The sequence below is a fragment of the Nyctereutes procyonoides genome, unplaced genomic scaffold (genome assembly GCF_905146905.1).
Source record: "Nyctereutes procyonoides isolate TBG_1078 unplaced genomic scaffold, NYPRO_anot_genome, whole genome shotgun sequence".
Lineage (NCBI taxonomy): Eukaryota > Metazoa > Chordata > Mammalia > Carnivora > Canidae > Nyctereutes > Nyctereutes procyonoides.
This window is the reverse complement of record NW_026575159.1, coordinates 34918587-35062765: the sequence shown is the minus strand read 5'-3', so window position 1 is coordinate 35062765 and position 144179 is coordinate 34918587. Positions and strand designations below refer to the sequence as shown.

At 34.7% G+C, this 144179-nt stretch overlaps 1 protein-coding gene across 1 annotated transcript; it reads left to right on the top strand.

Moving 5' to 3' along the window:
• The first annotated feature begins 102140 nt into the window (after window positions 1–102140).
• Window positions 102141–102866, top strand: LOC129502542 (60S ribosomal protein L17-like). The gene has a single exon (XM_055314218.1). It carries the CDS (start codon window positions 102279–102281, stop codon window positions 102831–102833), a length of 555 nt encoding a protein of 184 aa, XP_055170193.1. The 5' UTR covers window positions 102141–102278; the 3' UTR covers window positions 102834–102866.
• Window positions 102867–144179: the final 41313 nt, after the last annotated feature.

Sequence of the window (144179 nt, the reverse complement as noted above, 5' to 3'; positions counted from 1 at the left end):
TTTTCATGCCTATTGGCCATTTGTATGTCTTCTTTGGAGAAATGTATGCTCATTTCTTGATTGCATTATGTGTTCTTTGGGTGTTGAGTTTGATAAATTCTTTATAGATTTGTATAACAGCCCTTTATCTGATAAGACATTTGCAAATATCTTCTCCCATTCTATTAGTTGTCTTTTGGTTTTGTCAACTGTTTCCTTTGCTGTACGAAAGCTTTTTATCTCAATGAAGTCCCACTAGTTCATCTTTGCTTTTCTTTCCCTTGCCTTTCCCTTCCTAGCAAGAAGTTGCTGGAGCCGAGGTCACAGAAGTTGCTGCCTATGTTCTTCTCTAGAATTTTGATGGATTCTTGTCTCACATTTAGGTTTTTCATCCATTTTGAGGCTATTTTTGTGCACAGTGTAAGAAAGTAGTTCAGTTTCATTCTTCTGCAGTTTCATTCTTCCAACTAATATTACACTGTATATTAATGAACTGGAATGTAAATAAAAACTTTTTAAAAATTGTATGCTGTAAAGAAGGGATACAATTTTATTTTTTAAATTTATTTTTGCATATCTGTCCAATTTTCCCAGCACCATTTGTTGAAAAGGACTGACTTTTTTCCCATTGGATAGTCTTTCCTTCTTTATCAAAAATTAGTTGAGCATAGAGGTGAAGGTCCATTTCTGGGTTCTCTATTCTGTTCCATTGATCTATGCATCTGCTTTTGGAAGCACATGAGTTTTTAATTTTGATGAGGTCCAATTTATTTCGTCTTTTATCATTTAAGTTTTTGGTGCTATACCCAAGAAGCTTTTTCAAAAGTTTTGAAGTTTTGTCTTATTTTGCTTTGTTTTTACCAAAGTCAAAAAGATTTACTGTTATGTTTTCTTCTAAAATCTTTATAGTTTTGGATGTTATTTTTGTATTATGTAACAGGAGCAGCCACTCTGGAAAACAGTATTGAAGTTCCTCAAAAAGTTAAAAATAGGGCAACCTGGTCAGCTCAACAGTTTAGCTTAGCACCATCTTCAGCCTAGGGCATGATCCTGGAGACCTGGGATCAAGTCCCACATCAGGCTCCCTGCATGGAGCCTGCTTCTCCCTCTGCCTGTGCCTCTGCACCTCTCTCTCTCTTTCTCTCTGTCTCTCATGAATAAAAAAATCTTTTAAAAAAGTTAAAAATAGAACTACCACCCAGTAGTTGTCTATTAGGTATTTATCCAGAAAATACAAAAATACTAACCCAAAGGAATATGTGCACCCCAATGTTTATAGCAACATTATCTACCATAGCTAAATTAGGGAAATAGCTTAAGTGTCTATTGACTGATGAATGGATAAAGAAAATGTGGTATGTGTATATACAGTGGAATATTCCACTGTATATACAGTGGAATATTAGTCTTCCATAAAAAAAGAATGAAATATTGCCAATTGCAACAACATAAATGGAACTAGAATTATGCTAAGTGAAATAAGTCAGCCAGAGAAAAACAAATACTATACAATTTCACTATATGTAGAATTTAAGAAACAAAACAAATGGGCAAAAGAAAAAAAAAGTGAGAGGCAAAGCAAAAAGACATACACTTAACTATAGAGAACAAAGTGATGGGTACCAAAAGGAGGTGGGTGGGGGATGGGTTAAACAGGTGATGGGATTAAGGAGTGCACTTATAATGAACATAGGGGGTTCTATGTAAGTGTTGAATTACTATATTGTACATCTGAAACTAATATTATAGTGTATATTAATGAACTGGAATGTAAATAAAAACTTTTTAAAAATTGTACGCTGTAAAGAAGGGAAACAATTTTATTTTTTAAATTTATTTTTGCATGTGGATATCTAGTTGCCCATGCACTATTTGATGAAAAGACTATTATTTTTTGGCCATCATTTTTTTTCCTTTTTTTTTTCTTTCATTTTTTTTCCTGCTTATTTTTTCTCTGGAACTCTTTTTTTTTTAATTTTTTAAAAGATTTTATTTATTTATTCATGACACACACACACAGAGGCAGAGACACAGGCAGAGGGAGCATCATGCTCCATGCAGGGAGCCCCATGTGGTACTCCATTCCGGGACTCTGGGATCACTCCCTGAGCCAAAGGCAGATGCTCAACTGCTGAGCCACTCAGGCATACTTGTCTGGTACTCTTATTATGTATATGTTGCTAGTCTTGATGATATCTGACAGATCTTTCAGACTGTTCATTTTTCTTCATATTTTTTTTCTGTCTATTCTGCATAATATACATCAATCTAAAATTAAGTTAGCTTTATTTTCTTCTGCTAGCTCAAATTTACTATTGAATTTTTTTTAAGATTTATTAATTTATATATATATATATATATAAAGGAATCCAGTGGGAGAGGGACCCCTGTGAGGAGCGGGGCTAAGGCCAGGCAGTGAGAGCCTTCAGGACAGGAAAGGCCAGCCCTGGAGAAACAGGAACTTTAAAAAACTTCCCGGATGGAAAGGCACTTGCAGGGAACTCAGGCAGGATCCCAGAGGAGCAGTGAAGCCCCCGGGCTCCCGGGGTCACTAACAGAGGAAGTGCGCCCTGGAAGAGAACGCCCCACACACTGCCGGCGGAGCTCGGTAAAGGGCTAGAGCGCAAGCCCAGGGGGGCCTCGGGAGCAACTCAGGTGGCGGCTCTGGGTGGAGGGGGCTGCACGCTGCCGGAGCATGATTCCAACAGTGCAGGCCCCGGAGCCAAGGGCACCATGAGACACAGCCCACAAATCTGCGCTTCCCCCCAGACAGGCAAAGGACAACTAGGATGCTTCTGCCGCCTGGCATCGCTAAGCTGTGAAGATCAGTGCCCCCTGGCCCTGAGCATCCAGGCCAGTGCAGTCTGGGAGCTGCTGTGGTTAATGCAGGAGGTGACTCTAGGGCTGGAGTGCTGGCCACTGCCACTGTTGTTGTTCCGCCTTGTGTCACCCTGTGCCTGGGAGGGTCGGGCCCCAAGGAACAGAGGCCTCACAGGATAAACAACTCCCACTGAGCCTTGAAACTGGCAGGGGGCTGGGTAGCTCCCCCAGGTACACACGTCTGAGAATCAGCACAGCAGACTCCTTCCCAGAAGACCAGCTGGAAGGACAGGGCAAGAGCCAGTTTTTGACCAATCAGCACTGGAAAGATCCAGGGGAAGTCAAGGGGTTTATAGTATATAGAACCAGAGGATACCCTGCCTTGTTTTTTGTTTTTGTTTGTTTGTTTTTTCCCTTTTTCTCTCTTTTTTTCTTCCTTTTTCTAGTACAACCTGTTTTTAGCCACTCTGCACTGAGCAAAATGACTAGAAAGAAGAACTCACCACAAAAGAATCAGAAACAGTCCTCTCTCCCACAGAGTTACAAAATTTGGATTACAATTCAACATCAGAAAGCCAATACAGAAGCACAATTATAAAGCTACTGGTGGCTCTAGAAAAAAGCAGAAAGGATTCAAGAGACTTCATGACTGCAGAATTTAGATCTAATCAGGCTGAAATTAAAAATCAATTAAATGAGATGCAATCCAAACTGGAGGCCCTAACGACAAGGGTTAACGAGGTAGAAGAACGAGTGAGTGACATAGAAGACCAGTTGATGGCAAGGAAGGAAACTGAGGGAAAAAGAGAAAAACAATTCAAAGATCATGAGGATAGGTTAAGGGAAATAAGTGACAGCCTCAGAAGGAAAAGTCTATGCTTAATTGGGGCTCCAGAGGATGCTGAAAGAGACAGAGGACCAGAAAGTGTATTTGAAAAAATCATAGCTGAGAACTTTCCTAACTTGGGAATGGAAAGAGGCATTCAGATCCAGGATTTAGAGAGATTTCCCCCCTAAAATCAATAAAAACTGTTCAACACCCTGACATTTAGTAGTAAAACTTACAAATTCCAAAGATAAGGAAAAGATCCTTAAAGCAGCAGGAGGCAAGAGATCCCTAAACTTTATGGGTAGAAGTATTAGGTTAACCGCAGACCTCTCCACAGAGTCCTGGCAGGCCAGAAAGTGCTGGCAGGATATATTCAGGGTCCTAAATGAGAAGAACCTGCATCCAAGAATACTTTATCCAGCAAGGCTCTCATTCAATAGAAGGAGAGATAAAGAGCTTCCAAGATAGGCAGAAACTGAAAGAATATGTGACCACCAAACCAGCTCTGCAAGAAATATGAAGGGGGACTCTATAAAAGAAAGAGGAAGTCCAAGGAAATAATCCACAAAGTCAGGGATTGAATAGGTATCATGATGACCCTAAATTCATATATTTCAATAGTAACTTTGAACATGAATGGGTTTAATGATCCCATCAAAAGATGTAGGGTTTCAGACTGGATAAAAAAGCAATTAGCCCATCTATTTGCTGTCTACAAGAGACTCAGTTTAGACCTAAGGACACCTCCAGCCTGAAAATAAAAGGTTGGAGAACCATTTACCATTCCAATGATCCTCAAAAGAAAGCAGAGGTAGCCATCCTCATATCAGATAAATTAAAGTTTATCCCAAAGACTGTAGTAAGAAATGAAGAGGGAAACTATATCATACTTAAAGGATCTATTGAAAAATAGGACCTAGCAATCATGAATATTTATGCCCTGAATGTAGGAGCTGCCAAATATATCAATCAATTAATAAGCAAAGTTAAGACATACTTAGATAATAATACACTTATACTTGGAGACTTGAATACGGCACTTTCTACAATTGATAGATCTTCGAAACACAGTATCTCCAAAGAAACAAGAGCGTTAAATGATACACTGGACCAGATGGATTTCACAAATATTACAGAAGCTTACATCCAAACACAACTGAATACACATTCTTCTCAAGAGCACATGAACTTTCTCCAGAATAGACCACATACTGGGTCACAAATCAGGTCTGAACTGATACCAAAAGATTGGGATCATCCCCTGCATGTTTTCAGACCATAATGATTTGAAACTAGAACTAAACTACAAGAAGAAGTTTGGAAGGATTTCAAACACATGGAGGTTAAGGACCATCCTGCTAAAAGATGAAAGGATCAACCAGGAAATTAGAGAAGAATTAAAAAGATTCATGGAAACTAATGAGAATGAAGATACAACGATTCAAAATCTTTGGGATACAGCAAAAGCAGTCCTGAGGGGCAAATACATTGCAATACACGCATCCATCCAAAAACTGGAAAGAACTCAAACACAAAAGCTAACCTTTCACCTAAAGGAGTTGGAGAAAAAAACAGCAGATCCATAGATCCTACACCTAGCAGAAGAGAATTAATAAAGATTTCAGCAGAAATCAATGAAATAGAGACCAGAAGAACTGTGGAACAGATCAACAAAACCAGGAGTTGGTTCTTTGAAAGAATTAATAAGATAGATAAACCATTAGCCAGCCTTATTAAAAAGAAGAGAGAAAAGACTCAAATTAATAAAATCATGAATGAAAAGGAGAGATCACTACCAACACCAAGGAAATGCAAACTATTTTAAAAACTTATGAGCAGCTATATGCCAATAAATTAGGCAATCTAGAAGAAATGGACGCATTTCTGGAAAACTACAAATTACCAAACCTGGAACAGGAAGAAATAGAAAACCTGAACAGGCCAATAACCAGGGAGGAAATTGAAGCAGTTATCAAAAACCTCCCAAGACACAAAAGTCCAGGGCCAGATGGCTTCCCAGGGGAATTCTATCAAACGTTTAAAGAAGAAACCACACACAAAAATAAATAAATAAATAAATAAATAAATAAATAAATAAATAAATAAATAAACAAACAAACAAATAAATAAATAAAGAAAGAAAGAAGAAACCACACCTATTCTACTAAAGCTGTTCGGAAAGATAGAAAGAGATGGAGTACTTCCAAACTCGTTCTATGAGGCCAGCATCACCTTAATTCCAAAACCAGACAAAGACCACACCAAAAAGGAGAATTATAGACCAATATCCCTGATGAACACAGATGCAAAACTTCTCAACAAGATACTGGTCAATAGGATCCAACAATACATTAAGATTATTCACTATGACCAAGTGGGACTTATCCCCGGGATGCAAGGCTGGTTCAACACTCATAAAGCAATCAATGTGATTGATCACATCAACAAGAGAAAAAACAAGAACCATATGATCCTCTCAATAGATGCAGAGAAAGCATTTGACAAAATACAGCATCCATTCCTGATCAAAACTCCTCAGAGTGTAGGGATACAGGGAACATTCCTCAGCATCTTAAAAGCCATCTATGAAAAGCCCACAGCAAATATCATTCTCAATGGGGAAACACTGGGAGCCTTTCCCCTAAGATCAGGAACAAGACAGGGATGTCCACTCTCACCACTGCTATTCAACATAGTACCGGAAGTCCTAGCCTCAGCAATCAGACAACAAAAAGAAATCAAAGGCATTCAAATTGGCAAAGAAGAAGTCAAACTCTCCCTCTTTGCAGATGACATGATACTCTACATAGAAAACCCAAAAGACTCGACCCCAAGATTGCTAGAACTCATACAGCAATTTGGCAGTGTGGCAGGATACAAAACCAATGCCCAGAAATCAGTGGCATTTCTATACACTAACAATGAAACTGAAGAAAGAGAAATTAAGGAGTCAATCCCATTTACAATTGCACCCAAAAGCATAAGATACCTAGGAATAAACCTAACCAAAGAGGGAAAAGATCTATATCCTAAAAACTACAGAACACTCTGAAAGAAATTGAGGAAGACACAAAGAGATAGAAAAATATTCCATGCTCATGGATTGACAGAATCAATACTGTGAAAATATCAATTCTACCCAGGGCAATTTACACGTTTAATGCAATCCCTATCAAAATACCATGGACTTTCTTCAGAGAACTGGAACAAATAATCTTCAGATTTGTGTGGAATCAGAAAAGACCCCGAATAGCCAGGGGAATATTAAAAAAGAAAACCAGAGCCGCGGGCATTACAATGCCAGCTATCAGGTTGTAATACAAAGCTGTGATCATCAAGACAGTGTGGTACTGGCACAAAACCAGACACATAGATCCATGGAACAGAATATAGAACCTAGAAATAGGCCCTCAACTCTATGGTCAACTAATCATCAACAAATCAGGAAAGACCAGACTATCCACTGGAAAAAGGACAGTCTCTTCAATACATGGTACTGGAAAAATTATACAGCCATATGCAGAAGAATGAAACTGGACCATTCTCTTACACCATACACAAAGACAAACTCAAAATGGAATGAATATCTAAATGTGAGACAGGAATCCATCATAATCCTAGAGGAGAACACAGGCAACACCCTTTTTGAACTTGGCCACAGAAACTTCTTGCAAGATACATCTATGAAGGCAAGGGAAACAAAAGAAAAAAATGAGTGATTGGGACTTCATCAAGATAAGAAGCTTCTGCACAGCAAAAGAAACAGTCAACAAAACGAAAAGACAACCTACAGAATGGGAGAAGATATTTGCAAATGACCTATCAGATAAAGGGCTAGTATCCAAGATCTATAAAGAACTTAGTAAACTCAACAGCAAAGAAATAAACCATCCAATCATGAAATGGGCAAAAGACATGAACAGAAATCTCACAGAGGAAGACATACACATGGCCAACAAGCACATGAGAAACTGCCCTGCATCACTGGCCATCAGCGAAATACAAATCCAAACCACAATGAGATCCCACCTCACACCAGTGAGAATGGTAAGAATTAACAAGACAGGAAACAGCAAATGTTGGAGAGGATGTGGAGAAAGGGGAACCCTCTTGCACTGTTGGTGGGAATGTGAACTGGTGCAGCCCCTCTGGAAAACTGTGTGGAGGTTCCTCAAAGAGTTAAAACTAGAACTGCCCTACTACCCAGCAATTGCACTGCTGGGGATTTACCCCAAAGATACAGATGCAGTGAAACGCCAGGACACCTGCACCCTGATGTTTATAGCAGAAATGTCCACAATAGCCAAACTGTGGAAGAAGCCTCAGTGTCTATCGACAGGTGAATGGATAAAGAAGATGTGGTTTATGTATACAATGGAATCTTAGCCATTAGAAATGACAAATACCCACCATTTGCTTCAACATGGATGGAACTGGAGGTTATTTTGCTCAGTGAAGTAAGTAAATTGGAGAAGGACAAACATTATATGGTCTCATTCATTTGGGGAATATAAAAAATAGTGAAAGGGAATAAAGGGGAAGGGAGAGAAAATGAGTGGGAAATATCAGAAAGGGAGACAGAACATGAGAGACTCCTAACTCTGGGAAACGTACAAGGGGTGGTGGAAAGGGAGGTGGGGGGATGGGTGAATGGATGATAGGCACTGAGGTGGGCACTTGACGGGATGAACACTGGGTGATATGCTGTATGTTGGCAAGTTGAACTCCAATAAAAAATAATTAAAATTAAAAAAAGATTTATATATATGAGAGATAGAGTGTGCATGCGTCTGGGGAGAGGCAGAGGGAGAGAATCTTCAGCAGACTGAGCACATGGGGCTCAGTCTCACCATCCATGAGATCAGGATCTGGGCAGAAACCAAGAGTCAGTTGTTTATCAGACTGAGCCACCCCTTCTATTGAAATTCTTTAGTGATTTTTTCACATTGATTATTATATTTTTCAACTCCAGACTTTCTACTTGACTTTTTAAATATATTTTATCTCTTTATTGATATTCTCTATTTGATGAGACCTTGTGACCTCTTTATCTTTTTAAGTAAGTTTTACTTTAGTTTTCTGAATATATTTATAATAGTTACTTTGAAGCTTTTGTCTATAAACTTGACATTCAGGATCTCTCAGAAAGAAATTTCTGATGCCTCTTTTATTCCCTAGTATATGAGTAACACCTTTCTATTTTTTGCATGTCTCATTTGTTGTTGAAAGCTAGATATTTAAATTAATCTATAGTAGTGATTCTGGATACGCATCTACCTTCCTTTCTGGGACTTGTTATTATTGTTTGTTTATCTATTTGTTTAGTGAGCTGGCTGGACCATCTGAGTAAAATTTATTTTCCTCACAGTGTGTAGCCTCTGATGTCACTCAATACAAGTGACATGGCATAGCCTTAGCTATGCTCACAATGGTGCAACAATGGAATGACAGGACTTTTTTTCATTGTGTCCTTCCTGATAGCTCTTAAATCACCTCTATTTACATCATACTTAGCTGTTAGCCTCTATGAGTTGCCAGCTAATTTATCACTTTTCATAATACTCTGGGGCATAAATTTTTCCACAGTTTGATCCATTAAAATAGTCCTAGCCCCTTTGTAGGGGTAGTTTTTGAGACTAGACTTTGAGACTTGTCCTCACCCCAGAAAGATTCTTAGATTCTCTTTCTCTGGTTCTCTCTGGTTTATTCTAGCTACTCTATGGTTTATCTTGCCACTCTTATGAAAATATAGTGATTTTCACATGCAGTAAGGTAAGGAATAATTTCTTAGAAGAATGGAATTATTTCCTGTCTAAAATGCTCAGGTATAGGACTATCAGTGTAAGAACGTAAATATTAGGGCAAACAAGATTATAGGATCTTATTTTGTCACAAAAATTAAAGTAGCTAGTAATGTTAATCAATAGCAGTCAAAATTAGTCCTATCTATGTAAAACATAGAGTGACCTTAGAACTGTATTAAAAATATTCCTTTCTATATACTAAACTTATTTTTACTGAATCCTATATAGAGGATGCAACAGTGACTATGACTATTTATAATTTTAACAATTTGTTATAGATTTATTGTTGTAACTTCATATATATATATATATATATATATATATATATATACACACACACACACACACACACACACACACACATTCACAGCCACACAGTGGTCCTTTTAAGTAGATCATTCTAAATCTTAAGGAATTGTAAAGAAATAACTACATCATATAATATTCACATATCTTTTAAGAAGGTTTGACCCCTCTAGGTAGTAATAGAATTAATGATGCATTAATTTATAGAAAGTTTCATAGTGCCATTTAGATAAAACAAGAATGTATGACAGGTGAGTAAAGCAAATGCACTGCTTAGATATGATTTTTATTATAACTTGATGATGGAAGAGTTGCATTTTGGGATAAAATAAAATGACACACAAGCATAAAGTGTTACAGATGCGGACTAGAGAAACTATACAATTATTTTATAATTTTCTCTAGAAACATTTATTTAGTAATATTAACATCAAATATACTATGCAATGCCAGCATGCAATTAAATGCATTCTGGCTTTTAAAATTTTAAATGCATAATGATGTAGATAGAGTCTATAATAATTCAACTGTAGTAAACAAAAAAATATGGTTAAGCATTACAAACTAAAACATCTGAAATTTTACCTTATTACCACATTAATGCTTTGCTGCAGATAGAATGTAGTTATAGTTGCTTGTTAGGAATAGTGCCGGTTGTTCAGAATAACATTCTGCCTCAGGTTAATCACTTCTTCTTCAAGGATTTGGTTCCCCACCGTGTGATTTGGAAAGCTTAGTTCACAACAAACCCTCAGATAATCAGTCCTTTCAGACACACTTACAGAAACCAAATTCATGAGAAAAAGTTCTGTAGCTAAAGTCAATTAATTTCTACTAAGCATTATACCTGCCTCAGGTAAAATGTAACTCTAAGTGGATTGGGCATCCACATTCCCAAAAGAAACAATCTGGTGCAATTATTTTGGATTAGTCTGGTGGCTTTGGCCTCAAAATCTCCATTTCATACATTAGAAATAAAATAGAAAAAATGTAGTGAAGTTGCTATGTGTATGAATAATTCAATCAGAAAATAGAATGTGACCATGGATGAATTCATTACACCCAAACTTCCAGTACTATGAAAAAAAAAATACTACTTGTAATAATTAATGGAATTTTTTAAATAATGATAAGTGGATTCCAATTTCTAGAATTGTAGATCTGGATTATTATAAGTATACACATGCCTGTGTATATGCTAGTATACATACACTAGCAAGATATGTACAATTGGCCTAGGGAAATTATCAATTGCAGAGAGTTCAGCATCTTCCCTGTAATGCTCTACTATTAAGTTGGCTGTTCTTCCAACTGATTATTTTCTAAGGCACCACTTTTCTTTTTTTTTTTTTTAATCTGGGAGATGAATTTATTTTTATTTATTTTTATTTATTTATTTTTTATGTTTTATTTATTTATTTATTTTTAATAATATGAAGACTCCTAACTCTGGAAAACGAACTAGGGATGGTGGAAGGGGAGGAGGGCGGGGGGTGGGGGTGAGTGGGTGATGGGCACTGAGGGGGGCACTTGACGAGATGAGCACTGGGTGCTATTCTGTATGTTGGCAAATTGAATACTATTAAAAAATAAATTTATTATTTAAAAAATTAAAAATAAATAAATACACCAATAAAAATAAATTTATTATTTAAAAAATCAAAAATAAATAAATACACCAATAAAGATACATTTATTATTAAAAAATTAAAAATAAATACACCAATAAAAATAAATTTACTATTTAAAAAATCAAAAATAAATGAATAAATACACCAATAAAAATACATTTATTATTAAAAAATTAAAAATAAATAAATACACCAATAAAAATAAATTTACAATTTAAAAAATCAAAAATAAATAAATAAATACACCAATAAAATACATTTATTATTAAAAAATTAAAAATAAATAAATACACCAATAAAAATAAATTTACTATTTAAAAAATCAAAAATAAATAAGTAAATACACCAATAAAATACATTTATTATTAAAAAATTAAAAATAAATAAATACACCAATAAAAATAAATTTACAATTTAAAAAATCAAAAATAAATAAATAAATACACCAATAAAATACATTTATTATTAAAAAATTAAAAATAAATAAATACACCAATAAAAATAAATTTACTATTTAAAAAATCAAAAATAAATAAATAAATACACCAATAAAAATACATTTATTATTAAAAAATTAAAAATAAATAAATAAATACACCAATAAAAATAAATTTATTATTTAAAAAATTAAAAATAAATAAATAAATAAATAAATAAATAAATAAATTTACTTTTTATTGGGGTTCAATTTGCCAACATGCAGAATAACACCCAGTGCTCATCCTGTCAAGTGCCCCCCTCAGTGCCCGTCACCCATTCACCCCCACCCCCCCGGCCCTCCTCCCCTTCCACCACTCCTAGTTCGTTTCCCAGAGTTAGGAGTCTCCATGTTCTGTCTCCCTTTCTGATATTTCCTACCCATTCCTCCCTTCCCTTCTATTCCCTTTCACTATTATTTATAATTCCCAAATGAATGAGACCATATAATGTTTGTCCTTCTCCGATTGACTTATTTCACTCAGCATAAGGCACCACTTTTCAATTTATTGTCCAAATACCCACATCTCTCTCTGTTTTGTGATTCTCAGGCTTAAACTCTATAAAGCACATTTATTCTTTGCCAGTTATTTCATAAGAGACTGTGTCAATGAAAAACATTGGAAAGAGGAAGCAATGTTGGAAAAAAAATAGAGACTTGCTCTTTCCTTTTTGTTTGTTGTTTTCTTTCTATCTTCTTGCTGTTCCTATAAGTGTCATCCTCTCTATTCTTGTTCACCAGGCCTGCAGTTTTCATCTTTAGTAGCAACTGAATCCAGTATGCAGATTTCTAACAATCCCATAACCAGTTTAACAACTCCTCCATCAAAGACAGCACTGAAGTAGCTGGCATTACTGCCTTAGAGATATGTGTCTCCAAGCCAGAGGCTTCTTCAAGCTTCTAACTTTGATAATTACAACCTCTTCCTTTTGTTCTTATAGTCCCAGAGGTAATAGTTATTTCCTACAATTGTAACCTCTATGAAAAGCATTATTACTTTTTGGTTAACTAATTAAAAATGTTATACCTAGTTAAAAATTCCTTATATTCAGTTTTCTTATTCAAATAACTGATGTGGTTTCTGTCTCAAAACTGATAAGAAATTTTTTGTAGCAAAGAAATCATCAGATATGATTTGGGACTTGTATGAGTCATATTATTGGTCTTTAATGAAGTGCTGTTTTTGGCAATGGGAAATGGAATGCTAGTAACCTCTAGTATGCATTATCATCATAGTTAAACCAATTATCAGACATCTTATCGTGAAATGCTTACTGAAGCAAGAGCCTCAGCAGACCAAATAACTGTTGCACTTTTCAATTATGGAAGTACTGCTGACCAAAAGGTCCATGATGCAGATTTTCTGAGTGCATAGAAGTGCTTACAGAAACAAAATGATATGCTCACATCTTTATTTCTCAGGTCAAGTGATCATTGGGAAACATATAGACCTATGACTCCCATAAAACAGACCGAGCCAATATGGCTAAAACTAAAGACAAATTTCATTGTTTGGGTTGCAGAATTGCAATGTGAGTTAAATTCACTGTTTTTGCAGTTCTCTCACATGAGTATTATGACAAAGACTGTAAAGGGCTGAGTATCTAAAGCCTGGAATGGGGAAGGCTAGTTGGACCCAGATGAAACTAGAGAACTTGAACTTCTCAGTTACTCTTAGCTTATCTTGCTAATGGAAGCAGCTTCCTTCCACTTGTATCAGGAGTCTTTCTCTGTTTAAATATCCCATACTAACATTATTTACATCAGTTTTATTGCAAATAGAAGCTAATTTTACTTAAGAATAAGCCCCTAAACACATTGTTGTCACTAGGTCTATAAAGAGGGATAAATTACAGATTACATCATGTTCCATACGGGTGAGTACAAAAAAATGCTCAGGGAGGAAATAGTTTATGTGTCAAAATAATTTCAAGATTTCACTAATTCTTATCAGAAGAAATATGTGAAATATGCATGAGAATATATTCTAAGGATGATAGATGAAGTAAGAAGAAATAACACTAAATGGAGTTGCATTTATTGATATGAATGTGCTTACCAAGGATCCTGGATTAATGTGTAACTGCACCTGGAAGTGGCTATAGGAGTTTACTTGGTTTGTTGACTAATGCTTGGACAAAACCATGCTCTGAATTTAATGAGGTTGATATGCCACAACTTTTCTGGAGTAATTAAGAGAAAGAAATTCAAGTAATTGAAGCATAAGGAATATTGCTGTGGACTTTTCATGTATGATACACATACCTCCTCTCCCAATATCTGCCCTCATAGGATTCAGAGAACCCTTTCATTGATTAAGATATTAAGAAATATATTAGTGAGTAAAGCATCAGCATTCTTGAAATCCTGTGTGTTAGCTGTCTTCTGTAGAACAAGCATGATGGTAGAGACAATGCAATAGAAATTAGCATTCTATTTTTTTTTTTTTTAGAAATGAGCTTTCTAATTTATTAGGGATAACTCAATGCCAGATATTCGCTAGATATTGGGTGGGTAGAGCTTAACATTTTCTTTTTTTTTTTCTTATTTTTTCCACTGAAAATAACACCAAAGATAACTTGGTAATTAGAAAGTTTTGATCCAGGAGGATCTATTGGTGGTTAATTGTTCATGGTGTCTCTATTAATGAACATACAGTCTAGTTCCTAAAACTCAATACAAAGATGTGGGGTTTGTTGTAATATTCCCTTCACATTGAAAGACAAATTGTTCACTTTGTACTGCTACCAGCATAAACAAACAAACAAACAAACAAACAAACACAACTACAATGCTTGGTGGGTCTTTTTGGCTTTGGGAGCATCATATACCTTACTTAGATATGATAATTTGAACCATTTACCAAGTAGCCTGTAAGACTGGCAGTTTTTAGTGGGAACCAAAGCAAGAGATGACTTAGCAGCAATTGTGGACTGATGTCCAGCTACTTTCCTACTTTTCCTTATAAACAAATAATCCAATATTGCTTAAAGTGTCTGTGGCAAATGGGGATTCTGTATGGAGCTTCTAATAAGGACTAATAGAAGAATCACAGGGATGTCTGGGTGGCTCAGCGGTTGAGTGTCTGTCTTCAACTCAGGGCATGATCTCAGGGTCCAGGGATAGAGTCTTGCATCAGGCTCCCTGCAGGGATACTGCTTCTCCCTCTGTCTGTGTCTCTGTCTCTGCCTCTTTCTCTCTTTCTCCGTGTCTCATGCCTGAATAAATAACATCTTAAAAAAAAAAAAGAAGAGTCCTGTGTGGTTTTTAAGAAACCCTTGTCCACTTTCACAAATAGCTGTTATCCCCTTTAAGACATAGCTCCTTGCTTGCTGTTGAGCCCTGGAAGACATTGAACACTTAACTATAGTATAAGTAATTGTATGATTTGTGCTTCTTATTAGGAAATGATGTCATCTGACTGACCAAGTCTTAAGTTTGGGTATTTGCAGCAGCAATCAATCAGCAAAAATAAATATAAAGACTTATGCTTGAGGAAGTCTAGAAGGCACATGTAAATTGAATGAGTATAGGCTCAAACATTTTTAGCAATAATTTCTGTCATATTGGTTCTTTTTCTCCTATGGCTTTTTGGGGAGTTCACTCTGACCCACTGACTAAGAGGTAAATTATCCAGGCCTGGTTAACCAATCAGGCTTTAAAGCTTAATTCAGAGCTGGCCTTAGGAAACTTCAAGGAAAGTTTGAAGGAAAATATTCTAGTGTCCAGAACTTTAAGTGTTACATTGACTGTTCACTTTGTCTAAACCAAATTATGGCCAAAAAAACCCCAAATCTATATTAATTTATGGGTAGCTACTAATGGTTTTCCTGGACAGTTAGAAACCTGTAAAGAATAGGATTGGAAAATTGATGATTGAGGTCTGGGTTAGAGATGTGTGGATGGGTCTGTCAGAGTGAGTACAGAGTCTGAAAACAATTGTGTCATATCTGAATGCTCCTTAAAGGTCATCCACTTCAGAAGACATTCTTAGGTTGACAAAATGACACATTCATGGACTTTAGTCAATCTCTTTATCTAGCCACCAAATTCTTGCTATGTCCATTGCAACCATAGTGGCAGGAATAAAGCTTACCATAGTCTCATTTACATGGATGTTCTTCATCATAATAATGCTAAACTTATTAGCTACTGCTGAGGGCCGTATCTACCAAGAGTGAAGACCAATACTAAAATCTAGTAGGGAAACATTCCATGGAATTACCAAACACCTGATAACAGGCTCATTACACTGGACACTTTTATCAAGGAGGGAGCTGAGTTTTGTCCTTATGGAAATAGACATGTATTCTGGATATGGATTTGCCTTGTTTACACTTAATTCTTCTGCCACTACCACCATCCATAGATTTATGGTATGGCTTATTCATCATCATGATATTTTGTATAACATTGATTTTGGTCAAAAAAGTGTATTTAATAGCAAAAGAAGACCAGCAAAGGGCTCTTACTCGTGGAGTTCATTGGTCTTATCAGCGACTTTCCTAATCCATTGATGGGAAGGCTAATGAAGACTCTATTAGAGTGCCAGTTTGGGGGAAAATCACAAACATTTGAAAAGATGGAGTTTTATCTTTTTGGTGCAGCATATGTTTTAATCACTGGCCAATACATTTTCTGTCTCCTATTTTCAGAATACATTGGCCTAGGAATCAAAGAGTGGGAGTGGGTCCTCTCACTAGCAAAATCATAGAGTTTTTGCTTCCTGTTCCCTCAACTTTGATCTCTTATGTTTTGGAGGTTCTCCTTTGAAGGGAGAAAGATTTCCACCAAAGATACAGCCATGGTTTCATTAAATTAAAACTTGATACTGTCATCTGGTCCTTTTCTGCTCCATGCCACTGAACAAACAGATGGTTACTCTAATCACTGGAGTGATGAATACAGATTAACAAAAGGGAAGTTGGTTGCTGCCAGAAAATGGGGACAGCAAAGATTATGTATGGAATGAAGAAAATTTGGGAAGATGTCTTATAGTACTTCTATGTCTGATAATCAAGTTAGTGGAAAATTTTAAAGAAAAAAATAAGGATTACTAAGATTTTAACCCCTTCAAGAATGAAAGTTCAAGAGTACCATACTAAGAAAAAAAGTGACCTAATCAGTTGAAGGCAAAAATACCTGGAAAGAGTTCTAGAAAAAGGAAGTTATAAAACATTGACTATGGCCTAAAGCCCATGGCTTAAGGGTGAAAAAAAAGTGGAGTAACTAATGTAAGACTGAAATTATAAATATCAGCTATTCTTTCAAGATCAGTTACAGAAATGATTAATTCCTTGCTTTATATTTATATTGGTATTGATATTTACATATTTTCTTACATACATATTTTATGTATGTATTCATGTGTATGTGTATGTGTGTATACAATTTTCTTTTTCTATTTTTTTCTTCTCCTCATTACTTTATTCAAACTTTGTAGAAGGTTACATGTATAATGTAGTAACACAGTTTACCACTCAGGTAACAGGAGTATAATTCAAGAAACAAAATATGTAGATGTGACTATGACTGAAATTGAGGGAAAATTAACATAAATCAGAGATGGATAATGTGACAGTCTTCCAGACAGATACAATAATTGTTGGAATATTACACCTTTTTATTTCAGTAGAGTATAAGAACATCTTCAGTTGAATGAATGATAGTTGTATCTTATCAAGTAGAAGCATAAGTTGTTTTGTTGTTGTAGGAAAGTTAAATATATATAGAAGAGCATATATGAAAGCTGAGTAGCCAAAGAAGCAGACTATAATAGTTACTAAGACTTTTTTTTTTTAAATTTCTCAGATTCAAACCTATCCTTGTATAATCTGCTCTGTGATGCTGGAGCTCAGATTCTACAAGCCAAGTATCTGCTTTGCTGGCTCCTTGTTGGCTTGTCAGTAGAGAGTGCTAGAAGAGCAGAAGGCTAGAGGAAGAAGAGAGTTGCTCCTTCTCAATTGCTTTCTTTCTGTTTGCTTCTGTGATCATTACTCTAATAATGATTAATCCAAGAAGCAGCAGTTCCTTCTTCTAGGAGATAGCAAATCCAGTTCACAGTTTTTTCCTCATGTACAGACCCAGCCTGATCTTGCCCTATACCAACACCAGAAGCCTGTGCTCCCTTTTTAAAGGTCTGGCCTGGGTACCAGACAATTCAGTTTTCTCCTCCAAGGTCAGAAACCTCGACACCATTGCCCAGCATCTTCTACTCAGAAACTAGAGATTCAGATCTGCAGGGCCCCTTAACTAGGTTTCTAAATCTTAATAATTCAAAATTGTTCCTTTTTCCCCTAGTCTTAGGGATAGTAGGTGTTTCAGTTTAGGGATGATAAACTTATTGCTTCTTCTCATCTTTGAAGTGACATATGCAAAAATTCTCTGTATTTTCTCTATCCAAATCTCTGAGTGGTTTTTGTTTTCTGATTGAACCAAACATACACAGCCAGCCACAAAAAGATTGTTTCCATTTGTCCTGAAAGAAAGAATTTGTTTGGCCCAGAATATCTTTTTTTGTTGGCAGCCCACGTTTTGACTGGATGAGGGGTTTACTCCTAAACAAATCACATATAAATAAGGGTAATGCAGTGAAAACACCTGGTACCACTCACAACCACTTAATACGGTACTTTTGAGGAGGCCTATAGATGGAGCATCTCCTCCGAAGTTGAACACATGTCTGGAGCTGTGATTACAAGTCTAGAATAGGCCATAACTGCCTAACATGTAGTGGAACTTGGGGTATTTGATGACAAAATGTATGCAAAAGTAACTTATGCGGTACCTGGCCTGTGTCTGGTGTATTATTCTCTAATTGTTCCATCTTTCAGTTTGGTATTCATCTCTAGGAACATGTACATAATCACATATTTATTCCTTAAACTTAAAATAGATGAGTGTGGCCAGAATAAAAGAAATGTTAAAGAATCACCAACCATCTGTGTGTACTGTTGTCTGTTAACTATTGATGATCATATATCCTGTGTTAAGCTGATCATAATGTTAATTGGAGATTGGATACTAGTGCCTTCTAGCTAAATTGCAAATAAACTAATTCTTTATCTGTCATATTTATTACAACTTGTTTGATGCCGATACCTCCAAGTTCCACACATGAAACAGGCATGACTTTTTATGATACGGTGACTATGTCATGGAATTTTCAATTTTTAATACTGGGATCCATTAGCATCTATTTGTGGGTCCATCAAAATTAACAGCATTCACTTTACAACCTTGGAACAACAACAGCAGCAACAACAACAACAGTTTGCTACAACTCTGTCCCACTGTTTGAAAGGAATGAGCAGTCTTGACAAGTTTTAAAAGCTGTTCCCTTTTTTGCCAGAGCCATTCTTCTGAATGGACCATATGCGGTTCATTTCAGATATATTGATTTCACTGATTCCACTGCAGTGAAAAGATAAGGAAATGGTATATCAAGGTTTAATTTCTCTGTCAGTGAAGTATTTAATAATTTCTAGAGGTTCTCCTTTATTGGATTTCAATCTTGGCTTCACTCGTTGAATTTATATAGCGCTTTCCCTCCTAAGAACACAGAGCTCTGTGCAAAGGCTTTGGAAATAGTAACATTTAATATAATAAAAGTGAAAAGACACACATTAAAAAAAATGAGGCAGCCCTGTGTAAGCAGAAGGTAGGGATAAAACAATAGGAAAACTAGGTAACACAAATTTGCAAATTCTCAGTCAAGGATGTTTGTGTAAAGTCCCTGAAAGATAGTAGAGGTAATAACCTGTGATTCCCCATGTAAAGAAGAAAAGGGATGAAGACTGTTAAATTGATCATAGTTTATCCAGTATCTGGTTTTTCATTTTGTGCCATTATGGATAAAACTTGATATGGAACAGCTTAACTAGCAAGTATGTCTACAATTCTAGACTCTCTAAAGTTTCAAGCTGTTAAATGGGAGAAAGAATTCAGTAGTTTTGACCTCTATTTATGCTCTTATCACTTTTTCTCTTTTTCTTTTTTTATTATGTTCTTTCATCCTCAGAAAATCCATTTAAATGTCAAGGACAGATGGGAAAGCAATAGGGCAGTGAAACCAGTTGATGCAATTCCTTCTTAGTAATTATGTTTAAGAAATATAAATTGGGAGCTTGTACCAAAGATTTCAAAATAATTAAATCCATGCAAGTGCTGTACAGAAGAAATATGACTTTCATTTAGTAGATTGTATTCCAAAACTCCTCACTTTCTTACAAACTCTATGCAAGTTATTGATAGATGATGATTAACTAATGTGTGAATTTAATATATATCATATTATCAGTGAGGAAACTTAATTCCTTATTTTACGTAATCACTCTTTTAATTAATTTTCAGAATAGTTATACAGATATGAGAGGAGGATACTAGTAATTATTAAATGTTTCTAAGTAATGGTCACTGTTCTAGTCTCTTGATGAAATTTCTTATTTATTCTTTACTAAAACCCTATAGATTTGGTACTTTTGCTTCTGGAAAGATAGAGTAGAAGTAGGGTGGGTTTTTTGTCTTTTTCTTATTCTTCCCACCAAATGCAACTAAAAAACCCTAGACATTTATGTATAAAACAAACTTAAGGAGACTCTGAAATGAGGAGAGATTTAAGAAATGACACTGTGGTAAGATCACTGAGTTTTCTTTTTTGCCACATTTCCCCAAAACTTAGTGCTGGAGAAGCTACCAACCCTGGAATGACAACTGTCACAGAAAATAAACAAACTAGGGACGCCTGGGTGGCTCAGCAGTTGAGCCGTTGGCCTTTGGCTCAAGGCGTGATCCTGAGTCCTGGGATTGAATCATGCATCAGGTTCCCAGCATGAAGCCTGCTTCTCCCTCTGCCTATGTCTCTGCCTCTCTCTGTCTCTCATGAGTAAATAAATAAAATCCTAAAAAAAATAAAAAAAATAAAATAAAATAAAATAAAATAAAATAATAAAATAAAATAAAATAAAATAAACAAAATAGAAAACAAAGCTTGTTCTTTTTAAGTAAAGGACCAGGAAAAAGGGCATCCGAATAAGACAGACATAATTTAGATAAGAAATCTCCCATTTCAACCAAATACCACAGAAAAATCTGTGGTTCCATCCTCACCCCAGCAGCAAAGGCTAAGTGGGGAGCCATGCCTTCCATCTCCACAAGACTGTAATGAGGCACCCATCTTCCCTGCAGGGGTTATGTCAGAGAAGCCCAAGTAGGGAGCCAGAATTTTTCTTTTTTAAGTTTTGTTTTACTATTTTATTTTTATTTTATTTTATTTTATTTTATTTTATTTTAGAGAGAGCAAGTGAGAGAGCAAGAAAGCACCAGCAGCAAAGAGAGGAAGAAACAGACTCCTCACTGAATAGGCAGACTCATGCCACCTGGGGCTCCATCCCAGGACCCTGGGATCATGACCTCAGCCAAAGGCAGATACTTAATGGACTGAGCCATCCAGATCCCCTGAGAGTCAGAATTTTTCATCCCCCCTTTTAAGTGTAAATGAAGATTAGATGGAGAGTCTGTACTCCATCTCCACTCTGAAAACAAGGCACACTCCTTTCTGGGGTGGCATCAGGAGAAGCCTTATGGAGAGACAAGTTTTTACCACCAGCCAACATTAATGAGCCCTCCCTCTTCCATCAGTGACAGTGGAGATTATGTGGGGAGGAGTAACAAGATCTTCTTGCCCCTTTCAGCCAGGCTGGTTTCTATTGAGGCATACTGACAGCTGAAAATTCCACTCCACCCCTGTTCACCAATAATGAGGAACCTTCTCATCTCTAGGTGAGAAGGCCAAGAAGTGCAGGCCAAGAAAAGAATCTAGAATTCCATAGTTACCTGGAAGTAAGGAGGCAATACCCACCCTCCTTCCCCTCCTGAAGCAGTGTTGGAAAACTAGTTAATATAAACAAACAAAAAAGTTAAATGAGATCCAGAGTCTCATAATATAATACCCAAAATGTCCAGTTTCCAACTGAAAATCTGCTGTCATATAAAGAACCAGAAAAATGTCAGCTTGAATGAGTAAAGTCAATCAATAGATATCAACACTAACATGCATGGCAGATATGGTGGAATTATCTGACAAGGATGATAAAACAGGTATCATAAAATTATTTCAACAGGCAATTATGAACAAGCTTAAAACTAATAAAAATGAGATGTCTCTCAAAGAATTAGAAAATATCAGCAAAGAAATAGAAGACACAAATAATAACCAAATATAGATTTTACCCCAAAATACTATTATCAACAAAATAAACAAACAAAACCACCCACAGTGGTGGAATTCAAAGCAGAATGGATGTGGCTGGGAAAAGAATCAGTGAACTTAAAATATTAGAACAATAGAAATCACCTAGTCTTAATCACAAATAAGAAATGAAGTGCAATTAAAATGAACAGAGCCTCAGGAATCTGTGGGACAATTTTAAAAATATATATCAATCATGTAATCATATTCTATTAGGAGAAGAGAAAGAAGATGAGGTTGAAAAATTATTTAAAGAAATAATGGCTAACAATTTTCTAAATTTGGCAAAAGACACAAATCAACAGATTCAAAAAGCTCAACAAACCCAACATATTATAAACACAAGAAATCCATCCCAAAATGTATCATAGTAAAGCTTCTGAAAACTAAAGACAAAGAAGAAAAATTGAAAGCAGCAAGTATAGGAAACTAAGGGCACTCCAATCAGAAATGAAGGAATAAATTTGTTCTTATTCATACATGATATAATGGTTTGTGTAGAAAATCCCAAGGAATCCATGAAAATAATTCCTAGAACTAATTAGTGACTACAGTATGTTTGCAAGATATGAGAAAAACACACACAAATTGTATTTCTATATACTAGCAATGAATATATAGACACCAGAAATACAACATAATTTACGATCACTCAGAAAAAAGATACTTCGATGTAGATCTAACAAAGCATGCGTATAACCTATACATTGAAAACAGAAAATTTTGATAAAAGAAACCAAAGGAGAAATAAATAAATGGATAGATGGATTGTGTCTATCCATTGGAAGACTAAACATATTAAAGATGTCAATTCTCCTCAGATTGTTACACAGTTTTAACAAAATTCTTATTAAAATCTTCACTGAGATATTTTGTAAATTTGGCAAGATTATTCTAAAAGCTAGCTTTGGGGATGCCTGGTGGCTCAGCGGTTCATTGTCTGCCTTCCGTTCATGTCATTATCCTGAGGTCCTGGGATTGAGTCCCACATCAGGCTCCCCATGAGGATCCTGCTTCTCTCTCTGCCTGTGTCTCTGCCTCTCTTTGTGTCTCTCATGAATCAATAAATAAAATCTTAAAATATAAATACATATAAATAATCATAAACAAAACAAAAAGCTAGCTTTGTCCAAGGTCAAAGACCAAGAAAAGCTAAAACTTTAATTATGAAAAAGGAGAAAAGAAAAGAAGAAATCACTTTGCATAACTTTGTATAACTACAGTAATCAAGACTGCATAGTACTGGTGGAAGAAAGAAACATAGATCAACAGAGCCAAAGAGAAAGTTTAGAAGTAGCACTATATAGTTATAACCAACTGGTTTTTGAGAAAGACGTGAAGTCATTAAATGGAAGAAAGTTGGTACTTTTAACAAATGGAGATCAAGCAATCAGATATCCATTTACCAAAAACCTTGACTTAAGCCTCACACATTATACAAATTTAACTTAAAACAGAAGACAGAATTCAATATAAAATGTAAGACTATAAAATTTTTATAGGAAAACATGAAGATATCCTTGGCACATAGGATTTGGTGAGGTGTTCTTAGACGTAATATCAAAGGTATTATTCATAAGCAAATATATCAACAAGTTAGATTTCATCACTTTTGCCATGTTAAGAGGATGAAAAAAAAAAACTTGCATATAAACAAATAAATCTTTTAAAAAAACAAAATTCCAGACTTCCAGAAGGAAAGCAGGAACTCAACATAAACCAGACTGTTTTACAGAGAATTTAGGTACAAATGAGCCATTCTTTGTAAGAAATAGTGGGAATTGATTATAAGTCCAAGTTCAAAGATATCAGCCAAGGACAAACCTGAGATAGCAATTTCATATCTACTATGTAAATTCTCCTGCACAACTACATATCCACTTAGAATAGTTAAAATAAAGGTAGTGACAATGCCAAATGCTTGCAAAAATATGGAGAAACTGGATCATGTATACACTACGAGCAGGAATGTAAAATGGTATAGCCACTCTAGCATACATTTCCCATATGACTCAACAATTGTATTTCTAGATGGTTATTCCAGAAATATGAAAACTTATGTACACACAAATATACACAATTGTTCATTACACATTTTTGTGACAGTCAAGAACCAGAAACAATAGATGTCCTTTAACAGGTGAATTGTTAAATGAACTGTAGTACATACACACAGTAAATTATGATCCAGGGATAGAAAAGGATTAATACCTGCAATGACTTGCACAGATCTCAAAAGCACTACGCTGAGTAAAAAACCAGTCCCAAAGGCTGCAAACTGTAGGATTCCACATATAAGGCATGTATGAATAACAATGTATGAACCTGTAGAGCATATTAGAGGTTGCCAAGAGTCATAACAAATGGATAGGGAAAGGGTGGGTGTGGCTATATAGTAACTATATAGCAAAAAGGAAATCTCCTAGGTAATGTATGAGTTCTGTACCTTGAGCTGTGGTAGTTTTGCCAGTCTACGTATGTGAGAAAAGGTCAATTTTCTAAATGATAAAGTCAATTTTCCAGTTTGGGTTTTGTGCTGTAGCATGTAAGATGTAATGCAATGAAGGGAAACTGGGTGAACGCTACATGGGACCTCTCTAACTATCTTTGATCTCTGTATTATCTTTGTGAGCTATAATTATTTCAAAATAAGAAGGTAAAAAATATGGACTAATAATTCCTCTCATTATTTTAGAGATGTGCAGATAGTACTATTTTCTGGTTTGCCTCTCTCTTTTTTCCCTTGATGAATTTTGAAAGTGCATGCTTAAGCAAGAGTGAAAATTGCTTACCAGTTAACTAAAATCTGGAAAAAAGGGCGCACAATCTATATACATAAAGCTACTAAGAGTATGCCCAATTTTTTATGTCTTAATCTTATATTACATACTAAACAGAGTAGGGCCTTTTTATACTTTTAAAAGACTTAATCCTCAAAATAAAGAAAAGTCCCTGAAAAGTAGTCATTGTCATTCTTTTTTTTTTTTTTTCATTGTCATTCTTATATTCAAAGGAGACCACAAAGTTTCAGAATTTAAATAACTCATTCAGGATTACAGAAAAAGATCTTTGTGACTTTGTACCATTTTCTTTACTCAAGTGAATATATACTTTCATATGTTAGTTGTAAAACTAATATAATTGTTTGATGTAATAATTATAATACAAACTATATGAGTTTACATTGCATATTACATCAACTAATGTAGTTAAATATATCAAGTGCTATATATATATATAATTCATGAATTTTCTTCAGTTTGCATATAAAAGAAATCTCTTGAGACCAAATTCAAATATTTGAAATTTACACTCTTCAGAGGTATTTTATTTTTCCTTCCAACTTTACTTTAGGAATTTAAAAAAAATCCTAAGGAAAAAATTCTACTTGAAATACTTGAAAATTAAAATGCAATGACAGTTGCAGAATATACTTAAAGTAAATTATAATATATCAAATATTTTATCATGTATTACAACATGGAAAATATAATGCTAAATTAAGTAACCAAAATTTGCTGTATGATTATGATAATGTATGGTCATATATGGATAAGAAGTGAAAAGAAGCATGTATAACAGAAATGGTTGTTTCATTAAAATTTTTGAATTATAGCTGTGTCTTAAAAGTTTGAGTTAATGCTATTTTTTTCAGTAATACTTTAAAATTTTTTATTTAAATCCAGTTAATTAACATATAATGTATTGTTACTTTCAGGTCAGTAATGCTTTCTAAAGACATATTTTAAATTTTTTAAAATTTATTTTTAAATATGTTGAAAGATTATTAGTTTAATCAAGTTACCTATTTGATGACATTTAACTTAAGAGAGAAAATTGGTATAACATAAAATCCATTTATTCTTATAGGTATACTTTTGTGTTTTGTGCATTATGCTACTATTCAAAAGAAAAATGCACTGTCATTTGGAAAGATTTGGGAAAAATGTAAACTGAATTAGACAATGGTTAAAAATATGTCTAATTCAATGTTTGTTGAATAAACTATAATAAATATCACAAACACTTTTGAAACCAATAAAAAAAACTAGATATTTGAGATAGGATATTTGAGTCATAGTGGAATGGTATTCAGGCAGGCTCTGGATAGTTTTAGATCTCTTTATTCTACTAAGGTTACATAACCACTTTTGGTGAGACTTCACCAATTTTCATACAATTTATCTCATCATACCACTGTTTTGTCCTTCCTAACTTTTCTTTCCTAGCTCCATAATTGAGAGGATTTGGTTTAGAAGTAAGAGTTTGGAAGAGAGAGAATATATTTACCTCTCTCTTCACTCTATTAACCACCACCTTGCATCTTCACAGTATAAACTCTCAGCCTTATGTGAATTTTAAGAGTTGAAAAGTAAAGGAATTTTAGTTTTTTTGTTTGTTTGTTTGTTTGTTTTGTGGGGGGGGGGGGCTGGGTAGAAGGCACCGATTATGTTTCTAGAACTTTTCTGAGGAAAGCTGGTACTAATTAGAATGAGTTTCAGAAATAATTTAATAAATTGCCCAGTTTTCAACCAATCATGAATAAGTATCTCTCACTTTCCCAAAGATAGAGAAATCTAAGCCTTCAATTGTAGGATATAAAATAAATAGCAAAATCTATTAAACGTTTCTTTTTTATTTTTTAAGATTTTATTTATTTATTCATGAGAGACACACAAAGAGAGAGAGGCAGAGACATAGGCAGAGGGAGAAGCAGGCTCCATGCAGGGAGCCCAACGGAGCACTCCATCCAGGGTATCCAGGATCATGCCCTGGGGTGAAGGCAGCGCTAAACCGCTGAGCCACCGGGCTATCCTAAAAGTTTCTAATTATAAAAGTTACTAATGCATGAAGGACTTTCTAGGAAAAGTACATTAAAAATTCTATATTTCACCAATTTCTGAATTTAGTTTGATCTTTTGTGGAGATTTTTCCATAATAACACCATAGATTTTTTTCAATTACTGTCTCCAAGGGTAAAAATATAGAACATATATGTAAACCTTGCACTTATAATGGCATAGTAAGAAGGCATAAATCACAATTGGGGGGAGAAGAGGGAGTATTTTACTGCAACAGGCAAAATGCCACCCATAGTTAAGAAAATATATGACTGTAAATGAGTTTTATTCACAAAATTTGCTTCATTTCTCTTTGCTACTGTAGGTAACACTAGAATATAGAAATAAACTTGATTAACAAAAGAATAACAAAAACGAAAACTCAAATTTACATATAAAAATTGAATTTTGATACAGCATCATTTTCAACAGATGTGTTCAATTACTTAACAAGCATATGTTATTACTTCCATTATACTAGGCCCTATGTTCGGTGTTAAGGAAAAAAAGAAAAAAAAAAGATAGATGGAAATGAAGTTTGAACTTATTTTACCTGTTAGAGTAAGATAGAAGACCCAGATGCCAAGAGATTATAATAAAATATAAAAAATAAAATAGCTTTATTTGCATATGTTTAAGGTTCTAAGGAGTGACAGAAGATAAAACAGTGTTTTGGGGGCATTACAAAAAAATATCATAGTGAAGAGATGATGCTTAAGCTGGGCCATCGAGGATAGGACTTCAATACAAATAATAATAATAATAAATAATCTGGGAAGGAGACAATTCCAGGAATGGGGCAAACTGTACTAAGCTGTATGACTATAAAAGAGCCTAATGTGCCTAGACCATGGTAAAAAGTTTCATGGACTGCAATGTAAGAGATCAAGTGGGAAGATGGTACAGAGTTATAGAAAATGAAGTTGAAAAATATAGATCAAAGTTATGCTGCAAACTGTATGGCTATCTTTTAGGCCTTGCCAATTGTTTGCATTTTATTCTATATGCCTCTGGAATGTATGTCCCGATACAGTTCTAATACTGGTAAGTAGATGACATATTTGCATTTTAAGCATGATAACTGAAGTGGCAGCATGATGAGTCAAAGGGAACTAGATAAACTGGTTGTATAGAGATCTGTTAAAAGGCTGTTTTACAATATTTCAAGTGACAGATATGAGGGCCTGAACTGAGCAGCAGCAATGAGAGGAAAGAGGAGAGAACAGATTTTTAGAGACATATCTGAGATACATTTGACAGGCTTGAAGTGGAAAGACTTGATGAACAGTATTACCATTAAGTGAGTAAGGAATAAAAGCAGTTCCTTTCTCTGTTTTCACATTTCTTGAAATCAAACAAATCACTTTTAATTTCATTCTTGGGATTTGAAACACAATAGAGTTGCTCCTTTTTTCCAATTCACATGAGAGTCTTTCCCTGATGGTAGTAGGTATTCATGATAGATTATCAAATAAATGAATGAATCAGTGTAAACATATTGTGTACATTTATATTGGTTTTTTGTTTGTTTAAAATTTAGGTTGTCAGGTTTTGGTTAAAATATTTGGCAACGTATCTCGGTTTCCAGTCCGATTAGAGGCTCCTTCATCATTAGCTATGTTGTCTATATTGAACTGCATTTCCAAAATGTTCTTTCAGCACATAACTTTGCACTATCTTTGTGAGGTTTACTGTCCTTTGTGTATCATCATGTTCCTAAATTGCAAGTGCCGGGTCATTAATGGATTTAGTAAATTTATGGTTCCTGTATTTCACAATATTTATGAAAATTTTTTAAATGTCCATTTAATGTTGGTCACCAGAAAATCCTATTATTTTTTCATTCATATTGTTGAATATTTGCCAATTTTTTATAGCTCATATTAAATACTACATTTTGCAGCCTTTCCTCTCTTACCTAAATGTATATACTCTGTTACTCCTCTGAGTTCCCATAATCTCTGAGCCTCTCTTATTGAATTTACAAAATTCTCTATAATGTTTTTTTTAACTGTATTATCTTGATAGTTAACTCCTTGAGAGTTAAGACAGCATCACATCCAACTGTTTATTTTCTGCAGATATTAGAAAAATCTTTTCTTTGAGACAATAAAGTGTGGACTTTGGCATTGAAAATAATTAGAACTCCCAAGCAAACCAAGGAATATTCAAAATAACAATATAGTTCAAAATATTTAATGCAACTTAAAAAAAATAAAGACTGAAGTCATTTTATTTCTTGTGTACAGTATTAACAGGTAATATATAAGGTTATTATTTTAGGATTTGTACCTTAAATTATTTTAGGATTTGTACTGTTAAACCATTAAATTTGAAAACATGTAGTCAATGACAGTACTCTTGTAAGTATTGGATAATCCCCCTTGACTAAATAAAATATTACTCTAAACTTGTAATACCTTGGAAAAATGGAGTGTTATGATCCACTGAAAATACATGTCTTTAACTGGCCATGGATTGATAATTGAAAATTAATCACAGGTAGGCGACAGTTCACAGTATCATTCCTTGTACTTTTATCTATCTCTTCTAGGTTTTCATGGGATATTTAAAAATTTTTAATTTCTTTTAGAAAATTAGAAAAAATTTTCTAAAGGTCTTTATATGATATCTCTGAATATCATTTTCTTCATTTAAATATATGATTAGGATAGTGTCACTCATATTCCTTCAAATACTCTGGAATCTATAGCCCAGTTTATAAAATAGAATTTTGGTAATAGCTATAATTTAGTAAGTTAAAGAAAGCATTATAGAGATACTCATTCCTACGTGGTGCTGAGAAGGCTTTAAAAATTTTATGTCAGCAACCCAGTAGTTAAATTATCCGCATATTATCCACATATGTATATACCCCTTGAAAATCATTTTAGAAACAGAATATTACATATAGATTTCACAAAAATGTTTTGGGTAACATACATTGGTTATTATTAAAGAAACAAAGAGAATTATGAGAATTAATAATTTAAAAGAATTAACTCAATAATGGCTTGAACACATGGAGGTTATACTAAGACAGAAACTTCTATTTTTATCCTCAAAATAGTTTCCTCTTCTAAATAGAAGTACTGCTAGGTTATACTGCCTCTGGCATCCTTGATAATAGTTATGTGATGAATTCAAAGTTCTGCAGGTTAGAAGTCCACCATGCATGGCTGGGTTCTCAGCTCAGGGTATTATAAGATTGGAATAAAAGCAATGGTCAGTTCAGTCTGAATTCTCATCTGGAGACTCTGGGGAAAACTTTTGCTTCCAAGATTATTTTCCTTGCCAGAATTCAGTTCCTTGATGTTGAAGAGACAAGATTCTTGTCTACTTGCTGGCTAACATACAACAGCCATTCTCAGCTCCTAGAGGCCACACGTATTCCTTGCCACATAGCTATCTCTATCCTCAAGTCAACAATGGGGTGCTTCAAATCTCCAACTTCCTTTTCTGCAATTAGCTAGAAAAAAACTGCTTTTAAAGACCTCACCTGACCATGTCAGGCCCCTTGGATTATCTCCCTACATTAATGACAACTGATTTGGAATCTTAATTACAACTACAAAACTTTTCCTAACAAAACCTAAAAGTGTTTAATTTAATAATGGAGAAAACATGGCCCTGGACTTTTGGGGGAAGGCATCTTAGGAATCTTCCTATTATTTGGTCATGAAAAACTTATTAAATATTGTTTGTATCTTATACTTTCTCCCAGAGGATAATAATCTACACTCATGTATTTAATACATGCTTTAGGTTCTATAGTAAACAGATTACTTAAACTTTCTTTGTGACCAACCAGCCAAGTTTGTCTGTTTGTTTGTTTATTTATTTATTTATTTAAATTCAATTTGCCAACAAATAGTATAACACCCAGTGCTCATCCCACCAAGTGCTCTTCTTAGCACCTGTCACCCCTTCCCTCCATCCTTCTCTCCTTCTGCAATCCTTTATTTCCCAGAGTTAGGAGGCTCATGGATTGTCTTCTTTAATTTTTCACCACTCATTTTCCCTCCTTTCCCTTCTACCCCCTTTCACTATTTCTTTTATTCCACAAATAAGTGAAACCATATGATGACTGTCCTTTTCCTATTGACTTCAAAGCAAATGGTAGGTATTCGTCCTTTCTGATGGCTAATATTCGGTTGTATATATATATATACCACATCTTCTTTATCCATTCATATGTCGTAGGACATTGTGGTTCCTCTCACAGTTTATCAGCCAACCTTTTTATCTTATTTACCTATTAGCATCTTGCTATCACTCCCTCAGTAGTAGCTACATTCTCTTTTCCAGGTCAAGTTTTTATAACAACTTTTTGTAACTGAAGCAAGTTACAAAAGGGTGGTTGAGAAAAATGGAAAGAAATTATCATTATTGGATGGTGATGATGATGATGATGATGATTAGCAAGATAGTTATTTCTTAGAGTTCAAGATGAAAGATTTTTCTTATCTTGCCAGGAAATTTCCTGTGAGCACTATCTAGTCCCTCATCAGCCACAACTCACAGTAGTTCAGTGCCATTATCATTTTAATAGCTACTATTTTTTTTCATACTTTTACATTCTATGGTTGTTTTCTAATTTTACTAAATTTGTCATCTCCTCATTAAATAAAATAAAAAGAACAGATTCTGAAATCACGAGTGTTTTAAAAGGAGTGTTTTAAAATTGTCTCAGGGACAATTAAAATTTTATTCTTGTCACAAATACTTTTAATGTGATTTAAATTTAACTTTAAATCTTTAAGTGTCATTAAATCTTTAAACCTCTAATGCCTTAAGTCTATGTAAGACTGAAACAAAAAATATTCATTTATCATCAAAATGATAGACTATATAGTTGTATTTAAGAACATGGTACTTTTTAAATTGAAGTAAAATAATAAAACAGAAATTAAATGTGTCTTTACAGGCAGCAAATAAATATTTTGAAATGGAGAAAACCTAAGGCAGAGATGATTCTTAGATGGAAAACTGGATTTATCTTGAAACTGTTTTCTACTCTAAACAAGTGCCTTGCTCTATGTAGAAATATTTTGTTGTTGCCCAACATTCTTACTGTTCCTTTTGGCCAATGAAGGGAAATGGTATCATGAGGTATATTATAAATCCTTTAGGGCTTGAATATTGGAATAATAACTGATTACTGATGTATGGATGGCTTGATGCTCAAATAAGCCACTAATATTTTAGTTAAAAGCCAATTAGGATATAGTTCTCTTCATGTATATCAAAAAGAACAGCCTGCTACAATGAAAACTTAAAATCTAGCTTTCCAAATTTCTCAAAATGATTCATTGGATATCAACAAACACTCAAAGTTTATTATACTGGTGTTATGAATTGTAACTATGCTTTATTATACCATTTTAAATGTATCTAAAGTTAGTCTTTTAAATACAGATTAATTTTTCTTAAATTGCCTCTTGGCACCATGACAAGCATGCTTAGAAAGTCAAACAAGAGGTTAAGAGTAAATTAAAATCTGAAGTATTTTGCATACCACTTCTATCCCTTCCCTTTTAGAATGTTACCCGTATTCAGCTGACAGAGGGGAAAATGAGGTCTAAGAGGGAGACTTGCCAGGCTTTATTAAGGTGAAGTATGTGGGATACATTGCTACCATTCAAGCACTCACATTTCTTCAGCTCACTCATCTGGCATGATTCCATTTTTATGTCCTAAACTCTATAGACTGAATGAATGCATGACTGCTGTATCAGGCAGCCTGTGCAAAATACTTGACTTCAGCAAATCTTTGACAAGCACCGTTCATTAATCTTTGTTTCATAATTCTCACCAGTATGCACACCCTGCCTTTCTGTCCCTATCTGCAAGTAAATTGGTTTTTAAGAAAATGAAGAGGTCAGCAGAAGATGTTGGAGCACACATTTTTCTGTTAAAACCAATCAGTAGACCTGGAGAGCAATGTCAATGGTTAAAGTTAGTAGAACTTGTCCATATTTCAACTAAATCATCAATTTATATTAGCAATATTATTTTTTTTTGGATGAATGCATTGATTAAAATAAACAAACTTGTGGTAAAAAGATGGAACACTTTTAACCTACAGACATTTATGGCCTTAAAATATAGTCATGCAAGACATACTTCAACTGCAGAGAAATGTTAGGAATAGTAGCTAATTTTCAGGTTCAAATAAAAGTTTCCAGAGTTTTCTTTTTTATAACAGTCAATTAGGTAACTTGGACAAACCCACATGATGAGACCAAATAGAAAATGTGGAAAATTTGTGTTGGAAGTTAAACAGCTACTGGGATAAAGGAGTTACAGAATCAGGATCTGAGAGAGAGAGAATGAGAGACAAAACTTTTTCTAAACATGAAAGCCTTGTTTGTCTTATTTGGCTTAGCATTTGAGAGAAAGTTTGGAGAGACTCACAAGAGTAAGAGGGTAACAAATGGAGTTCAGGACCTACCAGGCAGTAGAATCACTGATGAAAATAGGCACTATCAAGGACAAGCAAAGTGCTACACCCTACATGTACAAGTCAACTGGAAACAAACCAACCCTTACTAAAACAGTAGCACACCTTCAAACTATCTCAAAATTAAATTGGATTAAGTTGTTTAGGTTGTGGTTGGCTTTAGCTATTTGGCAGAAGAAAATAAAAATGCCCTGGAAAGAACTCAAATTCTTTCAGAGTTCAATTTTTCTCTACTATTTTCACTTACAATGTCTAGCACTCAACAAAAAATAATCATGCATTTAAAGTAAGATAATTTGATATTAGGGACATACTCAGGAAATCTAGATGAGGAAGGCATCAGATGTAGATTTTTAAAAATAAGACTATGCTTAATATGTAAAGAAAATACAAGAGGAATTTAAAAACTCAATAGAGACCTTGATCTTGTAAAAAAAAAAAGGAAATTTGTAGACTTGACAATTATAAATAACAGCAATTAAGAAACTGACAATGAGATTAATAGAATAGTCAGAGCTAGAAAAAAATTAGAAAATGGAATTATAAGATGGAAGAACTTTCCAGAATGAATCATGGAGAGATTATATATATAATGTACAAGAGACATGGAAGATACAGTTTTTTAATCATGTTTTCAGTTTTGTCTTAATAGTTGTGAAACCATATAGTATTTTAGTTTTTTTTTTAATTTATTTATTTATGATAGTCACAGAGAGAGAGAGAGAGGCAGAGACATAGGCAGAGGGAGAAGCAGGCTCCATGCACCGGGAGCCCGATATGGGATTTGATCCCGGGTCTCCAGGATCGCGCCCTGAGCCAAAGGCAGGCACCAAACCACTGCGCAACCCAGGGATCCCTAGTATTTTAGTTTTAATGTGTTTTTACTTCTAGATGATCTATTTGATTTAAATTTAAGTTCCCTATCCCTTGCAAATATAGCCATTTATGTTAAAATAGTTCTTTACATGAACTTTATATGTTTATACCTGTTACATATATATTAAATTTTTAATATACTATGTATTTAATTTTTTAATATGCTATGTGATAGTTTAATATCCTAAATATTTTTGTGTGTTTATTTTTTATTATTTTTTAATTTATCTTTTATTTATTTTTATATTTATTTTTATTTTTTATTTTTATTTTTGGGTGTGTGTCTGTTTCTATAGTTAAACTTCTACTAAATTTTTTCTTTCTTGAGTGCCTTGATTGCTTTGATTATATTCATGGCAATTTGAAGGTATAATTTGAACCCTAAATAAAATGATGTCTTTGCCATTTGACTATGGTCATTGCTTGTAGAAGATTGCCTTAAATTAATTTAGGGCTTGAGATTTCTCAGAAGATCCAGTTGAGCTGTGTTTTGGCTGTCAGTTCCTCATGAAGGTTGGTCAACTCCCAGCTGACTCTGATCTTCAGAAAGGGATGGTTCTCTTTAAAGAATCACCATTTGTGTGAGCATGGGCTTTTATTTTACTCCCCCAATATCATATTCAAATTTTCTAATCTCAACAATTATTCTCAGAGACAGAATTTTTTTTAGTTGTTCATCTCTCTGGGTTTTGAACTTGACTTCAACTTGACCCAGTAATTCTTTGTGATCTTTTCAACTCTTCAGTGATTTTATTTTTTTAAATATTCTATTTATTTTAGAGAGAGAATGAGCGGGGGTGGGGAGAACAACTGGGAGGAGGAGCAGAGAGGGAGAGAGAAGCAGACACCCCGCTGAGCAGGAAGCCCAATGCAGGACTTGATCCAGGGACTAAGGGATCATGACCTGAACTGAAGGCAGACACTCATCAGACTGAGATACCCAGGAAGCCCTTCCATGATTTTAAATAAATATCTTGTTCGCTAGGAGTCATAGTTTGAGGTTCGTTCTGAAAATTTACTCTATCAATATCAGAAACAGCAATTCTTGCACAGAATTATTAAATTTTTCATTCATATATACATGAATATGAATATATTAATGTGAATATTACATATTACATATTATTACATATATGTTATACTTCATGCACATAAAATTCATTTTAGATTTTTATGCATTTGCTTCTTTTTCAAATCTATCTAAACCATTTTGATAGTCTCTCATACTTTCAATTTTTAGATTTTTCTAAGCATATAAAATATATTATTTTTATATTATACATCTGGCAATTCCAATAGTTACAGTGCTTTTGCTCTGATTATAAAATTTTTGTTTCAGTGAACTCACTCAGGATATCTATTTTACTGTTTACCTATGATTTTTATTAATCATCTATTCTTAAAAATGAATGTTGGAAATTATTTGAAGGCTTCACTTAAAGTTATTTTTTTCCTGAGACTATTTGTGTTGCTTCTCTCAGGTAGGTGGGGGCAACTTGCCTAGGAGTGATTTCAGGTAAATCTTTAGCTTATAGCTTGAGCAGTACATAACAGAGTAAATTCTGATTTCAAATATGCTTGACCAAAAGCTATGTTTAGGAAATCCTGAGAATTTTTTTTCAAAAAGCAAAATAAATGTTCCAAACATCTCTTTCTGCATTTTAGGATTTTTTATCTCTATCTAAATGGCAGTACAACTGTTTCAGAATTCCAATTTTATGAAGAGTTTTCTGATTCAAAATCCTATTCAGGCATTGTCCCACTTCTGTATGGTACATAGCCAGTTAAAACAATAGCTCCAGGCCATGTAAGGGTAAACAGATGCTTCTAAAACAAAGCAATCTTGTGCTTTATGTCTCTTGAATTGCATTTTCTTATAATTTGAGAGCCTTATAATTTATTTTTCTAACAGCATGCATTTTTAGGCTTGAATTTTTGGATTTTATCTAGCATATATTGTGTCCCATATTTAGAAATTTTATTATGTGTAGTCTACTTAAAGTGGAAACATGATTGCCTCATGAACAAAGATTTCTTGAGATGGGACAAGTGAATTAGAATATCAACCTTGCTGAAATTTTCAATAATAGAGATGTTAGATATTTATTAGACTGCATTTTTTCCTATAAAACATCTTTTTATTTCCCCCTTTAGACCACAGCTATATGTAAAACCAAACTATTTTCCCTCTCTTGACATAGTAAAGAGCTACTTATCATTTCATTGTCATTCATGCATTTAAAAAAATAAAAATTATGTTTATAATTTAATTTTAGAATATTTTCCTGAACAAAACAGCCTTCAAATTTGTATTAAATAGTAATGGAAAAAAATAGACCCAATGTATTGAATTTTACCATTTTGAGGGGATTACATTTACTCATATAAGAATTAATTTTCTTATATAACAAGTACAAATGGAGATAATATGCATGATAAATTTGCAATGTTTTTCATGGTTCATTTGTTGCACAGGAATAACAGAGTGAAGATAATTCAAGTTCTTGCATTGTGTTTGGCCTTCCCAGTGAGTAATACTATCTCCTCCATTTTGTCTTTAGACTCTAGTGTATCTTTTATGTTAATTTATTATGTTTAATAGGTGAGAGGTTTGTGTTTTGCCTTAGAAAAGAACTGATAAAATTTGCATTGTACAATACCCAAGAGGTGATGATGAATTTTTTTCTTTGTTCATTTTTATATTACAGTGTTTTGAAAAGTATTATCGATGGAACTTTAGACTGAAATATTGCTTAAGAGATCATACTGTTCTTTGTTGTATAGTAATCTATTACATTATGAAAGCTTATAATTTTTGAAATGTTATTATTTTTGAATGCCATTAATTATTAAAAATATACCTATGTAGAACAGATTCTAGCATATTAGCATTACACTTACATTTAAAACACAGAGGATATTAAGAATATAAATTAGAAAAAAAAAGAATATAAGTTAGTATCTATCACATCCCCAAAGTCTCTGAAATTCGCTACATTATGATAAATTGAAATGCTATTTGAAAGCTAACAAAAATATTTATACTAATCCTCATTGGCAAGATATTTATTTAAATAGATTGAAACAACAACATCAACAAAAAACAACCCAAAATACAAAAAACAAAACAAAACAAAAAACAAACCAAAAAACAAACAAACAAATAAATAAACAAACAAACAAATAAATAAATAGATGAAAAAGTCTCTGTCTTTCTCTCTGCCTGGTAATAGGTATAGCATTTTATTATTAGAGATAGTTTCTATGTCTTTAAGTGGAATTTTTTTTCTTTTTAAACGCCTTTTTAGATAAATAATCAAATAATTTTTAATTTTTTTTCATTTATGTTCTTTTATGTGGACACTTGGTTATAATATTCCATGACTAGTATGATAATAATAGCTTACATTTATACAGACCTATATGATCTACAAAGCACTTAAGTTTTGGCATTATATTTCTCAGTTAGTATATTCACATAATACCTTAAGTAATGGAAAAACTTTCATACACTGGCAGGCTGGTGGTGGTGGTGCATATAGGTAAAAGCAGGCATGTTTTGTTATTTCCTAGCTTCCTATTCCACATACAGAGGGGGTCAGGCATTCAGATATTGCCTTTATATAATACAAATCACTCAGATTGATGGAATGTTTTTGATTTAAAAAATTAGGTATCATATAAGCATAAATGAAGAACAAATATTTTGCCTATTAATTTTTGCAGACAAAATTCCAATTAATACTCTAAAATTTCTACAATAGACTCTGTAACAGGAGACAAAAGAGGACATTATGTAATCATAAAGGGTTTGATCCAACAAGAGGATATAGAAAATTGTATATATTTATGCACCTGCTGTGGGAGGACTTAAGTATTTAAAGCAACTATTAACAGACAAAAGGAAGAAACAGATGGTAATACAATAATAGTAGAGGATTTATAAGACCCCACTTACATCATTGGATAGATCATCAGACTGAAAATCAACAAGGAAACAGTGACTTTGGATGATACACTGTACCAAATAGACTTAACAGACATATTAAGACATTTCATCCAAAATCAGTGGAATATACATTCTTTTTGAATTCACATGGAACATTCTCCAGAATTACATGTTAGTCCATAAAATGTCTCAACAATTCAAAAAGATTGGATTATATCATGCATCTTTTCTGACCACAATGGTATGAAACTAGAAATTAATCACAAGAAAAAACTCTAGAAAGGACAAAAATACATGGAAAATAAGTAATATGCTATTAAACAATGCATGGGTCAACCAAGAAATCAAACATGAGGTAAAAAAAATACATGGACAAAATGAAAATGAAAACACAATGCTTAAAAATCTTTGAGATGAAGCAAAAGCTGTTTTGGGATGGAAGATTATAGCAACACAGGCCGACATCAAGAAACAAGAATAGTCTCAAAAAAGCAATTTAACTTTTCATCTTAAGGAGCTAGAAAAAGAACAAGCAAAACTCAAAGTCAGAAGAAGGAAGGGAATAATAAAAATTAGAGCAGAAATAAATGAAATAGAGAAAAGCAACAATAACAATAGAAGAGATCAATGAAACTGTTCTTTGAAAAGATTAACAAAATTGATAAACCTTTTGTTAGACTCATCAAAAAGAAAGAAAGGAGAAGATTTGAATAAAATCAGAAGTGAAGAAGGAGAAATAATAATCAACACCACAGAAATACAATGAATTATAAGAAAGTGTTATAAAAATTATATGCCAACAAACTGAACAACAGAAAAAATGATAAATTCCTAGAAACATATAAACTTTCAAAACCATAAGAGTAAGAAAGAAAATTTGAACACACTGATTAGTAGTAATAAAATTGAATCAGCAGTCAAAAAATTCCCAACAAACAAAAGTCTAACACCAGATGGTTTCACAGGTGAATTCTACATTTAAAGAAAAGTAAATGCCTATTCTTCTCAAACTATTCAAAGAAGAATAAGAATAAGAATAAGAAGAAAGAAGAAGAAGAAGAAGAAGAAGAAGAAGAAGAAGAAGAAGAAGAAGAAGAAAAGAAGAAGAAGGAGGAGGAGGAGGAAGAAGAAGAAAAAGGAAAATTTTTAAATTCATTCTACAAGTTCAACCTTACACTGATACCAAAACCAGATAAAGACACTACGAAGAAGGGAAAACTACAGGCCAGTATTTCTGATGAACACAAATGCAGAAGTCCTCTATAAAATTTTAGCAAACTGAATCTAACAATATTTTTTAAAAAATCATTCACCATGATTAAATGGGATTCATTCCATGGATGCAAAGTGGTTCAACATTTGCAAATAAATCAACATGATACATGTTATTAACAGGAAAGTATAAACTCTTATGTTTGTTTCAACAGATGCAGAAAAAACATTTGGCAAAGTATAACATCCATTCATGATAAAAACTTTTAACAAAGTGGGTTTGTAGGATACACACTTATACATAATAAATTCCATATATGAAAAACAGCGAACATCATACTCAATGGTGAAAAAGAGATAGCTTCTTTTCTAAAGTCAGGAGTAAGACAAGGAAGTCTACTCTTACCACTTTTATTCAACATAGTACTGGAAGTCCTAATCACAGAAATCAGACAAGAAAAATAAATAACAGACACCCAAATTGGAAAAGAAGAAGAAAAATTGTCACTATTTACAGATGATATCATACTACATGGAAAACCCTAAAGTCTCCACAAAAAAAAATACTTGAATTTATAAATGAATTCAGTAAAGTCATAGGATACAAAATTAATTTAAAAAATCTGTTTCATTTCTATATACTAATAATGAAGAAAGAGAAATTAAGAAAACAACTCTCCCTTTACAATTGCACCAAAAATAGTAAAATATCCAGGAATAAAGTTAAGCAAACAAGTGAAATATTTAAACTCCAAGAACTATAAAATATTGATGAAAGAAATTGAAGACGAAACAAGTGGAAAGATAATCTGTGCTCATGGATTGGAAGAATTAATATTAATATTAATATTGTTACAATGTCCATACTACTCAAGGAAAACCTACAGATTTGATTCAATCTCTATAAAAATACAAACAGCAGTTTTCACAGAACTAGAATAAATAATTGTATGAAACCAGAAAAGACCCCAAATAACCAAAGCAATCTTGAAAAAGAATAACTAAGCCAGAATATCACAATTCCAGATTTCAAGATATACTACAAAGCTGTAGTAATCAAAACAATATGGTATTGGCACAAAAATAGACACATGGATAAATGGAACAGGATAGGAAGCCCAGGAATAGACCCATGTTTATAAAATCAATTAATCTAGGACAAAAAATGGCCCGAAATTTACCAACCCTCTTTAATATAGTTTAGTCGAACTTTCGTTCATTGCTTAATTTTTTATCACTGCTGTATCCTGTGGGGGTGTGGCTTAGCAAGGTGTTATGAGCTACTTTAGCGTGTGCTTGATACCCGCTCCTTTAAATCGTTAGTGATTTTGAGGGCATTCTCACTGGGGCGTGGAGAATTGCATGTGTAAGCTTACTAAGGACTAATAGGAAGGCTAGGACCAAACCTTTGTGTTTATGGAGTCTTATGACTCATCTTGGCATTCTCAGTGCCTTGTTTTATTTATTAAGCTACATTAACAGGTGTTTTTATGGTGTTATACATTGTGTTGTGAGAATATGGGTTTGAATTTTTTGTGAATTGAATGGAGGCGGTGGAGTCAAGGAAGTCCTATCTATAGATAGATTGCAGATTTAGGCGTATGAAATTATATTGTTAAATTAACTAGGGTTATAATATAATCGTATGAAATTTAGACATGGCTTATGACTGTTACATTTACTTAGTCCTGTTTTGGAGGTTTGGCTGGACACAAATAGGTATATTGTAAATAATATAAGTTTATGGGGGGTAAGCGGGGTTTGGTATAGTTAATTTAATGTCTTGCGTATAGGCAGTAGGTGTATACGTGTGTATGTGTGTACGTGTGTACGTAAATCTGTATGTCCTGTAACCATTGACTGAATAGCACCTTGTATTATGCGCAAAGTTGATAAATGATAGTGAATAAGGCCAGCTACAAGTTATTTGACTGCGTCAGGACCCTGACGGTCATATTCTCTGACTACAAGTTACTTGACTGAGTTGATGGCCGTTACGGTCATAGCTGAGTGATACCAAGTTCTCCCCCCAAAAAATAAAGATACCAAATGGATGACACCACAGTTATGTGTGATCATGGGCTGATTAGTCATTAGTCCATCGAGATGTCCCATTTGAGAGGATTAGTAGGATTGGAATTAAGAGGAGACATGGCCCTGAAGTAAGAACCAGATGCCAGGTATAGTTTCTGGCTAGAAACCCCCACATGAAAATAGGCCTGGAGCGAGAAGAGGGACACTTCATGCAAGAATTGATGGTTTTTCAAGGCATGGTGATTAAGCCCTTATTGGACTAAGTGACATGCAGTAAAGTAATTCCCTTAGGAAATAGGAGTTAGGTAGGAATTAAAATTCATGTCTATATGCAATAGTAATAATAATATGTACATGCTTATATGCATGAGGCAAACCAATAATGCACAACTTACATGGGGGGGATTTTTTTTGGACTTACTGACATTGCACAGTAGGGTTATTGAAATATATGAATAGAGGAGGTTATTATCAGGGAATAGTTTAAGAAGAATTTCAGCTTTGGGTGCTAATGGTGGAGCTGGTGCTTCTTCCTTGAGTCTTAAGGAGGGTGATTAGTCTCCATTTTTGGTTTACAAGACCAAGCTAATTAATATACTACAAAGACTCTTCATTTTAGGAGATTGTTTTTGATAATGCTGATAGTTGGCAGCAGGACCAAGAGGGTAGTAAAGTATAGGATGGATGCTACTTGGCCGCTAATAATAAAGGGGCGTTCTACTGGTTGCCCTCCAATTCATGTTAGTGTGAGTAGATCAGCTGTTAGTAATCAAAATAGGCATTGACTAAGAGGACGAAATATTATTCCATGTTGTTTGGATGTGTGGAGTAAGGGAATAATTGCTAGGATTAGGATAGAGAATATTAGGACAAATACACCTCCTAGTTCGTTGGGGATTGATCGTAGAATGGCATAGGCAAATAGGAAATATCATTCAGGCTTGATATGTGGGGGAGTGTTGAAGGAGTTTGCAGGGATGTAGTTGTCCGGGTCTCCTAATAGATCTGGTGTAAATAAAACTAGTGATATTAGTACTAGAACTAAGAGTAGGGCTCCTAGGATATCTTTGATTGTATAGTAAGGGTGGAATGGGATTTTGTCTGAGTCGAATGAAATTCCTGAAGGGTTATTGGATCCAGTTTCGTGTAGAAATAGGAGATGGACTATTGCTAGGCCTGCGATAATGAATGGGAGAATGAAGTGGAATGTGAAGAATCGTGTTAGGGTTGCTTTGTCAACAGAGAAGCCACCTCAGATTCATTCTACCAGGTTAGTCCCGATGTAGGGGATTGCTGAGTGTAGGTTTGTGATGACAGTTGCTCCTCAAAAGGATATTTGTCTTCATGGTAGGACATAACCTATGAATGCTGTGGCTATAGTGGCAAATAAGAGAATTATTCCAATGTTTCATGTTTCTATGAATACATAAGAGCCGTAGTATAGTCCTCGTCCTATGTGTATAAAAAGGCAGATAAAGAATATGGAGGCTCCGTTTGCATGTATATAACAGATGATTCAACCGTGGTTGACATCTCGACAGATGTGAGTAACTGATGAGAAGGCTGTTGATGTGATGTATCTGATGTATAATGTATGGCTAAAAATAAACCTGTTAGAATCTGTAGAATCAGACACAATCCAAGCAAGGACCCGAAGTTTCATCAAGCTGAGATATTTGATGGTGCAGGAGATCAATGAATGAGTTGTTAACAATTTTAGCTAATGGGTGGGTTTTTCAGATGTTAGCCATTAATATTCTTATAGTTGATGGGGATCCCTGGGTGGCGCAGTGGTTTGGCGCCTGCCTTTGGCCCAGGGCGCGATCCTGGAGACCCGGGGTTGAATCCCGCGTCGGGCTCCTGGTGCATGGAGCCTGCTTCTCCCTCTGCCTGTGTCTCTCTCTCTCTCTCTCTCTCTGTGACTATCATAAATAAATAAAAAAATAAAAATAAAAAAATATTTAAAATATTCTTATAGTTGAAATACAACGATGATTTTTCATGTCATAACAATGGGAAAAGATAATCTCCAACACATTGTGGTGGGAAAACTGAACAGGTACATGTAAAAGAATAAAAATGGAACTCTTCTACTATACACAAGAATAAACTCAAAATGGATTAAAGACCTAAAGGTGAGACCTGGAACCACAAAATTCCTAGAAGGAAACATAGGCAGTAATATTTTTGACATTGACCATAGAAATATTTTTCTAGATATGTCTACAAAGGCAGAGGAAACAAAAACAAAATAAAACTATTGGAATCACAGCAAAGTACACTACACTTTGGTACAGTGAAGGAAACCATCAACAAAACAAAAAGGCAACCTATTGAATGGAAAAAGATATTTGTAAATGATATATCTAATAATAGGTTAATATCCAAAATACATTATGAATTTATACAACTCAACGCCCAAAAAATAGTAATAATAATCCAATTAAAAATGGGCAGAGGACCTAAATAGACATTTTTCCAAAGGCTTATATACAACCAACAGACACATGAAAAAATGCTCAACATCGCTAATCATCAGAGAAATTAAAATCACAAAGACATATCATTTTACACCTGTCAGAATAGCTGAAGTCAAAAACACTGGAGATAACAAGTGCTGGTGAGGACCCAGAGAAAAAGGAACTCTCATGCACTGTAGATGGGAATGTAAATTAGTGTAGCCACTATGGAAAAAAGTATGGAGGTTTTTTAAAAAATTATAAATAGAATTACTGAAAGGCCTGGGTGACTCAATAGTTGAACGTCTGCCTTCAGCTCTGGGTGTGATCCCAGGGCCTCGGAAAGAGTCTTGCATGGGGTTCCCTGTGAGGAGCCTACTTCTCCCTCTGCCTGTGTCTCTGCCTCTCTGTGTGTCTCTCATGAATAAATAAATAAATAAAATCTTTTTTTTTTAAAGTGGAGTTACTTAGTTAAGATGGAGTAGTAGAAGGACCCTGAGCTTGCCTTGTCCCTCAAACACAGCTAGATCAGCATCAAATCATTTTGAACAACTAAGAAATTGTCCAAGGATTAAGAAAACAATCTGCACAATTGGAGAAAGAACATGGCAGATGTGATTTTGCAGCCATGAAATGAGGGAGAGAAAAGCTGCAGTGCTGGAAGGGGAGGGACTCCTTTTCGTGGAGGGAAGTCAGGGAGATAAGGAGGGAGCAGGAGAGCAGCGCATTCTTTTAATGCACTGTTGAATTTGACTAGCTAGTATCTTGTTGAGAATTTTTACATCCATATTCATCAGGGATATTGATCTGTAATTCTCCCTTTTAGTGGGGTCTTTGGTTTGGGAGTCCATGTAGCACTAGCCTCATAGAATGAGTTTGGAAGTTTTCCTTCCATTACTATTTTTTGGAACAGTTTCAGAAGAGTAAGTATTAATTCTTCTTAAATGTTTGGTAGAATTCCCCTGGGAAGCCATCAGCTCTGGACTCTTGTTTTGGAAGATTTTTGATAATTCATTCAATTTCTTTGGTTATGGGTCTGTTCAAGTTTTCTATTTCTTCCTGTTTCAGTTTTGGTAGTTTATATGTTTCTAGGAATTTATACATTTCTTCCAAATTGTTCAATTTCTTGGCATATAATTGTTCATGATATTATCTTATAATTTTTTGTGTTTCTGTGGTGTTGGTTGTGATCTTTCTTCTTTCATTTGTGACTTTACTTATTTTGATTCACTTCAATAAAGTGGGATTAATTCCTGGGTTGCAGAGGTGGTTTAATATCTACAGATTAGTCAATGTGATACACTACATAACTAAAAGAAAGGATAAAAACTATATGATCTTCTCAATAGATTGAGAAAAAGCATTGACAAAATACAGCGTCCTTTTTATAAAAACCTTCAAGAAAGTAGGGATAGAAGGAACATACTTCACATCATAAAGACCAAATACAAAAGACCCACAACTAGTATCATCCTTAATGGGGAAAACCTGAGAGACTTTCCCCTAAGGTAGGAAACACAACAACAATGTCCACTCTCATCACTGTTAGTCAACATAGTACTAGAACTCCTACCTTCATCAATCAGACAACAAAAAGAAATAAAAGGCATCCAGATCAGCAAGGAAGAAGTCCAACTTTCACTTTCACAGACAATGAAGAAAACCCAAAAGACTCCACTAAAAAAAATTACTAGAACTATATGAGAATTCAACCAAGTCACAAGATTCAAAATCAACACACGAACCAAAATTTGTTGTATACCTATCCACCAATAATGAAGCAGTAGAAAGTGAAATCAAGGAATTGATCCCATTTACAATTGCACCCAAAACCATAAGATACCTACGAATAAACATAACCAAAGAGGTAAAGGATCTGTATGCTGAAAACTATAGAACACTTATGAAAGAAATTGAAGACACAAAGAAATAGAAAAACATTCCATGCTCATGGATTGGAAGAACAAATATTGTTAAAGTGTCTATACTGCCCAAAGCAATCTACACATTCAATGCAATCCCAATCAAAATAACACCAGCATTTTTCACAGAGCTACAACAATCTAGACTGTGTATGGAACCACAAAACCAAATAGCCAAAGCAATCTTGAAAAGGAACAGCAAAGCTAGAGACATCACAATTCTGGACTCCAAGCTATATTACAAAGCTGTAACCATCAAGACAGTGTGGTACTGGCACAAAAAACAGACAGATAGATCCACGGAACAAAATAGAGAACCCAGAAATGGGCCCTCAACTGTATGGTCAACTAATCTTTGACAAAACAGGAAAGAATATCCAATGGAAAAAAAATCTCTTCAACAAATGGTGCTGGGAAAACTGGACAGCTACATGAAAAATAATGAAATTGGACCATTCTTTTATAGCATGCACAAAAATAAATTCAAAATGGATGAGAGACCTAAATGTAAGACAGGAAATCATTAAAATCCTAAAGGAGAAAACAGACAGCAACCTCTTTGATCTTGGCCACAGCAACTTCTTACTAGACATGTCTCTGGAGGCTAGGAAAACAAAAGCAAAAATAAATTATTGGGACTTTATCAAGATAAAAGCTTCTGCATCGCAAAGGAAACAATCAACAAAACTAAAAGGCAACCAACTGAATGGGAGAAGATATTTGCAAATGACATATTGGGTCAAGGGTAATATTCAAGATCTATAAAGAACTTATCAGACTGGACATCCAAAAAACAATCCAGTTAAAAAAAAATGGGCAGAAGACATGATTAGACATTTTTCCAAAGAAGACATCCAAATGGTTAACAGATATATAAAAATATGCTCAACATCACTCATCATCAAGGAAATACAAATCAAAACCACAATCAGATATCACATCACACCTGTCAGAATGGCTAATTAACAACACACGGAACAGCAGATGTTGGTAAGGATATGGAGAAGGGAGAACCCTCTTGCCCTATTGACGGGAATGTAAACTGATGCAGCCACTGTGGAAAACAGTGTGGAGGCTCCTCAAGAAGTTAAAAATAGAGCTACCCTATGACCCAGCAATTGCACTACTGGGTATTTACCCAAAGGTTACAAACATACTGATTCAAAGGGACACACACACCCAATGTTTACAGCAGCATTATCAACAATAGCCAAACAATGGAGAAAGCCCAAATATCCATGACTGGTGAATGGTTAAAGAAGAGGTGGTTTATCTGGCATATTATTCAGTTATCACAAGAATGAAATCTTGCCATTTGCATGATGTGGATGGAACTAGAGGGTTTTATGCTAAGTGAATAAGTCAGTCAAAGACAAATACCCTATGAGTTCACTCTTAACTATAGGGAACAAACTGAGGGCTGCTGGAGGGGAGGTGGGTGGGTGAGTGGGATAACTGGGTGATGGCATTAAGGAGGGCATGTGATGTAATGAACACTGGGTGTTGTATTCAACTGATGAATCACTAAACTGTACCTCTGAAACTAATAATACACTATATGTTAATTAAAGTTAAATTTAAAAAAGAAGAAAAAAAATAATTTAAAAATTGAACTCGTTTTATCAAGATATTAAATATATGGATTTATATTATGAACATATTAAATACATTGATCTGTTTGGTATTTTTTTTTAAGATTCCTAAATATAGAAACAAACTGAGGATTACCGGAGGGGAGGGGAGGGGAGCAGGAGGAATGGGTCAAATGGGTGATGGGCATTAAGGAGGGCACTTGTTGTAATGAGCACTGGGTGTTGTATGTAAGTGATGAATCACTAAATTCAACTCCTGAAACCAATACTATAGTATATATTTTAAGTAACTTGAATTTAAATATTAATTAATTTCATGTAAATTGTTTACATTATCAAAAATATGATTGTAAATAAAACTCATATTGTAAGATGGTGATTACACAATATTCTTTATAAAAATCCTACACTATCTTGGATTTTTTTGTTGGAATTCAGCCCAAGGGCAGAGGCTAGATGAAATAACCCTTTCTTTATTCTGCTGGGACAGTACATAAAAATCCAAGCTGTGCAGATGCAAAATATTCAGATATCTCTTCTTCTCTCCTTTAGTCTCATGGCATATTTGCTGTGAGAGAAGCAGACTAAAGTAAATAACAGGATTTGGATGGGAGCTTTTTTTTTCTTTCCCCTCCTCTTTTGACCCATATAGTATCAGACACAAATCCAAAAGTTTTCAGAAAGTGTCAGAAGAGCTCTCTCCAGGGAGCAAAGTCTGTAGGGCTCAGAGACAGTACAAGGGCTACAGAGAAAGAGGGGAAAGAGAAGTAGACTTCTTTTTCCCCTGGTTTGGGAGTTGAGCTGAAGCACCTAGACATTACAGATCATGTAGTTTTGTAGTGACTTTGCTTTTCAAGCTATTAAGAAGCTGCTAAAAGGCAAAGGTTAATTTTTATTTATTTATTTATTTACGATAGTCATACAGAGAGAGAGAGAGAGAGGCAGAGACACAGGCAGAGGGAGAAGCAGGCTCCATGCACCGGGAGCCTGACGTGGGATTCGATCCCGGGTCTCCAGGATCGCGCCCTGGGCCAAAGGCAGGCGCCAAACTGCTGCGCCACCCAGGGATCCCAAGGCAAAGGTTAATAAACCCTCTTGCTCACTTCATATGGCTGACAATTACTTCTCTTACTTGTAAAATCTGCTAATATTTTTCTTAAGTATTTCTTAAGTCTGTCTCATTCTGCCTGTTTTATTACCACTGCCCTAATGCAGACCATTATCAACTTCTGCAGGGATTAAAACACCCACCTGCCTGCAGTCCTAAATCTTTCAATTTATTCCTTCACAGAAATACCAGAGTAATGTACCCTAAAACACAAAGCATCATAAAATCTATTGTTCTTGCTTCTAGTACGAAGTCCCAGCTCCTCACTATGAATGAAGCATCCTGCATGGTACAATGTGGGACCCAGAAAATTTAACAAAAATCCCCTACCCCTGGACAAGCAGAGCAGGACAAACTCCATTTTGTGCTACACCTGCCACCTCATGTAAACCCCCCCCCCCACGACCTGCCTGTTGTTTAAGGCACTCCTTCACCCTAGTTTAGTTATTAAACATACCCTTATCAGAAACCAGCACACATAGGAATGTGGGACCTCTGACTTTTAACCGCCAAAAAAACAAAAACAAAAACAAAACAAAACAAACAAACAAAAAAACAACCGTCTTTTGCCCGCCAAACCTGCACACGCCAATTCTAACCAGAATAATAGGCTAGTTCAAATGGTTGCTATAGGGTAAATTGTGATTCAACTGCCCACCTGCGTATGGACGGACATGACTGTGCAACTTTCTGTGTGTGTTACAATCTCATTGGCCACTGGCCCCTATAACACTGCTGTGCTTCTTAGCCTCGGGGCCCAAGTCCCTGCTCCGCTGTATGGAGTACACTTGGACCCGAGCTCCAGCTTGTAAATAAACCCTCAGGTACTTGCATCTGCATCGGCGTCGGCTCCTTGGTGGTTTCTCGGATTCGCAATCTTGGGCACAACAACAGGGTATTTGCTTAGGGAATAAATGGAAGAGCAATGAATGAAGAATTTAAGAAAACAAGGCACTATCTGGATTCCTGTCCACTTTTTCTTCTTTTTCTCTTATATGTTTCTTGTGTCCTTTTGCCTTTCACATTGACCAGTTTCATAGAATCATTCTTTCTTTGTTTTGCTAACATCTAGTCATTTTTTAAGATCCAGCTTCTTCCCACAGCATTTTAACTATTGGGAACCTCCTCCTATAAGGTTCCACGTCAACCCATGTACATATCTATCTTTGTGTGTCTAGCGCCATTGTACTGTATTCATTTACTGTACTCATCTGCCTCTATCTAGTCTACATTTCCTTGAGAACTGTATCATATATAAACATATATTTTCATATATAAATTTCAAGTAATCCTTTGAGTATTCATGGCTACCTTCATAAAGTTTGTTTATATTATTAAAATATGATTGTAAATAAAACTCATAATTAAGATGGTGATTGTAGTTATGATATATATATCATATATGACTATATCTTTGCTTCCTATATGAAATCTACTTTTTCCTCATAATAATCATTACTTAATATATACACTTATGAAATGAATGTGTGATTGAATAAGAATTAATATTAAAGAGGCACTATATTTTCCTAATCTGTATGTGTATGTGTTGGGGGGATTATTAATGAAGAAAATATCTTTCTTTTAAAATCTGCCACAATTAAATTTTTAATATATTTTGCTAAAATATATAAATATATTCAGATGAAAAATTTAATTTATGGTATATTTTATAGACATTGCCACTTGTTGGTTTCTTTTCTTTTTTTAATTAATTAATTTATTTATTTATGATAGTCACACACACACAGAGAGAGAGAGAGAGAGAGAGAGAGGCAGAGACATAGGCAGAGGGAGAAGCAGGCTCCATGCACTGGTAGCCCGACATGGGATTCGATCCAGGGTCTCCAGGATCTCGCCCTGGGCCAAAGGCAGGCGCCAAACCGCTGCGCCACCCAGGGATCCCCTATTGGTTTCTTTTCAGAAAATACCAAAGAGGTTGAACAATTTACAAATATACTTTAAGGAAAATCCCTATATGATCTTCTTAGGCTTTATTCAAAAGTCTGTGGCTTTTTTGTTTATTTGATTGGAATTATGATTTTGTATTGAATTCATACGTATATTTGGTCAAAGTATCTTCTTGAGTCATTTATTGTGCTGTCGTATACATTAAGGATATAGGAACACATATGATAAATAATGTTCACATCCTGTTGGTTTTATTTGTAAATCGAGGCAGAAATAATACATACAATCAAACAAAAATGAATAGTCTCTAGGACAGCAATGAATTCCCAGAAGGAAACAGAATATAGAGGATTACTGATATGATATCGAGACCTACTTTAGCTAGAATCATCAGAGAAGCTTGCTCTGGATATCAGGACTGTGTGTTGAGGCATGAATGTTAAAATGGCATAACCACCAGAAAGTATTGAAGAAAAGCCTACCAGGCACAGATACAGCCAGCACAGAAACCCTAGTTAAAAATGGACTTTGTGATGTGTGAAACAGAAAGATGAGTGTGACCAGAATGTGTGTCAATAGGGAAGTAGTAGGAGAAGATTTGGAGAAGCAGACATGTTAAAATGAGTAGTTTAGATTGATTATCACAGGGCAAGCAATTGTATGGTTTTCATCAGTAAAATAATAAGAAAGATGTCTAAAACAACTTGCTTTTGGTTTAGATGTGATACATGGAAACTATAATGGAATGAAAGATGACTTCCAGCTTCTTGGTTTAAGAAACTGGGTTAAATGAGTGGTATCTTAAACAATAGAAATTTATTTTCTCAGTTCCAGAGGCTGGAAGTTCAAGATCACGGTGTCAGCAAGAGGTGGGGTGTTTTGCTGAGTGCCTTTTTCCTGGCTTGTGATGGCTTCCTTCTGTATCCACAACCATCTTGATAGTTGTGTCCTCATATGGTGAAGGAGGATGCTCTGGTATCTCTTCTTTTTATAAGGGCACTAATTCTATTATGGAGGCTCCATCCTCTGACCCCATCTAAACCCAATTACCTCCCAAGGCCCTACTCCTAATATCATCACACCAAAGATAAGGTCTTCAACAAAATTTGGGGGACACAAACATTCAGTCCATAACAAGGAGAGACTGCAAAGAGTGGAGATCAAGAATTGAGTGAGAATAATCTTGAATTTGAGAAGTCTATTATTCAAAATGCAAGTGAATATATCTTCTAAGTGCTGTGTCAACAGACCAATTATGAGAACCTTAGGATAGCATAATACTTGTTAAATTATTAATATGTTCTGTGATTTAATGTGTTACCTTTCTCAAGTAATATATTTGCATTTTAATGAGTTTTTACTAAATTTGCTTTGACCCAGATAAATTGCTCTAATACTCCCCATATATGCCAGCCACAGGACAAGCTGAAAGCTGAAGGCTATGACAAGCAATAATCATGCTGACATGTATGGATACTCCACCATTCTACCCAAACATAGGTTTCATTGTTATAGAATACAGTGGTCTACCTCATTTCCTTTCTCAAGTTTACTGCATCTACATTCAAATTTACCAGCAAAATCAGGGGGGTAGCCTTGGGGAGTTAGAAGTCCCCACACATGCCCATTAGGAACATATTTTGATATAATATAAATATAAAAGATTTGGGAACCTATTCACTAATTTGGAGCCATCTGCTTTTACTCAATGAAACAAAAAGTAGGCTTCTACCTAATAATTAGGTAGATAAGGCATTATTAGAATGTTTTAAAATATCAACTGATAAAATGTTGAGGATGTGTAGCTATGCTTTTTTATCATTGTTCTCAACAAAGGAAAATTTATTCTCCAAATAGTCTACTTGTTATATTTATAATGTCAGTCTACCTCTTAACTTCAGAAAAATCAATAAAATCACAGCAGTGACCTGGGACATATTCATCTCCTATAGTGAAATCAATAATTTGGGACTCAGTGCTTATTGAAAAACTCTTCTGACCTGAGAAAAAACCACTAAGGGGAGGCCAGGAAAGAGGACATGAAAGATAACTTTAATGCTTTTTCCATCCTTACCTAAAGGCCTAGTTGACATTAGTAGGGAGATGGAAACATCCAAGGTTAAATTTTGTTCATTTCTGGATAACATAGTATTATTTGTATGTCATGATAGTCTTCATTAAGCAAACACCTTCCATTTTACTTTTCTTATATTCATGATCATAGCCACTATAACTAACAATGGCTGTATTATTTCACCCCATATACATTCTGTTAGGGTCTAACACTAAGATATTTAATACAGCTTATTAAAGATTGAATATGAAAATAGATATCCTAAAATTTTATAGGATATCTTGCAACCATACTGAATTAAAACTAGAAAGATAATTAAATACAAAATTTTAGGAATTTAGAAACATGTCTTTTATTTTATACAACTGTTATCAGCTACTGCTTATAACAACCTACTCTAAAACTTTAATGTCTTAAAACAACAAAAACACCACCAACAAAAAAACATTATTTCTCATGAGTCTACAAGTTCTCTGGGCAGTTTTGCTGATCTGGGACAACCTCTGTTGATTTCAGCTGTGCCTGTTAAGTGTCTTGGTCAGCTACCTGACAGTATGGCAAGGGCCTGGCTATCTAGACTGATCTTATCTAGGGTTTACTTATAACTAATTAGGGATGAATCTGAAATAGTTTCTTCAAAGTTGCAAGTAGTTTTTCAACAGAATTATATTATGCTCCTTAATTTTGAAAGAGCAGTGAGTGTGTATGAATCTGGGGAAGTGTGCTTCATTTACAACAGCCAAATAACAACAACAATTAAAAAGTCAATCATTTCCATTTTGCACGTGTAGTACAGGAAAATTATGTGATAGAAGATAACTTTAGGCTTGGAAGCCTGGACCCAAGAAGCTCTTGCCCTCAAATTTGTTTCAATTATACTTAAATGAAGTTAAATATCCAGATCATCCTTTGACTAGTTGGTGGATATACAACAATATTTACTTGATCGAATTAAGAAAAACTAGATTTCCAAAATTTTAATTGTCCTCCATGTTTTATAGGTAAGCCAACAGTTTTATAAAGCTGATATAATCTCGTTAAGTTTCAATAAATTTCCAGCAAATTAACTTATGAATTAAAAGAAAGTATTTCCAAATTACTTTAGTATAATTTTTATGAGCTTGCACTACTAGATACCTTCCCAAAGATAATTCATTTTTCAAAGAGTGCAAATTGTGTAGTTAAAGAAAAAATTCACATGGTATCCAAAGAAGATAAAGAACAAGTGATATCCCAAAAAAGTTATATTATTAAAAAACCTTTTCTAATTATGAAAGTAATATATAAATTGTCAAGATTAGAAAACTTAGAAGTACATAAAGAACATGAAAAGCATTCATAATTTTGTAATTCAGAAATTAACCAAATTAACCATGGGATAATCTAATGTCCATAGAAAAAGAGCTAAATTGCTTTTTATTTCATTAATACTACTGAATGAGCATAACTCCCTTGTATATTTTTGAAGCATGGTTTTATTTATTTTTATTTTTTTATTTAATTTTTTTTTTTTATGATAGTTACACACACACACACAGAGAGAGAGGCAGAGACATAGGCAGAGGGAGAAGCAGGCTCCATGCACCGGGAGCCCGATGTGGGATTCGATCCCGGGTCTCCAGGATCGTGCCCTGGGCCAAAGGCAGGCGCCAAACTGCTGCGCCACCCAGGGATCCCTGAAGCATGATTTTAATGCACAATCTCCAAAATATGGTAGGCAGAGAAAAATGTGTTAAATAAAAAATTTTCTTCATGTATGCAAAATAATTTGTCCTTTACTGGATCTTTATTTTTTGATGTTTATTTTACTCTTAAAAACAAGGCTATGATAAAGCTAAATATATATGTATATCACTGAATACTTTCTTCCTGATACTGAATACTTCCTGATGAATTTCCGAAAGTGGACTAGTAGTCTATATCCTGTACCGCTCCAACCCAGAGTGTTGTCTTTCTGTCTCTATCTACCTGTCTGGGTCTCTCACTCTTATTCTCGATCTTTAACTGTATTTAATCCCTTTACATTTGAGAATCCACATAACTGTCTTGAATTATTTTTTTCATTGTATTAATTATTAGTGAGGTGATTTTTAAATGCCATTTGTATTCTTTCTGTGGAAAATTATGTGTTTATATATGGTACCTTTTTTGATTTTCAAGCTTATGTAAAAAAGAATTATTCTTTGTCTAAAATTGACTTTCCTTATATATCATTTTTTTCTTTTTACATATATGCCTAAAATAACCTCCTTGCCTAGAGTTCAGAGAAGTCATATTCTTTATTCTCTTTATGATAGAGACACTTATAAAATTGTGATGTTGCATGCATTTTTATTAGTATGTGTGGTAAAAATAAAAGCAAAGCAGAACCATAGAGTCAAACTAGTAAATAAATAATGAAATGAAAATAAGGATAGTTTCAAAACATAAAAAGTCATGCTAGCAGGTCATTGCACATAGGAATTCATCCTGATGGGAACTGCCTACCCTGGTGCCTTTATTCTTCTCATTGAAAAACTGTCACATGTGGCAGTGTCTTAGCACATTATCATAAAACTTTTAGAATGAGACTCAAGACCAAAGTATATCATAGCTATTTCTTCTCCCTGAAGACCATTTGAAGTCAATAGCTTCTCTAACTCTCCTCATCTCTTTAAATATTACACACATTGCACAAGTCATAGACTACCTTAAATTGGTAAACCATCTCATTTTATTTCATATTCCCACAGAGATGACCCAAGCAGAGTTTCTTTATGAAGACTTATGCTTGAATAAGTACTGCCAGAGTGCAGAGTCAGGAAGGAAATAGATTTGGGGGCTCACATTTATATCAAGGTCAAACTCATTAGAAATGAAAAAAATAAATTGATATTTATACAGTAGAATAGTCCCTTTTATAAAATCTTTTATGTAGAAATTGTTTTGTGACACAGCCTAGTTTATATTTCACATTTTTGTAGCAACTTAGTGAGAAGGAAAGCATTCGTTTGAGGAAATTCTGATTTCTTCATGTAATAGTAAAACAAATTCTCACTTTAATAATTGACAAGTGAATGATGGTTTGCTCATATTTTATAGCATACTAAAGAACAAAATAAAAGTGCGAATATGTGAAAAGCAGTTTATGCTTCAATTGTTTTTTTCCCCCCCCACATACTAGGAAAGCATGCATTAAATTAGTTAGTTAAATACTAACTGGAAGGAAGGGGTCATAAACACTTGAAAAAATAAGACTAATGGTAACCTTAAGGTCAAATAATAAATTATTTTTGAAGTTTTTTTTTATTTTCTCCTGTAACACTGGTAAAAGAAACTTGAAGTCTCTTCTATGAGTAGTAGAATAGAGATCCTTCATTTTATTATGTTCACGTTTCTAAAAAAAAATTGACGTTGATGCATTCTATTCAAAGTAGAATAGATTAGGAATTGCTGAACTTATTTACATTTTTATAGTAAAATTCACACATGGAAATTACAGAATACATAGGACTTTTCAATAAATAATGAATGCTCATTCATAAATAATAATTTTAGTTCTTATTTTTTGGAAGATTATGGGAGAATCACCAAGATCTAAAGTTATTTTAGGCAAGAATGAATAGACTATAATTCAATAAGAGGTTGAATACTGATAAAAGAATAAAGCTCACTGAGTTTATTTAGCTTGGAAGTCAATCATGCAGACACAATGACAATTTATAGTTTAGGGTGTGCACACACCTAACATCCAAGACAAGGTACTGTTTTTCAACTCATCATGAAATTTTGGATTAAAATGATTATTTTTAATGGTAGACAAGTGTAAAAGGGAAAGAGAATATATAACCCAAAGCTAATACATTTTAAAAAGCAAAAGCCTGTAAAATATAAGGCCTGAGTTCTCCAGTCTGAAATGAGGGTGACAAAAAACTAAAATAAATAAAAAGACAGCCAAACCTGAGTTCTTAAGGCAGGTGATAGAATTTCTTTTGGTGACATTGTAAGGGGTCAGATTAGGTTATTGTTAAGAACAATAAAAAAAAAAAGCTCTCAATAGTGTCTCTTGTTTCTGAAAAGAATTTATACTTATACTTTATTAATACCAATGCTATAAGATCTAGGATAACAGACACAAATTTCCTGTGATGTGGTAGGTGAGGCAGCAGACTGCAACCATGACTCACCAGTTGGGATTTTAAAGTCTGAGTTTCGCTTATCTTATTATAAATATCAGACTTACATAATTTTCATTGGCATTTCAGCATTCTTTAGAAGGTATGTACAAATGTTGGAAAACAATTTTTAAAATAATGATGTATCATGCTAACATCAATTAATACATTACATTTTTACATTCTCTTTTGGAGGGAAAATTGTAAAAGTGAGTTTTGTTTGGAAGAGCCTAACTATTATTTAAAGCTGTAGAGACAAAAAAACTCTGATTTGAGTGACAAAATAATTTATTGTTCAGGCCAGGACATTTTTGAGAATAAAAAGGAGCCACTAATATCGTTAGATTTTATACATTTAAAAACACTTGTCTAGTGATTGCTAATTTTTAAGTTGAATAAACTACAAAACAGCTCCAATAAAATCTATGTTTAAAATGGTTTACATTTTTAATCATCTCTATCTCTGGTACCAGTTCACAGGTATTTTTTCTCAAGAATGAATTTTTAAAACAGCTTCACCATGACACAATTTAAATATTGTGAAACTCATTTGTTTGTAGTGTGCAGTTCAATGAATTGTAGTATATTTATGGAGTTGTACAACCACCATTGGAATCTAATTTTAGAACATTTCCATCACCTTAGGTTCTTCATTTGTTTTTATTATTGTATAGAGTTCTTTTGTATAATGTATCAACTTTTATACATACATTCTGCTGCTGGTGACCATTTAAATTATTTGGAGAGTTGGCATCTATTAATATAGCTGCCATGAATATACTTGCATATATCTTCTGGTGAATTGGGGCACACGTCTTTTTTATATATTCATAGGAGTAGAATTTCTTGTTCATAGCACAAGCATTCACTTTCGTTAAGTAGGTAATTCCAAGTTGCTTAGCAAAATGGCTCTCTGATTTACATTCCTCTCTACAGCATATAACAAACTCTGATACATCATATATATGTTAAAATTTTAAACTTTTAGACACCCTTGATATGTGTGTAGTGATACTTCGTTGAGGTGTTACATTGCATTTCCCTTGTAATTGATAATATTAAGCAAGTATTCATGTTTATTTGCCCTTTGGATATCTTCTTTTTTTAAAGATTTTATTTATTTATTCATGAGAGGCACAGAGAGAGAGAGAGAGAGAGAGAGAGAGAGAGAGAGAGAGAGAGGTAGAGACACAGGCCAAGGAAGAAGCAGGCTCCATGCAGGGAGCCCACTGTGGGACTGGATCCCGGGACTCCAGGATCATGCTCTGGGCCAAAGGCAGGTGCTAAACAGCTAAGCCACCCAGAGATCCCCAGGATATCTTCTTTAGTCAAGTTTCCTCTCCATTTTTCTATTGGGTTGTCTATCTCTTCTTTATTGATACATTAGAATTTTCTCTATATATCTGGATAAAATATCTTGGTTGGTTGTATATGTTGCCAGACCTAATCTGTGGATCTTCATTATATTAATAGTCTTTTGGGAAACAAAAGTTCACAATTGTTATATAGTCCAATTTACATCTTTTTGTTTGTTTTTTTTTTACAGCTTAAGTTCTTTGTATTCTGCTTAAGTTATACTTTCTTAATCCAAGGTCATTGAGTATTTTAATATTATCTAGATATAGTAATTATTATAAATTTTGCTTTTCCTTACACAATTAGATCTATAGTCCACCAGGAATTTATTTATGCACATTGGGAATTAGGGCTAGTTACACTGTTTCTTTCTTTTTTTTCCCTCAATTTAAATAGTTAAGTAAATTCTATTTACTGAAAATATTTTCTTTTTCTCACTGCTCTACACTGACACCTTTGTAATAATTCGGCAGTACACACACACACACACACACACAGTTTTGTTTTCATTCTCCATATTCCACTCGTCTCTTTTTTTCTAGAGTCAAACTTCATTATTGTGTTTTATAAATCTTAATGTCTGGTGGAGTAAGTCCTTACATTTTATTCTTAAAGACTTTCTTACATACTTTTAATCCTTTTCATGTCTAGGCAATCTTTTTAAGTTGATTTGTCATTTTCAAAACAAAAGTGGACACTTAGGTTAGTATCATATTAAACTGGTATCTTTGTAGTATCGTATCTTCTAATGCATAAACATCCATATTCCTGCATTTATGTGCTTAATGTATCTAAATAATGTTTTATAATTTTCTTTTTTTAAAGATTTATTTATTTATTTATTTATTTATTTATTGTGAGATAGAGCAAGAGCACAGTGCAGGGGCAGGGGAGGCTGCAGGGGAGGGAGAAATGGACTCCCTGCTGAGCAGGGAGCTAGATGTGAGGCTCAATCCCAAGACCCCAGCTGAAGGCAGACACTTAACCAATTGAGCCACGTAGGCACCTCCTGTTTAATAATTTTCTATTACAGATTCCCCAGGCATATTGGTTAGTCTTTTATTTTTAAATATTTTCTTACTGTTTTAAATGGTACCTTTTATAATATTTTATTGTCTAACATTTATTGGTAATAAATAAGAATACAATTGGTTCTGTAGTTAGGATCTTATGTAAAGCCACTTATTAAATCTAATGATTTTTCTCATTTAAAAATTTGTTTACATATATAAAAAAATTAGAGTTCTTTTCAATACCTGTGAAAGTCTTTATTTTTTTCATTTTACTCTCAAGAATTACCTTTGCAATGCTGAATAGTAGTTGTAGCTATGTATTTATCTTGTTGCCAGATCACCAAGAAAAGTCAAAAAAAAATTTTAAGTTTATATTTATAACTGCTATTTTATTCCTATCCTTTAAATGGCTCTATTAAAAAGCCTTTTAGTAGTAGTTTGCTAAGAGTTTTGATAATAAATAGATATTGAGAGAGCGGGGCAAGATGGCAGAAGAGTAGGGTCCCCAAGTCACCTGTCCCGACCAACTTACATAGATAAATTTCAAATCATCCTGAAAATCTACGAATTCGGTCTGAGATTTAGAGAGAGAACAGCTGGAATGCTACAGTGAGTAGAGTTTGCGCTTCTATCAAAGTAGGAAGATGGAAGAAAAAAAAAAAGCATCCAAGGGGGAGGGGCCCCACGAGGAGCCTGACTAAGGGGGGCCCCGAGTGCCCCCAGGACAGGAAAGCCCGGTCCCAGAGAAGCAGGCGCTGCACCAATCTTCCCCGATGGAAAGGCGCTTGCAGAGATCTCAGGCAGGATCCCAGGAGGGGCGGGGACGCCCTCAGGCTCCCAGGGGCACTAACAGAGGAACTGGACCCGGGGGAGAGCGCCCCACACACCGGGGACGGAGCTCCTTAAAGGGCTGCAGCACGCACCTCCTGGGCCCCGGAAGCAGCTCGGTGGCAGCTCCAGCGGTGGCTCCAGCTGTGGCTCCACCAGGAGGGGGCTGCGCCCTGGGCGCCCGATTCCAGAGGTGCAGGGTCTTGAGCCCAGGGTGCTGGGGACACAGCCCAGGATCTGGTGGACCCCTGGGACAGGTAGAGGCCAGGAGGACACAGGACAGGAAGGATGCTCCTGCCGCCAGGCGGCCCAGAACTGTGCAGATCAGCGCCCCACCCCGGAGCATCCAGGCCCCTGGGGACTGGGAGCTGCGGTAGTTACTGTCGGAGCTGACCCCAGAGCTGGAGAGCTGGCCGCTGTCACTGTTATTGTTCTTCCTGGTGTCATCTTGTACCTGGGACTGAGCAGGGGCCTCACAGGATAAGCACCTCCCACCACTGAGCCGTGCACCTGGCAGGAGGCTATGCAGCTCCCCCAGGTGCACACACCTGAGAATCAGCACAGCAGGCCCCTCCCCCAGAAGACAAGCTAGAAGGACAGGGGAAAAGCAAGTTATTGACCAAGCAGCACTGGAAACTTCCAGGGGAAGTCAAGGGATTTACAGTATATACAAACAGAGGATACTTCCCCTTGCTTTTTGTTTTCTGTTTCCCCCCGCTTTCCACCCCCCCCTTTTTTCTCTTTTTTTCTCCTTTTTTCCAGTACAACTTGTTTTTGGCCATTCTGCACTGAGCAAAAGGAAAGGAAAACCTCACCACAAAAGAAAGAATCAGAAAAAGTCCTCTCGCCCACAGAGTTACAAAATTTGGATTACAATTCAATGTCAGAAAGCCAATTCAGAAGCACAATTATAAAGCTATGGGTGGCTCTAGAAAAAAGCATAAAGGATTCAAGAGACTTCATGACTGCAGAATTTAGATCAAATCAGGCCGAAATTAAATATTAATTAAATGAGATGCAATCCAAATTAGAGGTCCTAACGACCAGGGTTAACAAGGTAGAAGAAAGAGTGAGTAACATAGAAGACAAATTGATGGCAAGGAAGGAAGCTGAGGAAAAAAGAGAAAAACAATAAAAATATCATGAGGATAGGTTAAGGGAAATAAATGACAGCCTCAGAAGGAAAAATCTATGTTTAATTGGGGTTCCAGAGGGCACCGAAAGAGACAGAGGACCAGAAAGTGTATTTGAACAATTCATAGCTGAGAATTTCCTTAACTTGGGAAGGGAAACAGGCATTCATCTCCAGGAGATAGAGAGATCTCCTGCTAAAATCAATAAAAACCATTGAACACCTCAACATTTAATAGTGAAACTTGCAAATTCCAAAGATAAAGAGAAGATCCATAACCTTTATGGGGAGAAGTATTAGGATAACATCAGACCTCTCCACAGAGACTTGGCAGGCTAGAAAGGGTCGGCAAGATATATTCAGGGTCCTAAATGAGAAGAACATGCAGCCAAGAATACTCTATCCAGCAAGGATCTCATTCAGAATAGAAGAGATAAAGAGCTTCCAAGATAGGCAGAAACTGAAAGAATATGTGACCACCAAACCAGCTCTGCAAGAAATATGAAGAGGGACTCTGTAAAAGAAAGAGGAAATCCAAGAAAACAATCCACAAAAACAGGGACTGAATAGGTATCACGATGACCCTAAATTCATATCTTTCAATAGTAACTCTGAACTTGATGGGCTTAATGACCCCATCAAAAGGTGCAGGGTTACAGACGGGATAAAAAGCAAGACCCATCTATTTGCTGTTTACAAGAGACTCATTTTATACATAAGGACACCTCCCGCCTGAAAATGAAAGGTTGGATAAACATTTACCATTCAAATGGTCCTCAAAAGAAAGCAGGGGTAGCCATCCTTATATCAGATAAATTAAGGTTTAACCCAAAGATTGTAGTAAGAGATGAAGAAGGACAAAGGATCTATCCAACAAAGAGTACCTAATAATCATGATTATTTATGCCCCGAATGTGGGAGCTGCCAAATATATCAATCAATTAATAAGCAAAGTTAAGACATACTTAGATAATAATACACCTATACTTGGTGACTTGAATTTAGCGTTTTCTACAATCGACAGATCTTCTAAGCACAGTTTCTCCAAAGAAACAAGAGCTTTAAATGATACACTGGACCAGATGGATTCCACAGCTATTACAGAACTTTACATCCAAATGCAACTGAATACACATTCTTCTCAAGAGCACATGGAACTTTCTCCAGAATAGACCACATACTGGGTCACAAATCAGGTCTTAATTGATGCCAAAATATTGGGATCATCCCCTGCATATTTTCAGACCATAATGCTTTGAAATTAGAACTAAATCACAGGAAAAAAATTTGGAAGAAACTTAAATATGTGGAGGTTAAAGACCATCCTGCTAAAAGATGAAAGGGTCAACCAGGAAATTAGGGAAGAAGTAAAAAGATTCATGGAAACCAATGAGAATGAAGATACAACCATTCAAAATCTTTGAGATACAGCAAAAGCAGTCCTGAGGGGGAAAAGAATCACATACAAGCATCCATCCAAAAATTGGAAAGAACTCAAATACAAAAGCTAACCTTGCACCTAAAGGAGCTGGAGGAAAAACAACAAATAGATCCTACACCTAGGAGAAGAGAATTAAAAGTTTGAGCAGACTCAATGAAATAGAGACCAGAAGAACTGTGGAACAGATCAACAAAACCAGGCGTTGGTTCTTTGAAAGAATTAATAAGATAGATAAACCATTAGCCAGCCTTATTAAAAAGAAGAGAGAAAAGACTCAAATTAATAAAATCAGAAATGAGAAAGGAGAGATCACCAAAAGTACCAAAGAAATACAAATGATTTTAAAAACTTAGGAGCAGCTATATGCCAATAAATTAGGCAATCTAGAAGAAATGGACACCTTTCTGGAAAACTACAAACTACCAAAACTGGAACAGGAGGAAATAGAAAACCTGAAAGGCCAATAACCAGGGAGGAAATTGAAGTAGTCATCAAAAATTTCCTAAGACACAAAAGTCCAGGGCCAGATGGCTTCCCAGGGGAATTCTATCAAACGTTTAAAGAAGAAACCATACCTATTCTACAAAAGTTGTTCGGAAAGATAGAAAGAGATGGAGTACTTCCAAATTCGTTCTATGAGGCCAGCATCACCTTAATTCCAAAACCAGACAAAGACCGCACCAAAAAGGAGGATTATAGAGCAATATCCCTGATGAACACAGACGCAAAACTTCTCAACAAGATACTAGCCAATAGGATCCAACAATACATTAAGAAGATTATTCACCATGACCAAGTGGGACTTATCCCTGGGATGCAAGGCTGGTTCAACACTCATAAAGCAATCAATGTGATTGATCATATCAACAAGAGAAAAAACAAGAACCATATGATCCTCTCAATAGATGCAGAGAAAGCATTTGACAAAATACAGCATCCATTCCTGATCAAAACTCCTCAGAGTGTAGGGATACAGGGAACATTCCTCAACATCTTAAAAGCCATCTACGAAAAGCCCACAGCAAATATCATTCTCAATGGGAAAGCACTGGGAGCCTTTCCCCTAAGATCAGGAACATGACAGGGATGTCCACTCTCACCACTGCTATTCAACATAGTATTAGAAGTCCTAGCCTCAGCAATCAGACAACACAAAGAAATCAAAGGCATTCAAATTGGCAAAGAAGAAGTCAAACTCTCCCTCTTTGCAGATGACATGACACTGTACATAGAATACCCAAAAGACTCCACCCCAAGATTGCTAGAACTCATACAGCAATTTGGCAGTGTGGCAGGATACAAAATCAATGCCCAGAAATCAGTGGCATTTCTATACACTAACAATGAGACTGAAGAAAGAGAAATTAAGGAGTCATCCCATTTACAATTGCACCAAAAAGCTTAAGATACCTAGGAATAAACCTAACCAAAGAGGGAAAAGATCTATACCCTAAAAACTACAGAACCCTTCTGAAAGAATTTGAGGAAGGAACAAAAAGATGGAAAAACATTCCATGCTCAAGGATTAGAAGAATTAATATTGTGAAAATGTGAATGTTACCCAGGGCAATTTACACGTTTAATGCAATCCCTATCAAAATACCATGGACTTTCTTCAGAGAGTTGGAACAAATCATCTTCAGATTTATGTGGAATCAGAAAAGACCCCAAATAGCCAGGGGAATATTAATAAAGAAAACCATAACTGGGACATCACAATGCCAGATTTCAGGTTGTACTACAAAGCTGTGGTCATCAAGACAGTGTGGTACTGGCATAAAACCAGACACATAGATCCATGGAACAGAATAGAGAATCCAGAAATGGGCCTGCAACTCTATGGTCAACTAATCATCGACAAAGCAGGAAAGACTATCCACTGGAAAAAAAAAAAAGACAGTCTCTTCAATCAATGGTGCTGGGAAAAATGGACATCCACATTCAGAAGAATGAAACTAGACCACTCTCTTGCACCATACACAAAGATACACTCAAAATGGATGAAAGATCTAAATGTGAGATAAGATTCCATCAAAATCCTAGAGGAGAACACAGGCAACACCCTTTTCTGAACTCGGCCACAGTAATTTCTTGCAAGATACATCCATGAAGGCAAGGGAAACAAAAGCAAAAATGAATTATTGGGACTTCATCAAGATAAAAAGCTTCTCACAGCAAAAGAAACAGTCAACAAAACTAAAAGACAATCTACAGAATGGGAGAAGATATTTATTTGCAAATGACCTATCAGATAAAGGGCTAGAATCCAAGATCTATAAAGAACTTATTAAACTCAACAGCCAAGAAACAGCGATCCAATCATGAAATGGGCAAAAGACATGAATAGAAATTTCACAGAGGATGACATAGACATGGCCAACACGCACATGAGAAAATCCTCTGCATCACTGGCCATCAGGGAAATACAAATCCAAACCACAATGAGATACCACCTTACACCAGTGAGAATGGGGAAAATTAACAAGGCAGGAAACAACAAATGTTGGAGAGGATGTGGAGAAAGAGGAACCCACTTTCACTGTTGGTGGGAATGTGAACTGGTACAGCCACTCTGGAAAACTGTGTGGAGGTTCCTCAAAGAGTTAAAAATAGACCTGCCCTACGACCCAGCAATTGCCCTGCTGGGGATTTACCCCAAAGATACAGATGCAGTGAAACACTGGGACACCTGCACCCCGATGTTTATAGCAGCAATGTCCACAATAGCCAAACTGTGGAAGGAGCCTCGGTGTCCATTGACCGGTGAATGGGTAAAGAAGGTTTGGTATATATGTATACAATGGAATATTTCTCAGCCATTAGAAATGACAAATACCCACTTTTGCTTCGACGTGGAGGAACCTAGAGGGTATTATGCGGAGTGACATAAGTCAATCGGAAAAGGACAAACATTATATGGTCTCATTCACTTGGGGAATATAAAAATTAGTGAAAGGGAATAAAGGGAAAGGAGAGCAAATGATTGAAAATCAGTGAGGGTGACAAAACATGAGAGACACCTAACTGGGAAATGAACAAGGGGTAGTGGAAGGGGAGGTGGGCAGGGAGTTGGGGTGACTGGGTGATGGGCACTGAGGGTGGCACTTGGCGGGATGAGACTGGGTGTTATGCTATATATTGGCAATTGAACTGCTATAAAAAATAAAAAATAAATAAAAATAAAAAATAAATATATATTGAATTATTTAATAAATAATATGTGCATTTTTGAAATGATTGTGATTTTCAAACATTAAAAAACTATACTTCTGAGTGTATTAATTCTGATGTACTTCTAATATTTACTGATAATCTGCATTTTTACATTTATGCTCATGAGTGAGATTTGCCTATAAATTTTTCTTTTTTTTAGTTTTAGTTTCAAGCTAATTCTGGCTTATTAAAATGGGATAGGGGTTAGACTTCAGGAAAAGTGTTAAATTTGGCATTATTTCTTCATTTTAAAGTATATAACTCCACAACCGTGTTAGTTCCCCAGTAATATCAAAGTAAAGGTCCTTTGTTCAGATTTTATAGTTGGTCACAGTGTGGAAAATTCCTCCATTCTCAGGATCCAGAGGTTATATATAAGAGCAACCAATATGCACCAAAATTCTTAAACGTATGCAAAATAACTTGATTCAGCAAATCCACTTATAGAAATTTTTTCTAAAGAAATAATACAAAGCTGTTAAATGTTGTAAATAGAATGATGTTCACAAGGACATAAATTTGTACATAAAATAATTTTTGGGTGCCTGGGTGGCTCAGTAATTGTATGACCCTTTGGCTCAGATTGTGATCCTAGGATCCTGGGATGGAGTCCCGTATCAGACTTCCCATGGCGAGCCTGCTTCTCCCTCTGCCTATGTCTCTACTCTCTCTGTGTGTCTCTCATGAATAAATAAATAATATCTTTTAAAAAAAGATAATTATTTTCATTCCAGTATTATTAGAATAGCAAAATATAGTAAAAAGTGAGTATATCTGTTAACAATGAATTAAGTAATTTTATCTTTCAATGATAGATAAGTGCATCCTATAAAACTTTGATTATATATATATATATGTATATTTCTAATGTTAAGATATCATTGCATAACTGGATAAAGCAGAAATAAAGTGACATGTAGATTAAAAACATTATTTAACATGTGGCAATGTATATGCATTAAAATGCTGACACATTATACAAAAATATTAAGAATTTTTGTCTGGATTGTGAGATTATGGATGATTGTGACTTTATTATAGATACTTCATATTGTTATTGATTGTGACTTTAGGGATTCCTGGGTGGCGCAGCGGTTTGGCGCCTGCAGTTGGCCCAGGGCATGATCCTGGAGACCTGGGATCGAGTCCCACATCAGGCTCCCTGCATGGAGCCTGCTTCTCCCTCTGCCTCTCTCTCTCTCTCTGTGACTATGATGAAAAAATAAATAAAATCTTAAAAAAAAGATTGTGACTTTATTACAGATACTTCATATTATTTATTTTATTTATACAATGTATTATGATCTCATTAGAAGATCAATAAAGCTCTTTATTTTTAGAAACTATGGTTGAAAATGTATCATTTTCAAGACAAATTTTTCCTTTTCATCCCTGAAATGATAATTAGTATTACTTTGTAGATACAGGAGAACAAAATTTGGTTCAACATAAGAAACTGCTTTTTAATAACTATAACCTACCAAAAGTAGAATGGCCTGCCTTGTGATATTGTACTCTTTCTAGTCCATGAAATGCTTAGTCTTTGAGAATTTTAGTTAGGGTTTCTACAGAATATAAAAAGAATCATATCTTTATTTGCTAGAAAGATTAAACTCTTAATCTTCTTATTTTAATATGTACATATAAAGTTATCAGATGTAGTAAATACATATATGTATATATACACATATATACATACTTACATATGTATATCCTCTACTATATTGCTTAAGTAAATTTTCATAAAATGTGCACAAGAACTGAAATCAAAATAGATTTGGTAAGTTCTACCAAAATATCCAATGAGATATCACCATTTCTATACCTTTTCCTCCCCTAAAAAATGTAAACAGAACAAAACAAACAAACAAACAAAAAAAAACTTTTACCCAATGAAATATTAGCAGAACTCATTCGACAATATGTTAAAATGATCATTCACCAGGATCAAATGGGATTTATGTGGGGATACAGGCTGGTACAAGATTCACAAATCAATTAATGTAATACATCACATTATAAAAACAGGATAAAAGATAATAACCATCTAAATAGATGCAGAAAAACCACTTGGAAAATTTCAACATCTATTCATGATAAAAACCTCTCAACAAAGTGGATTTAGAGAAACATACTTTAACATAAAGACATATATAAAAAAAAACCCACAGTTCATATCATCCTCAATCACAATAGACTAAGAGCTTTTCCTCTAAGATCTGGAACAAAAGAAAGATATCCACTCTTGCCACCTTTATTTAGCATAGTACTGGAAGTCTTAGCTATAACAATCAGATAAGAGAAAGAAATAATAAAAGGCATCTATATTGGAATGGAAGGAGTTAAAATGTCACTATTTACAGATGACATGAATTACACATAAAACAAACAAACAAACTTAAAGACTATCAAAAAAACTTAGAAGTAATCAATGAATTCAGTATAGTTGCAATATATAAAATTACTATACAGAAATTGATTGTGTTTCTATACACTAACAACAAAGTAGCAGAAAGAGAAATTAAGAAAACAACTCCATTTACAATTATGCCAAAAAGAATAAAATACCTATAAATAAATTTAACCGAGGGGGTGAAAGCAATTCCACTTTGAAAATTATAAAACACTGATGAAATAAATTGAAGATGACACAAAGGGAAAGTTATTCCATTCTCATGGATTTGTAGAATTAATATTGTTAAAATGTTAATACTATTCAAAGTAGTTTATAGATTCAGTGCAATTCCTATCAAAATACAAACAGAATTTCTCACAGAACTAAAATAGAATAATCCTAAAATTTGTATGGAAACACAAAAGACAGCAAATAGCCAAAACAATCTTGAGAAAGAAAAATAAAGGTGGAGTTAACACAGTTCCAGATTTCAAGATATACTACAAGCTGTAGCAATTAAAGCAGTATGGTACTGTCAAAATAAACCAGACACACAGCTCAATAGAATAGTCTAGAGACTCCAGATATAAACCCATGCTGTTAATCTATGACAAAGAGGCAAGAATATGCACTGAGGGAAAAGACAGTCTCTTTTATAAATGATGCTGGGAAAACTGGACAGCTAGCTACATGAAAAAGAACGAAACTGGACCATTTTCTTATGCTATACACAAAAATAAACTCAAAATGAATCAAAGACCTAAATGTGAGACCTGAAAACATAAACTTTCTAGAAGAGAATATAGGCAGTAATCTCATGACATGAGCCATAAGCAACATTTTTCTAAATAGGTCTTATAAGGCAAGGGAAGCAAAAGCCAAAAAAAAAAAAAAAAAGAAAAAAGAAAAAAACTGTTGGGATTACACCAAAATAAAAAGCTTTGCACAATGAAAGAAACAACCAAAATAAAAAGCTTTGCACAATGAAAGAAACAACCAACAAAATGAAAAGGCAACCAACTGAATGGTAGAAGATATTTGCAAATGGATCTCTAATAAAGGGCTAATATCCTAACTATATAAGCAATTTATATAACTTCATACTAAAAAGTAATAATAAAATAGTAATCTAATTAAAAATGGGCAGAGGATCTGAATAGACATTTTTTCCATTGAAGACATACAGATGATCAACAGATATATAAAAAGATGCTCAACATCACTAATCATAATGAAAATGCAAATCAAAACCACAATGAGATATCACCTTACACCTGTTAGAACGGTTAGAATAAAACATGTAAGAAGTAACAAGTTGGCAAGAATGTGGAGAAAATGGAACCCTTTTGCACCATTGGTGGGAATGTAAATCAGTATAGCCACTGTGGAAAACAGTATGGAGATCTCTCAAAACACTAAAAATAAAAATACCATTTGATCCAATAATTTCAATTCTAGATATTTAGCCACCCCTGCCCCTTGCTCCCCAAACAAGAAAACATTAATGTGAAAAGACATGCACCTCTATGTTCATTGTAGCATTATTCACAACAGCCACAATAGGGAAGCAACCCAAGTGTCCATCAATAGATGAATGAAAAAGGAGTGATGTATGAATGTATGTGTGTGTGCGTGTGAGTCTGAGGAAATATTATGTAGCCATAAAAAGGGTAATATATATATTTTAATTTGCAACAACATGGATGAACCCAAGAGGGTATTATGCTAAGAGAAATAAATCAGTCAGAGAAAGAAAAATACATATAATTCCACTTTTATGTGGAATTTAAAAAACAGAGCAAATGAATGAACAAACATCAAAAGCAGAATCAGACCTAAAAATACAGAGAACAAACTGATGGCTGCCAGAGTAGGGGGTAGAAGAACAATGGGCAAAATAGATGAAGGAGAGTGAGAGATACAGGTTTCCAATTATTGAATGAATAAGTTATGTGAACAAAAGTTGCAGCATAAGGAATATAGTCATACAGAATAAGGAATATAATGATATTATAATAATACTGTATGGTGACAGATGATAGCTACACTTGTGAACATAATTTTAAGATATACAGTTGTTGAATCACTATGTTTTACACCTGAAACTAATATAACATTGTGTGTCAACTATAGTCAAATTAAAAAACAATAATAATTTTTAAAATAGCTTACAAACTATTATAAGTATATAAAAACCATGAAGGCCTAGAAATGTATTTGCTTGCTTTTTTATTTTCTTATCATTTAGAATGTTACTTTGTATTTATTGAAAGAGGTTTGGAGTTAAACAGATTTTTAAATTATTTATTTATTTATTTTTAAAAATATTTTATTTATTTATTCATGAGAGACACACAGAGACAGAGACACATACAGAGGGAGAAGTAGGCTCCATGCATGGAGCCTGATGTGGGACTGGATCCCAGGACTCCAGGATCACGCCCTGAGCTGAAGGCAGATGCTCAACCATTGAGCCACCCAGGCATCCTTAAACATATTTTTTTAAAATAACACTCTTATACAAATATAAAACCATATGAAATAAACTTGCAATTATATAAAAAATAAAACCCTAATTGAATTAGTGAAAAAATCATATCTATACCATGGTCATGACTATGCTATTTCATATATATTTATACACATATATATATTTATGGCATAGAAAGTATGAAAAGGAGGCCTTCAAAGTTGATAACAGTTGTCAGCCTCAGAAATAGAAATTTCCCCCCACTTTTCTGTAATGTAAAATATTCTATAATAGATATATATCATTTTTAATTTAAAAATAGTTTTTAAAATTACAAACAAAAGAAAATTATTTTAAGAAGCCATTGGTATCAATGAACAAATAAAACAATCTTTGGTTTGTTTGTTTTTTTCTGTTACAAACAAGTGACATCACGATTAGCATTAAAGGTGTCTTCACTGTGAAAGTGTAAAGATCATAAACTATACAAACAACTATATGACACTTACTTCACAGCAGACATACTAAGATTGGGAACACAAAGAAAATCTACAGGATACGATCCAAATTCATTATATCCTCTTTTTCTTCTATCTTCTGTCTGCATTGTTTTACACAAGAAAGTGGTAAATTTTAATCAGAGAAAAGTCTCAATAAATATTTTAAGAAACAATATATTCAGGGAAAAAAATGAACAAAGGTTATTGGAGGATGAGCCAACCCATTTTCATCTGTATTTGTCTGGTATAAACATCCACACACTTGACATATATTTGCTAATCTTCTCTAATATTGAATACTGTAAAATAAATTTACAAAAACTTCTCACAAACTGTTTAGAAATTAAAATGTAGGATCAGGCAATGCATTTAGAGTATAATTCATGATAAGTCTTTAGAAAAATAGATAAATTTTCAGTTGAGTTGAGAATATAAATAAACGGAAGAGATAATATTTTGATAACCTCAAAAAGAAATTTAGAAAGGAAAAGGAGTAAAGCATTAACACTGATTTAGAAAAAATATTGTAAAGTTGATTTGGCTTTCAGTTTTCTGCTTTTAGATTACATTGATTAGATTTCATACTCAAACAAACAAGACTTCATAATAGTAATCTTAAATGAAATATATATAAGTAGAACAGGAAAAAATAAAGATATAAACTTCTTGCCACAAAGGTAAAATGAGATCATTGTTTCAATAATATACTGCATATATTTTATTTACATCCTAATTAAGACAAATTATTCTTATATAAAAGTACTATCAAAAAGCATAGACTTAAGTTCATAGTTTGCAAAATCTCCAATCTTCATCCAAATAACAAGTGATAACACGAGACAGCCTGAAACATTCATTTTGTCAATACTGTTTTTTTAAAAAATATTTTATTTATTCATGAGAGACACAGAGAGAGGCAGAGACAGAGGCAGAGGGAGAAGCAGACTCCCTATAGGGAGCCTGATTCAGGACTCCATCCCAGGACCCAGGGATCCCATCCCAGGATAACGACCTGAGCCCAAGGCAGATGCTCAACCACTGAGCCGCTCAGGGACCCCCTAATTTGTCAATGCGTTTATATCTATTTTAGGAAGAAATTTAATTAGCACTCATCATCAATAAACATTAGATTTTCCATATGCCCGCAGTGACTTGAGAATTTTCCTAAGTCCCTTTGTTATTTTGAGGGTGAGATTGTTTGCCAAGGAGCATGTGCCTGTCTGTTTGCATGTGCCTATGTTACCATGTGCACCTATGCATTTTGAGACATGGAGCAGCCTCTTTTGTATTCAGGGTAGGAAAGACTGATTCTGTTCCCTGCCTCATTCCCCTCCTAGCTTAGATCCTCCCTTCTTCCTTCTTCCTATAGTTCACGGTGGTCTTTCTAGATGCAAGTATTCCTGAGCACACTTCCTATGCTTCTGGCCTGGACAGGGGAAGTTCCTTTCCACCCTCCCTCATCCTTGTGTATCTGTAGACCCAAGCATTCTAAAGGGTCCTAAAGACTCTGAGCATCAGAGTCAGCTCTCACTGAAAACCAAAACTAAATTCAACTGCTCAGATTGTTTCCCCTTTCAAGACTCAAGGTGCTCCTTTTTTTTTTTTTTTATCATTGGCCTCACTAAAAGGAAATACAGGAGTATGGTGTCATTTGTGTCTATGATTGGGAGTGACTTTTAGTGCTCTCTTCAGAAAACAAGAATGGAAGTGATGTCTTTACATGTACATACTCTTGCCTAAAGAGTTGTCAAAATGCAGCTCTCAAATGGCCAGGAATCCATTGAGATCCATACAGAATCGACTTGGGGAATCCAAATTTTGAACAATAGAATAGAAAGTCTAATATCAGGGGCATCTGTGTGGCTCAGTGGTTGAGCGCCTGCGTTTGGCTCAGGTCTTGATCCTGGGATCCTGGGATCAAGTCTTGCATCAGGCTCCCCACAGGGAGCCGCTTCTCCCTCTGCCTCTCCCTCTGCCTCTCTCTGTGTGTCTCTCATGAATAAATAATAAATAAAATCTTTAATAGAAGAAAAAGGAAAAGCTAACAAGAGCGACTTTTTTAGAAATTATTATTTTGAAAAAAAATCACAGTAGCTACTGCACACAGAAATGTTCACTTAGACAATTGTAGCAATGTCATTGTGATGTAAAGTACTTCTTTTTTTCACTCTAGTCACAGAAAGAACTGAAAGCCCTGCTTTTAAGGCATTTTCTTAGTGTGAGCTGTTCAATACCGTAGCTTCTAGCTACACCAGGCTATTTTAGTTAAAGTAAAATTCACTAAAATTACGTGAACTTTAAAAGTCAGCTTCTCACACTAGTCACATTTCAAGTGCTCAATTGTCACATGTGGCTACTGTATTGAACAACTCAAATATGGAATCTCCCTACTGCAGAAAGTACTACTCAGTACTACTGAAACGTACTGATCTAGAAATAATCTAATGCTGTATTTGTAGTGTTTTCTATATCTGTAACCTGTACATCATAATGCCCAACAATTAATGAAATTCTCAGTGGGTTTGTTTTTTGCTACTCTAAATTTTAAGCAATAATGCTTACTTAATTGGTTTTGTAAGGTAGTTAGTGTTAACCTATTCAAAGAATTCTATTGTTTTATCTAAGTAGAGCAAGACCCAAAACTCTTTACTAAGGCGATAAAACAATAAGGGTGAGGAGCCATGGACTCTGAGGTCAGGCTGCTTAGATTGAATTCACTTTCTGCCTGGGTAAATATGGACAATTTAATATTTATGTGCCCCTCAATTTCTTACCTGTGAAATGATGTGAATAAATAATATTATCTCTTAGTACTTAAATTTTTAAAGTGAATTTTATATTACAAATTTATATTTATAAAATGCCTAGATGTTAGAAGATACATTTAGTGGTAATTAGTATTTTAATTTTTTGTGTGTACCTTGTGTCATACATGAATACATATATATATACCTGTTTTTACAGACCTCCAAAAATAGGTACTATTTCAAACATTTTGTGAAAATGCATAGAAGGCATGATGCAAAGTTGTCATCATTAAGATTTTATTTTGATTATTGACTTTTAATTCTACATCTGTGTGAGATTCTGAGCACACACGTATATATTACAAGTAAACTGTTGAGTATCTGTATTTGAACACTGGTTACTTTTAGCATTTATTTCCTTTGTAATATCATCTAAAATTATTGCTTACATCTTACTTATGACAGTAGGATGGTATGGAAAGATTGGAAATTTTTTAAAAAGTGAATGTAGATCTACAATGAAAATTGATAATCATTTACACTTTGAGAGACAGATGCACTTCAAGTGGATGAAAAGTATAAACTTTATATTAGTTAAGCCTGGTTTCAAATTCCAGCTGCTCCACTTACGCACTACACAATAATGGGGTAAGTTACTTAAACTTTTGAAGTCTAATTTTATCATGCAGAAAATGAATATTTTAAGTGTATCTCCAGTAGGGTTGTTATGATATGAATGTCTGTAAAATGATAAAAGCTACATTTAGCATACAGTAGGTGTTCAACAAATGTAAGCCATTATCATGTTATTTGATAATAGTAACTTCCTTTGTTGTATAAGTACCTAAACATCTGAAGATTTTGATTTTTCTTATTAAAACTGAAATGAATTTTATCTTTGTCTCTAGTTGGCTGTGTAATCTTGAAGAAGATCATGTCCAGTCTGGTGGAAAACAAAGCAAGTAGATACACTACTCCCTAAAATTATTTCTGAGCCTATGGTTTGTAATCTGAACATAAACAAAACTGAGACCTTTACAAGAAATGATGTGATATGATAGTCATGGAGAAAGCTGAATATATTTAGCCATATTTGAAATTGAGTGCATCAAAACACAAACTATCAGTCATAAAAAGCCTGGTGATCACTTCATATGACTTGCAAAGCATACTAGGTTTTAGCATTTTTCAGGACTTTTCTCTTAACTAGGTCTGCTATTTGCTTTTACGCTAACATTACCTATGACTCTGGTAGAGATAGATTTGATATTATGTCTAAGGACATACTATAGAAGAAGCATCAAGCACTTATAATTTAATAAGAAACTAGAGAAAAGTTTATACAGTTTTACTGGTATCTCTGAGGCAACTTCCTATAAGCAGCACCCCTCTAAGAAATTTAAGAAAAAAAGCAAAAATTAAAGGTGGAAGCAAAAATATAATCTTTATTTCCAGTAGAGATTATACTGAAAATCAGAACTTCTTCTTAGAAATAATTCGGCTTGTTAAATAATCCTATTTTTTTAACCCATCAAGTTATAAAAAAGTAACAAGGAGTGCCAAGATAAAATTGAAGAGATGAAAGAATAAAGCAGAACTGTGAACTCGAACTTGTGACATCTAGAAACACTTCCAAGAAGAGAGTTGCCATGTCATTCTTGCCCAGGTTATACTTTATAAATTTATAAATATAACCATTCAATCTATTTCCTTCTAGGGGCAAGAGAGATAATAGGGCTAAGAGAAAGCCACGTGTGTTTAGGAAAGCAACCAGATCCAACAATAGTTGTGTAAATTTTTCACATTTATCATTCAATAAAATGTAAGTGGATAATTTAATCTTCTTTCATTGTTAAATCAAATAGAAAGGCCTAGCAAAAGAGATGAAGACACATGTTTTTTTGTGGTAAGATTAGTTTCAGAAGGGAATGAAGAACAAAAATTTGCTTTCATATTTCTATTCCTCGATTGATCCACTGTTGTGCTCTGCAATTTTTTAAATAAACTTGCAAAATATTTTTAAAGTGTGTTTGTATACCCCATATTTCCAAAATGATATTTCCCTTGCTGACTTTGTCTAGTTGACTAAAATGAAATAATATATACATATTTTTCCTATATACACCTACACAGGTATAGAAATTCCTATAAATACCTACATATAGGTATTTATTGTGCTATAAAGGCCCAAATTGAACTACACACCACACATCCTTTTTTTTGTCAAAGTTATGCCATTCTTATAGGAAGAAATTCACAGAAAACCTCATTATTTTGAGTTTGTTTTCTTTTGCCCTGTTTCTCTTCACAAAGCCACTAGCAGGAGATCCAGTTGTTGGATATCTACCAACAAAAACTGGGCTAGATCTCTACAATTCAAACAAAGGCTGTAATTAAATACTATTATGGTTTATTCTCCATTCCTGTTAGAAGAGTTGGACCTAGCAATAAAAGACACTTTTAAAATTTCTAAATATTATTTAGCTCAAATTCCTCTTTAAGAAATAGAGAAGTTGCTGCTCTAGATATGTCTAACTAGTAAGAACAAATAGATATGACCTCTGTTTCACCTTATCAAGTCTTCTGTAGAGGAAAAGGGCTAAAGCACATTAAAAAATCATTGCAGTTCAGAAAACATAATTGAAAGGAAGTTTTTGGAATTATGTTAGCAAGATGTAGAGAACAAGTCCTCCCAGCTCAGACACCAAAAATATTAAATAAAACATGAAGATAAGACATGCTTTTGTTTTAAATTGATGAACTGGAGGGAAAGTACAGAAAACAATTGGAGGTCAGAAATAAAGTACAGTCCTGAAGGATGAAGGGATCCCGAGTAGCATTTACCCAGATGGATATGCCAAACCCTAGTGACTTCTAGCATGGCATTAGCAGGATATGCACATTTGTGGGAAAGAAAGACAAAATCATGAGTCTAAGGGAGATGAAATGTCAGGTCTGAAGCCTTTTTCTACCACACACACACACACACACACACACACACACTTCCCTGAGTCCTTAGTGAGCAAACCTGGAAAAAACTAAAACATAATAAAGGTCTTAATTTCCTGTGTTGGTCTTGGCTCTAGGTATAACAGGAAATTTTTTTTTATTTTTCTTTTTTTATCAATAGTTATCTGGTTGGTTTGTAAATATTATGTTGGATCTTAAGTCTATGAAATCTGCCTACAGATTTTGTCCTATGGCAGAATTATAAGTAAATTAAAGATGAACACAATTATTATATATAAAACATTAGACTGATTTATAAAAATAATTCAATGTATAAATCATTTTGGGAGAAGATCTGGTTTGAATAAAATGCTGGCTTTGTTTGATAGAAGTACTATTAGTATGTTGCCCCAAATTATACAGTTAATTAGAAAATATCTCAAGGAAATTTGGAAATAATAAATGTATTCATATTGCTTTTGTGGGTTAGAAAGTTTCAGCTAGAATAAAAGTCTACTTGATGTCATTAGTTTGGGGGATAGTGATGTATTGAGGACTATAACTCTTGAATAATAGAGTAGTTCATTCTGTTTTTGCATTTTGAGACTATGATTTATGCATGTCCTTGTTCTGGATAACACTAAGCATTGCTCCTTCATTAGTGGTTCCCACTGAAAGTTATGTTTATATTCAAAAATTCTGCCCTGGGATGGATCATATTGTGTGAGAAATAATTACAGGGCAAAAGTGAAGAGCCACTGCTTAAAATGTATTAGAAATTATCTGCTTGATGTGCCTCCCAGTTTCCATAGTGTGATTCTGTCTAATTATCCCTGGGGATCTGCTAGGCTCTCTGACTATTAAGCAGATAATTTTTTTAACATTGGGAAATATTTATTTTAAACTGTATAGTTATATTGAGCCTGATACTATAAGAAGAGTATTTCCTAATAAAACCATTTAACTATTTAAGGGCACCTGAGTGCTATAGGTTAATGTGATCTATCAATTGATGGCACAGAAACTATTCTGTTGCCCTGAAACATGGCAAGAAGTGATAAAGTTAAATTTCTCTTACCTCCAGTGTTGAGGTTGTTGCTTCCAATAGACTATACCTAGGAGACTTAGTTATTATTTCAGATATACCAATTATTATAGCAAAGCTTTACAAAAGTCCTGGTTAACCTCAGAGAAGATAGGTTGATAGATTCAAAAGAAGTTCAACCCAATTTACATATCTGATATCTGCATGCACAAATAGCTCTCATTGCTGTATCTGCCTAGCTTCTGAAAACATTTTCAAAAAGCTCTCCTATTTAGTTTTCTGCTAATGAAGTGCCAAAGCAGTAGTGGCTGCCTTTATCATCTATTTATTCTGGGTAGTTGTTAAGGTTTTAGAAACATTTTGAGTTCAGCATTTTTGCACCAAACTGGTAACCTAGAAAGTATATGACTTAATAGTAGAAGACAAATGTTTCTACCTAAATTGTTTTTGAGGATAAAGGATAGTTTACAATTAACTGTTCATAAGCATATCAAATATTTGAAAAACTGTTAGTACCTTATTTAGAGTATATGTGTGAAAGACAGTATAGGAATAAGTGGATTTATTGAAGATAAATATTGAGAAGGCAATAGAAAAGCTTTAGAAGTCTCCAAATTAAATGCACACTTAAGATTCATATGTGTGAGGAAAAAGAGAATATATTTCAAAATTTTAATAAACGTATCCTGTCTTATTCAAAAAAGTGGATTTCAGGCAGCATTAAAAAATACAAACAATATAATCAGAATTTTTTGCTTTAAGAAGTGCAACATGTTAAACATGTTAGTATCATGTCAAAGCCTAAAAAAAATAACAAAGACACAACTAGAGCACACAAAATCAATGATTAGCACACAAAATGTGGCCAGAAGTCACGGTACACTTGCAGATTTTAGCCACAAATTTCTCCTTGAGCATGTTAACAACCAATGAATATAAAGAACCTATAACATGTGTCCCAGTATTCCAAAGATGAAAACTGATTTCATGTGGCTATGAATACTCTTATCGATAACATATGAAATAAAGTTTTCCTGTGTATTAGGAGGAGTTATATGGTATTGTGACCAAATCTTAACATCATAATTATAATAAATGCAGTGATGAGTTTTAAGGGATTCTATTTTTCATAAAACCATCCAATGGTTCATGCTATACAACACATGCAATGAAATAAGGTAAATTCTAGGTGGTGGGGATTTGAAGTAGCATGGCCCTTGTATACATTCTTTGGGGGCCTTAATGCACCAAACCAAATTAAATTACTCACAGTAGTATTTTCCAAACACTCTTCTCTGGATCTATGGTTGGTTAGGGTCTCAGAAGCTGAGATCAGGGTTCCCCACTTTGACTCCAACCAAAGCCATTCCATACTCATGTTTATTACAGAGTGATATAAAGTCTTATTTGAGGAAAGGGCTTCAGTTCAGTCAAGTCTTGTTAAGTAATAAATAGTGGTGAATTTATGCATTGAAGAGATTATGCTCTTTGCAATGTGCCTAAAAGCAGATCTATGTTGTACTGGAAAATAATGGGGGCATATATTTCGACATTCAACTAAGCTTAGAGTAGGCTTCACCTCCCTTCTAAAAGTTGTTAAGGTTCAAGTGAAAAATGAAAAAAAAAAATCCATGAATAAGGAGATGACCTTTCTGAAAAGAAAAAGTTAGTATCATGCCAACTTGAGGGTCTGGCTATGTGTCACACAGAATTTTTTAGAATTTTTACCTGAATGATACTGAATCTAATTCAATGTCTGTCTTGTCAACTAAATAATATTGGTAAAATATGTTATCCACTGTAAATTCAGCTGGACACTAAAAAGTTACTACAGATGTATCCATAGTTTGTCGAATAAGTCAACTTTTTTAAAAAAAGATTTTACTTATTTATTTATGAGAGAGAGAGAGAGAGAAAGGCAGAGACACAGGCAGAAGGAGAAGCAAGCTCCATGCAGTGAACTCGATGCGGAACTCGATCCTGGGACTCCAGGATCACTCACTGGGCCAAAGGCTGCGCTAAACCGCTGAGCCACCCAGGGATCCTGAATAAGTCAACTTTCTGAAGAATTTGTTTACCTACAAAAAACTGGGGATTATCTAACTCAAATAATTATTCCTTGTGGTAGCAAATGAAGACCAGCCTCATTTCGCTGCTAAGATTACTTCTATTTCAAGAAAATAATGATTTGTATACACAAGGTGGAGGAAATTTCTCTTCTCCACGTGGAGGTATGTATATTTCATTTATTAAGAGATATTACCAAAATTTCAGTACAGAATTTTAAATTACAGGATCCCAGAACACTTTTATGTCTTATTCCACATAGTCAATCCGAGAGAACTTCTGATTCTGAGTATGTGTCGGTATATGGAGACATGTATTCTGTATGACCGTCCGAACAAAAAGCTTTATTTTGAAACCCAAGCTTTGAAAGTGCCCTTCCTCCTAAAGATTTATGGAGGAAGTGGCTTAAATAAAAAAGAAACTGGCATATATTTTCAACTGGGTGCCTAATTAGAACATTTCTACTTTGGGGGTAAAGAGATCAATGTGGAACCATGATCCTTCAAGAAGGATCAGAGTTACAAAAGTAAATAAACTGGTGGATTTGGGAGCTCACCATTCAAAAATAGAATTCCTTAAAGTCATTACAGACAAAGACCATTATCCGGGATATTATAGAGTAGATTTTTAAAAACCAACAGTGTTTTTCAAGGGTGCATTGTTAAAAATCAATCAGAAAATAGCCTTTGGGAAAGCCTGGGTGGCTCAGCGGTTGAATGTCTGCCTTGGGCCCAGGGCATGATCCTGGGATCCAGGATGGAGTCCCACATCAGGCTCCCTGTAGGAAGGCTGCTTCTCCCTCTGCCTGTGTCTCTGCCTCTCTCTCTGTCTCTCTGTCTCTCTGTCTCTCTCTCTCTCTCTGTGTGTGTTTCTCATGAATAAATAAATAAAATCTTAAAAAAAAAAAAAAGAAAGAAAGTAGCCTTTGGACCTTGGGCATTTCCCTATCAAACTGGGAAAGCAATCTCCACAGACAACATTCAGGATCTGACTCTCCATGGCCTCATTCACCAAATCCACACCTTAATTAACCATGCCTTAGTATCTGACATCATTACCAAATCTGAAGAGTAAATAGAGTTTTGTGTTTTTTTTTGTTTTGTTTTGTTTTTTTGTTTTTTTTTCAGATAGCTCTCCCATGCTTGAGTCAGAGTGAAATTTGATAAAATCCTTGGTGGCCACTTCTGAGTTTTGATGTCAATGGTTTCTATCAGTATTCTTAGCTGTAGGCAACAGAATCTGACTCTGATTATTATTTAAGTAGAAAATACATTTTTAAAAACAGTATGAATAGATTAGAAGAATAGTTTAAGCCTGGAGTGCTAAGTACAGAAAAAGAGCAGGAAAAAGGATATGCTAGACTACAGTCAGGACCTTAGCCAAAATCATGCCACAAAACAGAAGAGATCCCTAGCACTGTATACTGGAGAATGAAGCTGCTATGGACATTATAGGATGCCTCTGGGAACGTGGCTCCTGTTGCTCCATAAATTAGCATGAGTCTCTTTTACAGCCACCATTGCCCAGCAAAACTCATTCTTTGCTGTCCTTTTGTTGTTTTGTTGGTTGTTTAACATTCTTCTGTCAGTATATTTCAATTCAGAAACCGTAGAGGGTGTTTCTGGTGTAAAAGTCGAGGTTCTTGATGCATCCTGGATGCAGAGAAAGATTGAAAAGCAATCATATGGCATTTTCAATCTCAAGTAAGAGATAAGTTCCACCTCTTACCAAAATACCTAATATTTAATGAGTGCATCTTCTGTGTTAGGCACTGTTGTATGAGTTTCATAGTATGGAAAATTCATTAAGTTAGGAGAGATTCAGGCAACTCCATCAAATATGCAAAGAAGGGTGAAACAGTCACTTTGCCCATTCCAGAACACATTCCAAACAGTATGGTAGATATAGAGGAAATAGTTTTGGAATAATTTATAATGTTGGTTCCCAGAGTAAAAAATAAAAATAAAATTCTCCCTAAGGTGGTCCAATATATCAAAATCAGCACCATGAACTTTGTTCTATAAATACGTTGCTGAAGAATTTTCAGTTTGGTTGATGTCATCAGAGAATACCCCATGGAAAGCCAGATTTGTCTTCCTTCATTCAATCACTTCAGAGAGAGTTCTACAACCAGCTGCATCCTGGTATTCAAGACCCCAGAGAGCAGTGACATTTACCAAACTGCAGCTTCAGCTTACTATCAGAGGATCATCAAAACAAAGCAAACACTCATCAACACCCTCCACATGTTGAAGCTAGTACCATAGAAGTAAAATATGAGTATTATTACAGATTATATAATGTCAATATTTTTTTCCCTCAGCCAGATTCTCATTCCAGCGTCTGAAAAAGTTAGAAGTGTTAGGATACCGAGGACAGAACTGAGAGAGAGATTGAGAAAGACTGAGGAAGAGGGGTGGGGGAGGGGGAAGGAAAGGAAGGACATTAAAGAAGACAGAAGAACACAAGAGATTCTGTTGCCTACAGCTAAGAACACTGATAGAAACCATTGACATCAAAACTCAGAAGTAGCCACCAAGGATTTTATCAAAACTCACTCTGACTATACAATATTAATGCCTCAGAAAACTCAAGCAGGGGATAGCTATCTGAAAAAACTCAACTCTTCAGATCTGGTAATGATGTCAGATACTAAGACATGGTTAACGATGTCATATACCAAGGCAGTTGCTGTAATTATGATATTAACAGTGACACAGCACGTAGATTAGAGAACTAGAATTGATTTTTGTGTTTCAAGAGTGAATATGGTGAGAAAGTGCCGATAGCCAGGGTACATGGAGACTGTGTGATTAAGAGTTTCAAGAGCATTTTTATTTGGTTGCTGTTTATGTATCCATACTTCTAAAAATCAGATCTCTTGTGTTCTCTTACCATTGTATTCCAATCCCTACAATAGTTGTGATTTAATAAATATTTGTGGAGAATATTTGTGATAAATAAATATTTGTGATGAAATTATAATAATGATGATGATGACAATGATGACATTGAAAGTGTTTTGTGGCAAATTATTCCTCCCACTTTTTCTGGCTTCATTGAATAAAATACATGGGCAGCCTGGGTGGCTCAGTGGTTTAGTGCTGCCTGCAGCCCAGGGCATGATCCTGGAGTCCTGGGATCAAATCCCATGCCAGGTTCCCTTTGCATGGAGTCTGCTTCTCTCTCTGCCGGTGTTTCTGCTTCCCTCTCTCTCTCTGTGTGTCTCATGAATAAATAAATAAAATATTTTTTTAAAAAAGAATAAAATACAAAAGAGTAATTTTTACAAATGCACTAATCATAAGTCAGTAACAGGTAGCTCAAGATATTTGATAGAAAATTTTAATACTGGAGATAGTCTTGCCAGGCACAAGTGTGCAGGGAGAAGGGAAAAGAAGTTGCTACAGAGGCATGGCTCTTAGAGGCTAGAAGGGAACATGGAAAAGCTGGAGGATAGGAGATCTAGTCTCCTCATTCATCTGCATCCTCAACATGTCTCAACTCCCTGGGAGAATGGAAGAGAAACAGAAGAAATGGAATTATTCTTAATTCCTTTGTTCCAATCCCAGAATACTCAGAAATACCAGGAATAATTTTAAGAAATCATGAGAGAGACTCTATGTGTGTGAATGTGTGTAGAAATAGTAAAGACAGTGTTGGAGTTTTGGTAAAATAGTAAATGCAGAGGGGATAATTGTCACTCAGTTTCTGGATACATAGACAGGCAGCTTCTTTTTGGTCATAAATAAAGAGTATTCTTGAGAAAGAGAACTCCAGGTGTGTATACTAGACCCAGCCTAGCCTAGTAGTGTTTAATATATACAAATCTGTATATAAATATATAACACATACATATATATACACACATGTGTATACATATATAGTACATACATAAATATGTACATATATAAATCAAATATATTTAATATATATAAATCACTGTATCTATTCACTATATATATATAGAGAGAGAGACAGAGACAGAGACAGAGACAGACAGAGAGTCTATTCTGCTAAGTGAAAGGAGAGCATTTGCCAAAAACTAACAGTCCAGAGTTAGGAATGTAACTAAAATAGTATGAAAGTTACTTGAGAAAAGTCCATTGTGCAGGGTAAGAAGTCAGTGAAGTGCAGAGTCATAGTAAATGTCAAGAGAGATTAGCCCTAGATTTTGGTGAAAAACAATGCTTTCATTTGTCTTCAACTAACATTATTTCACTTAACTTTTCAAAATGCTTGGAAGAGAGATGCTACACTTCTCTTTTCACAGATGAAGAATTAAGGTGCAGAGAGGACAGCCACATATATGGTGAAAACCTCACCTTTGATACTATAGCATTACTAACATTTGTGACATAAGAAATCACTGAGGGTGTTTAACATATTGTTTAACTGCAGGATACAGTTTTATTACTTTATCCAATGATTCCTCTTTAACTTTCAAATTGCTGGTTGAAAACCAAAGTTCAATAGAATTCTCATTTATTACTGTTAGGAAGTGAATGGTCTAGCCATTTTGGAAGAAAGTTGGGCAGTTTCTTACAAGCTAAAAATAATCTCACTATATGATCCCACTGTTGTGCTCCTAGATGTGTACCCAAACGTTTTGAAAACTCATGTTCATACAAAAGCCTGCATAGAATAGGATCGTATTTAGTGATAAAAAGTAAGGAGCTATCAAACCAAACCACGCAAAGACATAGAGTCATTTTAATACATATTGCTAAGAGGAAAAAAAAGAACAATAAAAAGAACTAGTCTACTAATCTTCCCAGTACACACCCTTTATAAGACCTGAAAAAGGCAAAACCATAGAAATAGTGAACAGATCACTGGATGCCAGTGGTTCAGGCAGAGAGGGAGGATTGAGTAGATGAACTACAGAAGTTATTTTAGGATGGTGAAACCATACTATACAATACTGTAGTGTTGGATATATAACTATGCATTTGTCAAAACTTATAAAACTTTACTGTACAAGAGGTAAACCTTAAAGTAAATCTACTAATTAAAACAAAACACTTGGAAAGCTGGGGATCCCAGGATGGAACATGGAGTGTATGAAAAGTCTCCATCTCTATTTACAGACATGTACAAGAGGGCGATGGGGGATAAAGATGCTGACCTAAATATCTTTGAAAATGAGAAGCATCTATAAAAGCAAAAGAAACTGTATCTAAGTACTGCAGTCTGTTGATAAAATTGTTTCCCATAAAGGTACTGGTCAATAACTCTGAAATCACTATATTGAACAAATAAGCAAATGGATATATGTGGTAGGAGTCAGTCTCACTGTTGTTCAATTCAATTAGAAATGTAATTATCATATGATCCAGCAATTCCACTTCTGGATATATAACCAAAAGAAATGAAAACAGACTTGAATAGCTCTTCATACACCAAGGTTCATAGCACCATTATTCACAAGAGCCAAAAGGCGAAAGCAATCCAAGTGTTCACTGGATAACTAAAGTGTGATATATACATATAATGGAATATTATTTGATTTTTAAAAATCTGACACATAATACAATAGAACTGGACCTTGAAGACAGTGCACTATGTGAAACAAGCCAGTCACTAAAAGTCAAACCATAGTTCCACGTATACAAAGTATCTAGAATAGTCAAACTTGCAGAAACACACTAGTAGGAGAAAGGAATGGAGAGTTATGTTTAATGAGTGTGGAATTTCAGCTTGGGAACTTTAAAAATGTTGTGGATGATGGTGAAGATTGCACAACAGTGTTTATGTACTTAATGCCACTGAACTGTATACTTAAATATGGTTAAAATGGGAAATTGCATGTTATGTATATTTTGCCACCATAAAACGAATAACAAAACCTTAACTCGTGACATGAAATTGTTGAAGAATCTGATAGGTACGTTTAGTCTCCTGTTATGGTCCTGGTTACTCAAAGAGATTCATGTACTTAAATCCCTAGAAAAAAATGGACTCAAACATTGATATTACGGTGCAGTGATTTTTCTAAGAAACTGCAATTCTGTGAATAAGGAAACAAAAGAGAACATAAAGTTTAAATGTGCACCAGCAGATAACAGCACTCTCATTAGTAATATAAGAAAAACACACTCCATTAAACAAGTTCATTGCCCTCTTTGATACCTCCACCTGCACCGTAATCCATATTATTGCTTGCATCAATCTTGAGTCACACCAAATCACTTAAGCCTCTCTGAGCTATGCTTTCTGAGTCTTACCACTGTACACTTCCCTCACATAGCATATTTGTTGCTCCATGAGTAATTTGAATAGAAAACTCTTCGGGCAAAAGGACTATTAAGTTTCACTATTGCTTTTATTCATTAAGCTATGATAGTGAGAAAATAAAAACAACTAGTAAAAAATAACAAAACTGAATAGCTTATCTTTTGTAAAGCCACTATTCAATGCAGATTGGAAATTTTATACTGGAAATCTTTTTAAAAGTCTAGTTTTGATTACTGTTGTAGAATAATTTTATATGGCAAAATGCTAACATATAGCTATATGTGTGTGTGTGTACCATTTCTTCCTCCTAAAATTCACATAGGAGTTTCCAACTTCAATGGCACTGGTATTGCATTCTTTAATTGCATGGAGATGGGAGCAAGCCTGTTCTTCCATGTGATATGTGTTAAACAGTGGTGACTCTCATTCTATCAAAATAAATTGACCCAGAGGGGAGTACCTCCTAAAAATAACCCGATTCAGAAAAAGATTCATAAAAACATGACCTTAATGAATAACTCTTCAATAAATACTTCTCATGGAATCGGGAAGATTCAGGATTTCTTGTGTACTCAGTTAAGTAGTTGGAAAAGATGAATAAAATTATGGGGAGTAAAAAAAAAATTATGGAGAGTGGGCCAGATGGCATATTTGAAACCCAGTGGAATCAACAGATGGAATGCTGCTATTTTGCCCATTTATCTATGAATAAAAAATAGGTACAGGGATGGTCTTGGAGCCTGTTAATAATAATGATTTTCCAAAGATCTCCTCTAGTTTCTGTGGTTGGTATGTGGATCAGTAGGTACGTATTTGATGTAGCTATATTAAATTAAAGTAGGAAAAACGAGTAGAAGGAAGTTTGTCATCACCTTTAAAGATTACTTCTGAAAAACTGAAAAAAAGATGTACAAATTTTATATAATTATGAGGAAAAAGCAAACTATTAAAATTTTTGAACTAATTAGCATTCATCAGTATAATATTCTTGTGGAATATTCTTCGTGAGAGCTGTAACTGAGGTGTCGTGTTTGTGTATGTGAGAGAAAATGAAAAACAGAAATAAGATAAGAAGGGAGGACTCTTCCATAGAGAAAATAAAGTGGTTTTGAGAAGTAAAGATCTGGTGGGTTATACGACTTTACCACGTAAAGGATTGTTTGTATCTTCAAGGACATTAGTCCTTTTCAATTTGTATCTTGGGGAGAGGGTAGTGATTTTCAAATTTGTGGGTTTTTTTATTGGAGGCTGATAGATTTTTGTTGTTTTTTGACTCAAATGGCACAGAGAACCTAAAATACACACACACACACACACACACACACACACACACACACTTCATCTCATGATACTTACCCTTACTATAAATCATGCACTTTGATAGTTTCTGTCATATTTTTATTCTATTCCAGTTTCTATTTAAATGCTGGTTGTGATCCATTAAATTGATTTTATGACTCATTAATAGGTTACAAACACAAAAGCATCACTATAGAGAATATGATAAATTAAAATGATTTCTGCTGAAGTGCTCATCCTTAATCTTCAGTATTTTACCTCTTCTTTTTAGACATTTCTGATTACCAGTCAAAAACTGCCCAAATAATATTTTCCTCTCATTGAACACCATAATAGTTATACTACAATTGTACTGTTACAGTTTATTTTGTAGCTCTCTGTTCATTTAAGATCAACTTTTCCCTAAACTAGAGACACTTGCTAAAGAGTCAGGCAAATTATTTAAGTTGCAGCAAACAAACTGCAAGAAATGATGTTTCTTCTGTTAAAAAGAAAGCCATGGGACCAATATGGAACCACTTAGGTTAAAGCTACCACTCAGCAAACCAAGATTCAATTCACTCTAACCTAATTGGAGCTTCAACCGCCCCCACCCCACCTCCGCACCATAACCTTTAATGGCTCAACATGGGAATTCCCTGGTCAACATTAAGCAATGTATTGATAGCTTCCTTCCATTCCCCAAAGGCCGGTGACCTTACCTAAAACAATGGCTCCTTTGCTATGATTTCCTTTCATCTGTTCCCTTCTTACCTTTAAAACCCTTTATTTTGTCACCCTTTGAAGCTTTCTGCTACTTGCTAGATAAGATGCTGCTCCATTCACCAATCCATGAATAAAGGCAATTAGGTCTTTTGAAATTTTTGAATTTTTGTTGTTTAACACTTCTAATAAACTAACATCTTCTTGCATCACATAAAAACTGGCCAGAGTAATGGGAAGAAGTTTCAGACAGTAGTCTTCCTGTACCTTGCCATTTGTTGTTTCCTCTAAGTTCTAACTTTAAGGGGGATCAAAGTGTGAGATGAGCAAAGCATGCATTTCGGCACTGATCTCCAACCCTGAAGACCTGGCAATCCAGGCAAGCATGATTCACACTGGTTCAGCCTCCCTTCCCTTTGCCTCCTCTTTGTGCTCTAGTATTTTTCAAGTTTAATTCCTTCTTGCTGCCTTGCTTATCATTGTGCTTTTACATTAACCTTCAGCTCAGCGGTCCCAGTGGGTATAGCTCTGTTACTTGAAGCAACAAGCAACTTTTTCTTTCAAGTTAGAAACTTTTTGTACTACTTTTTGATGAAAATAGTTCACCGCTGGAGACTGCTCTAACTCCCCCATAAGACTTAGTCCATGGTCCTGGATTTTCAGAGGCTTCTCCCACCACTAAGGTGCTTTTGAATAGATTGCTTTATTCTGTTATCTAGAGGTTCCCTTCAAAATGTTCCTGTGAAGGTTGTGTATGTTTGCACCTCTTGAAATCTTTTGACGTGTAGCTTGACTGAACACAGTTAATGGTAAACTAGAATCAGGGTTAAGACTCAGGCCTTAACAAAATTAAAGATATAAAATAATGCAATTGACCACTTGACTATTGTGGCCTATTGAGACTAAATTGTGCTTTTTAAATGATATTTTCTTACTGTTTATACCCAATTGCCTTATGGCAGGGTATGCATTGTGCATACCATTAAGTGTGTGAAAAATGTACTTTGCTGTGAGTTTTATTATCACTCTAAACTTTACTCATGTTTCTTTCATGGTTCATAGCTCATTCATATATAATCTAAAAATTACTTAGAGATTGATGTATAACTAGTAATTAAGGAGCAACTTCATTATGAATAGGACTCTAGAGCCCTAAGTTCTGGATGTGACTCACCCAAGAGTGTGTTGCATTACATTTGGGAAGATTATTTTAAAAAAATCTTGGATCCTTAGTTTCACTAAATGAACACTAAATTAGGTAGGATATATGATCGTTACAGTGCATTTCTAGCAAGAACAGAAATAAAGATAGAAATAGAGATGGAGAGAGATTTGCTTCAGCCACTGTAGTTTAGAAAGTAGTAATAAATGGGAAGGTTAGCAAGCAAGCCAACAGACCAGTTTCAGACACTGTCAGAATAAGTATTAAATATTATGGTTGAAGTTTATCCCTCATGAATCACAGTTTAAATCAAACAAATCAAATTTAGATTTTACACAATCGAATGAATGTAGACTGGGTGAGAGAATTGAACATTTTAGGTTCTTGCTTTTTGTTTATCTTTGTTTTGTGACTATTGCTTTTCTTTAGGTTTATTCTTACAGTTTTAGTGTAGAAAATTAATAAATTATTCACAATATCTGGTTTGAATTCTTTGGAACAACACAATAATCTATCCTCCATAGGTTTCCCCATAGTTAAAGGGAAATACCCAAAGTGCACATTATATAGCAATATGATTATAATAAATTATTGCAATGTCTAAAAATGGAATGTTAAATATGTAAAACAGGGCAAGAAGATGGTTTTAAATATCTAAATAAATAGATTTTGAAGTGTTTAGGACAATTAACTTGAATCAAGGAGAAAAACAAACAAAAGAACACTTTATTATTCTTCCAAATTATATTTTATTATTTATTTATTTATTTATTTATTTATTTATTTATTTATTTTAAAGATTTATTTATTTATTTATGACAGACATAGAGAGAGAGAGGCAGAGACACAGGAGGATGGAGAAGCAGGCTCCATGCGGGAGCCTGACGTGGGACTCGATCCCAGGACTCCAGAATCGCGCCCTGGGCCAAAGGCAGGCGCTAAACCGCTGAGCCACCCAGAGATTCCCCCAAATTATATTTTAGATGGTAATTTAGATAACTAGTTCACACATTTGCAATATTTTCAAAATGAGTGGAAATATTTAGACAAGCAACATTATTTTTTAAATGTCACTAATACAAACTACTCAATTTATTTGGAGTCAGTTTTAAGTTGCAATTTCTATTTTCATGCCTCAGATCCCTTAAAAAGCTCTGCCACTGATGTCAGGAGAGGTTAATTGTATCTTCATATAGTGATGTTATTAAAGTATTTAATATTCAAAGATCTGGAATCACTTTCAAATACTTCAGTCTTGGCAACCTATACATGTTTCCTTTTTTTCATTATAAAGCAGACTTTTCTACAGCATAAAGTTATATTAACAGTTCGTGTTCATCTGATTTTTTTAAGCCTTAGGTTTTCTTTTTTTCCTACCAAGAGTTTAGATTTTTGTTGTTGTTGTTGTGTCACTCTATTCCTAAAAAAATAGTTTATTTCCTTTAAAGGTGGTGTTTTTGAGTTTTGGCTTTACAGAATTTGAGATTTTTTTCTGGTTATATTTTACTAATTTCCATGACAATACTAGTACTTTCCTCTTTGCCTTCCTTAGCTTCCAAAATAGTAATTGGCAGATGATATTTACACTTGCTTTTAACGTCACCTAACTAAATGTAACTTAACATAACATTTTGAAAGTATAGCGGGTCAACTGCCCAAGCTATTTAGTAGATTCTGAAATGGAAGTCAATGTCCAACAGAGCAGGTTTGATATTAAATTTCTCATATGAAGAAAACATTACAAACGGAGGGTCTGCAGAGGTAGGCCTTGTAATTTCCTCATTACACAGGAGGTGATCTGAGAGGAATGGTAAGAAAGAAGAATTTTACACACATAAATGAAAATAAAATGAGAGAGAAGGAAAGGACCATGAGAAAAGAAGTGGATGTTGTTGAAGTATGTGCAACAAAAATGGCACTTAGGAAGTCAGTGCGGTTTTTGTTAACCTGGATTACCCACTGGCATTGATTGGGCATAAGTACTAGCTCTTCAACCCCTGCCAGAGCTAATAATGGCACTAATTCCTAGCCAGCAGCAATAGTAATGTTCTCACCTGCTAATCATCATGGTTGTGTTGGCATTGGTTTTTGAAGCAGTGAAATATTTGGGACATTGCAGGAGGAACACAACTCAGAGCATATTGTAGAATAGTCTAGGAAATCTTTGATATGGGCTTAAGTTCACACAAATTTGCAACCCAGCTAAGCCAGGACAAGAAGGACATGCAAGCCCAGAGTAATCACGACTTGTGAGCAGCTCACCTCATTTCTGCATAGAATATTTCATTGAGCTCCTATTCCTTTTCAACAACTATCAGTTTTGTTTCTTCAAACCATACTTACTATAAAAGCCTCTCTCCACCTAGAAATGCTTTTTCTTTGCATTTAAAGTGTTGGAGTCTCTAGCTAAAGGCCACTTCTACACATTTAAGTTTATAAAGTGAACACAGGCATACTAATTATTTTTGCAATTTTATTCTCTTTAATAAGGTCCCCTAAGCATTGCCCTGATTTCAAAAGGATAAAGATGTATCCAGGCTCAGAATTAGGAAAAAGTCTTGTTGATAAGTCCTTGATTCCAATGACTCAGCTTATGTTAAGGTGTGGCAGTTATTGCACTTTAATTAACATCTTCAATGTCAAAATATTTTAATTTCTGATTATACATATAAATCTCTGCTGCTCACTTCTTTGTTATTTATTATATTCAATTAGTTAACAATATCTATTGGTTATTATTGATATTTGGTTCCGTATTTAATAACAGATGCATAATGTTAAATATATATTTTTAAATATGTGGACTCAATACAATTTATCTTTATTTTCTTCACCATTTATGCATTATTTTTTTTAAAGAAAAGTGTAAACTTTGGGGATGAATATTTGTAATGTCCTGTTTGTGTATATTGTTGTTACTATTTTCAGTTAAACAGCTGAAACTGTGAACATTTTTTCAAAAGGTTTCTCTTTTTTTTAATTACTTGAGTAAAATAATAGAAATATAATCACAGGTTGTTTGTTTAATATAGGCAAAGTCTATGCTAAAAAAAATCTACATAGAATGATTCAGTAAAAATGACAGACCAATTTTAGGAAATAATAAGACAACTGAAAGAGAATGGGCTAGGGATGCATGGATATTTAGATAACTAGATTGATTTATACCTTACCTGGTTATATTTTTATCTGTTTTGAAATTTAAATTGACTAAAATGAGTGGAAGCTTATATGTAAAAATGTTAGATTGGAGGGAAAATTAATAGATTTTACACATAAATAATATTAAACATATTTGTCCAGTTCTGGGGAATAAATATCTTTTATTTTTTAAATAAATTTAAAAATATATATTGACATGTTATTTTGACATGTTATTTTAATTGGTGAATTGTGTGTTTTTTTAAGGATATGCTTTTTTGAAATAAAACTTCTATGTTTATATGAGGAAATAATATAATTCTGATCAACTTTCTAATTTAACTTACCCAACATTGAGCACATGCCTTTCCTGCAGTGTATGAATGAAAAGGAGGCATTTTTAGGTTACTTTTCTGAGTTCATACACAACAAAATCTAGTGATTATAAACACTTGCCTTCTATAATTTCTGAATAAATCCTATTTTTAACTTCTATTTATAATTTCACACTTACATTTAAGTTGAGCAAAAAAGTGTATGTTTAAGAAAATACAATCAGGTAAGTCAATGAGGTTTTATCAACACTCTCCCTTATGAATGTTTAATTAGATGAACCATTTATACTTCAGTAGATTAATGCAAATAATTTTCTAGTGTGCTGCTTATTATTTAGAGTTACCTGTACAATTTACAGTTTATCCAGAGGCCTAAAGCAATTTTACTGATTTGTGCATATCTGAAAGCAAATTTGATTAGGAACAGTATTTTAAGAGTTATATACATTGGCAGGCTAAAAACTTCAAATGCTTTCATAGCTAACACGCATTTATGGCCAGCCTGCTGATATTGTTTTATTCATATATTATTTTTCTGAAGAAAATTGTTGGTTTGGGAGATGGTAAGGGGCAGGTAGAAAAGGAAACCTGTGAGCCATTTCTTATAAGCAGATTCCAGAAATCTATGCATACTTCACCCTACAAAGACCTTTTCTGTAGGATCATAACATTTGCCAATCACATGACAAGACTCTAGTACTCATTGTGGACCTTCTGTGTCTTGTTTTCCAGATGATTTAATTTAAAACCAGTCTACAGACTCTTCCTCAATCCTAGACTCTACAAGCAATCTAGGAGGCAAGTCAGTCTTATGTCAGCTGTTAAGTTGATCTTTTACCTTGCTCAGTACCTAGATCTGGTATTCTCTCTGCTAAATAAACTCTGGTTTGATTCTCTTTTTGTGTATAATTTCTTCTGGACTGATAGCCCTGTTTGATATATAATCCCTTCTTTCTAGAAATTAGAGACCTTTCCCAAACTCCTGACCCATTATGAGATCTCCTTAATTCTACCTTCCTGTGAGTCTGAATCTTAGCCTTATCTGTTGATAAATTCAATCCCAGTGTTCAGACTTTTTGGATTCCTCATATTATCTATTGATGAGTGTTGGGACAATTTCCTGAAACTTTATATGCCAAAATAATTCTTATCACCAGAGCTATCATTATAAGACAGAATAACACATGAATTTGAACAATTTGACCAGGTTGGTGGATGTGGAAATCCACTGAAATAGTTAAAATGTTTTATCATCATAAAATCAATGACTCCATTAAGAGCATTATGGTCCTTTATTTTTTTTAGAAGATTTTATTTATTCATTCATGAGAGACACAGGCAGAGGGAGAAGCAGGCTCCATGCAGGGAGCCCAATGCAGGACTCAGTCACGGGACTCCAAGATCATGCCCTGGGTCTAAGGCAGGTGCTAAACTGCTGAGCTATCCAGGGATTCCCCCATTATGGTCCTTTAAATCTACAAAGCCATGTTGCAATATTCCACTTTTATAATTATAAATTGATGATTCTCCTAGTTCAATATTATGTATTCCAGATTCATTATACCTGTTATACATATTTGACAAACAAGTTAGGATCTTACAACATTTATCTTGAAACATATTATAAATCTACTAAGTGCTAGTCATAATTAGACACTTTGAGTAAATTTTTTTAAAGTGCTAAGAATATATGGCCCCTTCAGGAGTTTTTAAACCTAGTGGTAAGGTACAGCATAAAAGTATCTTGGTCCACTGGACAACATCAGTTTAAATACAAGGGAAGTATAGAGTTAGCTATTCTAATTTAATATAAATATATGCTTAAAATAAAGGATTTGAAAACTTATGAAGGCTAAAAATCCAAATAACTGGGGAATGGTTTATGCAAGATTGTATTAGGCAAACTTTAGAGAATGGTGATACTGCTAAGGGTAGGGGCATTGTTATTCATCAGAAGTCAGCATGGATTAAAAAAGATTTATGAGAATATTGTTGTAAAAGTTCCTGCCTTAGGAAGTTCATAGGAACAATTTTATGTTGAGAGTTATCTTGCCATAGTCTGAGTGGTATCAAAAATACATGAGGAGCTTTATGCTGAGTGACATGACATCAGAACCTATTACTGGCTTTGAGAGTGATTTAGGATTAGGAAGGATATTGTAAAACAAGAAGTTATACAAGTAGCCATTAGTCAAACATAGCATTAGTGTGACGGAAACCAGATAGCAGGATGCATGGGGATATTTTAACTACATTTAAAACTGAAAACCAAAATATTGATAGAGAATAAATAAGAATAAATGACTGGGGAACAGCCTTTCATAATGGCATAAGTAGCTTCCTCTGTAAAAATGTTTCAGGAAATTGTATTTGCCACATATCTGAATTTTGTCTTATCTAATAATAGGATTTATTTTTGTATGTATGCTCAACAAATTTTTTTTTGAGACCATCAAGCCCACTCTGAGACTTTAACAGCTCTTTTAGGGACACCATATTTTTAGAGTGAGACTGCCTTATACATAGAGGAAGTCAAGATTCCAGCCACACAGTATTATTACTTAGTTCAGTGAGATGAGAATTCAAGGAATTCTAAGGCTCTCAGCATTTCCTAGGTCTTTAGTCTTTCCTAAAGTGATTCCAGCTTGATGTATAAATCTCTCCTTCACAATTGCAGGCATAGCTAAAATTGTTAAAACGAGAAAATTTTATCAGAGTAAAAACCAAAGTGAATTTTATTATATAAATAAAATTAAATTTAAAAATTCTCTTTTTACTGTATTTCCTTTGACCACATCGTATATCAATTTCCTGTCCCAGCAACATGGTGAGATGGATGAAAGAGGACTGCCCTCCATTAACATATAGAATTGTGCTCAAAAGAAGATACCCATGAGTATGAGAAAATGAGAGGCCTTAAAGTCAGAGCGGGAATCCTGCAAAGTGATGTTACATAAACACAAACAGTACTGAACCAGGTATAAGCAGTAGGGGTGATGGGCTCAACTTTCAATACCCAAGAAAATCAAATATGTTTTGGCCAGTCCAAACACAGAAGGTAAATTTGTACTCCATTTATCCAAGGAAGAGATGGAAAAAAAGAAAAAAAGAAAAAAAAAAAGAAGCAAAAACAAAACTTTGCATCTGTCTAGATCATTATGTTTACCAAAGGTAGGAAAAGATAAAAATATTAAAGCCGGGGATCCCTGGGTGGCCCAGCGGTTCAGCGCCTGCCTTTGGCCCAGGGCGTGATCCTGGAGACACCGCATCGAGTCCCACATCAGGTTCCCTGCATGGAGCCTGCTTCTCCCTCTGCCTGTGTCTCTGCCTCTCTTCCTCTCTGTGTCTCATGAATAAATAAGGAAAATCTTTAAAAAAGAAAAAAAAAACTTTAATCTCACGGGAAAAATTATGCTCCTGTAGTGTCTGCTGACATAACAAAGGAAAAGAATTAAAATTTTAAGAAGTTATGATAGTAGTACAACCTGTGAGAAATAATAAAATTAGAGTATTTCATTGATTACACATAAAACGGGGCTATAATGTGGGCTATAATGAACAGATTTTTATTTTTATTTTATTGGAGGACACTTTTCCTTTGAACACTAGAATATATGGCATAACTGGTGGTGGTACTCATAAGACAAATTTTGCCTTGATTGTTATTATTAAATATTAGCTTTTCTTGGGAAGATTAAGTGTGAAATTCTAAGTATCTAGTATAGTTCCTACTGTGGAGTCAGTATTCATTAACGCAGTAGTTCTTTTTGATTTTGTAAACAAAATTTAAAATATATTGCAAGAGGTATGCTTACTAAGCATTTTAGGAAATTTCCACTAAAATAAAATGCATCCTAAAATAGAATTTAAATGGTGGATGTAGATTCATGCTCCTGCAGTTCTTTATTCCCAGAAACTCCATGGTGCATATCAACATCCTTAGAGCATAACTACCACTTCCTCTTTCTTATTCCAACATTGCATCGTAGCACCTGTGCCTTACTGATATCTCTCTCTAGAATTTTCTTTTTTCAAACTTAGAAGTACTATGTAAATTCCTTTTAAAAAATAATTTCTACCCCCTTTTGGTCTCATAAAAATGATCGTACTAAAATCCTCATTTGAGGGGCACCTGGGTGGCTCAGTCAGTTAAACGTCTGCCTTTGGCTCACGTCATGATCTCAAGATCCTGGAATTGAGCCCCATGTCAGGCTCCCCACTCAGTGGGGAGTCTGCTTTACACTCTCCCTCTACCTAATACTCCCCTTGCTTGTGCTCTCTCTCTCTCTCTCTTTCTGCCAACTAAATAAATAAAATATTTTAAAAATAAAATAATAAAATGAAATCCTCATTTTAGAGAATAATGTAGTCATTTTTAATTGCTGCATAGCAAATTACCACAAATTTATGTGCTAAAAACAATATATATTTGCCACCCCACAGTTTTGTATGCCAGAAGGTTGGGTACAGCATGACTAGGTTTTCTGCTCTTGGTTTTGCAAAGCTAAAACTAGTGCTTAGGTCAGATTGCATTCTCATCCAGAATTCAAAGTCATGTGGTTGTGTCAGGTGATTGAAGGACTGAGGTCCCCATTTCCTTACCGGCAGTCAGCTGTTGGGGGGATTCATTCTTAGTTCCTACATGCCTTCCTCATCCCTTGGCATGTGGCCCCTCAATCATCAAAGCTAGCAATAGAAAATTCCCCTTATGAATCAAATCCTCAATGCCTGGAAGAGCCCTGTCTATTCTAAGGGCTAACCAGATCTGGTTAGGCCCACCAGATGGATTTCTTATTTTCAATCACCTGATTTGGGATCTCAATTACAGCCACAAAATCTTTTCACTGCAGCACCTAGATTAGTGTCTGATTAGAGGGATAAGCTAGTTATACATCAGAGCATGGGAATCACGGGCCATCATAGAATTCTACCTTTCACAATTAAAATATAGCTCAGAAAAAAGTAATGTGTTGAAAATCATATGATTGGTAAAAAAAAAAGTACAGTATTAAATTCTGTATAATTTTGTTAATGTAATCTCACTGTAATACACTCTCCCTTTCTTTTCCCATTATCTTCTGGTGTACCTCAGTTACTCAAGGAAATTACATACATATTTTTTCTTCTGTCACTCCCATATTTTTTTACTGGCTATTTTTTTTACTGGCCTCTCTACCCCACTTTAAATTTATTTCTTTATTATTTACTCAACATAGAGGCTAAAAAAGTGAGAATGAATAAAAGAATAATCAACTAAATAAATAATGCTTATTCCATTGGCCCTTGGGAGAACAGAGAATAAGGACTGAAAACTGGAAGCAGGAGTATTACTAGGAAGCTATTTCAGTAACATATGCAAAATATGATAATTGCTGAGAGTAGAATATGAGTGGTGAGGAAGAGATGTACACAGATTCTGGATTTACAGGTAGATTGGATGTGGTATGTGTGAGAGCGAGGTCAAGAACAGTAACCAGGTTTTTGGCTTGAGTCCATCTTAGAGCACAGACACTATGTACAAAGTCAAGAAAGACCCAGGGATTGGTAGATTTTAAAAGTGAGTTATGTAAAGAATTCAAAATTTGAATATGCTGATTCTGAGGCTTCTAAAATTTCAATGTTGAATATGCCATTGTGTATGGGAGTCGCTAGAGATATAAACTTGGGGGGGAGGTGGTCTTTGGCATACAGAAAGTCTGTTAAGCCCAAAAGTAGTTTAGATAACCTAAAGATGGCAAATTTAAATAGAAAATATAAGCTTCTATGAATCGATTCCAACATTTAAGAGGTTAGAAGGATAAGAACAAAATAACTCAATCAGAGAAAGACAAATATCATATGATCTCACTCATATGTGGAATTTAAGAAATAGAAGAGGATCATATGGGAAGGGAGGAAAATATAAAAACAAAATCAGAGAGGGAAACAAACCATAAGAGACTCTTAATCACAGGAAACAAATTGAGGGTCAGGGAGGGGATGGGGTTGGGGGAATGGGGTAGCTGGGTGATGAGCATTAAGGAGGGCATGTGATATAATGAGCACTGGATATAAGATTGATGAATCACTGACATATGCCTCTAAAACCAATAATACATTATATGTTAATTAGTTGAATTTAAATAAAATTAAAATTAATAAATAAATATCAACATTTAAAAGAAGTTGAAAAAAATAACATGTTGCTGGTAGATGAATTAAAATAGGTGCTGAGATGTGACGCCTGCATGGCTCAGCAGTTGAGCGTCTACCTTCTGCTCAGGGCATGATCCTCAGGTCCTGGGATCAAGTTCTGCATCGGGCTTCCCGCATGGAGCCTGCTTCTCCCTCTGCCTACGTCTCTGCCTCTCTCTCTCTCTCTCTCTGTGTCTCTCATAAATAAATGAATAAAATATTAAAAAAAGAAAATAGGTCCTGAGAAAGTGACCATTAAACATGATAATGTGAATGTGACTGGAGAACAATTTCAGTGGAATAATGAGAACCAAATGAATTCATGAGAAAATGGGAAATCAGGCAGTGGAAATAATGAATACACACAGTTTTGTTGAGGAGTTTTGCTATAGGTAGAGCTGAGAAATGAAATTGAGACAATAGCTTAGGTAAGAAGTGAGAAAGAACATTTTTTAAAATTGGAATTACTATAGCATATTTGTAATGCTTATGAAACTGAGAAAATAGAAGGGAAAATTGGTGACACTGGGGAAGAAACAACTTCAGAATTGATTTCCTTGAGTGAAGAGTAGACATGATCCATTACAAATGGAAGGGTCATCTTAGATGGGCACACTGATTTTGTACAAGGAAGGAATGCTGAATGTATAGGTTGGTAGCTTGGTGAGAGACCATGTAGAATTCCTCTCTTTATTGCTTAGTTTTTAGTGATCTATCTATCTATCTATCTATCTATCTATCTATCTATCTATTGATATATTTCAGTTATTTATATTTATATATACATATATATGTATCTGTACATAACTGTACATATCTGTATCTGTTTATATCTGTAAAATCTGTGGTAAATTATGGTTCACTATGAGAAATAATACCTCTAAAAGCACATTAAATTCCTCTAACTAGTGTTTGTCTTTACTCAAGGTTATCACACAAGATAAATATCCATGTGTAGATTTTTAGTAACTTCTAGAAATGAATAGGGAATGCAACTAGCAGCCATTACCTTAACATTCAAAGAGGAAAGTATCTTTGTTATAGGGATTTGATTATTAATGAACCGATAATGAATAATATAATTATACTACCTCCCCCAGAATAAGCTAGGGGTATAGAAAATCTGTCTTTACAAATTTCCACAACGTAGCAAAAAGGAGAAAAATTCCAGAAAGTTAATCTGAAGACAAAGTGGAAATGCCATGTGTGGAGCCTTGTGGATCAAAGGATAGATCATGGTTACAAGCAATTTCCTAGTTTGGCTAGAGAATTATGCAGTGAGAAAAAGATTCACATTATTCTTTAAGATAACATGAAACTCTTTCAATTTATACTCTAATGGTCTTAGTACCTCTCAAAATACATTATTTCCTGTGCCCAAGAAGCTGTTACATATTTGCTTAGTCTAAAGATATGTATTTTTTTACATCACATTCAATATAAAGCTTGTATTAAAAGGAGACTCTGCAAATTAAGAGAGTCATCTTACTGACTTTTTTAGAAAACAAAATGACTGTATGCAGGAAAGTAGTTTCTTTTTTCCTCCCCAAGATTACGATTATAAATGACATTGAGCTCCACACTACTTTCATCATTTTTTCATTAGAAATACCTGTAATATGATCTGTGATTACAAATTATTAAGCCAGATTTTAACATACCAGACATACATTTAGTGATCTCCTTTCAAAGGTGATCGTTATGTTGCCCTTTCTGAAATAATATTTAGAAAACACCATTTGAAATGGTCTTCATGGGGTACCTGGGTGGCTTGGTCAGTTTAACAAGTGACTGCCTTTGGCTTAAGTCATAATCCCAGGATCCCGGGATAGAGTCTCGCCTCAGGCTCCCTTCTCCATAGAAAGCCTGCTTCTCCCTCTCCCTCTGCCTGCCACTCCCCCTGCTTATGTGCACCCTCTCTCTGTCAATTAAATAAATAAAATCTTTAAAAAAAAAAAGATATGGTCTTCAAAATCTTTTGGAAAATGACAGCAGTGAAGGTAGCATAGTTTTTGATCTTCCCTAATCTCCAAATATAAGCATAGTGACTACATTATATTAAATACATCTAATCAAAATTTATAACAAAACTAGATGAAAAGATATTCCTAAGAACCACAAATTGTAAGTAGGTAGCATTAAATTGGCAATATATAACAACTATGCATTATGTCCATTTGTGCAAAAGAAAACAGATGGAATCAATGGATGACTGATAAAAATGAGAACACAAAACCTCCAAAAAGCAAGAAGTATGTACTGGAAAGCATATACAACCACCTGGAATTTGGTGGCCAAAACTGGAAGGGCTGTTGTTCATTCCAATGAATGTGTATGCATGTGTCCATGGAAAGTTCTGAGGCTAGCTGAGCATCATATATCCTGTGAACTCTCGAAACTGACTAGTCAGTGTTCTTTTCTAGAAGGGGGCCCACAGTAAGTAGAAACTATTTAGAGTAGAAAGAAATCGAGCAGGATAGGAACAGCAGAGATGAAGTAATGAAAAGATCTTATTGATAAAAAACTAGAGCTTGGGACAGAGCCAGGAAATGTCATAAAATAAGCCATTATCATTTTTAACGCTATCCAAAACTCAAGTAAATGTAGAAAATCTATCTGACTCAAGCATTCTTAGAATTTAGGTAAGCTAAAATTACATATAAGGACACCTGTGTGGCACAGTCTGTAGTGCGAACAACTCTTGGTTTTGGCTCAGGTGGTGATCTCAGGGTGGTGAGATCATACCCTGCATCGGTCTCTGCACTCAACATAGAGTCTGCTTAAGACTCTCTCTCCCTCTATTATGCTAAGCAACATAAATCAATCAGGGAAAGACAATTATCATACGGTTTCAGCCATATGCAGAATTTAAGAAACAAAACAGAGGATCATAGTAGAAGGGAGGGAAAAATAAGACAAAATCAGAGAGTGAGAGAAACCATAAGAGACTGTTAACTATAGGAAACAAACTGAGGGTTGCTGGAGGGCAGGTGAGAGGGAGGTGTTACTGGGTATGGGTACTAAAAACAGCATGTGATATGATGAGTGCTGGGTATTATATGCAACTGATAAATAACTGCTACCTCTGAAACTAATGATCTAGTTTTATATAGTAATTAATTGAATTTAAATTAAAAAAATACTCTCTCCCTTCCTCTGTCCCTCCCCCTTCTCTCTCTTTCTCTTAAATAAATAAATCTTAAAAAATAAAATAAATCTCTTCCCCCGAGCGGCCTGAGGACACCTTTGGATTAACCGTGAAAACAGCTTTCATCTGAGCGGCTGTCGGTCGTAGTCGATGTGCACGTAAACTGCGTCGGCGACCGTGAACACAGGGTTGACGGCATCCCTTCCTGCTCCCTCCCCAGGTGACCTCCGGAGATGGTTCGCTACTCGCTGGACCCAGAAAACCCTACAAAATCATGCAAGTCGAGAGGTTCAAATCTTCGTGTTCACTTTAAGAACACACGTGAAACTGCCCAGGCCATCAAGGGTATGCATATTCGAAAAGCCACCAAGTATCTGAAAGATGTCACTTTGCAGAAGCAGTGTGTGCCATTCCGTCGCTACAATGGTGGAGTTGGTAGGTGTGCGCAGGCCAAACAGTGGGGCTGGACACAGGGTCGGTGGCCCAAGAAGAGTGCTGAATTTTTACTGCACATGCTTAAAAATGCGGAGAGTAATGCTGAACTTAAGGGTTTAGATGTAGATTCTCTGGTCATTGAGCACATCCAGGTGAATAAAGCCCCCAAGATGCGACATAGAACCTACAGGGCTCATGGCCGGATTAATCCATACATGAGCTCTCCCTGCCACATTGAGATGATTCTTACTGAAAAAGAGCAGATTGTTCCTAAACCAGAAGAGAAGGTTGCACAGAAGAAAAAGATATCCCAGAAGAAACTGAAGAAACAAAAACTTATGGCCCGGGAGTAAATTCTGCATAGAATAAATGCAAATAAAAATAAAAAAAAATAAATAAAATAAATAAAATTATGTAATATGAACAAAAGAAGTCAGTATTAAATCCAACCCAAGTACTGTAAGGCAAAGAGAAATAAGGAAGAAAATAAGTTCTCTACAGCAAATGAAAGGGAACCAGAAAGGCTCCCAAAAAAACATACTAAAACTATATTGTACTGTTTCAAAATGAGCTGAAAAATATCAAGAAAAATGATGTAATGCATAAAACATAACATTTTTAAATGAGAAAACTTTAAAAATGAGGTAGCAGACTCAAAAATGAATTAGAAATAAAACATTTTATATATGAAAACTAAACTAGAATATAGAATACAAAAAAGGAAATAAACACAACAAATACAGCCCTATTAGAAATATAAGCTAAAAAGAAAAAAAAAGTAAAAATAAAAAAATAATGAAGAGATAAGGATTTGAGAGAAAACAAAAAATATTGTAGATAAGCAAGTAAAAATCAAGAGAAACTGAATCTCAGGAGCCTTATTCACACTAAGATCTCTTCTAAATTGGTAAGTCAACCTTGAACCTGAACCTAATATCTTTAGAGATGGAATTTATAGGCAGTTCTATAAATGAATGTCTAAATGATAGAAAAAAGTATGTAATGTTTTAGACAGAGGGTAGATTAGTTGCTTTTAAAACATGGCTATAATTTTTTTGACATTCTTCCTGCTATAGAATAAATGATTGTGCCCTTGCAAAATTCCAATGGGTAAACTTAATCCCCAGCATGATGATATTTGGAAGTGGGGCCTTTGGAACATGATTAGGTCATGAGGGCAAAACCCTCATGAATAGGATTTATAAAAGAGACCACAGAAATAGCCCTCTTTCTTTCTGCCATTTGAGGACACAACCACAAATGATGGTCTAGGAACTACGAACTAGGAAGCAGGCTCTCACCAGACACTGAATCTGCCTGCCCTAGACTTCCTAGGCTCTAGAACTGTAAGAAATAATTTTCTATTATTTAAAAGTCACCCAGAATATGGTGATTTGTTATAGCAGCCCCAACAGATTAAGATAGCACCCATCAAGTTGGGTAAACATCTCCCATCTTTAGTTTGGGCATGTTTGTAATTGCTTTGACCATTGAGTATGAGAAAATGTATTAAATCTTACACCTTCCTTTTATTCACTGGGATTAACAGAGTCCTCTGTCTTCATGTAAGATATCCAAAGCACTGAAACCCTCGTCCTTAGGGAGAACATGTAGATGTTCCACCAACATTTCCAGTCAATCCTGGCCCTAGTCATCTATGTCCAGTCACCAGATATAAGTGAAAAAGGTATTTTAGTCATCTGTTTTCTGTCCTAAAACATCATGGAGTAAAAAAGAGCTATGTCCTCTGTATCCTTTCCAAATTTCTTTCTCACAAAATCTGTTGATAAGCATCAGTATATGTATGGGACATCATCACACAACCTAGCAGATTTTCTGGAATTTAAACAAAAGGAAAACAAATCTTTTGGATAGCTAAAGGGAAAATGTGACTTGTGGAAAAGAAAATTAGATTATCAGGCTTTCTAACTTTATTTCAGAAGAAAATAGCATAAATATATAAGGTTCTCAAAGAAAGAAAATGTGATAAGCTATTTATATCCAGTAGAGCTGACCTCCAGTTATGAAAGTCATAATCTGTTATCAGCACACAAAAACTCAGGGATTATAGTTCCCTTGTTTTTCTCCTAATACATGTGAATAAAGCTTGTAGAGAATGAGCTTCTGAAAGCTAAATGAACTGTTGAAAAATGACTGGAGAAACACTGATGTAAAGACATGAGAGGAGTAAGACATACACACGTAGATGTAAAACTAAGGTTAGGTGAAGATTAAATAGGAGAGAGTATAGTATTTAATGAATATAATTGATGATGTAAATATAATAAAACATTAACATACACAGGAGAATAAGGAAAGCATGTGGAAAAGCATGAAAATGTTAAAAACATTAAATTAAATTAAAATTAAAAACATCAAAATGTTTTTCAGTAATCATGATTGATAATAATAGTATTATTGTTGCTTTTCTGAGTCTGCTGTATGGGCAATGTCGAATAAAACAAACAATTATCATCTCCTGTGTCCTTCAGAACCATGTTTCTTAGTGTGGAAGAAAGAAGATCCAGATATATTCGAAATGAGTTTGAGTTTAGAGCCTAGAGTCGAATTTGAACTGAAAATAGCATGAACTCACAAGACATTTTATCTTAAATATATTGTGTTAGGTATTTATTTCACTGCCTGAAACTGTACCTGAAAACTTAATGGCTTAAAGTAATCATTTTATTAGCTCATAATTCTTTGGATTAACAATTTGGACTCAGCTGGTCCTTTGGACATCATCCATATAGTGGAGGTCAGCTGACAGTTGAGGGTGGGCCGGGTGTGCTCTAGGATGGCCTCTCTCACACCTCTGGTACTTGGTTAAGTTTCCCCCCAAACCCTGCTTCCATGTGTTTTCTCCTTCTCTACAAGGTAAGCCCAGCTTCCTGCCCTTGGGATTTTAGTCACCAAGAGGCTGACTAAATTATAAACATTCGCTCACATCTACTTTAGGTAAATAGGAATAAGGAATCAAGCATTCATCCTGCCTTTCCTACTAATGTACATACAACCAAATAATAGGTGAGGGAAAGCATTTCTTTATAAAATTATTCTAGTTAGTAAATGAAAATAAAATGAAAACATTATCACCATTCTGCAACCTTCAATCAAATAGAGGATCTAGGCATTGGTTGGCAACTGATGCTAACCTCAAAAAGAATCCAAACCAGTTAAGATATGCCTCCTGAAAAACAAAAACAAAGACATATACACACATACCACCACCCACAGTCTTGCCAAAGGGATCAAACTTATGTCTGACCAAGTCTCTGGACCTAGTGGTCAGTTTGCGAGAAGTACAGAGGACAAAGTAGCATTTTGTACTGTACAAAAAGCATGCAGTCTGAGACATCCAGATTGTGAGAAACTCTACAGGTCAAATGGCCTAAAGATTAACATTTAAAAATGTAAGACAAATAAAAAGGTAGAAAACGTCCCTGTAGCTTAAAAGAGACTTAAAATATGTATTATTATTTAAATGGGCATGACTAAACAATAATGTCTAAAATGCACACTTAAATGATAAAAAATCATAAATAAAGGCAAGAACATTTCTGATGATAAAAATCAGCAGGGTGGAGGGCGGCTGGGTTGCTCAGTGGGTTAAGTACCAGACTCTTGATTTACACTCAGGTCATGATCTCAGGGTCAAGAGATTGAATTCTGCATCAGGCTCCATGCTGTGGGTGGAACCTGCTTAAAGATTCTCTCTCTCTCTCCCTCTGCCCCCATCCCTGCTCATGCTCTCTTGCTCATTCTCTCACTCTCAAAAAAAAAAAAAATCACCATAGTGATTATTTTGGAAGGAGAGCTGAGTTTGTGATCAGGATGGAGAACATAAGGGCCCTCTGGGGTGCCAGGCTCAAATTTCTATTTTTGACAATGAAGAATGTTTGATGAGTTTTAGGACAGTGATGACATGAATATATTCTTTATGAGTAAAGACACAGAAATTCAACAAATCTATCACAGACATTCAGGCCAATTCTCCAAGAAAAATTCAAAATGCTCTTTTTGCAAAATACTAGTGACTTCTGAATAAACACACAACCTTTAAAGGTGACTACTTGGGAGGTGCTTGTATGGAGATGTGTATATTCTAATGTTTACTTACAAATGCACAATGCCTTATACCTTCGTGTTTATTTTCATTATGAGTTATTCAGTGGAGAAAATTTAATCATCTGGTATGAAAGGTTGGAGAATTTTATATAGAAATGTGCAATAAGATGTTTTATTTACTAACAATATGTTGTTAGAGTTCATTTCATATGTGTATACACACATATACACACATACACTATCTAAAGCAAGCACCATGTATTTAAAAAGTGTTTTTGAGAATAAAATAAGAAAATGTATGAGGTCTAGACATTTTGAGCAATGGTGTTTAAGGGAGTGGAACCATATAACAGAGAGGACATTTGATTGACAGGCTTAGGGATGACTCAACTTGTGAAGAGAAGGATAACAATAGTGCTTCAAGCAAACTTTCTATTTCTACTTGGATTATTTAAGAAATTCAGGCAAAATTCAAGCAGTTGCTTCAACTGTTCACATCACCTCTGCAATAGTATGAGTCTACCCTGGGAAAAGGAAGCACACTGATTTAATAACTGACAAGGATGTAGGATATGTAGAAAAGCACTGGCAATTGGCAATAAGGTGCTAATGCTCTGATTTTGATTTTCTATAACTTGAGGAAAGTATACATGTAAGATAATTATTTTTGACAATCTAAAAACAACTTTCTCAATTATGCTAATATTTCAATTAAGTGTTAAAGTTTCATTGTGAATAGCACTGTATAATCCAGAAATCTTGCAGTAATTTATTGTATAATAGTATAAATACAACCTCTTTCAAAGCAGTACAGTATAAAGCAAAAGGGATGTTGTCTTTTGAAATATGTTCAAATAAGGCAGAAGAAAAAAATATTACAAAAAAATGAAAGAGAGAGACAAAGAGGCATATAGCAAGAATTTCTTTAATAGAATTGAAATTGGTTTTCCCTAGACTTAAAACACTAAGGAAGGTAATGAACTAGAAAGACTCTAGGCCAAAATCAGCTAGGAGGTTATTGCCATGAATCTGAGTTGTCATTCCATCCAGGGAAAATTCAAGGATATGAGAGTAGATACACTCATTTGACTCTAATCTTAATGTGCTTAGACCTAAATGGCAACCAAATTAATGCTTTTGAGTAGGAGTCCCTTCTTATTGCTTCTGCATCTAGGCTTGAAAATTGTATGGCTCTTACTTCTCATCTGTTTTCCTACTCCTGATAACTCTGATTACAAAAATTCCTTTTTGGTTAAATTTACATTATCTTCATGCATCTATGCATTTCTCTTTCTACAGGAATAAATGCTGATTTACACAAAAATGAACCCTTCATTGCAGAAGAAAAAAATATCTTGGGAATGTCTTTAGCAAGCCATACTATCCATGACCACAGTAACACTTTCGTTAGACATCTCCCCATTATCTGGTAATTTAAGTGATGTATTTCATTGTAAGTTTTAAGTTAGCTTCTTTATGCTTCTAAATTGAACTATATTCTTCCAAACCATACATAATCTGGTCATCTGAAATAGCAATGGATGAATACATATTTCTGTATTTGGACTCATATAAGTTATATTGGACAACAGATCAGGCTTAGTCTATTTTGTTCTTACACATATGTACACATATGTATGTATGCATAATGTAATAAAATATTAGTTTTACTTGCATAATGAACAAATTAGTCTTCAGTTTCATCATATGCAAAGTGGGTATGGTTGCTGTGCTTATTTCACTGGGTTTCACTTGTTCAAAAACACACACACTAGAAGAAATGCTTCAAATGAATATCTAAATTTGCTAAATATGCACTATAGACAATTTTTTCAGGGAGATAATAACTTTCAAGACTATCTTGGTAAAAAGGAAAATTATTTCTGTATTGTTACAAACACAAAATCTTCTCTAGATACACATATTTATGTTTGAAAACAGTTATTACCACATTTGTGCAGTCTGCTTTTCTTTAATGTAATAATAACATAATTACATAATATACAACGTGGTACAATAAGTAGCACAAATTATTTCAAGTGGGTAAGAAAGAGATTAGCCAGCCAAATTCAGTAAGCCAAAAGTCAGCCTTTAGTCTAATATATTTTTCCTTATAAAATTTAAACAAGTTCATGACATGATTGTTGGAAGCTGTTTAGATTTGCTCCCCATTAATGAAAGTACTTCCAAAAAAGAATACACTAAATGTTTCACAGCCACTCAAGGCTAACTCCAAAAGTTTGGCTGTCTCTGTGGGTCTCCAAACTGTCTCTTGAAACCAGACTACTTTTGGAATGCACCATTAATCCTGGTGAGATAGCAGCAAACTTGTAATTCTAAACACTTTTACAATTTTACTATTTTTGGTCCCTGAATGGCTCAGTTGGTTAAACGTCTGATTTTGGATCAGATCATGATCTCAGGATCCTGGGATTGAGTCTTGCATCAGATTCCATGCTCAGTGGAAAGTCTGCTTCTTCCTCTCCCTCTCAGTGTCCCTCTGTTTTTCCCCCCACTCATGCCTCTCTATCTCTGAAATAAATAAAAATCTTAAAAAATATTTTTTACTACTCAATAGAATAGTGGTTGCCAGGGACTGAGGGGTAAGGAGAGTGGGGGAGATGTTGGTTAAAGGATGCACATTTCCAGCTATAAGATGAGTAAAACCCAACATGGATCAGTGGAACAGAATAGAGAACTCAGAAAGGGACCCACAACTATATGGCCAACTAATCTTTGACAAAGAATGAAAGAATATCCAATGGAAAAGAGACAATCTCTTCAACAGATGGTGTTGGGAAAACTGCACTGTGCAACATGCAGAAGAATGAAACTGGACCACTTTCTTACACCATACAAAAACATAAATTCAAAATGGATGAAAGAACTAAATGTGAAAAAGGAATCTATCAAAATCCTGGAGAACACAGGCAGCAACCTCTTTTATCTCAGCTGCAGCAACTTCTTACTAGACATGTCTCCTGAGGCAAGGGAAACAAAAGCAAAAATGAAGTCTTGGGACTTCATCAAGATAAAAAGCTTCTGCACAGCAAATGAAACAACAAAACTAAAAGGCAACCTACAGAATGGGAAAAGATATTCACAAATGATATATCAGATAAAGGGCTAGTATCCAAAATCTATAAAGAACTTAAACTCAATGCCCAAAAAAAAACAAAACAAACAAATCCAGTAAAGAAATGAGCAGAAGTCATAAACAGACATTTCCCCAAAAAAGACATCCAGATGGTTGAAAGATACATGAAAAAATGCTCAATATCACTCATCATTGGGTAAATACAAATATAAACCATAATGAGATACCACATTATGCCCCTCAGAATGGCTAAAATAAACAAGTCGGGCAACAACAGATGTTGGTGAAGATGCAAAGAAAGGGAAACCCTCCTACATTGTTGGTAAGAATGCAAACTGGTGCAGCCACTCTGGAAAACAGTATGGATGTTAAAAAGTTAAAAATAGAACTATCCTACAACCCAGCAATTGCACTCTTAGGTATTTATCCAAAGGATACAAAAATAGTGATTCAAAAGGACACATGCAACCCAATGCTTGTAGCAGCAACGTCCACAATGGCCAAAATATGGAAAGAGCCTAGATGAATGGATAAAGAAGAGGTGGTGTATGTGTGTAGCGAATATGACTTAGCCATCAAAAAGAATGAAATCTTGCCATTTGCAATGATATGCACAGAATTAGAATGTGTTATGCTAAGCAAAATAAATCAGTCAGAGAAAGACAAATACCATTTGATTTCATTCTTATGTAGAAGTTAAGAAACAAAACTGATGAACAGAGGGGAAAGGAAGGAAAAATAAAATAAGATAAAAACAGAGAAGTGGGTAAACCATAAAAGACTCTTAACTATAAAAAAACCAAACAGGGCTGCTAGAAGGGAGGTCGGTGGTAGGATGGGGTAATTGGGTGATAGGCATTAAGGAGGCACTTGATGTAAGAAATACTGGGTATTATATACAACTGATGAATCACTAAATTCTTTCCCTGAAACTAATTCACTATATGTTAACTAACTTGAATTTAAATAAAATCTTTAAAAAAAAAAAGATGAGTAAGATCCAGGGATCTAATGTACAGCACAGCGACTCCAGTAACAAATACTGTATTATGTACTAGAAGATTGTCATGAAAGTAGAGCTTTCACCATAACAGCAACAACAGCAGCCAAACAATAATTATGTGAGTAAAGGATGTATTAACAAACCATGTTGTGGTAAACCTTTTCCAATATATGTTAATTAAATCATATATTTTACACTTTAAACTTATGAAATGACATAATGTTATAGGTCAATTTTATATCAACAAAGCTGGGGAAAAATCCCATAATTTTACCACTCTGGATATTCTGTAAGACTAACTCCAAAAGAAAAAAGTATATACCAATGGTATTAGCACCAAAACATTTAAATGATGACTGCTTTGTATAGAATTTTCCCAGCTTGTTTCTCTGAGTTGATTTTTATCCACCTAATTATAGGAGTTTAGGAGACAATAAACTCATACAAATCAATATAACAACTAAACAGATGAAAAATGGTAAAGCAAAAACGTGTACATGTTATTGTAACTATCCAAGTTAAAAAAAAAAAAAAAACAAAAAACAAACACTGCTCTCTGCTAAAATTATCCCACTTGGAAAATCTCATTTTAATGGCTCTTCTGTCATAAGAAACAGTCTTTCAAAAACATTTTTTACACAAAAAATACTCAATAATGAAGACACCCACACCCCAGTTTCTAAAGGACCTTAATGAATTGATATTGTAGCAGCAAACAACAACACTTCTGGTTACAGAGTTCTCACACAGCTTCAAGGCCGCTGCAGCACTTTACAGGAGAAAGACTTTGGCAAATAAACTCCTTGGGAAGCAACAGATCTATTTTGTAAAGTAATGTAAAAACTTCTATGATTTAGCTATATATTGAAATATTTCTACACTCTCATTTGTTAATCCTTGAAACAACAAAGAAGGAAACAATAAGTTGACGGGAAGCCTTGTGAAGTGTTTTCTTCAGGTTTTTTATTCTTGCCTTTTCATTAAAGAAAAAATACAAAATGTGCTTTCATGAGACCATTGAATTAAAGATTTAAATGGAAATTATTTTTAACCTTTTTATGCAAAGATAATTTTAAAAGGAATAAAATGATATCTTTATAAATGTGTTATTTTATATTCAGAAATTAATGATTTCTGGACTCGTATTAATGTGGAGGTTAAGAAGATATGAGTGTGTGGTGTGTGTGTGTATGTCCGTATGTACGTGTTGAGGAGGGTAAAAATAATAGACAAATATTTCTCACAGATACTATTCTATAATTTTATCCAGCTAGTTCTGAATTACTAATCAAACCTCATTGCAGTTGAAGTAACTTCCAATTTCCTTCCTATCTTTTGTGAGGCTGATTAAATTTAGCACTCATGATATATAGACTTTTAAAACAGAGGAGCATATTTGACATGAAGCAATTATACTAGGAAACACCAATAGATTTTTTTTCTCACATTTTTTCCCACACACCTCTGTTCTAATTTCTAGAGATAGATATATTTTACTGAAGGGGCTCCATAGGCCATGTTCCTTTATTGAAGAAACAATGAAAGTGATGACACTGACCCCTTCTCAGGCTGACCAGGGATAACTGGCTTGCTGGTATTTCCTCTTGGGAAAAAGTCCATACCAGAACCAAGAGTTCTGAGACAATTTAGACTTCCACTGAAATCACAATAGAAAAAAAGCTTAGGCCACATTAATGGATATTTATAAATTATTACATATCCAAACAGCAGGAAATGGGTTCTTTACAATTGCATATGGATCATACACCAAGAATGGGCAATAAATCAACTCTCAGAAGTTTAAAAGAATCAAAATCACATAGAGTATGTTCTTTGACCATGATGCCATTAAATTAGAAATCAGTGACAAAAAAATATCTGGCAAATCTTCAAATACCAGTTTTAAACAATCTACTCCTAAGTAAATCATAGTTTTGTAGAATAAAACCCAATGAGTGTTTAAATGATATTTCTAAACAAATAATAATGAAAGCTCAGTATTTCAAACTTATGGAATCTCAGGTAGGCAATGTTTGGAGAGAAATATTTTTTTTTAAATGCTTCTATTACAAAAAGGAAAAGATACCAAATCATGCTGCCATTTGAAAAAGATATTTTAATAAAGTGAAATTAATTAAAGAAAATAATAAATAATAAAAAATAATAGTGGGAATCAATGAAATACAAAATAGATAAATATTAACTAAAATAAAATCAATAGTCAAAATTAGTTCTTTGACATGGTTAATAAATTTGTTATATTCCTTGGAAAATTGATCATGAAAAATAAAAAAAGAGAAAAACACACACAGTAACCAATATCATAATAAGAGGGAACATCATTATTGATGATATTAATATTTAAAATATTATAACAATATTGTGCCAATAAAATCGACAGGTAAAATGCACATATTCCTTAAAAATCACAACTTACCAAATCCAAATAAAAAAATAGAAAATCGGGATCCCTGGGTGGCGCAGAGGTTTAGCGCCTGCCTTTTGCCCAGGGCGCGATCCTGGAGACCCAGGATCGAATCCCACATCAGGCTCCCGGTGCAGGGAGCCTGCTTCTCCCTCTACCTGTGTCTCTGCCTCTCTCTCTCTCATTCTATGTGACTATCATAAATAAATAAAAATTTAAAAAAAATTAAAAAAATAGAAAATCTAAGTAGCCCTATATCTTTTGTTGACATTTTTTAGTTAAAAAAAATACAAAGAAAATTCTAGAGACAGATAGCTTCACTGATGAGTTATATAAGGCATCAGGAAGATATAATATGGTATCATGCGAAGCTTCTGGGAGACTGTAAAAGGAGAGAACACTACCTGACCTGCTCTTTTGAAGCCCACGTAACCCTGAAACAAAAGTCAAGCCTATGACTATCAAAGACAAATGCAGACTGGATATTCCTCATGAACATAATATTAGTAAATTGCATCCAACAATGTAAAAAAGGATAATACTCATGACCAGATAGGTCTTATTCCAGGATTGTAAAATGGTTTAACACTCAGAAATGAATTAATGTAATCTATTTTTAAAAATCATATAATGACATCAATAGATACAGAAAGCATCATTTAACAAAATTCAACACTGATTCATGATAAAAGCTATTAGAATTTCCAGATCAAAAAGTAGGGAGTCATATAACAACCTGCAGTTCACATCACATCTAATGGGGAAATATTGAACACCCCCTCTATCTCAATATTGAGAAAAAGAAAAAGATGTCTCTTTTTAACATTTCTACTCAACAGAGATACCACATCTGTCTAAAAACTTCTTAAGGGTGTGATGTTCAGTCAGGCACAATAGTGGTTACTTGTGGCCATGATTTTCTCTAGTTACTACAGCAATTTTATTCCAAAAGTTTCTAAGAAAATTTAACCTGGATTTATGTCAGATAGGTGAATCATAGTGTATTGATGAAAAAGTGCAGGTTCTCCAGTTTTCTAAAATCTACACTAATGGTAAATGAACCACAAGTTTAGTGTTTCCCTTCATTACATGACCAGATCAATAAGCCTTTGCAAAGCAAATCAGCTTTATATAATTATAACAGCAATCAAACGAAACAGGTTAAAACTTTATAATTTCAATTAAATTCTTTTGAAATTTCAACATGATACATGGTGATAATTCAAAACATGTGCTTAGAGTAGAACAATTTGGGGAGATGTAACAGGATATTTTATGGCATCAATAGAGTTTTATTAATCATAATTTTGTAAAATTTTATAGGGAGGCATATAGTAATCTAGGAACTGATGTGACAATTATTTATTTTACAATAGCAGAAAAAGTTCTCACTGACACTCTAGTAGGAATCTAAAAGGAAAGAAGACATTTTAATAGCACTGTTTTTAGGATAAAAGAAGAAATAAACACCATACATGAGAAAAAGCCAATAAACATTAAATGTAGCACCTTTAAATAAAATTAGAAGAATAATTTGAGTCACAAAGTATTGTGCTAATGAATTGGAAAGAGTGCACTGTTTAATTTTATGAGTGTCCTTCCCCGATCTGATTAGGGTCATTCATTCACTTTCCCTTGAGCAATTAGTTATTGAGAAACGACCATATGCCTGGTACTGTGTTTGGTAGTCGAAATTGGAAATAGAAAAGTAGACAAGACCCAGAATTTCTGATCCAGTATGAGGAGACAATTGGTAAATCATTATACGATCACCATGTAGTAACTGTTGCAATCATCTGAACAGATGTTGTGGGGTATCAGACATGTCATGACTTCACCAAGGATCCTTTCTTACAAGCTTGACTTGAAAAGTCAAGGTTTGCATAGAAAACTAGAAGTTTGCTATGTGAGAAGGAGAAGGAAATGCACTCCAGATAGAGAAAAAAATATTGAGTTTTTAAATGAGACCTTGCTTGTTTGAGAAATGTTGAAAAACTCAAGAGAAGTGAGGTCCCAGGTCCTACCCTGAAGCAAGCAGGTGGAAAGGGAGGCTTTGGGAAATAAAAAGAAGACACGAAGCTTGAAAGAGAAGCTTAAGCAAGTTTGTGGATAATGTTAAAGCCTAAGCCAAAGTGGAATTTATCCCATCGACAAGCAACAGGGAAGAGCTACTTTAAAACAGGAAGTTTGGCATTATTAGGGATTTTTATCTCTAAAAAGTGCATCAGCACATGCTAAAGAAGTTTCAGTATCTCCATCCAGAATTTTGTTGTTTTAAGTCATTCAGATGCACAAATGAAGAATCAGGCACAGATTAGTTTTACACTCTTGCTACGTGACAAATTATGTTGTTAGAAAGACCTTTATGTGGCAATTTCTCAAATGGATTTGACCAGTGAGAAACTTGTAGGAGGGTGGCCAGTCAGGGAAATAAGAAACTAGACTTGTACAGAAATAATAGTGGCATCTACAATAGAATTCCATACTATCACGATGTACATGAGCACTGCTGACTTTTGAAATTAGATACATAGCATAAAAATGCTATGACATCTGTAATCCTTTTATACTGTTTCTGCCTTTTTTCTTTATCAATTCCTCTCTTTCCTTTCCCTGTATGGCTAACCACTCATCCTTTATGCTAAAAGAGTGTAAAAATGATCTGTGCTTCACTCTTCATTTGTGCATCTGAATGACTTAAAATAACAAAATTCTAGATAGAGGCACTTTTTAGAGATAAAAATCCCTAATAATGCCAACTTTCTCTCATTCTCTATTTGATTTTGGTGAAGGAAGAAAATTATATAATAAGAGGTTTATGATTTTCTCTATAAGAAGGATAATTTTATGCTCTTGTAAAAACAGTAGGATTCATGTGTATATTTGACTGGGGAGCTGGTGCTTGCTACTGATGATTTTGTCAACAGAGGAAAGAGATAAGATTAGAGATTCCAAACATTGAGGGTTTTTTTTTTTCTAATTTGCAGTTTTAAACCAAGTTTTGAAAAATAATATGCACATCTTAAATTGCTGAGGTCGCTTTTAAAAAATTCTGCAAAGCACAATGCTTGGCAAAATAAAAGGCATAAAGTGATGCTCATGTTTGATGAAACAGTCTGTTTTATGAGGGAATTTCAACAAGACAATACCATGATCAGAATTTCAATAGTTTGATGGTCTGTTCCTTTCAAATTCCAGCACCAGCAGGTTCTAAAGTTGGCAAGTGACTTTGTTCTGCTATTTTGCAGGAACCACATTTAAGTCAGGGAGACCTGTTTCTGTGCCCAGAGATTGTGTAATTCCTCAGGGAGTGTACAGCCCTCTAGGTATAGGTGTGAAGAAGGGGGAGAGAGGTGCATTCTCCCCCTGAGGCTTATGACCGGCTGCTGTAGCCTCCTGCTAGAGAGAACTGGTCGGTTCATGCAGCCTGGTAACAACCCTTCGCTTAAGCATATGTAACACCTCCACCTCGGTGAAAATAGGGGAACATGTTTCTCATCTAGGTATCCTACCACTTCAAATAGTCTTGAATATGGTAGACACTTAAAAACTTTATTCAGTCAAATTAGTCCAAGTGCCCAGAGTGCTTAATGGATGGTACATTTTCCTGATCTTCTCAATTGCAAAGTTATGTTAAGAGGGATGCCTCGAAGGCAAAATAAAACCCGAATATTTTTTAATGCAGTCTTTGAGGAAAGTGTGGGGAAAAGCTGGGCCTTGATGAACCTTTGATTGAATTATCAGTCCTGGTGCAAACTAACTGGAGGCAAGTTTCCTAGCCTCATTCAACCTCAGTTTTCACATCTATAATTAAAGTGACTGATTCTCTGGAGATTGTGAATTGTGATCATGGACAAAAGACAGGGAAAGAGGGAACATTAGTTTTGTGTACACACACACACATACACACACACACACGACACACATGACACAGAAGAGTATTTAACCTCAGGACACTTTAGGCTATGAAACCTCTACCTTGCCCCTACTTCTTGCCACCGACCCCCCTGCTTCTCTGCCACAATGAGACATGAGTCTTTGAGGAGGGAAGTGCCCTGGTTAAGATTATCCTTCATATTGCAAGTGACACAAAGTCAGCTCTAACCAAAGCCATAAGCTTCCATTTTCTTGCTAGTCCTACATCATTTACTCATTTTGTATCATAATAAAGTTGAGATTGCTTGTGACATTGAAGATATAATTTGGCCAAGTACAAACAAAGCCCCCAAAATTGCTGAACTCGAGGGTGATTACCCTGTCAGCTGAGGTACGGGGGCAGGTTTGGGGATGATGAGTTATCACAATATTCCACGGGCTGAATGAATCTCCTTCCCTGTTCATAAGGAGTAGCTAGTGACATTTAACTCATTGCTTTGTTGTGTCAACACGTATGTACTGGGTTTCTTAACCTTACCAATATATTTTCACTTCATATTATACCACAGGTATAAAAGCTGCTTATGTTCCAATTAACATTTAATTGAAATGTTTTATGGACATATGAGAAAAAGCACGAAAAAATACATAGATGGTACTCTTAGACGTATTTCTGTAAAAAAATGACAACTAGAAAATAACTATCCAGTGACTTCAGAATCAAATTCACACTGTAAACCTGCACAAACACTCTTGTTACACCCTCAAGTCATGATTTATAGTAGTTTCCAGGCACTGTCAGGACATCTAAGAACTAGAAAACTTTCTTGCACTTTTTCAAAACTATTGTTTCAAATCACAAATATTTATTACTAGAGACACTAGAAGTCCAGGGGTCCCCTGCATCCCAGAGAAACCTCTGCAAAGAGATGGTATGTACTTGTGCTTCTCAAAATTTAACGCATATCTGAGGAACCGGCAGATCCTATTAAAATGCAGATTATAGTTCAGTAGCTGTGGGACTGGGCCCTAGAGTCTGGAGCTATAACAAGCTCCCGTGGGAGGCTAGTGCTAGTGGCTAGGGGAACACACTTTAAGTGGCCACAGTATAGACTCTTGACTTCCTAGGAAACCCTAACTGCTGGCTTCCTGCTGCATAAACCACATTAAAGATGTGGTTGTGGGGGCTTGTTTGGGCAGGTGCTATATCTGGTGATTATCACTACTCGCACAGTGCCTGGCCAAGGTAGATATCCCTGCGAATTTGCTGAAATACTAATCTAGACTGTCGAGTTTGATATAAATGAGGGCCCGGGTGTGTGGCTATCATAACTCTGGTAAAGTGAATCTGTGTTAAATAGCAGTTCTAGTAAGAACTGTGAAAAGGTGAGGAATCATTTACAATCTCTAATGAAATATCTTTTCAATGTAAAAATATCTCTTTTCAAGGAGATATTTTTCTCTGGTTAATTCAGGTGTTAATTCATACCACATAATGAGAAACAAATTGAACTTTTGGACTATGAATGTGGAGACTTCTAGCTATAGAGTTATTTTAAATTTTTTTTTTAAGATTTTATTTATTTATTCCTAAGAGACACATAGAGAGAGGCAGAGACACAGGCAGAGGGAGAAGCAGGCTCCACGCAGGGAGCTCGATGTGGGACTCAATCCAGGGACTCCAGGATCAAGCCCTGAGCTGAAGGCAGAAGCTTAACCCCTGAGCCACCCAGGCGTCCTCTATATGTGAACTTTAAATACCACATTAATGTTATTAATATGTCAGTATCTAGGCAAACAGAGATTTCCTATTTGTATTTCATGTTTTAAAGAAACAATTTATTAAACACTTTACATCCTATCAAAAGAGAATTTCCAATATAGTCTCATAGTTATGGATAAGAAACTCCATAGATTTTTAGGAGATAGAACACAAAACTTTTCATTTGATCACATAACGTAAATGAGGGCCATGTAGATAAATCTGCCCCCAAATGTTATGTGGTGGGAATTTTTATTTTTCCTAAACAATAAACAGATATAACAATAGTATGAAAAAGAGTAAATATTGGTATAATAGCTATAAATACATGTTTTTAGTATTACTGACAATTTCATAAATTTGAGACAAGATTAAAAACAGAATGCGAATTATGAAAGGTGTTCATTTCTTTACTGCATCAAAAGGAGTTACAATAAACGTGATTTTTAATTTGTTTTAAAACATAAAAAAGTTAAACTTATTTAGGTGGTTCATTCATTCACTCATTTATTTTAATTTAAAAAGGGACTGATAAACGGACTTTAAGATTATGTGACAGTTACTTTCCTGATCATCCTCTACCGGTTCTATTTTAGATCGTAGAGAATGGCTCCCTCTACTGGTCAGATTGTTCGTGATTTATGTGTAAAACCTTTGAATGACCCAAATTCCGAAACACCGAAGATGAAAAATATTTGGCACTTAGAAGAATAGCTGTTGACTGAGCGCTATTTGTAATGCTCTGAAGACAAAAAGAATTAGGCAGGCAGTAATACCGTGAGTCCTTGATATTAAAAAAAAAAAGTTAATTCTTTTCCCTGCTACAAATTAACAGTAGGGACGCGTGGGTGGCTCAGTGGTTACACCCACCGTGGGCTCAGGTGATCCCCGCTCTGGGGTCAAGTCTCGGATGGGGACCCCTGCAGGGCGCCTGCTTCTCCCTCTGCCTGTGTCTCTGCTTCTCTCTCTGTGTCTCTCATGAATAAGTAAATAAAATCTTTTTTAAAATGATATTTAAAAAAGATAGTAGCCAGGAACATTTATTTAAATATTAAATACTATATTTTGCAGCAATTATTCCCCTTTTTTAAGCTAACTGATATCACAGAATGTCTGCTTTCTTTTTCTGAAATTCGGAGGTCTAGATTACCTCCAACTGAATAATATTTAATTTGGACCCATACAGTTTGTCTTTCCAGCTAAATTATGCATTTCCCGAAAGGGAGAAATATTTCCTATATTCCTAATTTAATACTCAAACTTTTTAACACATTCAAATGACTTTTATGACTTTTGAAAAATTTAATCCTGCTGGTTGCACTTTTTCTTTCATTTCCAAATTGTTTACAATTCAATTTCAAACCTGTTAAAAAAGAGAGTTTATGTATACAATGGAATATTACTCAGCCATTAGAAATGACAAATACCCACCATTTGCTTCAACGTGGATGGAACTGGAGGGTATTATGCTGAGTGAAGTAAGTCAATCAGAGAAGGACGAACATTATATGTTCTCATTCATTTGGGGAATATAAATAATAGTGAAAGGGAATATAAGGGAAGGGAGAAGAAATGTGTGGGAAATATCAGAAAGGGAGACAACATGAGAGACTCCTAACTCTGGGAAACGAACTAGGGGTGGTGGAAGGGGAGGTGGGCAGGGTGGGGGTGGGGGTGACGGGGTGACTGGCACTGAGGGGGGCTCTTGATGAGATCAGCACTGGGTGTTATTCTGTATGTTGGCAACTTGAACACCAATAAAAAATAAATTTATTTTTTTAAAAAAGAGACTTTCTGTTTTCAATGCTAATATGTACCTACATTTTAGATCATATATAGGGCATACTAAAGGAATTATTTTAAATTACTCTCATAGTGTATCTTTTTTTCTTATAGTTTTTTCTCTTTTTAAATCTGGTTTGCCATAAAACCAAGATTTTCTTAAAATTATAACTCAAAAATTAATAACTTGGAAGGTCTCAGGTTTTTGTTCTACTTGCCAAAAACAATGATTTTTTTTTTTTATGTTGAAGAAAGAAAAAAGAGTACAAGCATGGGAACTTATTGTCCCAGCAAAATTCACATAGTCATTACTTGGCGGATTGCCTCTTGAATGTCAAACCGGAGCTTATTCAAGTAGAACCATCTCAGTGATGCCTTTTAGGGTTTATAGGACCAAACTTTTCCTACATATGGCATCCTTCAACATTACCTCCACAAAAAATATTTCTGTATTCAAATTCAAATGTTGAATTCTACCTATCTTTGTGGAACTAATAATTTTCTTTTTGAATTATATTACTTTTTATTATTTTTTTCTCTGGCTATTTTACAATCCATCAGTAGCTAAACTCCCAGAAGATTAATACATGTATTTTAAATTGAATTACATTTTCAATACAGTCTTTTGGAACCTTATAGATTCAGGGTTCCTCCGTCTTTCTCTAATCTTTTTTTTTTTTAAGATTTTTTATTTATTCGTGAGAAACAGAGACAGAGAGAGAGAGAGAGAGGGGCAGAGACACAGGCAGAGGGAGAAGCAGGCTCCATGCAGGGAGCCCGACATGGGACTTGATCCTGGGTCTCCAGGATCACACCCTGGGCCAAAGGCAGGCGCCAAACCACTGAGCCACCCAGGGATCCCCTCTAATCTCTTAAAAATATTATTACAGAAATTTTCATAATCTTCTTTTGTATATAAAACATCGGTAACTACTCAAGTGATCATATTACACTAAGCACAATGTAACCCCAACTGTGAATACAAGTCAAAATTGAAAAAAAAAATTATAAAAGTTGCAAATTCCTCCGTTCACAATAAAGAATTTATTTTATAAACATCACCCTAACAAGAGGATGTGAAAAAACTGTTTCTATGTATAGATCATATATCTGTTTAAAATTGTAATGGCCTTCGAGGTTACCTAAATGTAAAAGTATTACCATAAACTGTTCTGAAAATGAAAAAGTATTATGCGAATGAAATGGATCTCTAGAATTAGAACTTTGGAAGCAAGTGGCTAGTAGTATGAAAAGTTTAATGGATGCTGAACATTTAACAAGAGAAGTGAATAATCTTACCTTTTTCCAAGGTTTTTTTGATTGAAGAGCAGGTTTAATAGCAAAAAATGGCCTTTAATTTTTAATTAAATATAAACCTAAAAAAACACGGGGCTTAAAGATTCCATAGGACATGATTTAATAGTCCATTAATCTTGTCTGAAACTTGTGTTTCAGTTTTAGACACATTAATGGATCTCCAAAAAATATTTTTATTTTTTTAAGATTTTTATTTATTTATTCATGAGAGACACAGAGAGAGAGAGAGGGAAAGGCAGAAACACAGGCAAAGGGAGAAGCAGGCTCCATGCAGGGAGCCAGTCGTGGGACTTGATCCCAGGTCTCCAGGATCAGGCCCTGGGCTGAAGGCAGCGCTAAACCACTGAGCCACCCGGCTGCCCCCCAAAATATCTTCAGAATATATGAAATTTAAGTGATCCAGTCTTAGCATTTTGAAGAATCCTAGAGGTCGCCTAATGCAACCATTAGTTAGTAAATGAATCCTATACCATTTCTAAAAAAAATGGTTATCTAGCTCATACACAAACACTTTTATTAATGGGTAGTTTATAACTTTTTCAAGACATTTATAGGGAGATACAACTTTTAAAAAGTTTATCTAATGAATGGATAAAGAAGATGTGGTATATACATACAATGGAATATTAATCAGCCATCAAAAAATGAAATCTTACCATTTGCAATGACACGGATGGAACTAGAGGGCATTATACCAAGCAAAAAAAGTCAATCAGAGAAAGACAAATATCATATGATTTAACTCCCATATGGAATTTAAGAAACAAAACAGAGAAGCATAGAGGAAGGGAGGAAAAAATAAAATAAGACATAATCAGAGAGGGAGACAAACTATAAGAGACTCTAAACCATAGGAAATAAACTGAAGGTTGCTGGAAGGGAGGGGGGAAAAGGGGTGGAGTAACTGGGTGATGGGCTTTAAGGAGGACACGTGTTGTAATGAGCACTGGGTGTTATGCACAATTGATGAATCACTGATCCCTCCTTCTGAAACCAATAATACATTATATGTTAATCAATTGAACTTAAATTTTTAAAAAAAATCAAACTTCTTAAAAAAATTTATCTGTATGTTACATGGAAAAAAAAAATGCCTCCTTTTAACTTCTACCCATCAGTCCTTTTTCTGTATCTTGGAAAGCACTGGTGGTCTTCACTACTCCATAATTTCTCATGTGATATAAGCACAAAATATTCTATTCTGATTACCTTTTCCTGAATGTTTCTTAGTTTGTTATTATTTTCCTAAAAGTCTACTCTTAAGAATTGAGCAATTTGGGGGGCACATGAGTAGCTCAGTATGTTAAAGTTTGCCTTTGGCTCAGGTCATGATCTCAGTGTCCTGGAATGGAGCCCCATGTCTGGCTCCCTGCTTAGCGGGGAGTCTGCTTGTCTATCTCCCTCTGCCATTCCCACCACTCATGCTCTCTATCTCAAGTAAATAAATAAAATCTTAAAAAAGAATTGGGCAATTTGTCACATGAAGTCCATAAAAATAGGACATATAGAAAAAATGGATTCTTCATTAACACAAAATCTTTAATGTGCATATTTTGTATATATTTAAATGTGAAAATATATTTATAACATTTTCTTATAAATTAAAAAATAAATAATGCCACTACTTAGAACATCTTACTGGTTATGCTCATAACATTCCCAAAAAATTATGTGAAATGTGGGCTATTGGGACAAGGCAGCAGAAGTTTATAATTAATTATGAAAGATATTGTGGGATTTTTAAAGAGATTCATCATTTCTTTTAACTAAAAATGAGGCTTCATATACATCATCTACTTCCCAGAAGTCACTCTGACCAGTCTATGTGCCACCTCTATAAATATTGTAGCTACTGTTGCTTTATAAAAATATTTTCTCATGAGTGGGGCACTTGGGGGGATGAGCACTGGGTGTTATGCTATATGTTGGCAAGTTGAACTCCAATAAAAAAAATAATAAAATAAAATAAAAATAAAAATATTTTCTCTCATAAGTGCTATATAACTCTGCATATAAATAAAGTGTATGATGATGAAGAAAGAGGAAATGGAATTATCTTTGAGATTTGAATTGCTTTCACATTTACATTTAATAATTTCAGGTACATAAGAAATAGTACGTTTACCTTTTAGCCTTTCATTTTTCACATACAGTAAAGATAAATCTGTTTCCTGCTGGGAAAATTTTCAAAGAAGTTATAGAATTTTCAAAATATTTATGGCCAACAATTGTAAAGATTTCCTTCTTGAATAGTATGAGGTAGTTAGCAAACTAATCATTTGATAGAGATCATAGTTTTTTTCTATAGGAAGTAGGTTTTTAGATCTAAATTGTCAGTGTTTCACTGTCTTTATTTATTACTCTGATCATCTATAGATATTACAAATCCCCTTGGATGCAGAATTTCAGGAAGAGAAATAATAGCTTCCCAATGACTGGATGAACTTACAATTCTTCTGTTAAGTAACACAATTTTACCAGTATTTCTGTCTCTGTGATATAGGTAAATCTTGTTAGAATTCTCTTTTTGGAAATGCATACTATACATATTTATAGAATATCATTTCTCTTTAAAAGTAAATGTTCATAATTCTTTAGTTTCTTATAATTATTTTAAAGCATTGTCACTGACTATGTGAAGCTTGTCCCTTTTATGTGTATGAAAAATAAATGTTGCTCGAAATGGATCATAGACTTCAATGTAAAATGTAAAACTAGGAAACTTGTAGAAGACAACATAGGAGAAAACTTAGATGACTTTGGGTGTGATGATGACCTTTAGATACAACACCAAAAGCACAATTCATGAAAGAAATCATTGATAAGCTAGACTTCTTTAAAATTAAAAACGTCTGCTCTGTCAAAGACAAGAGAATGCAAAGACAAAGTCCCAGACTGGAAGAAAATACTTGCTAAAGATACTGCTGATAAAGGATTCTTTTCTAATATATACTAAAAACTCAAGATTCAAAAATGAAAAAAAAAAAAACAATTAAAAAATGGGCCAAGGAAAGAGACACCTCAACAAAGATCTGCAGATAGCAAATAAGCAAATGAAAAGATAACCCACATTGTACGTCATCAGGGAAATGCAAATTAAAACAACAAGAAAATATTACCTCACCCTTCTAAAATAGTCCAAATCCAGAACACCGACAACACCAAATACTGGTGCGGATGTGGATTAACAGGAACTCTTGTTCATTGTGTGTGGGTGGGTTGGGGGGGGGTGCATTTAGGAAAACAGTTTGGCAGTTTCCTCCATAATAGAACATACTCTTGCTACGTGATTCAGCAATTGTGCTCCTTGGTATTTACCCAGAAAATTTATGTCCAGACAAAAAGCTGCACATGAAGGTCTATAACCCCTTTATTCATAATTGTTAAGGCATGGTAGCAACCAAGATAAATAAAAGAATAAATAGTTAGTAAATAAAAGAATAATAAGTTAGTAAATAAAAGAATAAATAAATAAATAATAAGTTAGTAAATAAAAGAATAAATAAACCGGTACATACAAACAACGGAATAGTATTCAGCATTAAAAAGAAATGAGCCATCAAGCTACAACTTTTAAAAAAAAAAATTTCTTTCTTTATTCATGAAAGACACAGAGAGAGGCAAAGACACCGGCAGAGGGAGAAGCAGGCTCCCTGCAGGGACCCCGACGGACTCTATCCCGGAACTCCAGGATGCTCTGAGTGGAGGGCAGAAGCTCAACCACTGAGCCACCCAGGCGTCCCAAGCTGCAGCTTTTTGTGGGAACTTAAATGCATATTACTAAGTGAAAGAAGCCAACCTGAAAAGGTTACATACTATATAATACCAACTAAAATCCTATTGTTTAGTTACAAAACTTTAGCATATCTAAACTTCAACACAGGAAAATTATATGAAAAGGGGCTATATCTAAACTCAAATTAAAAATATTATTTTGAAAATCAATTTTCTGGTTTAAAAATTTCCCCAAGACTCGAAATATCTTTTATTTATAAAATCTCTTTAATTATAAGGGTATTAATTTCTTTTCTTTACATATGGTGACAAAAATTAAGTATTGATAAATTAAAACATCATAGGAAAACTAACATTTTTTGAGTAATGTCTTCCAACAACAAATGGTTATAAAATCCTGAAACTATATGAAATTTCTGAAGTGGTGAGACATTCTAACTCTAATTCCTGAAGTACTTACTTCTATGTTCCCTTGTGGAGATATATGAGCCTTAGTATCCCTTACCTCAGGTGAATGGTCATTTTAAGGAAGATAAAGAATATCCATATAATAGGAAAAATCCTTTTCTTTGAGTGGGATTTTCCAATATCTGATAATTATCAATAAGCTAATAATTAAATTATCATTGTTATCCATGGTGAAAAAACTCAAGCCTAGAGCAGAAAGGTGCAATAGCCTTATACATTGCTTATCTTTGACTGATTTATCTCACTCACCATATTTATAGCTTCATTTCTGGATATATTACTTCCTTGCATGAGCAGAGCTGTAAGTGATAATCAAAGGCCATTGCAGTGCTAAACTGAGGAAAAGGTTTCACGTATGGTCATTACATAGCTGATTTCCTCATGAAACCTGATGTCACTCTCTAGCCTTTCTCCAGAAATTAATTCCACATGATTGGGAACTCATCAGCATTTTGCATTAGCTGGGGCATGCCTGAGAATATTAACTTTGGAAATACATATTCCCTGTTTAAATTACTACCTTTTCTGTTGGTGCAGTGAACACTGACTTAGCAGAATTCTCTCCTTGGGACTCTTAAGAGGCACTGTAGATACAGAGAGAACCAAGAAGATTGTCAACTGAAGAACCTCATACCTATAACCCAACATATGAAGTAGAGGCTAAAGGAAGGCATTTTTGTTCACATGAATAAGTGAACCTACATGGATTAAGTCTACACGGATGATGAGAATTTCATTTCAGAAACAGGTGTTTCAGTGTCGCTTTGCTTGTATTTGTTTTTAAATCACTTCTTTTTGGCCACATTTAAAAGATAACTTCAGAAAATCATTATTGTGCACTTTTTCAAAAGTTTACATCATATATATTGGCTTGTGTTTAAATTTTATAAATATTTGAAGATAAAGGGGGACTATCATTTATATTATTCATGAGCACAGAAAAGAAACAAATTAAGATGCATGAATTCTGAGAAACAGGGAAGGAAATTTTCGAAAGATTATAACATAGTACTAAATTTAGAGAGAGTGATAGTGTATAAATTAATTTTGCTTGAAAATAAGAAGGAAACATCTTTTCCTCAGACTTCTCTTTAAAATGAGAAAGCATCAAACATTTATAAGAAATAATTTATGAAGATTATCCTTCTTTAATAATGATGAACAACACTAATATTTGCTATAAGATGCTATTTTAGCTCACCATGCCATAACCAATTTTTTTTATTAATCTATTTTGCTCTGGCATACATGATTTGCTTTTTGTGATATATGATTATATAAAGAAATAAGGCATATTTTAGGAGACATTTATTATATTTCTAAAATAAACTTTGAATATCATGTCAAGATAGAAACTGATTTAGTGCTGGATGAATAACAGAGTAGCAAAAATACCTATTTTGGCTCTGCAACTTTAAAAGTCTTTGAAATAAAATTTGACTCATAGGCTTATGAGGACTTTAAGAACGTTTTGCAGAAAAGGCAAGTGTTTTTACTCTTTTTTTCTTGCACATGTAACTTATATATTCAATAAGGTGTTAGAATATTAAGTACTTATTTACATGGAAACAGTCACTAATAGTTTTTAAAACAATTTAATAGACTCAAATTATTTTGACTAATTTTAGCAATGTATAAGGACTGATGGTGTGAGACAAATCACAATATTTTAATTTATAGGGAGCTGAGCTGATTACAGAACATTGTGAAGATATTTCTACTTGTACAAAAAAGACTTTCCCATTATTAAAGCATATTTTTTGTCTTTAACAATGCTACACTGAAAGGTAAAACCAATACAAAGATCCTCCATTAAATCCTGCTTTGATAAACTCTTAGAGGAAAAAAACAATGACACACATTCCTTTTTCTCTCTATTATCTCTACTTCTATCTATTAGAAGAGCTGAGGAGATTGGTTTCCATCAGTAAAGCCCACATGTATCAAGATAATCTTTACTATATATTTAGATTTTGGTGATGAATTGTGTTGTTCTAAAAATTATGTATTTGCCAGATTTTTCCCTCATTCAAAGACCAATAATTATCTTACCCAAAACAAAAACACTTATTTGAAAAGTTATATGTACCCCTGTGCTTATTGTGGCATTATCCGACCTAAGTGTTCGTCCATAGATGAAAACATACAAATCATACACACACACAATGGAATATTACTCGGCCATGAAAAAGACCTTGCCCTTTGCAACAATATAGATGGACCTAGATGTTATTAAGCTAAGTGAAATAAGTCAGATAACAGATGCGACATAATTCCACTTATATGTGGACTCTAAAAAACAAAATGAACAAAAAAGCAGAAACAGACCTGCAACTACAAAGAACACAAACTGATGGTTGTCAAAGAGGAAGAGGATGGGAGGTTGGGAAAAGTGGATGAAGTAGAGTGGAAGGTATAGGCTTCCAGTTACAAAAAGAATAAGTTGTGAAGAGAAAAGGGTATATAGGCAATGATGCTGTAATAGTGTGATATGGTCACACATGGTAGCTGCACACTTGTGAGAACATAACCGATAGATTTGTTGAATCAACCTATGTTGTAAACACCTGAAACTACTGTACCATTGTTTAACCATATTTCAATTAAAAAAAAATAAGCAAGGAGCCAACTTTCAGTTTACTTTAGAAAGTTTTTAATTAAGTGTGATTAGAATCCCTTAAATAGTATGAAATTTCTTTTATGCTTACTTGTTTGAGTTTATCTCATCTGCCAAGAAAGAAAGGGATGTAAGATACTTAGGCTAATAGACTCTCATCTACTTTTAAAAATATTTTTAAATAAGTATTTAAATATTAATGCTAATTAGCATTAATATTTAATTAATTAATTAATTAATTAATAATTAATTAAATATAAACATCAAAATATTTCTAAAATATTTTAAGCAATTCAGCTTCACAGCACATTTTTTAAAAGCATGAGAGAATCTTATTTAAAATTGTCATATAAGAAATTCTGTGTGGTCTTAAATAGCAGCACTAAAATGCCCTATTTCTTGAGTGATGGGTTCATGTTTGCTTAATTCTTTTGCTTTGTAATTTGTTTGTGTATCATATAATTAGCTATTTCATAACAAAATATTGGGGGGAAAAGAATCTTATTTAACTCAAATTATTGACTTGGAGCACAGTGTCAATGCTGTTGTTTGCCTCAGAGAGCCTTGCACACAAGTTACAGATTATACTTTCTTCAATAAGAGGATAAAAATTCCATATCTTTCAAGGATTTCACTTTAGAGAGAGTTGCCTATGGAGAGCTTTACTTAGCTCCGTTCATACATAGATGATAGAAAAGAAGTCCTCTTATTGATAGTTTCCATTGGAACAAAAAATGAAGGCAGAAGAGTGGTATTAACTTAGAAGGATAGGACAAATAATTATAAGATATTCTAGTTACAATCAAAACAGCAGTATGATTGGGATGCCTGGGTGGCTCAGTAGTTGAGCGTCTGCCTTCGGCTCATGTCATGATCCTGGGATCCTGGGACTGAGCCCCACATTGTGCTCCCTGGGGAGCCTGCTTCTCCCTCTGCCTATGTGTCTCTCTCTCTCTCTCATAAATAAGTAAAATCTTACAAAAAAACAGTATGGTTAAAAAAAAAAAAAAACAGATTCTGGAACCAGAGTCAGAACTATAGTAAATTTTTAGAGTTCTATGTCAACTTTGATCATCCATGCTTCTAATCTCAGTCACTTCTTGGCTCTGTAAGCTTGGGCAATCATTGAACCCACCTGGACCTAGGTTTTCTCATTGGTAAATGGGAATAATAATAATAGTATTTATATTATAGACTAATTAAAAGGACCAAAGGAAAGAACTTATATTGGTACCTGAAATAAACTATGTACTATAATAATAGGTTTACGATTATTTTCTCCAATTCTTTTTTTTTTCACTCCTCAACCCTGAGAAATTTACCCAGAGAAAATGCCAATAGATTACAACAGATATTGTAAGTGATTTTATTTTACAACGCACTTTTTAAGAGATTGCTTTAGTGTTCTGTACTTGAAAAAAATACATGCTTAATATTAATTAGAAGTTATCACATCCATACATATCATATATATATGATAATATATATTTATATTTGGTACCATCCACAATTTCAGGCATCCGCTGGGGGTCTTAGAACATATCCCCTGTCTATAAGGAGGAAACTACTATACGAATTAATTTCTATTTGTAAGTGACAGGAAAACAATGAAACTTCAATATCACTTAGTAAAAATTCAAATAATAAATAATATTTCTTTATTCATTTGATCATTAGTATGATATTTCCCTGCTATTTAATTTCATTACTTTTATTGCTATTGATATAATGCCATCCTTTACTTATTGTTATCCTGTCACAAGTGATGTTAACAACATGGTATCCATTTACCAACTCTTGAGACTTTACAATATGTAGAAACTAAGCTTTTCCTTCATAAGAGGTTTATAAAACTAGAATGATAACATATTTGAGAGTTACATGTCACCTTTGATCTACTTTCTATTCAAATAATAGTATATGTTAATTTTACTTATGATATGCCAGAGACTTATTTATTCATTCATTCCAGCCACTCTACCTGGGAGTTTCACTTGTAAAGAACAAGAGATTTGGGATGTGGATATCTAAAGTCAGAAGTGGGATCTGTATTGAGTTGCAGGGTTAGAGAGTCGCACTGAAATTGAAATATTAGCAGATGCTTTTTTGCAGTAAAAATTAAATTGTTTGCCATATAATTAGCTTTCTATGGTTTAAATATTTCCAGATTGTATATAATTTCTCCTTTTGATTCATTTCTCCCTTCTTCAATTCACCCTCTTAGAGAAAAACATTCATATTTGGAATAACTCATCTTAAACTTTTGTCTGCCACATTGTAAAGAAGGAGGGACAAGTACCACTTTCTTTTCACACCTTGGCCAGGTGAGTAAATGGAGATATTGATGGTCAATACACATGTGAACAGGAGATTTCCTGAGCTGTGATTGGTGTCATCATCCTTAAATGCGCAGGATTAGAGCACATCTCTATTGGCACCATATAACACATTTAAACATTTTTAAATATCAATGATCTTCCCTCAGTTATTATCCATATAGAGGATATTCCATATTATCACCTAGAGGTGATAGAGTTGTGAAGGTAGTCTTACATTTGTAAGGAGAACAAATCAAGAGTTGTTTGATAGCTTTCAGAAGAATTTTTCTCTTTAAATGTGCTTAGAGCCATTTGTAAATTTTCTTTGAAAACCCAAGTCACTAAAATAATTTAGCAAAATATAACAAATACATTTATATATATATATATATATATATATATATATATATATATATATAAATTAAAGAGAAACATTCTGAATATAAACTCCATCTGGGTCCATGCACTTAGAGTCTAGCTCACTTCAGTCAATACTGCCTAAACACATACATAGGTTGGACCCACAGATACATATCTTACACATAGATAAAAGTGTGTTGTGATGGTTACATAAAGTTATAAATGGTAAAAGTATAATAGTGTTCTTTTGAAGAATAATTAAATTTAGTCACATTCTTCTATAGAAAAGTTGTTTTTTATTTTAAACATAAAGTTGTGATTATCCAGGCTGACCTCTCAGCTTCTGGTTGATGTCATTTTTAACCATGGATATAAATTCTCTAAAGAGCAGTTACTGATGAAATAGTGCAGTGTAAACCGGGGTGTCCACTTAATGCAGTATATAATCAAATAATTATTTTCAAATATATATATATATATTTCAATCACAGGGCCATCTGCCCATGAAAATCGGAGCTTTTGTAATCATGTCGTAAAGCATCCTTCTCAATGTAACACATATTTAAACAGAGGTAAAACGGAAGCTGTTTTTCTTAGTAGAATTACCAGGTATATACTGTGTTCTACACAGCTGTGGAACCAATGTATGTATTTGTTCAAGAAGGCCAGATTACATTAAGGGCAAATACAACAATCTTCAAAATGACAGAAAGAGTAGCTGAGAATTAATTTTTATTTCAGGTAAATTTAGTGCTATAACAGTTAAAATATATAACATGGGCAGGGTAAGGAACCATAAAATATGTTTTTAACAGTATGGTTACATGCTATAATCACAATGCTGTGTATTGTACTTTGCTACTTCTCTCAGAATAGGCCACAAAGAATCTACTTTTTATTAGTATCCTGTGTCTTGAGTGGGTTCTAAACAGTGCGTGATTTTTTTTTGCCCTAGTCTCTTTCACTTTCAAATATCTTGATTTGTATAAGAAATAATGTGGTCTTCCTGCCCATAGACTAGGGACTACATTAGCTATTTGTGCACATATCTCACTTAATTTTTAATGTAATCGCATAGGTGTTGATATATAAAGATAATAACATTCAAAGATTTTAGAGGATGTGGATCAAGGTCACACAGCAGTTATAAGCACCAAAACTAGGATTTGACACTCAAAATTTCTTTTACACTATGTAGCATTTCTAAGTGTGTTAATTTTTTTTTTCAGAGTTCTCAGTTGTCATGTAGTCATCTAGTAACTCAACAAAAAGTTATGGGGCAGATGCTAATCTAAACTTATATTTTAAAACTTTTTAAAAAATTTTCTTGAGGGAGTAAATCATTCAATAATTGGCCTTCATCAATTGCCAATTATTCTATTTTAATCTTCATCCATTCAACAAGTAGAGATTTACTATGTCCTGGGCAGTCGGAGTATACATAATGATACACTTGTCTCTTAATAAACTTATAGTTTAAAAGGAAAAGAAAAAACCTACACAAATATATTTTGTGATAACACTATGCTGGAGGTATACATAAGATATATAGAATCATATGAGAAGCTATAGTGAAGTGTTGAGTTACTAAGATGTCAATCCTGAGTGAAGAGTCCTAGGGAGCAATAGGAGTTAGCTAGATAAAGATGGGAAGAGGAACCTTTCTGACTAAAGAGATAAAAATAACAAGGACTTGCATTCAGAGAACACATAGCTTAGGTTATCTGGAACCCAGAATTTGAGAGTGGGTATGATGAGGTATGAGGATGTCATAGTGCTATGGGGGAAAAAAGGAGATAGCAGTTCCATATTTCTTATCTTGATACTTCACTCTTGTTAGAGAACCAAAATAATTGGTCTAATACAAGTTTTAAATAATCAAGTCAATGAAAATGAAAATATATGTATTAGCAAGTAAGAGGCACTGTTCGGTGCAATGGCTCTCAGCCTAGGCAATTTTTTCCCCTACGGGACATCTGACAATGTAATGTTATAGAATAGAATGACAGAATTATAGAATGATTGTTGGGTAGAATGGAAAGAGTGCTAAAGAAATCCCTTCCACAATGGATGACTTATATATCCATTCAATAACAATCCCTAGTATATTTCTGGTACTAGAAATAAGAAAAGCAAGAAGCAAAATAAAACCTCAAAAAAAATGTTCATTCTAGAGGACAAAGGCCAATAAGTAATTATCATATGGTTAGTGGATACTCTAAATTACTTACCCAATATCTATATTTTCTTCCGCCCTTCTAAATAGAACCCTGATTTTCATTTTATCCTCCTCTATTAAGTCATGATTCCTAATGTTCTGATTAGTGTAACCCAGTGCTTCTCAACTAGGGAGATTTGTCCCTAGGGAACATTTGACAATATCTAGAGACATTGTTGATTATCATGATTTTTATCATGGGGTGGCATCTAGTAAGTATAGGACAAGAATGCTACTGAACATCCTACAATGCACAACAACCTCCCCTACAACAACAACAACAACAACAAAATTATTTGAATCAGAATGTCAGTGGTATGGAGGTTGAGAAACCCTAATGTAATGGTAAAGAGCATAATCTGTCTGGTTTTGAATTCATTTCTACATATCCTAGCTAAGTGACTTAAAGAAGTTTCTCTTCTTTTTTTAATGACTTTATGAAGGTGTAATTAATATACAAAGAACTTCAATTATTGTCTACAATTTGATGAGTTTGAACATATGCAAACACCCATAATACCATCACTCTAATCAAGCTTAACCAACACCTCCCAGAGTCTCCTTATGTCCCTTTGTTTCTGTTTGCTTTTGTTTTTGTGGCAGAAACACAATATGAAATCTACCCTCTGAACAAATTCTGAAGTGTATAATATTATACTGTTAATTATAGCCACTATGTTGTAAAGCAGATCTCTAGAACTTTTTCATCTAGCATAACTGAAACTTTACATCCATTGAATTTCTTGATGATGTACCTAATCTTTTAGTGCTTTATTTTCTTCATCTATAAAATTCTTAATAATAGTTCCGATTTCACAAAATTATTTTAAGTGACTGGCATACAAAGCACTCAATAAATATTGGTTAGTATTAAGTTCTTTAAGAATCAGGGAATGGGGGGATCCCTGGGTGGCTCAGCAGTTTAGCGACTGCCTTTGGCCCAGGGCACGATCCTGGAGTCCCGGAATCAAGTCCCATGTCGGGCTCCCTGCCTGGAGCCTGCTTCTCCCTCCTCCTGTGTCTCTGTCTCTGTCTCTTTCTATATATGGCTATCATAAATCAATCAATCAATCAATCAATCAATCAATCAATCTTTAAAAAAAAGAATCAGGGAATTTACAAAAACCCGAATCAAGGTAATTTGAAGTGCAATGTGCCAATTCAGTTTTCTTATATACTTTTCAGGGCTCTATCCAGTGTACTTGCTTCCATTTGAAGTTTACATTTTGTTATTAGTACAGTTTTTATTTTTTCACTAGACTATACTGGGTGTAGAGAAAGCTACAATTTTTACTCTTATAGTAACTTAAGTTTGCAAACACACTTGATTAATTTGGACGTTTAAAATTGTGAATCTCTAGGGCTTGGCCAAAATGTATCTCTTACAAAGTGAAAAAAAAAAAGTTTTGCTAACCATTCAACATATCACTGGAGATTATTTATATTTTTCGGGCGTTAAATTTTTCAAGCTTTTTTAAAAAAGATTTCATTTATTTATTCATGAGAGACACACAGAGAGAGGCAGAGACATAGGCAGAGGGAGAAGCAGGCTCCCTCTGGGGAGCCAGATAGGGGACTCGATTTCAGGACCGCAGGATCATGTGAGCCAAAGGCAGATGCTCAACCGCTGAGTCACCCAGGTGCCCCAATTTTTCAAGCTTTTAAAAAAATCCTTATATAAAATAATATGCCAATTGCAAATACTTCATCTACTTCATTCAATTAGAGCAAAATATCAAAGGACTTCCAGGAAAAAAAAAAAAACTTCATTCCTATTCCTTAATGATTCAACATTAAAAGGACATTTCCCTGCATTGTACATGGAACAGTAAATCTTTGCTTTACTTAATCAAGACTTAAACCAGGAAACAGCTACATATATATAATGTGTGTGTAAACCTTAATTATAATATATTTGATATTATATATATATATATATTATATTATATATATTATATATAAGGTTTATATTTTATATATATATAAAATATATATAAATATATATTTGATATTATAATTAAGGTTTATATTTTATATATATGTACACACATATATATTACATATATATAATGCTTTATTGCTAATTTTGCAAAACAAATTTTAAAGGTTATAAAATACAGTCAGATGCTAAATAGTAGTACTGATAACATCCTTACATGTATTTAATATTTGGACATTAAAACTTTTATATTTTAATTTTATGTTATGCTTCAGAACCTATGGAAATTTGATTTAGAAAATGTTAGGAGAGTTTACATATAAATATTTGTCTGAATAGATTATTGTTTTCTATGAGTATCATAATATTATTCAGAAAATTTATTTTTGGAAATGATCTCAAATTACATTTAAAAACTGGGATTGGACTATAAACATTGTAAATAAACAAAAGTAATTGAATAAATGTTCTTTTTGGAATGAGGCTCAAACCTCAAGAGCTATAAAACAAACAAATAAAAAAAAGAAACCTGTGTGCCATTTAATATTTTTAACAGTCTGAAATAGAATCATCATTTTTTGAATTTTGATATCATAATTAAGGTTCTTCATACACATGGAACATAATATGATGTGTAACTATATAAACAATGTTGTACTCTCCATACTTTTTTTAAAGAACAATCTTTTTCTTCTCCCTTCTCTTTTTTGGCTTTGCTTTTTTGTTCTTTTATCTTCAAAACAGCACCATTCTATACCCCTGCCTCTCTCAGGAACTTGTTATCCTCATAGTATGGACCTTTCTTTATTCTCTTCATGCTTATTCTTTTTTTTTTTAATTTTTTTTAATTTATTTATGATAGGCACACAGTGAGAGAGAGAGAGAGAGAGAGGGAGAGACACAGGCAGAGGGAGAAGCAGGCTCCATGCACCGGGAGCCCAATGTGGGATTCGATCCCGGGTCTCCAAGATCACGCCCTGGGCCAAAGGCAGGCGCCAAACCGCTGCGCCACCCAGGGATCCCCATGCTTAATCTTACATAATAGGGATGTTTTATAAATGCTTGCATGCATACACATAAATGTACAATGGGTTTAGGGTCCACTGGGCATTTTACACAAATGTGTATATTTTTCACTCTCCTACACCTTGCTTTTTTCGCCTGACTACTTTCTGGTTAACTCACAGACCAGTTACTTCAGTAGTTCACCTTTTCTTACATATGGTCATTCGGTCTGTTTCCAGGTTGGTTACTACCTACATTCATATGCATATACTTGTATTTACGTGATACCGTTTTGTTTTCCACAATACAGAATCCCAGGATGATGGTGAAAACTAATGCAGAATTATTTGAGAGGTGTTTGTGAATATGATAAAAGTATTAATGAAATTAAGGAGGTCTCCTCTGGAGTAGGAATGCTACACAGCTTAAAATAGACCTTAAGTAGCATAAACTTCACTGTATTCAGAAACCAAATAACAAATGTGAAAACAGTGAAGTTAATTTTAACTCTCTCCCCTAAGAAACTAGAGAAAACCCTTCATCTGCTTTGTGGGTCTGTGAACGGTGTTTTCCTGAGTCCCGTTACCGGGTCCTGCTGCTGTTTTTGTAGCATCCCTTTGCCACTCTTCTCTCAGATTTGTCTGCGCTAGTGCTTGCCCCTGTGATTTACAGGAAATCCTCAGCCTGTGTTTGCACTACTGCTGCATATTCATAGGAGGCACAGACCAGTAGTAACTCAATGCTGACCCTTTGCCTCCCTGTGATATGCTCAGCAGAAGGTGGAGCACCAGGTACTCCTGAAGAAAGCTTGTCCCTCCATCCGCATCCTCCTTCTGCTCTGCTCTCTGGGTCTCTCTTGCTCGTGGCCTCTATCATCTGCTTTTGCTACTGCAAAGGGAGGTTTCTCTCCTGCCAGCTGTTTGCACAAGGAGACTTTGCTCCAGACTGAGTCTGGAGTGAAAGCTCCCTTCCACGGACACAAACACGGGCTCATGCTTCCTGTGTGCCCCATTATACAGTCCCTGTGGCTGTTTAATGACTAAATTGATTCATAGGTGTGATGTTTTTGAGAAGCTTAGATTATTTTATTTTAAGCATGGAGGGGTTTACTCACTATTATCTCTGGTGCATAGGCCAGTCTTGAGCACAAAATAAGCATCCCATGAATGTTGAGAGTAAATGAATGAATACCATCATTTTGAAGGCTTGGATTAACCTTTGAAACCAATTAGAAAGAAATTTCAAAGACCAAGAGACAGAACTTGGCATCTTCTCTATTACCCATCTCAAGACAGTGCCAAACAAAATAAAATATACTTTCTGAATGTATCTTCCTTACTGTGGAGATCAATTTCTTCCTTTAAATATCCAAGAGTCTATCATTATTTGTTCTATAGGCACACACAGAGGGATGTTCTAGCACTCGTTGCTAACACAAGTTAGGGATTGCTTAAAAGAGGGAATGTCCTCAATTCTTTTGCTAATTTTTTTTAGGGCATACATGATGGGCACAAAAGAAGTTCAGTCATAGTCCCATTACCTTTGCTGAGGCAGGCCCAGTTGGCATTTTTCTCTACCAGACACGTGAAACTTCAGATTAGGAGCAATTGAGGCAAAAATATTTCACAAGAATTTTGCAAGGTTAATGATTATTTCTCTTTTTGAAATATTTATTATTTTTAAGTTTTTTGGTACTTGTATTTATAAATACCAATGATTTCCCCCAAAAGACATAAAACAAACAGAAACAAATTATTAGTTGTTCTGTAAGAATCAGAGGTTTGTATGACTGCAAAGGAGAAATAGCCCAGGAATGTCTCAGACAAGTTCTGTATTCATTTGTAAATTACATTTATGAATTAGATGTATTTCTAAAAAAATATATACATGAATAAAATTTTCTAAATTGAATAATATTTCGATGTACTTAAGATTCTTATTGTTAGAGTTTGGCCAGGAATGTCTTTGTAGAACTGATTACTTCATTTATCTTCATTAATAAGTGTACTTATTTGTGTACTAGGTTTCATTTAAAAAGACAAAACATACCTATATATTATTTCTTGCACCCATTGTGTAATATAATTGTTTTATGTGTTACTTTTAGAAAGTATAATCTCAATATAATCAGATTAATTCTGTTATTATAGCCCTCACGACCTCCTTATTAGAATAACGTCCTTAGAAACCCATAGTTTGAAATCAACTACAATGTAGGATCTAAAAGTCTACTATCATTAAGTTTAGACCTCATACTGTGTAGAGTGATAGACTATACTTTGTAGGTGCTTATCTGATATTTGAGCCAACCTTGATTTTTTCTTCAGCAGCATGTCCAGTTCTTTCCCCCAGATTGGAAAATACAGTGACTCAACTCTTAGACTGAGGAGAGTAAACTATCATACTCTAACACTCCAGAAGAGAGGGACGATCTGCTTACAATCCTATCAAGGTCAAGAGAGACAATTCCTACTTGTCTTTTTAACAATCTTGTTTGCAACAGTGTTGCAAACAGGTCGAATATGCCCTTATAGGTGATCTATTTATATTTGTGAATAAACAGTGTATGTTCTCACTCATTTGGGGAATATGAATAATAGTGAAGGGGAATATAAGGGAAGGGAGAAGAAATGTGTGGGAGATATCAGAAAGGGAGACAGAACATAAAGACTTCTAACTCTGGGAAATGAACTAGGGGTGGTGGAAGGGGAGGAGGGCGGGGGGTGGGGGTGAATGGGTGACGGGCACGGAGGGGGACACTTGACGGGATGAGCACTGGGTGTTATTCTGTATGTTGGTAAATTGAACACCAATAAAAATTAATTTATTAAAAAAATAAAAAAAATAAAAAATAAAGAATTAGTATGACTTTGAGAGATAAAATTTGATATATTCCATCTTCCTTAAAATATATTAAAACATAAATATAATACTGAAAACTAATCACCATTATGAGAACTAAAAGGGTAAGAAGATTAGGAGAATAATCAGATTCTGTATCCTTGAGAAAATTTACATTCTCTGTGATTTTTATGGTGATGTATGCTGTCATGTTTTGGAATATTTAGCTCATGTTTTAAAGCTGATTAACCTCATAATATTGTTGACCCCTTTGTCTTAACTCTAGGAATAGAAGCAGTAGATAAATCCATATTCCATATTAGAACAGTCTCTGAGGGTTCATTGAAGCATTCATTTTCTCTTGCTGTTAATGACAGGCAACTGAGAGCTGAGATTTCCAGAAACATCCTCCATGATGCAAAAGTTTAAAACAAGGATATACAGGGGCACCTGGGTGGCTCAGTGGTTGAGCATCTGCCTTTGGCTCAGGTCATGATCCCGGAATACTGGCATCAAGTCCCACATCGGGTTCCCAACAAGGAGCCTGCCTCTCCCTTTGTGTCTCTGCCTCTCTCTGTCTTTCATGAATAAATAAATAAAATCTTAAAACACAAAATAGAACAGGGACCTACAATCAAGTTAGATATTCTTTAGAATATTGGAATTGACCAAAATAGGCTTTAAAAATTGAGTCCAAGCAAGATGGCAGAAGAGTAGGGTCCCCAAGTCACCTGTCCCCACCAACTTACCTAGATAACTTTCAAATCATCCTGAAAATTTATGAATTCGGCCTGAGATTTAAAGAAAGAACAGCTGGAATGTTACAATGAGAAGAGTTCGTGATTCTATCAAGGTAGGAAGACAGAAAAAAATAAAGACATAAAAAAGCATCCAAGGGGAGGGGCTCCCACAAGGAGCCGGGCTAAGGGGGGCAGCAACTGCCCCCAGGATAGGGAAGCCCAGTCCAAGAGAAGCAGGAACTCTACTAATCTTCCCAGACAGAAAAATGTTTGCAGGGAGCTCAGGCAGGATCCCAGGAGGGGCAGGGATGCCCTCAGGCTCCCAGGGGCACTAACAGAGGAACTGCACCCTGAGGAGAGCAAGAACACTCCTCCTGCCAGCGCCCTGAGCTGTGCAGATCAGTGTCCCCCGCCCCTGGAGCATCCAGACCCTGTGGACTGGGAGACTGGGAGCTGTGGTACTTACTGCAGGAGCTGACTCTAGAGCTGGAGAGCTGGCCGCCGCCACTGTTGCTGTTCCTCCTGGTGTCACCTTGTACCTGGGACTGAGCAGGGGCCTCACAGGATAAGCAGCTCCCACTGAGCCTTGCACCTGGCAAGGGGAGGGGCAGCTCCCCCAGGTGCACACACCTGAGAATCAGTACAGCAGGCCTCTTCCCCAGAAGACCAGCTGGAAGGACGGGGGAAAAACAAGTTATTGGCCAGCTGCACTGGAAAGTTCCAGGGGAAGTCGAGGGATTTACAGTATATAGAATCAGAGGATACTCCTCCTTGTATTTTGTTTTCTGTTTGTTCCCCTGCACACACTTTTTTTTTCTATCTTTTTCTCCCTTAACCAGTACAATTTGTTTTTGGCCATTCTGCACTGAGCAAAATGACTAGAAGGAAAAACTCACCACAAAAGAAAGAGAATCAGAAACAGTCCTCTCTCCCACAGAGTTACACAATTTGGATTACAATTCAATGTCAGAAAGCCAATTCAGAAGCAGAATTATAAAGCTACTGGTGGCTCTAGAAAAAAGCATAAAGGAATCAAGAGACTTCATGACTACAGAATTTAGATCTAATCAGGCCAAAATTAAAAATCAATTAAATGAGATGCAATCCAAACTGGAGGTCCTAACGACGAGGGTTAACAAGGTAGAAGAAAGAGTGAATGATGTAGAAGACAAATTGATGGCAAGGAAGGAAGCTGAGGAAAAAAGAGAAAAACAATAAAAATATCATGAGGATAGGTTAAGGGAAATAAATGACAGCCTCAGAAGGAAAAATCTATGTTTAATTGGGGTTCCAGAGGGCACCGAAAGAGACAGAGGACCAGAAAGTGTATTTGAAAAAATCATAGCTGAGAACTTCCCTAACTTGGGAAGAGAAACAGTCATTCAGATCCAGGAGATAGATCACCCCCTAAAATCAATAAAAACCGCTGAACACCTCGACGTTTAATAGTGAAACTTGCAAATTCCAAAGATAAAGAGAAGATCCCTAAAGCAGCAAGAGACAAGAGATCCCTAAACTTTATGGGGAGAAGCATTAGGATAACAACAGACCTCTCCACAGAGACCTGGCAGGCCAGAAAGGGCTGGCAGGATATATTCAGGGTCCTGAATGAGAAGAACCTGCAGCCAAGAAGACTTTATCCAGCAAGGCTCTCCTACAGAATAGAAGGAGAGATAAAGAGCTTCCAAGATAGGCAGGAATTGAAAGAATATATGACCACCAAACCAGCTCTGCAAGAAATATGAAGGGGGGCTCTGTAAAAGAATGAGGAAGTCCAAGGAAACAATCCACAAACACAGGGACTGAATAGGTATCATGATGACACTAAATTCATATCTTTCAATAGTAACTCTGAAAATGAATGGGCTTAATGACCCCATCAAAAGGCGCAGGGTTTCCGACTGGATAAAAAAAAGCAAGACCCATCGATTTGCTGTCTACAAGAGACTCATTTTAGACCTAAGGACACCTCCAGCCTGAAAATAAAAGGTTGGAGAACCATTTACCATTCAAATGGTCCCCAAAAGAAAGCAGGGGTAGCCATCCTCATAGCAGATAAAGTTTATCCCAAAACTGTAGTAAGAGATGAAGAGGGACACTATATCATACTTAAAGGATCTATCCAACAAGAGGACTTAACAATCATGAATATATATGCCCTGAATGTGGGAGCTGCAAGTATATCAATCAATTATAACCAAAGTTAAGACATACTCACATAATAATACACTTATACTTGGTAACTTGAACACAGCTTTTTCCACAATCGACAGATATTCTAAGCACAACATCTTCAAAAAAACCAGAGCTTTAAATGATACACTGGACCAGATGTACTTCACAGATGTTTACAGAACTTTGCATCCAAACGCAAGTGAATACACAACTTCTCAAGTGCACAGGGAACTTTCTCCAGAATAGACCACATACTGGGTCACAAATCAGGTCTGAACCGATACCAAAAGATTGGGATCATCCCCTGCATATTTTCAGACCATAATGCTTTGAAACTAGAACTAAATCACAAGAAGTTTGGAAGGGTTTCAAACATGTGGAGGTTAAGGACCATCCGACTAAAAGATGAAAGGGTCAACCAGGAAATTAGAGAAGAATTAAAAAGATTCATGGAAACTAATGAGAATGAAGATACAACCATTCAAAATCTTTGAGATACAGCAAAAGCAGTCCTGAGGGGGAAATACATCGTAATATAAGCATCCATCCAAAAACTGGAAAGCACTCAAATACAAAAGCTAAACTTGCACCTAAAGGAGTTGGAGAAAAAAAGAGCAAATAGATCCTACACCTAGCAGAAGAAGAGAATTAACAAAGATTTGAGCAGAACTCAATGAAATAGAGACCAGAAGTGCTGTGGAACAGATCAACAAAACCAGGAGTTGGTTCTTTGAAAGAATTAATAAGATAGATAAACCATTAGCCAGCCTTATTAAAAAGAAGAGAGAAAAGACTCAAATTAATAAAATCATGAATGAGAAAGGAGAGATCACCACCAATACCAAGGAAATGCAAACGATTTTAAAAACATATTGCCAATATAAATTAGGCAATCTAGAAGACATAGATGCATTTCTGGAAAACTACAAACTACTGAAACAGGAACAGGAAGAAATAGAAGATCTGAGCAGGCCAATAACCAGGGAGGAAATTGAAGCAGTCATCAAAAACCTCCCAAGACTCAAAAATCCAGGGCCAGATGGCTTCCCAGGGGAATTCTATCAAACGTTTAAAGAAGAAACCATACCTATTCTACTAAAGCTGTTTGGAAAGATAGAAAGAGATGGAGTACTTCCAAATTTGTTCTATGAGGTCAGCATCACCTTAATTCCAAAGCCAGACAAAGACCCCACCAAAAAGGAGAATTATAGACCTGATGAACACAGATGCAAAAATTGTCAACAAGATACTAGCCAATAGGATCCAACAATACATTAAGAAGATTATTCATCATGACCAAGTGGGATTTATCCCCGGGACACAAGGCTGGTTCAACACTCATAAAGCAATCAATGTGATTGATCATATCAACAAGAGAAAAACCAAGAACCATATGATCCTCTCAATAGATGCAGAGAAAGCATTTGACAAAATACAGCATCCATTCCTGATCAAAACTCTTCAGAGTGTAGGGATACAGGGAACATTCCTCAGCATCTTAAAAGCTATCTACAAAAAGCCCACAGCAAATATCATTCTCCAAGAGGAAACACTGGGAGCCTTTCCCCTAAGATCAGGAACAAGACAGGGATGTCCACTCTCACCACTGCTATTCAACATAGTACTAGAAGTCCTAGCCTCAGCAATCAGACAACAAAAAGAAATCAAAGGCATTCAAATTGGCAAAGAAGAAGTCAAACTCTCCCTCTTTGCAGATGACATGATACTGTACATAGAAAACCCAAAAGACTCCACCCCAAGATTGCTAGAACTCATACAGCAATTCAGCAGTGTGGCAGGATACAAAATCAATGCCCAGAAATCAGTGGCATCTCTATACAGTAACAATGAGACTGAAGAAAGAGAAATTAGGAAGTCATCCCATTTTCAATTGCACCAAAAAGTATAAGATACCTAGGAATAAAACTAACCAAAGAGGAAAAGGATCTCTAC

Bases quoted from the DNA above. Each gene is read 5' to 3' on its own strand.
- LOC129502542 (XM_055314218.1), top strand. From the start codon at position 102,279: ATGGTTCGCTACTCGCTGGACCCAGAAAACCCTACAAAATCATGCAAG.